General features: G+C 42.5%; 1 protein-coding gene across 2 annotated transcripts; it reads right to left on the bottom strand.

Annotated features, from left to right (window-relative positions):
• Window positions 1-34,846: 34,846 nt before the first annotated feature.
• On the bottom strand, window positions 34,847-123,818 carry LOC147640319 (metal tolerance protein 4-like). Of its 2 annotated transcripts, none has more exons than XM_086779184.1 (7): window positions 123,059-123,818; window positions 122,094-122,260; window positions 118,812-119,010; window positions 74,439-74,617; window positions 48,140-48,290; window positions 47,878-48,011; window positions 34,847-35,257 (listed from the first exon to the last, which is right to left on the bottom strand). In XM_086779184.1, the coding sequence occupies exons 1-7, from the start codon at window positions 123,279-123,281 to the stop codon at window positions 35,099-35,101; spliced, it is 1,212 nt and encodes a 403-aa protein (XP_086635310.1). In that variant the 5' UTR covers window positions 123,282-123,818; the 3' UTR covers window positions 34,847-35,098. The 2 variants fall into 2 exon arrangements, with proteins under 2 accessions (XP_086635310.1, XP_086635317.1); XM_086779191.1 differs by having other exon boundaries at window positions 47,917-48,011; window positions 123,059-123,813.
• Between the last annotated feature and the right edge of the window lie 20,361 nt (window positions 123,819-144,179).

Below are 144,179 nucleotides of genomic sequence, written 5' to 3'. Positions count from 1 at the left end.
GGTTGGGCACTGCCGTCGATGGATATACTGGATGACCCCCAATAACTGGTGATCATAGTAGACATTGCGCTAGCAGTGAAGCCCACTTGATTCCTTGTTGTTGCCATCTAGACCACTTCACTTCTTTGAAAATCAAAACAAAAATTTCATCTCCAGAATCCGGGTCTAAACTTTAAGGCCTATTCCATCCCCCTTCATTTGGTCCTTTCTCTGTGGTGGTGGCGAGGCCTCCAGAGAGACAAACTTAATGGGCTTGTCCTAGGCATACCTAGGCTCATAAGCCCTCTTCCTGCTGCTCACCCCTACATGTCGCACTCCCATCCTTTCATCTGCCTATCAGAACTGTATGTCAATGGGCCTAGCATAGGGGTACTTTTTCATGGCCCTTTCCATTACATCAATGGCCATCCTTGCTGCAAAGGCATGTGGCTTTGTTTGCTTTGGGATGATGGTAGCATTTTCAAACACGGTCTGCTCGAGCTCTCTTGGTCTCTTCCTTCCCCCTTGACTCCACTTCCACCCATGTGGTGGTTTTCCTGTTGGTTCTAAACTAGCATGTGCCCTTTCTTCTTCTGCTAGGTAATTTGCAGCAATGCGATGAGCTATGGTGGATCAAATGCTAGAATCAATATCATTAGAAAAGAGATTAGACAATAATTAAGATGTGAGTAGTGAGCAATTAACTAATAGCTTAATGTAGGCATGGATAATAAAAAACCAACAAATTCTCATTAGGCCAATGCCTCAATTTATAGAGTTTACATCCAAGCATCTAATCCCACTGATCTCTCCTTGATTCACTCCACCTCTTTTGCTTGATTCTCTCCACCTCTTCCCATAATATCTCCACACCTCCTAAATCTTCTCATGCTACCCTTTATTCTCTCCCAGTAGATACTTCTCACCTTTTCACAGCTTCTCTCACATTTACAGATTTTCTTTTATAGCCTCTTGCTAAGGGCTTGTTCCCGCACACACCCTATTCACTTGTATATTTCAACACCTCCACTCAAGTGAATACTCCTAGCACACCTGGACCCTATACCAAGTTTCCCTCTTACTTGGTAGTCCGCGACCAGTGTCTCAAGTCCCTAAACTCATAGTCCTTGACACACTCTCTCTCTATGTGTCCAAGGCTACTACAAGTGCCTGTGACCTTGACTAAAGTGCTCACACATACATCTACCACATGGCCTACATCATTGGTGGCTCAGAGGTGGTTTTACTCTGTTGGGTCAGGTTACATTGGGTTGTGGGGTTTCTCTCTCTCTCTCTCTCTCTCTCTCTCTCTCTCTCTCTCTCTCTCTCTCTCTCTCTCTCTCTCAGAAAAGATGATCTGACTCCACTTCTTTAGGAGCCTCCATGAAGTTTGCCCATGAAGTTTGTCGATGTCATTCCTTCTCCAACTGGGTTTGTTGTAGCAATCTCTTGCCATGTGTCATGGCTTTCCACAATTGTGGCAAGTGAAGGTCCTTCCTCCTACTCTGCCTCTTTCTCGCCCTCGTCCTCTCGAGAGAATCCTCCTCGGGTGAAGAATGCTTTTTCTTCTCCAGCTGCTGTTGAGTCCAGCCATTTCTTCTCTTTGACCCTGGTCTCTTGCTCTAGTAGAGCTCCTTCTATCTCATGCAGCTTCAATTCAAGTACATTCTTTAATGTTGCTACAATGTTTTCATATTCACCTTTGTCCACACTCTTCAGAAGCATTGCTAGTGCCTCATCATCTTCTACCATGGCTGCCTGTTGTTGCGTAATGCTTTTTATATTTGTTCAAGTGTGTGATTAAAGGTTCACTTTCCTTCATATCCAGTTTGTAGAATTGCATTAACAGATTTATCTTTGAATTTTTTGCTTGAGTGCCATTTATTGAGTTCATCCCATGCATCTTTTGCCCATTGTATCCCTGTGATGTGATGAATGATTTCATCATTTAAACTGAGTGCGGTAAGTCCTAATGCTTTCTCATTCCTGCTCTTCCACTCATTTTCCCTACTCACCTTTGGGCATTCATCTCTTCCTTCAACTAGTCCCCCACAGACTTTTCCTCATGAGCAAATACATGGTTTTTATTTGCCATGTATAAAACTGCTCCCCATTAAATTTGGCTATCTCTTGTGCCGTGCTCATGATGATGTGAAGGGGGTCTTACCTCTTGATCCAATTTCAAGATTCAAGGGCAATGTCTACCCTTTTACAACTCAATCCAGTGTTTAGGTGATGATTACAACAGATTTATCAGCGCATAAATTCACCAGAAATTTATGCGCTGATGATTACAACAGATTTATCAACGCATAAATTCACCAGAAATTACATTAAACCAAGGGTAACAAATCTGTACTAAATGGTTGGAGTATCAAACCATCTCCGAATTACAATTTAAAGTTATAGGGATCTGTATCAGATACCTAATGGTTAATTTGAACCCTCAATTGCACCAAAATATAGTGATTAGTGTTGATTAATCATCACTGATTAGCAAAATAATCCTCTATTTTGTGTGCAAAAAACAGAGTATGCGGGGAGTCCAGATTTGGGGCCTTAGAGTTCAAATGAGCTCAACCCCTTTCAAGGGCATCAATAGCAATTAGTCTAGTAGAGGATTAAGCCAAGAAACACAAGATTTAACCAAACATTGAATGCTTAATCTCTGTTTTACCAAAGTCACCTGCAGATTTGATGGAGAGCTTGGATCTCATTGTAGACTTGATGAAATCAAAAACTGTCTTCACCATCTTGTAGAGCACCCTTGAAAACCTCTAGGGCCAAGAGGAATTAGAGCAATGTCTTCTGTGGAAGTGTAGATCTGCAATTCTCTTCAAAAAAGTGTAGATCTGCAATTCTCTTCAAAAAAGTGGCGCAATTCGTGAGACGAATTCGTGAAAATTTACAGAAGGCCGAATTGCGTTTATGGGTTGGAGCATAAGGCTTGTGGCTATGTGTGGCTAAAGGCTTGAAGCCTATTGTTAAGCCTATTGTTAAGCCTGGTGGAGGGAGATCAAGCCCCTCCACCAGCTGGGGGTACAGAAGCTCTTGAAGAAAAGAGGCAAAAACTTGATTATCTACTAATCTTGATTAACTAGGTGATTAGCAAGATAATGGGCTCATAAATTTGAGGGATTCTAAGCTAGGCTCTGATACCATGTTAAATTTGCAGCAATGTGATGAGCTATGGTGGATCAAATGCTAGAATCAACATCATGAGAAAAGAGATTAGATGATAATTAAGACGTGATTATTGAGCAATTAACTGATAGCTTACTGTAGGCATGGATAATAAAAAACCTGCAAATTCTCATTAGGCCAATGCCTCAATTTATAGAGTTTACATCCAAGCATCTAATCCCACTGATCTCTCCTTGATTCACTCCACCTCTTTTGCTTGATTCTCTCCACCTCTTCCCAAAATATCTCCACACCTCCTAAATCTTCTCATGCTACCCTTTATTCTCTCCTAGTAGATACTTCTTACCTTTTCACAGCTTCTCTCACATTTGCAGATTCTCTTTTACAACCTCTTGCTAAGGGCTTGTTCCCGCACACACCCTATTCACTTGTATATTTCAATAGTAGCTCCATTAGCTAGGGGCACTGGGAGTCCTACCCTATGCATGGGATGTTGCCTTCTCACCTGGATCCTCATGTCATAAGATTCCGCCACTTCCTCGCACTACTCGGGATTCAGATGAGGGGTTTTTTCCCAACGTTGACTTTGCTGCCTGGGAGCTGCTCTGCCCTTGTTTTTTTGTCTATGACATGTCTAACTGGGTCATAAATTTGGCCCAGTTAGACGGTTGCACGGCTCTTGCCTACTTGGCAACTTGAATCAAGCTTTTCATGTGAGCAAGGGCTGTCTCCTTCTAGAGATAGCTATGTTCTTATGTGTCCTCTCTTCCTGGAGCTTTTGCTAGAGGGCTTCGTTTTCCTTCTTCTCCCTTTTGGCCCACTCTTGGAAATCTTCAATCATTTTGTCTTTGCTCTGCATTTAGGTAGCATGGGCCTTCCTCATGGTCTCCATCTGCTCTTGTCTTTTCTCCTGAGTTCAGATCTGGATGCCTTCAGCTCTTCTGCGTGTGTTCTCCTTATGGCATCTAGTTGATCCCGTCATTTCTTTAGATCGGCATGAGCTGTCTTGTTAGTAGAGCGATGTTCAGCTCATTGACCGTCATTTTTCCTCCTTTTCCTCTTGTGTTCTTGGCATGGTTGTGGATTCAATTTCTTTTTTGAGGGCTTTTATTGTCAACCCATCCTGCCTTTGTTGTTCCTTGTATTTTGCCACCAAACCATCCAGCTCTTTGATGTGGGCTCTAAGAGCGGCCTTATCTCTCGCCCTTTCTTCCACCTTTTTTGTGGCTACTTAGGCATGCTCTCGTAGCTCATCATCGAGCATTATATCCATTGATGATCTTTTGTATAATACTAGCTCCTTTCCTTTCCCGTTAGGCTACTCCTATGTTCTCTTCCCATCACCCTTCCCCTCTCAGGCTGCTTCTACATCTCTTCCCATCATCTTTCAGTTGGGCGAATCTTTTCTTCCATGTCTCTAATTCAAGTCTAAGCTGCTCATTTTGAGCTTGCAGCTCCTTTTCTTTGTTGGTGTCTGCTCCTTTGGGTCCTGGCTCCTTGTCTCCTTGGCTATGGGTAGTAGTCTCGAGGGATCTTGTAGGAATGGCTCTTGTCAGCTTTCTTGTGTCCGGATTTTCGGATCCTCCATCCAGATTTTCTTTGTTGGTGTCTGTCCCTCTGGGTCCTGGCTCCTTGTCTCCTTGGCTATGGGCAGTAGTCTCGAGGGATCTTGTAGGAATGGCTCTTGTCAGCTTTCTTGTGTCCGGATTTTCGGATCCTTCATCCAGATTTTCATCTTGCCTCTGGAAGGGAACTATCTGCCCAGCAGGTAGGTGTGGGGGATTGCATTGCCGCTGTTAGTTTCTTCAGATATTCACCCCACACCTCCTTTAGGTCCTCCATGGCGTGGCTTTTCCATTGTTCCATTTTTTTTCTTCTAGTTCATAGACTTCCAAAAACTCCTCAGCATCTAGAACTGCTAGTCGGCGAGCTCCTGCCTTGACTAGCTCAACTTTGTCTCTATCTACCCTAGCTTGCACCTCTCTTATAATTCTGATATATTCTTCTCTGACCAAGAGGATCTGGGCTTCAGCCCTAGCTTGGCTTTCCTTGGCCCTGTCTAATTCTTTCTTCAGCTGCATGTTGGTTTCCTTGTTCCAAGCCAGTGCCCCTTTTATTATTGTCGTTTCTCTTTTTGTCTCTTCTTTGTTTTTCTGGAGCTTCAGCATCATCTGTCTTTGCATTTCCTCCATCTTGCATGCTTCTTTCCTCCTTCTATTTAACTCCTCTTGTAGAGGTTCTTGCTGGCTCCTCATGGCCTAGATGATTACATCCTATTCCTTGACCACTACCTGCAGCTTAGTGATTTCCTTCAGTCCATCTACTATACACCTTTGCAAATAATTGAGGCATCCCTGCACCCAATTTATGTCAAAGAACTCTAGAAAATTTGCAGGATGGGGTGTGAGGAGCTTAGCTTGTGCTTTCATTTGTAGGGGTTCTGTGACCACGATCTTTCGTGGTGCATGTCCCAATGGCCTCCTGCTGTGCTTGTTTGGGATGCAGGCATTCTGAGGCTACTGTTTCCAGTTGCCCCCAGCTTCTATGTAAGTATTGACTTATCAATGTCAGCGAAGTTATCCTTTAACTTCTTGTAGCTCTTTTTTTCCACTTTCTTCCCTTTCTTGCCCTTCTTTTCCCCAAGCTCAAGATTCTCTTCTTTCTAGACATTGGCTGTTCGAAGCTCCCTTCCTATTGGGATCTTGCCTTTGTCTCCTCCTTGTGCCTTACATCTTCTTTGTTTCTTGCCTTTGTCTCCTCCTTGTGCCTTACATCTTCTTTGTTTCTTGCCTTTGTCTCCTCCTTGTGCCTTACATCTTCTTTATTTCTTGCCTTTGTCTCCTCCTTGTGCCTTACATCTTCTTTGTTTCTTGCCTCCTCCTTTCGACTCTCCTCCTCCTTTGCAGCTCCTGGTTATGCTTTAAAGAGTGCTGTTAAGTAGGGAGCCAATTTTTGTCTTGGTGTTTGGGCGGGTGACCTTCCCGATCTGGTCTTTTAGGATATTGTAAAGCACCTCCGCTCAAGCCACCTTCGTTCCCTGCCTCTGCTGCCTTACCAATCCAAAGGCTTTCTTGGACATGAAATATAGCTTGTGGGTGAGATTGATCATCTCCATCACGATGTGCATATGCTTCTACCTATCCTCATTGGAGTTCCTATAATTTTCAATTCTTTGGCCTTACCTTCCAATGGGCTGAACTCCTTGATATCATGTATTCTTTGTCGGCTGGCTTGATCTCTCCTTCTCCTTCAGTCCTGCCGGTAATTTGAAGACCTCTACCATCATGTATAGGGGGTTGAATACCCTTTTCTCCCCTGATGGAAGCGTGATGGTGTTGGATTTCTGTAGCAGCTGCTCCATGGCCTTGTAGTTTTGTTGTAGCTTCTCCTAGGGCAGCTCAGCAAAGTCCTTTAGCCCCATCCTCTCTAGCCATTTAGAATGCTTTTCGACCTCCTTGTATATAATGGAGGATAGAGGTTTGGATTCCAACACCATGTTATTTCGGGTGTGCAGGGGTTGAGCGTGAAGGCGAGGAGAGGAGAAAAGTTTAGCAAAGAGGGAATTGAGAGCATGCAAAGTATTTTTGAAAGGCGATATGGAAACAAAGCTTTCAATGGAGAAGCATTCAGTTGTTGTTTGCACTTTTCCCACAAGGGCAACCATTTTCCATGATTGCCCCAGATCCTTCCTCCTTGCATTCCGACCATCAATACCATGCACACTATTTACAAGGTTATTAATGGCCGGCGGGCCGAGAATAGGTGATGGTGATGTGACAAGTTTCTTTTCACGTCCATGCGCCCCTTTTTGTGTGGCGGCAACCTTGACTTTCCCGCGTGCACCATGCTGCTGCCCCCTGGCTCTCGGTATCTGTACATACCATTATCATATTTACACATGGCGAGTCTAATTTTGGGCTATTTTCTTTACCATTTGTAATTTCCCTGGAATCCTATCCTACTTCTTGCTCCTAGCTGGACCTGGATTTTGGTTCGTGAATCATCTCTGGATCAGGATTTTGATTCCCTTCTAGGCACCTTTTCCCTTCATCTGGCATCTTTCCATAATAGGGCTTTATCCATTTACCAACGTCCTGAGTTTTTCACCATCCAGACTTGCTAGCTCAAAAGTTCATGTCCCCATCTTTCTGACAATCCTGTATGGGTCCGTCCATCTCATTTTTAATTTACTCGGGTGGGGTCCCATTCTTGATGTGAACAACAAGACATTGTCTCCTTCCTCAAAGATCTTGAACTTTGCGTTCCTGTCAGCTTTTGCAACTTTCTTCTCCTTTGCACAATTTTCGATGTCTAAGTGATGTGTAGTCTCTTTTATTCCAACTTCACGAGTTGTTCAATCTTGTGTACCTCTGATTCTTCCGGAGAGAGCCTTTCAGCCCTGCTATCTTGAGACTATGTGTTAGGAACTCTATGGGCACTACTATTTCCAACTTCAGGAGTTGTTCAATCTTGTGTACCTCTGATTCGTCCGGAGAGAGCCTTTCAGCCCTGCTATCCTGAGACTATGTGTTAGGAACTCTATGGGCACTACTATTTCCAATCCATACACCATGCTAAAGGGTGTAAGTCCTGTTACATTCTTATAAGCCTTCCGGAATGCCCATAATGCCAAGTGCAGCTTTGTGTCCCAGTCATTCTTCCTGTTCTCATTTATTGCCTTGATCTCAGGATATCCTTGAGGATCTTATTGGCGAACTCTGCTTGCCCATTGGCTTGTGGGGTAGTAGACTCTTGACTTCTTGTGTATTATCATGTGTTACTCTGTCACTTTCCTGATTACTTCATTGATCAAGTGAGTCCCTTGGTCACTGACTCTCTATAGGGAATCCGAATCTTGTCATTATGGTTTCATAAAGAAACTTTGCTACGGATGATACCTTGCAGTCTCTAAGGGCCTTGGCCTCTACCCATTTCACACAATAATCGGTGGGGTCACCACCAAGATGTATTTGTTTCTTGTCCTTTGACCAGTTAATTTAAATGGGCCGGCGAAGTCTAGACCCCACTTTTGGAATGGCTCGAGTGGCAAGACTGTGTTTTATATGGGGCATTCTATCTGCATCACTTGGTTGCCCTAGCCTCTGGCACATGTCGCCCTCTTTTGTGCAAACTTGTGTGCATCTTTAATGTAGGTGGCCCCCACAGACCTACCTGGAGGAACACCTTCTGTCGTGCGATCTGTCCGAAAAAATGTCCACCGCTTACACCTTGATGTCCTTCTGCTAGCATAGCATGTTGCTCGTACTCGTCGGGGGACACATCTCCTCTCAGAATCTGGTTGATGCCCATCTTGTAGAGCTACCCAGCCGCACCACCATGAATGGCTTTCTCTGGAGAGTCAGGTTCTTTCTTTGATCTCTGAACATGTACTTTGGAAAGGACAAGTCAGATAAGAATTGCAGCATTTCATCATACTAGCTGGGTCTCTCTCCTTTTGTAAGGAAAATCTGCGCATCCGGGAAATCTTCCACACCTTTTGGTTCTTCTCATGTTTCTAGTTTTGATAGGAAGTTTGCCATTTCATGCTTGTTCTTGGGGGTGTGCATTATGTTGAATGCAAATTCCTACAGCAAGAGCATCCATCTGGCCAGCTTTCCTGCCAGGTTTGGTTTATTTATTAGGTATAGGAGAGCTTTGTGATCTACATGAAATTCAAACATCTTACCCATCAAGTAGTGCCTGAACTTCTTGATGGAGTAGGTCATTCCCAATGAGTCCTTCTTTGTGGTGGAATAGTTCTTTTTTGGCCTGAATAGCCTCCTGCTTACATAGTAGACTTGTCTGTACCATCCCTCTTGTGCTTCCTGCATCAAAGCACTGCCCCAATGGCTACATCTAAGGCATCGACAAACAAACACGTGGAATATCAGGTCATGGTTGGGCTGTTGGAGGATGGGAGCTACTACCAATATCCTCTTGAGATTCGAGAATGCCTCTTTATAGGATTCGAAGCAGACATATTCTACATCCTTCATCGTCAGACTATATAGGGGCACCGCCACATTTGCCAGGAACCTCATGAATCTACTATGCCACTTGATTAGCCCTAGGAATCTTGCAAGATTTTTGGCATTCTTGGGTGGCTATAGCTTCACAATGACTACGACCTTGGCCAGATCCACTACTGCAAGCCCTTCTGTAGACACTATGTGCCCTAAGAGGGATCCACTAGTTATAGCAAAGGCATACTTGGCTAGATTTATGCTCAATCTGGCCCTCTTGCACTTTTCCAGGCACATTGTGAGGTGTGTAATGTGTTCTTCTTTCTTCTCAAACACGCTAAAGTCATCCACAAACACCCTCATAAAGTGTCACGGATCTAATTTTCTACAAAAATCGAGTTTTAAAGAAACTTTGCAAGAATTGATTTAATTCAAATAACTCATCAAATACCACATGCTCAACATATTCAATAATTGAGAGAAAAAAAAATAAAAATCCTTAGCTCACAAAGCATGACTCCAAGATTGGGTGCAATCATCCCCCCCCTCATGTGTGTAGCTCCACTTCCACGATATGAGTATATAGAGAATTGTATTCATAAAAATAGCCCAAGGAGCTAATAATAGATGTGCATACAATGTAGGCTTACTTTTCCCACTTTTGGGTTTTTCTTAACATATTATTAACCATATCAAAGTTCCTAAGGTTTATACATATCAAAACCCTTGCCCAAATATAAATGCTAACGGGCCTTTACATATGAAATAACTTTGTGCACACTCGCACATATAATAACCTTTGTGCACACTCGCACATATAATAACCTTGTGCACATTCGCACATATAATAACCTTGTGCACACTCGCACATATAATAACCTTGTGCACATTCGCACATTCCATTAAGTTGATTTCTGTACACATTAAATTAAGAATATTTTTCTATAATCATTAAGCATAAAAATATGATAAAATATATACCTATAACATGAAGGTGGTCAGATATTCATAGAATATTTCCTGAACCATCCTTTGGAATGTAGCAAGAGTATTTTTCAGCCCGAATGTCATTACATTGGAGGCAAATTCCCCCCCATTCTATCACAAAAGGAGTCCTTTCTTTATCTTCCTGGGCCATTCCACCTGATTGTACCCCCACTGAATCCATCCCAAAAAAGAGTATGTTTCATGCCCCGCTCTATTGCATCTAGCACAAAGAATCAATGAACGGCAATGGGAATGGGTCGGATATAGTGGAAGCATTCAACTTATGGTAGTCTATACAGACCCTCAGCTTCCCATTCTTTTTTGGAACAATGACTATCAGTGATGACAACCATTTTGCCCTATCCATAAGATAGATGAACCCTACCTTCAGTAATTTGTCAATCTCTTCCTTCACTTGTTTGGCATAGTTTGGGTTTATTTTGTATCTACTCTGCCTGATTGGGGTTGCATCCTCTTTCAAATTGATTTTATGTTGGTAGAAACAATCCCCTTCATGTCAGAATAGCTCTAGGAAAATACATCCTTGTAAGACTTCAGCAATTCCAAGGGTCTCCCTCTGAACCCCTGATTCAGCCTGGCACTAATCCTGACTGTCTTGGGCTGCTGACTGTCTTGGGCTGCTGATCATTCCCTAGGTTCATCTCTTCGAGCTCATCTTCTTAAACTCTGAGAGTGTCCTCTTCCTCTTTACAAGTGCTTTCCTCATTCACTATCACTTTAGGATGAGCTACCAGAACCTCTGGATCATACCTTTGCACAATCCTCTCTATGTCCACTTCAAATAATGATAGCCAATCTAGATTCTCCTTCAATATTTTCTCTTCTTCATCATCTTCTACCCCTTCTAGGTAGTTTAGGCCTTTTGTGTGCATAGGTCGGCTTGCAGGGTTTAGCCTATCTTTTCCTGTTAACTGAAATGCAGACTTTCTTCCTAATCGTGATCTTGTCCATCTTCCAGTTGTGCTTTATTCTTTTGCTCCTGAGCCACGGCCTTCCTAGAAATATGGTATATGCACTTGCTATTTCTATCATCTTGAGAACAATGAACACAGCAGTGAAGCTACATCCTGCTACCTCTATCTGTTCTCCTCTGATTATCTCGACAGGTCAGACCCTTCTCTGGTCAGCCATGCGAATCTAGAACGGAGCAGGCTACATGTCAGTAATCCCTAGCTTTTTAGCCAAGCTATCTAATATTATATCCTTGACCCTCCATCCAGAATGACTCTTGTCACTATATCACCTCTAATTCTGATGCTAATGGTTACTTCTGGAACAAACGTATCATAGTCCTGGATTGTCCCCACATTTTTGCATTCATTTGCAGGGTGTTTCAGATCCTACAATGGCATCCGTACCAGATTCTCATTTGGCACTATAGCTTGAAGCAACTTTTGCCTATAATTGGGAATCAGATTTAGCATTTGATCTAACGTGATGTTCAATTTCATCTTATTGAGATCCTTCCTCCACAAGTCATGTTCTTATTGCTTTTCTCCTCATTAGCTATAGCGTGCCTTGACTTTTGTATATCCTTCTTTCTTTCTCTTTTTCTTTTGTTTCATGTCCCTGACTTCCTCTTGTTAGTATTCTTGTCTAGATTCTCTCTAGATTTCCTTCCCTTTGTTCTCTGAGGTCGCTTCTACTGCTCTAGGCTATACTTGGCCCCAGTCGTGGTGGTTCAGCATTGGCTTCTTTCCTATACTAATCTCTTTTTTTTTCTTAATCAAGTTTATTTTGTCTGAATTTTCCTCAAGATACTTTCCTAGGGGCGGGCTTTCCTGCATCGTCCTCACCATTCCTTATGTGCTTTGTACTAACTTGGTGATTTATTCTCGGACCTTTTGCTTCCTTGCCCAATGTTTTGGTTTCCTTTCCAGTTCTCACTTGCTATTCCTAACTCTCTTTGAGATCTTGTCTCACAGCTATAACTTTTGATGGCTCCTCTTGTTCTTTCCTTGCCTCATGGTCCACTTTTACCATATTAACAGCTGCATCATTTCCTGCTAGATTTGCCTCCCTTTGTGGCCTTGCCTCCTGCAACTCTTATTGTTGCTGATGGCCCTGAAATATGGGACAATCATTCTATCTGTGCCCTACACCATTGCAGTAGAAGCAAGATCCCCTTGGACCAAATCTTCCACCTCCTCTTCCATATGGTCTATTGATTTGAGGTTCTGTGGCAACCTGGTTGACGGCTGGGGCTTAGTGTTGCTGCCTTTCCATCACCCTTGGGTTCCTGTTCCGAGTGTTATAGTAACACATCTCTACAGAGTGATTGTCCCTTTCCACAGATAGTGCATACTTGTTGTGTGCCTCGTAACTGGCATTCCTCTTTCGTGTGCCCTTGATTGTTGCACTTCGTTGCCGAATCCTACGTGTCCTCCGGCAATCTTGGCTAGGCGGCCCTTAGTTCCTCTTGAGCTTTCTCTACCTACTTTGTGCCTTTCTTTTCGAGGGCTTCCGCTCTTCGGCATCCGACTCCTAACTGAATTCTAACTATAAGGTATCTTCTCTGGAATCCGATTCTAAGGTTTCTTTCTCTTTCTTCTTCATCTTATCCTTCTTCTTCTTCTTGGATTCTTTGTTTGTTTTCTTCAGGACTCCTTCAACTCTGGCAGCTCCTGCCACCACTTGTTCGAAGGTCAGGGCTTCCAAGTCGTATGAGGCTACTGTCGCTTGGAGCTTTTCCCTCAGTCCTCTCACAAACCACTGGCTCAGCGTGGCTGGAGCGAGACGGATGGTCTGGTCCAGGCGCATTAGCATTGCTCTAAATTCAATTGCGTAGTCCTCTGTTAGCCTCTTTTTCTATGTCATCCTCTATAGCTTTTCCAGTACCTCCGTTATGGTCTTGTATTTCTTGAATCTTTTCAAGAAAGCCTTCTCTAGCTCTTCAAATGTCTGGAAGTGCTCTAGACCGTATTGGGCGTACCAGCTATCTACTGGCTTCCCCCCCAACGTTGTAGCAAAATACTATGTCTTTTGCACTAATGGAGCTCTGTTTGCGTGGAACGTGGTTTCAAAGGTGAAGATGTTAGCATATGGATCCTCCTCTTGCCTTTGAATTTTGGGTAATTGAGGGACATCCTATCCATAGCTGCAAGTTCTTCTCCTTCTTGATCTTCCTACCTTCTATTTGGTGGTTCTTGGTAATCTTCTTCCTAATTCCTTAGTGGTTCCAGAATCAATCTTTCCAGCTGCTGTGGAATCCCGTCTACTAATCTTCTTGGACGGTGTAGTGGTGCTTCTTGTTCTATAGCTTCATCTTGTCTACGACGGTGCCGCATTGCCCTATTTGAGATTCCTTCGTTCTCCATGCATGCTCCATTGTGCTCTTATGACTCTCTAGTTAGCATTCCTAACACTAGTTAGTGTGTGCTTTGTTTTTGGGCTTCTTTTAACTAGCTCACTCTACTGACTATGTAGGACTTAATCTATATTGGCCTCTATCACTATACACCCCTACCTAGCGTACCATTCTCTAACAGGATTACCAAAAGTGTCGGTGTCTGGTCAAGACCTGGCACTTACATGGTTTCGGACCACCTAGTCAGCTGCTCTACCAATGCAATTGTGCCCAATGTGATATGCTAACGCTAATGTGTTGCACCACCGATCTACCTAGGCTAAGAGAGTTAGTCATGCTAGCATAGAGGTCGGTTCCTTCATCTGTTAGGATTCCTAACGCAACTCCTGATCGTGTTTCTAGATAGGAGTCACGTCCATCTAGGAATGACTCTGAGTGCAAATCCCAATGAGAGGCATATCATAATAAGAAAGCGCTTAACATAGATGATGAATCAAGTAGACCTATACAATACAGAAAATGGACAATTGCACAGACAAATCACTTGTATGACTAGATCAGAGGCTTAGCCCAAAGTACAATGTCGTATCACACTCTTAGTTGTCTTCTCTACTCTCTTCTCTATCTTGTATCTCCCATCCCTCGATAGTTCCCCTTTACATATGGCTCGGGTGTACTACCTGTTGGCAAGATTTAGTCACAAGTGTTACAAGAAAGAAGATTCATCTCTCGAGGGTTTGTTGCCCAACGGATCTGGTGTGGCAGACTAGGCTATAGATATACTCGATGACCCCCAACACTCTTTAACTCTCTCAAACTAACCAACTCTCTCTCTCTCTCTCTCTCTCTCTCTCTCTCTCTCTCTCTCTCTCTAACTCTCTTTCTTTCTCTTTCTAATCCCCTCTCTCTGTCTAACACTCCTTTCTCTCTCTAGCTCTCTCTCTCTCTTTCTCTAACCCCACCTCCTCTCTCTTTAACACTCTCTAACCCCACCTCCATCTCTAACACTCTCTCTAATCCCCTCTCTCTGTAACTCTCTTTCTTTCACGTTCTAATCCCCTCTCTCCCTAATCTCCTCTCTATCTCTCTTTCTAATCTCCTCTCTCTCTAACACTCTCTCTAGCCCCCTCTCTCTCTAATTGACTCTCTCTTTGTTTCTCTCTTTGACTCTTTCTACCTTCTCTCTCTCTAATTGACTCTCTCTTTGTTTCTCTCTTTGACTCTTTCTACCTTCTCTCTCTCTCTCTCTCTCTCTCTCTCTCTCTCTCTCTCTCTCTCTCTCTCTCTCTCTCTCATCCTCTCTCTCTAACTCTCTTTCTCTTTAACACTCTCTCTCTCTCTAACTCTCTTTACCTTTCTCTAACTCTCTCTCTCTCTCTCTCTCTCTCTCTCTATATATATCTCTCTCTAACCCCTCCTCTAACTCTCTCTTTCTAAACAGACACACTCTCTCTCTAAATCTCTTTACCTTTCTCTAACTCTCTCTCTCTCTCTCTCTCTCTCTCTCTCTCTCTCTCTCTCTCTCTAACACTCATTATTTCTTTCTAACTCTCTTTACCTTTCTCTAACTCTCTCTAACTCATTATTTGTGACACTCTCTCTAACCCTCCCTCCCTCCCTCTCTCTCTCTCTCTCTCTCTCTCTCTCTCTCTCTCTCTCTCTCTCTCTCACACACACACACACACACACTCATTATTTCTTTCTAACTCTCTTTACCTTTCTCTAACTCTCTCTAACTTTCTCACTGTCTCTTTCTAAATAGACACACTCTCTCTCTAAATCTCTCTCTCTCTCTCTCTCTCTCTCTCTCTCACTCATTATTTCTTTCTAACTCTCTTTACCTTTCTCTAACTCTCTCTAACTCATTATTTGTGACACTCTCTCTAACCCTCCCTCTCTCTCTCTCTCTCTCTCTCTCTCTCTCTCTCTCTCATTATTTCTTTCTAACTCTCTTTACCTTTCTCTAACTCTCTCTAACCTTCTCACTCTCTCACACACATATTCTCTCTCTAACTCACTCTTTATCTCTCTCTTATATTTCTCTAACCCTTTCTGTCTCTAACTCACTCTTTACCTTTCTCTAACCGTCTCTCTCTCTCTCTCTCTCTCTCTCTCTCTCTCTCTCTCTCTCTCTCTCTCTCTCTCTCTATTACCAAAATTACTTTTCAAATGGCCACATGGCTGCCATGTGATGTACTAACTTTCCCTCACTAATTACTCCAAACCACAGGTGAGGTCGGAGTGCCCCCACAAAATATATAGCCTTTTCATTCTCCACCAAATGAGCTGACCGCCGCAAGGAAGAGACTTACCACAATAGTAGCCCTTTTATACGACCTATGTGAGATGCAATACCCACTTTTGCATCAAATATGAAGGCATTCCTAGTTAACCAGATATGCCACAAACCCGTCCACCTGAAAAAATGAAAGAAAATTGAATGTTCTGGGTTATCTGGCCCATTCGAAATCTTTCCAAAAATCTAGTCTTTAACCTTTACAGGCCTATTTGTCCAACGAAATCCATATCCAATAAAGGAAATCCCACACCTTCTTTGCCACAACAACGGGATATGAAATGAAAAGATGCGGGCATGTTTCCACGCATATAGTACAAAACACATAATTACCATATGCAATCCGTCGCTTTCACAACCGGTCCCCCAATGATAGGCCTCCAACTAGCATGCGCCATAATAACACCTTTCCTTGTGATATGGAATCTTAGACCACTAGCCCTATAAGATAACTACCTTCCACCAGGCCCTACTTTTCCTGATGTACCATATCTTATTAGCCTTCTCAGTGTGATCCAGTGCTTCTCTTCCACCATCATATGGTACACTTGATTTATTGTACACTACTGGACAATGTCCCGAGGCTTTCTAAATTCCCAATCTAATCAAGGTTATGAGGAATATCACCAAACGGTGTAAGGCATGTCCTCACCTTCTCCCATAATTGTACATATCCACACAAAAAAGCATCCATAATCATCACTAGTCCCAATCGAGCCATTCTATTGAATTTTGACTGCTCAACAAGTTTGTCAAGCCACTCTAGAAGTCGTGAAGTAGCCAACACCTCACCTGTGATAGAATTCAACTACAATCGCTAATCTAAAGGCTTCCATTTAGTGTGTGCCAACACTTCCTTCCATGAGATCATCAAATGAGAAAGGAGAGTTGAAGCCACCACTCGAACCTATTGGGAACCATTAACTACATCCCTCCATGTACCATCAATCCTAGTATTACCAGGCACAAGTATGACCTCCTCTATGAGGGCCTTAGCTATTACCACCCATGGCTCTTGAGATACATACATATCTTGCAATAAAGGCCGTATCCTAGTGACCATATGTAATCTGACATCTAATAGGGATGCCCCTCCACTCCTCTTTGGAGTAGTAACATGTTTCCAAGAAATCCACGTTTGCCCTGGCTTATTTCCTGCTCTTTTCCATAGCATAAATCTAATTGGCTGTTGTATCTGATGCAAAGATTTGCCGTCCATGGAAATAAAGGCAAGAATAAAGATATCATTCTAATCATAATGGATTGTGCCACTTTGAGCCGAACATGAATAGGCTTGAGATTTCCAATACACAAACTTATCATTTATCCTTGCAGAAATCCATGCTAACAAAGCCTATGAATGAACATCAACTCCAATCGGATAACCCAAGTGGCGTGTGATGCATCCCCTTTGTATGACCTGCCCATTCCATCCCAAACCAAGAAAATCGCTCTCAGCATAGCTTATCAGAGCAGATTTCTACATATTAATGTATAACCCTGAAGCAAGACCAAAAGTATCCCAAATAGCCATAGCCTTCTAAACATATCTCTTGAGCCTTAAGGAACATGAAAGAATCATCTGCCAATGCCTGGCCGACTATCTGCTTTCTTCTTGGAAGAGTAAACCCTACAACTCCACCATCCTCCACTAGCTTATCCAGTCGAGATAAGATTGGATGTGTAATAATTGCAAACAAGAGAGTGCTAATTGGGTGGGCATCCCTGCCTGATCGATCTCGTCAAATGAATGGGCTCAGTCACCCCACCATTAATCATAAGCCTACCACAGCATGTTGGCTAATAGTATAAATCAAAGAAGACATGCGAGTGCCAAATTCCATAGCCTGCATAAGCTATGAAAGAAAAGAGCAACTAACGTGACCACAAGCCTTTTCAATATTCAGTTGAATCATAAACGACCTCTTGCCTTGAAGCCCTTGCATAATCAATTCCATTTTGTACATTCAGTATATTATGTAAAATATTTTGACCTTTAATAAATCCATATTGCCTTGGATGAATCAAAGTAGGAAGAAATTGGTGCCAAGACCTTTGTAAATATCTTATACATGGCCCCCATCAATATGATTCGTCTCCATTGACGTAGATTAACTGGGGATGGAGTATTTGTCATTATCAAATGATTATCAAGGTTATCTCCAATAATGGCCTATATTAGTGTATATACATGACCACCCATTCCACACTATCATTAATATTATCCATGGGCATGGTCCATTGGCCTTGGGCCCATTATTTATATGAGACCATTTTACTTTGTTACATATATAGTTATCAAACTTAGATTAAAATAATAACTACAAAACTAAATTTAAGTTTGGTTTCATTATAATTGAAACATTGAATTTATACTCTTGCATTATTAATATATTTAAAGTATGATTAAAGAACTATATTATTAAAAATAATCTTCAACTATTTAAATCAAAAGAACTAGTATCACATTCTTTCAAAAGAAAGAACAATTTTGAAATGTATTGGTAAGTAAATGATGAAAAAATATCAAAATTTTAAAAAATAATTATTAGATTTAATAAATAAATTTTATTTTTATGAACTATTAGACAATATCAAAACTATTCATAAAAATAAAATTTAACCTAAAGATATGCATTCTTTTTTTACAACCCCCATAACCACAATATACAATAATAACCAAAATATGAAATTAGTGATGTCAATGGCATAAAAGCAGTTACACCACTATAAATGTGATGATTTCTATCTAGCAATGGTTTACAAATAATTGCCCTAAGAAAATTACATGCCACTAATACCATGTAAATTAGAAAGAAAATAAGACTATTTTTAAAAAATAATAATAATATAACTGGAGTTTGTATCCACCCAAGAATTCTAGTATCTAATTATGAAGGTAAACACTGTATCCCCGTTCAGCTAAAGTGTGGTCATTATGTAACATCCCTCCTACTCGGATAAGCAACTGACCTCAGTTGTGTGTTTACTTATTGCAAGCAAAGGAGATTAATGTCTTACAACAATATACAAATTCTAGTATATAATTATGAAGATAGACACTGTATCTAGGAATTCTATGAGTAATAATTCTAGTGTCTCATATTACCAGAAATTATCCCACATAAATCTAGAGATAAGTATGCATCATAATCCTTCACACAAGGTTAATCTTGTGTCCCATACCACAAGACTAATACATAATGAAAAATTCATAAAGTATAGTTCAAGATAAAAGGGCCAGTTCCTCTATGAAGTTCTACTTTTGATGCATAAAAACTCTCCTTGAAAATCTACAAAAACTCTTAAATAAAATTTATTGTTAAAATACTCAAATACAATGAATATGTTACCTTAAGAGTCGGAATACTCATCCAAGTGAAATAAACTTTGACTTCCATGGATAATTTGATGCGATATGTCTAATCTCGTTGCGCCTGTAACACTTCTTTGAATCATTTTTATTAGCTTGTTTTGTAAATCATCAACCTTGATGTTAATTCTCATGTCATTGCCTTTGAGAGGTTTACAAAATGATTTTGGAAAGGTTTTAGGGTTCAAAAATGTTGATGTTGAGGTTTGAGATGTCATTGCTTCCTTGGGAAAGCCATTTTTCTTTTCACAATTCAAGGCTAAGGAAATAGCCGAGCTAAGAGAATGTGATCGAAACATGTTTACTTCCTTGCTATAAACTTTCTTCTTTGATCCTTGATGTGAACTTTCTCAATTTCTTGTATTTGTAGTAAGGTTTGCCAAAACCTCAGAGCGAATATATTCTCTTTCTCAAGCTGTCTGAAAATAGACCATCATTTTCTATCCCTAGCTTTATATTGTGAGGGTAAGAAATCTTTCTTAATGAGCTTCTGAAATCTCTTCCAAGATTTTGGTCTGTGCTTGCTGGTTCTAATCACGTTCCACCACAATGCTGCATTGTCCACCAAATGATTGATAGCACACTTGATTTTATCCTTCTCAAAGAATTTCTCCCCCGAAAAAAAATCATCAATTTGACTAAGCCAAGCAAGTATTGTGCAAGCATCCTTCTTGTCATCAAAATTTTGAAAAGTAAAAGCTTTGCGGTGGCTAATTTTCTTTTCTTTCCTAGACTCTTGAGCTCTAAGAGTAGCTTGCACAGTTGTCTAAATTTGGTCACCATCGAAGTTTAACGATGCATCACTAGCATGTCTATGCCTCTTCTTGTGGGATAACTTATCTTCTAGATCCATCCTCAACTTCTTCTCAACTAGAATCTGGTTTTGGAGTGACTGAATTTTCTCTTGAATGGTTGGGGGTAGAGGATTCATGATGAAAGAGAGATGTGGAAAGATAAAAGGTATAAATTTTAACTGAAATAAAAATTGCTGAAGAAGAGTTGGTAAAATATTCAAAGTAGAGCTTTCATGTCGAAAGATAAGTGGTAGAAATAATTTTGTTGATGTTGGATAGTCAATAAAAAAAGCCATGGTTCCGAAAGTCTTCAAAAGCTCGAGAATATTGCCTAAGAAACACGTCCAGCGTAGAAGATAATTAGCACAAGAACTCCTCGTCGGTGTGCCAAAACAATCCAAATAAATACACGATGAAGAAGTCTTCAAAGGAGTCGTGAAATGTCTAAGAAGAACCACCGTAAAGTTTTGTCCACTTGCTAAAGTTTTCTTTTGTAGAGCTCGCTCTCTTTCTTTTCTTTTTGTAGGCTAAAGAGGGCTTTAACCTTATATCAGTATAAGCTTTTTAAAGCTTATGCAATAGGTGGTTATGAACTTTTAAAAGCTTATGTGGCAATAAGCTTTAAAAGTGCATAAAGCTTAATGGCTTAAGCTTGAAAGAAAATATTCTTACAACTGTAATAAACTTATGGCAGCACACCAATGAGAGAGAGAAGAAATTCCCCAGGTATTCGTGCAGTCTGACTGCTGTAGATAATGGCTATTGGTAAAATTAAGCTTTTTTATTAAAATTTTTGACTTCTCCATGGTTGTAAACAACCCATACTAGGCAACAGAGTGAGTGAAAGAAAAAGAAAATTTCTCCCTCAGCGGGTGGAGAGGAAGGAGAGAAGAAATCAATCACTTTAATTCTCCGCTTAGAAAGCTAAAATTTTCCTCTTGATTAAGCTTTAATCTCACATTTTTTTAACTATAATAAGCCAATAAGTTTTTTTTTTCAAATTGATTTATGTGTAGCTCTCCACCTTCTATTATGGATTTTTGTCACATGAGCAGGGGTTTAGCAATCTGACAATGGAGCTTAAGCCTCCTTCAATTGCTGATTCTATCCATACGATGGGATAATGGAGAGGCTAAGAATTGAGAAAAACCACTTTTCATGAGAGAGCATAGTTTTGGTTTGAAAAGAGGTGGTTTTTGAAGAAAATATGACACTAATCTCTAGCCCTTGATCTTGTTCTCCATCCTACTGCCCTTGAAAATTTCCATAAACACTCCAAGCTTTGTCCAAGAGTCCTCAAGCTTTTGTCTTCATTATCCTTTGGATTTTTGTGAGCTTCTCCCTATTCTTCGAGTTCAAGTACCCATAGCTCTAATACCACTCCCTATTCTTCAAGTTCAAGTACCCATAGCTCTAATACCACTCCCTATTCTTCAAGTTCAAGTACCCATAGCTCTAATACCACTGTAGCTCTAATACCACTCTCACTGGACCTCATGTACTTCTTGAAGAATTAATCTAAACTCACCTATACATCAACGATTCAACCATAGACTTGAATCAAATCGACAAGATTAAAGCATAACATAGAGCAAGAAAATAGAGTAAACATCACCATCAACACACTCTTAGGTGCAATCTCCCCCCTCATGCATGTATCTCCCACTTCCATGAGTATTTTGAGAATTGTATTCAATATATATAGCCCAAGGAGGTAATAATAGTTGTGTGTGCAAAATAGGGCTTTCTTTCCACTTTTATAATAATAGCTTAAGCATTAGAGCTTGTTCACACACTAAGTGTAAAATAACTAAAACTATTCTAACATATGTGCTAAAAATAACTAAAACTATTCTAACATATGTGCTAAAAATAAAGCAACGCCACGTACAAGCGTGTATAAATAATATGTACAATCATTAGCCACGTGGCCAACAAAATAATATGAAATAATAATAATATGAGATAATATTGACAAGATCCTCCATGTGCGATACACGCACTTCTCATCACCTATCTCACAAACATAAACACATTAGTTGTTCCAATTAATTGCTATCTCCATAACATTTAATCCCAATATGAAACATTGATAGGCACAAACATAACATACACTCACCACTTGTGACACTACGATGAGAGTATCATTCTACAAATCATCTACCATGGTGTGTATTACCACTTGTTACACTTCAATTAGCATGGCACATCATTTGCATAAGCCATTTGTTACGCTTAGACCATGTGTAGTTGTCTAGCATAGTCCACTTGTTTCACTTCGACCATACATAGTCGTCAAGCATGGCAATACTTGTTACACCTTAACAACATACACCCGTTAAGCATGGTCTTAAGTTATACCAATAACACTAGGTAACTAGTATATTTAATGTGGGGTCACCCACGATACCAGTTCACTAGGATGCCACACTAGTGTCCGAGCGACCCTCTTCAGCTAAAGGGTGGACATTATATAACAAAAGGTAAGAAAACTTTGTGTCGAGATGTAAGTTTCAAAGGAAATTGGCCCTTCCATTTCAAACTTTGGTTCTTAATGAGCCTTTACACATAGAGTTAATCTAGTGGTATGGGACACTTAGATTGATTTCATATGAATAGACATATTTATATCTCTTATCATCATGTACCAACAAGCATTATATGTGGAATGTGCCTTTGTGGTATGGGATACTTAGACCTATTTCACATATGATTACTTGATTAGGTTTTGAGTACCTATTTTTTGAAATACAAGATCACGTCTTCCACATTTATCATGAAGGCCGCTCATACGTAATTGAGGACAATTGAAACCCAAGAAAGAGGGGATGTTACGAGTTGTCTGTCCATGTGCTTATTGAAATGTGGCTTTATGGTACGGGATTCTTAGACCTATTTCATATACGATTACTTGATTGGGTTTTGAGTACTTGTTTATTGAAATACAAGATTGAATCTTCCACATTTATTATGAAGGCATCCGCTCATACGTAATTGAGGACAATTGCAACACCCAAGCAAGAGGGGATGTTACGAGTGGTCTGTCCATGTGTTTATTGGGGACATTTATTTTTAGTTCTTGATGGGGATGCTCATGTAAACTATGCCAATTGTCAGCACATATATTATTTTGATACTAGGTGGTGGATGGATTTCCATGCATGGATGGACTCTTGTATGTTTATGCTAACATTTTGGTTTTTTGGTATTGTATTTTTTATTGTGTTATGCTTATTCCTCATGATCTCACTAGGATTGATTTCTAAACTAACTTGGATTATGTTCATGAGTTTTAGGTTATGAGCTATGCAAGGTTATCGATTGAGGTGCCACATGTATAGTGGATTGAGCGGTGGTGTGAAGAGTGGGATTTGAATATTTAATATAATATTTTGTGACCATGTGATAGCATTTGAGTACTTAATTTATATGCTATTTGTATAGCTCTCATCGTTATTGTAATGTGTGTGTGTGTGTGTGTGTGTGTGCGCGCGCGCACACAAATTAATTCATTATAGTTAGGCAAACATGTACATAATTGTTAGGCAAAGCTTTTAATTTGTTAATAGAACATTGGACAAAGGTTATTTTATTGTAAAGAAAGCCCAAATTTATAAAATATACTATTAATGGCTCCAAGGGCTAATTTTATGAATATCATTAAGATACTGTATGTGGAAGGTGGAGCCACACATGTCAAGGGGGGAGATTACACACGATGAGTTTGTCTTTATCTTCTTAAATATTTTTGTCTAAGCTAAGGTTATATGAATAGTTTTATATGTTTTTTATAGGTTTAATGGCTTTACATTATACTTGGAACAAAGGTCATGTTTCTTCCTCTTCCTCCTCTATAAAAGTATCCAACTCCCGACTGTAATTGTAGATAGTATCCATGTCCCATCGTCCGTATTATAATTGTTGAATACAGTAACAACTGAAATGCTAGTACAAGGCTTCCTAGAGGCTGCCATTTTGTGCAGTAGAAGAGACAAAGACAAAGAAGACGAGAGCTAAATTTGAGGAAAACTTAGAAAAAAAAGTACCACTATCTTGGAGATGAAGGAAATTAGAGCTAGATTTGGGAAGAAACTTAGAGCTAGATTTGGAGGAAACTTAGAGATTGTCTATCATTAACTCCCACTATCTTTTCAGCTTCGAAGTTTGTCCGTGTGCGAAGATTCATGATTATATCCTTAGTATTATTTTAAGTTGAGTGTCTATTATTTAAGTTAAGTTATTATTATTTTAAGATGCGTTTTAGGTATTATTTTACTGTAATTTCTTAATTTCTTATTATAAGGTCAATAGGAAAATGCCGAACTTCTCTGTTAACCGAAGCCTCTTCCTCATTGATTGAGTGCAACTCTCTCTCTCTAAAACTAAAAGGCCAAAAAATGAGCCTACATTTTTCCTAATGGTGCAGGAAGGCATAGAGGATTTGGACTGCAATAACACATCTTTTTGGAAGAATGAGGAGAGATGTTGTTATGGCTCACCCTAACCCTCCTTGAAACACATCCAAAAAGAGCTTACCTGGTGAACTGCAACTATCGTGAGGATCTTTCCAATGGCTGAGCTCGTAACCCTTGAGGTCTCCAAGCTCTACAACTCCTTGAGAAGCAATTCCACCGCATCTCCCACGAGCGTTGTCACACCGTCGCGTTGCACTTCGGGTCCTCGTCCCTCGTTAAATTTACAACAATATGATGAGCTATGGTGGATCAAATGCTAGAATCAACATCATTAACAAAGAGATTAGATGATAATTAAGACATGATTAGTGAGCAATTAACTGATCGCTTAATGTAGGCATGGGTAATCAAAAACCAGCAAATTCTCATTAGGCCAATGCCTCAATTTATAGGGTTTACATCCAAGCATCTAATCCCACTGATTTCTCCTTGATTCACTCCACCTCTTTTGCTTGATTCTCTCCACCTCTTCCCAGAATATCTCCACACCTCCTAAATCTCCTCATGCTACCCTTTATTCTCTCCCAGTAGATACTTCTCACCTTTTCATAGCTTCTCTCACATTTACAGATTCTCTTTTACAGCCTCTTGCCAAGGGCCCCTATTCACTTGTATATTTCAACACCTCCCCTCAAGTGAATACTCCTAGCACACCTAAACCCTATACCAAGTTTCCCTCTTACTTGATAGTCCGCGACCAGTGTCTAGCACACCTCCCCTCAAGTGAATAATCCTAGCACACCTGGACCCTATACCAAGTTGCCTTCTTACTTGATAGTCCGCGACCAGTGCCTCAAGTCCCTAAACTCATAGTCCTTGAGAGTCTCTCTCTCTATGTGTCCTACAAGTGCCCGTAACCTTGACTAAAGTGCTCACACATACATCTACCACATGGCCTACATCATCGGTGGCTCAGAGGTGGTTTTACTCTGTTGGGGCAGGTTACATTGGGTTGTGGGCTCTCTCTCTCTCTCTCTCTCTCTGAGAGATTTTCACATGGCTCCTCACTTCTTGGAGCCTCACATCTTTACTTGTCTTCAATCTTCTTGTCGTGGCAACTTCTCTTCACGCATCCATGTCTTCCTTCAATGCTTTGTCTAGCTCTTCTTCTCAGTGTTGATCTTCCTCTTGGAAAGATATCTTCTTCTTCTTTCATGGTGGCTGGGGCCGCGAGCTTGTCCGTCAGTTCTTGCTCCATGATGTGAGCAACATGTTTTAATGTTTTATCAGCAGTTCTTGCTCCATAATGTGAGCAACATGTTTTAATGTTTTATCGACAGTTCTTGCTCCATGATGTGAGCAACATGTTTTAATGTATTATCGACAGTTCTTTTGGGCTTTTGATGTTTATTTTGTGTCATTATGCAATGCAAACCCAAATCTATGCGGGAGGTCTTACCTCTTGCCTTATTCTGGACAAGGGCAGTGTTTGATCCCATTTTTACAATGATGTAATCACCCATGTGTGCCCAATACAGAATGCATATAGCATTCATTCTTATGCACATTCCCAAATGCAACTCTGGCTGTGAATAATCTTGAATTTGAGTGTGATTTGCAGGCATTAACCAAGGGGTAAATACAAGATGATGATTCCCACAAATTTATCAGCATAATTTTACCAAAAATTACATTAAATCAAGGGTAACAAATCTGTATGGAATGGTTGGAGTATAAAACCATCTCCAAATTGCAATCTGAAGTTATAGGGATCTATATCAGATACCTAATGGTTAATTTGAACCCTCAATCGCACCAAAATATAGTAAGATTAGTGTTGTGATTAATCACTGATTAGCAAATTAATCCTCTGTTTTGTGTGCAACATGTTTTAATGTTTTATCGGCAGTTCTTGCTCCATAATGTGAGCAACATGTTTTAATGTTTTATTGACAGTTCTTGCTCCATGATGTGAGCAACATGTTTTAATGTATTATCGACAGTTCTTTTGGGCTTTTGATGTTTATTTTGTGTCATTATGCAATACAAACCCAAATCTATGTGGGAGGTCTTACCTCTTGCCTTATTCTGGACAAGGACAGTGTTTGATCCCATTTTTACAATGATGTAATCACCCATGTGTGCCCAATACATAATGCATATAGCATTCATTCTTATGCACATTCCCAAATGCAACTCTGGCTGTGAATAATCTTGAATTTGAGTGTGATTTGCAGGCATTAACCAAGGGGTAAATACAAGATGATGATTACCACAAATTTATCAGCATAATTTTACCAAAAATTACATTAAGTCAAGGGTAACAAATCTGTATGGAATGGTTGGAGTATCAAACCATCTCCAAATTGCAATCTGAAGTTATAGGGATCTATATCAGATACCTAATGGTTAATTTGAACCCTCAATTGTACCAAAATATAGTAAGATTAGTGTTGTGATTAATCACTGATTAGCAAATTAATCCTCTATTTTGTGTGCAAAAACAGAGTATGCGGGGAGTCTAGATCTGAGGCCTTAAAGTTCAAATGAGCTTAAATCCTTTCAAGTCTATCAATAACGATTAGTCTAGTAGAGGATTAAGCCAAGAAACACAAGATTTGATCAAACATTGAATGCTTAATCTCTGTTTTACCAAAGTCACCTGAAGATTTGATGAAGAGCTTCGATCTCACTGTAGGCTTGATCAAATCAAAATTTGTCTTCACCAACTTGTAGAGAACCCTTGAAAACCCCTAGGGCCAAGAGGAATTAGAGCAATTTGATCTGGAGAAGAAGACATTTCATTTTTCCCTCAAAAAAATGGCACCTGCTAAATCGCGATTTTCATGAGCTTTGCTTGGCAATTTGACGTGCCAATTTGATGGGCTGGACTGTGGGGAGAGGCTGGCTATGCTTTCCTAGAAGCATGTGCCCTAATGTTGCTCCTAGAGGGAGATCAAGCCCCTCCACTAGCTGGGGGTGCAAAGAGCTTGTTTTGAAAACAACTAAAAATGATTATTTCTTAATCATCTACTAATCCTAATTAGCAAGATAATGGGCTCATAAATTTGATGGATTCTAGGCTAGGCTCTGATACCATGTTAAATTTGCAGCAATGTGATGAGCTATGGTGGATCAAATGCTAGAATCAACATCATTAACAAAGACGTTAGATGATAATTAAGATGTGATTAGTGAGCAATTAACTGATAGCTTAATGTAGGCATGGGTAATCAAAAACCAGCAAATTCTCATTAGGCCAATGCCTCAATTTATAGGGTTTACATCCAAGCATCTAATCCCACTGATTTCTCCTTGATTCACTCCACCTCTTTTGCTTGATTCTCTCCACCTCTTCCCAGAATATCTCCACACCTCCTAAATCTCCTCATGTTACCCTTTATTCTCTCCCAGCAGATACTTCTCACCTTTTCACAGCTTCTCTCACATTTCACAGCTTCTCTCACATTTACAGATTCTCTTTTACAGCCTCTTGTTGCCAAGGGCTTGTTCCCACACACACACCCTATTCACTTGTATATTTCAACACTCCTCTCAACTCACTTCACTCACACACACTCACTAGCATGCATTAGGGAGAGAGATTAGCAAGAGGATTAGCAAGAGCAAGACTCAATTGCACAATGGGAGAGTATTTTATATTATGAGAGAAATTCACTTATATACATGGCCATAAGTGTTCACACACTTAAACTATGGCCGGCCGGGCACTTTAGGCTCATAAGAGGCCTAATGCTATTAGAATGACTACTCTCATAATATATCCATGAAGTACATCAATTAGGACTTCATTCTAACTTGCTACCACACGCTCTTGATGAAGAAGGAATCGCCACATAAATACTCCGTCACACCATTACGGGTGCCCATCCAAGTTGTAGCTTTGGACATTATTGCTTCATATCTTGAATGTATGATCCTTTGGTGTATCTACCATGACTCCTTCATGTAAGATAATGACTCCTTGATATAAGATAATGGCGGTAGCTCTTGTTAATCCTAGAATTGGATTAACATTCCCCCCTTCCTGATGGCGATCGCGTCCGCGTGATCGTGTTGAAGACCTTTGTGTGGGGAGAATGAACAAGATTGTTGATGGTGTTGATGTTGAATGACGTTCAATGGTCTTTGTTCCTCCTCCGGAGGAAATAAGAAAAGCTAGTTAATGAATGAAGAGGTTAGTTGTGTATTAGGAATTCCTAACGGGGTTGGGGGTTTTTACGAATGATTGCATTTTTATATTTGTGTGAGCCCCTTTTTTTTGCAATCATCGGTAAAGTTACATGTGATTTTTGTTAGTGGGGACACTAAGAGATGTTAATAATGGGAGAGAAGAGAGAGAAGGATCCGGAGGAACGTAGACTTAATCATCAGAACGAGATGGTGATTCTCAGTTCCTCATTTGATTCATTGAAGCGACATTCATCATTTAAAGTAATTGTGGATGATGTCGTCCCTTTCTGTGAGACAGGATTCTTGTTAAATGTTGTTGATTAGGACCTGATCCTGTTTTCTTCTACCCATGTGCTTTTTATGTTTTTATGCATAATTAAGTGCTCTTAGAAGTAGTTTTTCATGAAGTACAAGAATTGAGTCATATAGACTCTTATTGAACTGCTCTATGTTGTTGAAGTAGCCACTTGTTTGGTGAGGATTGAAAGAATTACGTCGACTTGTGAGGCTAATATAGGTATCTTCACTAAGGATTGAAGATCATTGATTTGTGAAGATGGTGGCATCATTTGGAGAGGTTTATAATTTGAAGGAAAATTTTAGGCGATGGGTTGTACCATTGACCAGGCTTTCGCTCACCATGGCCCCCCCATCTAGAGATGTACCTAGAAGTTGTTGATGGTGAGGCTTTGGTGCAAATATTCTCGAGTGCATGAATATGGATTTGTACTCATGGAGCAGCTGCTACATTAATTTAGCCAAAATAATAGTAAGCAATAAGCTTAACAAATATATAGTGGCTATTGTGTGATATGGCTTAATCCATGATGAGGCTTAAATGTGAAAGTGCAGGTCCTTAAGCCGTAATCAGATGGAACTCCGTAAATTGTGATATGGAATTCCATGGATTTGCAGGTTTTGACCTGAAGAAGGTGTTTTTTTGTTTTTGTTTTTTTTAATCTTATAGGTCATGACTTCAAGCAATAGCTTCCTATGCGCTTATTTCTCACTACTAGAGGGGTGACAAGAGCATTGTTATTTTGTTCTTGATGTGCTCAAGTCTTCGTATTTGATCCTGAATTTGTTTTTGCGAAAAATGATATCGAGGCAGTAGGGAAGACTGCTGATTGGTTGCTTGAACAGACAAGTAGCTGCTTCTCCACCCACATTTTGATACTATTAAGATATCGTGATTGTGGTAATCTTGGTGGAGTTTTCTTTTGGATTGGTGTGGAAGGTTTGGGGCCCTCCTTGACTTGGGTTGGCACTGAGGCTGCAAGTTTGAGACTCATTGGCATTGTTGATGATGAGGTTAGAGTCTCTTATGGAGTGGCTGTCAATGACGAAGCCTTTGAGCATGTGGTTGTGTCCTTTGGTGAGGTTTATTGATGAAGATGTATAGGATCCAGGGCCTTTCCTTTGAGTTTCCTATTAGAGTTAGATGGTTGGGCTCTGGGAACTTCTTCAGGAATAGCTCTGCTGATTTCGAGGTTTTGGCATCGAACTTCGTAGGTGAGGATGGGGTTGAAGGAGTAGAGGCTTTATCGGAGTTAGTTTGTTGACGCAAATTGTAGGTCATTGTGTAGAGGGGTTTTTGTGGAAGAGGCTTGTATCCTTTTGCGTTCAACATCATAGATATCCATTAAAGTTGCGTCCTCTTCCTGGCAGTATGGTATTGTCAACTTTTTGTCGTTGACCATCATGATGACTCTATCGCTAAGCGAAGCACAGTGGTGCTTGGGCAACAACAGTCCATTTATACCCCAAGATCAAATCTGCTTCCAACACATACTCAACCACCAAAAACTTACAAGTGAGGGGGTTAGTTTCAATATACATTGTATGTTCAAAGTACCCCAGACATGGCATGTTCAAGTCTTTTGTAAAGTTAATCCTTTCAGGATGTGTCGTGAGTGTTGGTTGACCTAACAAATCCCATAGCTCAAGGGTCATGAGATTGTGTTATCGTGTTGGATAAAGCTGTGCTTGAGCTGTGGTGATTTTATTTACAATTTCCAATCCAACCAGAATCCTAGGGATCTTTTCAGTAGATATGTTGGAAAGTCTAGCTCTTGCAAGGTTTCTTCCTCATGCAGGAGTGTTCAAGGTGACTGTTTGCATGGATTCATCTAGTGAATACAACGATTCACTTATCCAAGGTCTGCCAACTCCTTGCGCCTTGGTTGTCCATGGTTAATATGTAATAGATTATATGGAGGAGAGGTTGGAAGTGGCAGATGTGAAAAGGGAGACATATTTCTCCACCTAAAATGAAAACTCTGAAATTGGATCTTCACAAGATGAAGGTTAAAACGGTGTCAAAATTTTCAATGATGTAATTATGAATACTTCAGTAATAAAAACTACTTTCATTTTTACCTTTATTACATTACATTGAACTTATGATTTTATAAATTAGCTTCTCCTCAAAGTTTCTTATTTAGCGATAACTTCAAATCAAACATAATAAGGCATTATTTATTAGGTCATTGATATTCAGAGGCGCAATGGCTAACTTCAAACATAATAAGGCATTATTTATTAGGTCATTGATATTCAGAGGCGGCATAGCTAAAATTACATTATTTTACTTGATTTTTTTCTTCCAAAAAAAATTCAAGTATCAAGCACACATGCTCGATACATTTCTTTTAGTTCTGCTTTATCATGCTTCCATCTAAGAGAATTAACTTAAGGAATTTTCTTTGGTTTGTGTGATTGGAGAGTTGTACTAAGGTTTCCAAGAATTTCTTATCATACTCACCTGACACTCTAAACATTTTGTATTTTATGAGGTGGATAGCCTAGTGGTAAGGCCTCTTGCCCTACACCATGATGGCCAGGGTTCAATACCCGCCCCCTTCTCCCGCATGCCTAATGGCATGCAGTCTGTCAAATTCTATCTCTAAAAAACAATACAAAAAAACCATTTTGTATTTTCCTAGAGATAATGCTTGCATAAGAGATACATGGAAAATAGATGTTTAAGTTATAGTATCACAACATGCTAATGCCTTTGATCAATACGAGTTTTGGGACATATATGATATTGTGAGCATCACATATGTGGCCCCAAAATTGAAAATTTTACCCTTTGGTAGTTGATGATACAAGGATGCTATGAATAGACAAACAAATGTTAAGGGACTCATGAAAATCTTAAAAAGATGCTTTGAAATTGAAGAAATGGTAAGGTAAGAAGAGCGAATCCAAGTTAGTAGTTATGATGGGAGTTAAGCCCATGGCATCAAGAAAGAAAACTAAGAAGAAAGATCATGTAGAGAGACTAATTAAGCAAGCTATAACTTTGTTGAGTCTATCATTATGGGAATCAAAGAAAAGTCAGGTTATCTCTATTACCAACTCTATAGTTTACATGAGTAAATTTGGAAGGCATTAAACATGTAAACAACATGCTAAAGGTGAGATTGAATTTTAATGCTTGGGGTATAACTCTATAAACTTACATGGGATAAAGGGTGATCATCATTAACAATGACATTCCACTACCATTTAGTTGCTAGATATTAACCTCATTGACAAAAATGTATGATCTCACATGAGTTTAACAAGAGACCTATTTTAAACAAGGCCATATTTACATTTACAATAGGTATCATATTTATTAGTTTCTAATGTATTTCAAAGAATGTATGCATACAAGAAATGATATGTATATTTCCAAAAATCATGTATACATACCTATTTTCTAGTACCCTCCACAGACACATGATATGGGGGTTTTCTTAAGAGTGAGTCCCCCTAGGGATATTAATGATAGCAAAGCATGACTACCATTGGCAAGGAGAACAATGAGAGCACAATATAAGTTACACGAGAAGACAATGAGAAGGAGAAGAAAGCAAGATTAGAGTAATTGAAGAACAAATAACACTAGAGATGATCTAAGCCTAAGAACAAATATAAATTTAGGGAGAGAGAACAATAGATAACATTAAAGACCTAGTGGAAGATATTACTTTCAAAAAAGTTAATCATAAGGAGAGTCTAACCTAAAAGCTCATGAAAGCATTGTACACATAGAATTTTGGAAATAGCCAACCTTAGTATAATAATCAAATGACTAAACAAACAATCAAAACAACTATAGAAAGAAATTGGGTGATGTACAAAGTATAGAAGAAGAGTTAGAAGCTTGTAACACTATTAAGTAAACTGTGCTTCTAGTTGTTGAGATAAACTCACATTAGGGAGAATTGAGTCAATCCCCAACCCTAATGATATGAAATTAAGCCAAAAAAATTTAGTAATTAAAAAATCTTGATTTTTTCCATCACTCCCAAAAGTACAAGAGAGTTTGATAAATCTCCACATAAGAAACTTTTATAGATTATGTTTAGAGATCTTAGAAACTCCACATACCTACGATAGCGTTTTCATGCGTAAATTAACTCCAAATATTTATAGAGGAGGATAGATGCTTTATATACTGCTTCTTATAAATGTCTATTCAAAAAGAATTTTAGGACATCATTTAATGAACAATTGACCATATGATAAATCTAGCTTTTCAATAGAGAAAACATTTCATCATAGACTTCACCATAGGTAGAAGAAAAATCTTTAGCATATAACCTAGCTTATTGAATAAGCTTGTAAATTTTAAATGATGAATTGTAAAAAATAAAATGACTATCGAGCAAAACCAAATTCATTTAATTCTAACAAAATTTGAATTACTTATTAATAATATGTACAAATACATGCTTACTTAGCAATTAGCATAAAATATTATTCTCAACTTGAACTAGCATTTTGTAGCTTTGTAAACCATATACTTTTGTTGTGTTCTAAAGCATCAGCTTTTGATTGAGCTATGGTGGATAAGGATATAGGCTATAGACTAGTAACTTCTAGCTTTATCTCTTTGTTTAGAAACTTCAAAATTTCATATTCAAATTGCAACATAAAGTATGTATGTTATTTGTCAAATAGTAACATAATATCTGTATGTTATTTGTCACATTTTATCTTTGTGATAAGCAAACTCACTCAAATTTAGTCTAGTGATATACAAGCATGAATTAAATAGGTCTTTATGAGCTAGACATTCTTTAACAAAATAATTAATAATTAAATAAAGATGGATTAGGAAACTAAGGCCATGTTAAACATGTATGCACACTGTTTTTAGAAAGTGGCAAAACTTAAAGATACTCAAAAGCATCAAATTTGCTGTGGTCAACAAACCTTTGAAATTTTAGCATATCCTAGTAGCTTTTGCTCAATTTTCCTCAAAACTTCTCCATCTGATTTTGACACCAGCTATACCAAAACCTTGTATCAAAACCAATACTTGAAGCACCCCCTATCCTTGCCCTGTTTTAATGAAAAACAATGTTCTGACAAAACAGCCCTTATAGCCCTGCTTGCTTTGCAAAACTCAAATAGATTAATCATATCCACATAAAAAGAAGGCTTCACACACTTGGATACAATTATTAGCCAATGAAGAGATATAGAGGCCTTATCATTATGCTAATCCACAAGGCATCTGAGCCTAAACCTCGCTAGAGAACTTTGCAAAGTTTCGAAACAAAGTGTCAAGATACATGATGAAAAGCTTGAGATGAAGCTTAAACAAATTCCAAAGCTTCTAGGAGGTCATGATACATCATGCAACCCAACACATTCCTTATGAAGAAGCTTTTGCTGTTCAAGTAACATATCAAATCAAACCATAAGTTGAATGTCAAACTCCTCCCCTATTGGAGTTTAAAGATGTTAGATAAACGCTTAAAGAAGACTACTTTATAAACAGAAAAACAATTAACTCATTTCTCGTGAAATGTAGAGTAAATGCATATGCTTCCTATTCACTTTGGCAACTTGAAAGAGGGCATTTATGCTGGTTCAAGATAACCCTTGGTATGGATGCTGGGAGGGTAGTTGTATTTCTGTTTGAGGTGGTCTCAAATGCCCAATTTCAGCTGCTGAAAGGTGCCCTTAGGCACCCCTTTCTCCAAGCTTTCATTTAATTTGAGCCTTATTCATGCACTAGATCCCTTTACATTCCAGCTTTTACTTGTACTTTCTTTACACACTAGAATGCCTTTTCATGAAGGAGATGAGCACACGACTAGTAGATGACAAAGCCAAACACAAAGTTGCTATAGAAGATCAAACAAACAACAAGAAGGCTTAAGACTTACTAATGCATGTAGTACACATGCTGCCAACCACGTGCTCATGAGCTTGATGCAGAGTTAGCTTCTCACATTCAAGCTGCCTAGACGTGTTCATAATTATGAACATCCAATTTTGTAACCATTGTTCAGCTCGCTTTGAAATTCCAAGCCCAGGCACAAGATCCTTCGACATTCATCTTCGTTCAAAAATCATCACATATGCCAAGTGATTAAACATTATTAGACACGAACCCACATGAAATTGCTCCTTTGATCCTTATACCTGTGACATTAATTATAAAGTGCCCTTGAAGCATGCAAATTAGAACTCAAAACACGCTTGTGTTCTCTGATACATGAAACGGTTAGAGGTAACTCAAGTGTTGATATACACAAAATTCCCTTCCTTGGCAGCTTGACATCTAATAAAGTGGCTAACATGGTTGTATGCTGCAAACATAATGGTAAGAAGGGGCTTAATGCTGCAAAGAATGTTCAGGCTTATGACTACACTCATGGTCAAGGTGGACAAACGCACGTTCAACCTCCGGGAGGCGCTCAAACTTATCTTGTAGACTCTGCCCGATATCATGAGCCTCTTTCAAAGGCATCTCCTCTGGTAGTTCTATATCCACCTGTAAGCATTGTGCAAGTTTCTTACTGATTCACGCAGAATGCATCAAAGACCATAGTACTTAAACCAGAAAGCATCAAATACCATAGTACTTAAACCAGAAAAACACTTTTGACAATCCTCCTTTTTGAATATCGGATAAATTTACATGAAAAATTGACTTATTGATTAGAGTCACAATACACAAAAAAACACACAAATCTGTATAATACAAAAGATTTAAAAGCGTCTGAGATAGATCATCATTATCCATGAGATAATACGGAGTCATCAAAAGACTCGGTATATTTTTTTAAATGGAAAGAACATGGCTTTTATTCCCCTATCAAATGCAAGTGCAAAAATGGGGTTGAGCGACCATGCAGCTGTGTTTGAATCATGTGCTCACCTCACAAAACATTGTGCATACTTCAGTTTAGAAGCTTCACTGTCGCGTGAAAACACCTTCCAGTCCCTATATTTGGGGGGTGTGCTTATGGAACCACTTCCCTGATCAGCTGGTTCCAATGATCTATCCAAGCCCTTGGAGAATGTAGACATATTCTGCTGCTGCGAGGCATTCCAGCTCCTTGAGAGGTGATGCATCAATGTTGACCACAAGGGCTGGGCGCATCTCTCACACTCTTCATCCATGAAGATGGTCTCATGGAATATACAGGGGTTAGGCGGTGTCTTTCCTTGCAGCTGGAGAGAGGTCGTGAGGAACCAACTCCACCCTGCAGTTATAGATGGCCCGATTGACATTTTGCTCGTGTAGGAGCACAAATTAGATGACAGCCAATCCAATCATTCTGGCAAGCTTCTAACTGGTCACACTTTTTGGTCTGGAGCTGCAGGCTCCAAGGGTTATGTATTTCAGTTTCCCACTCCATCTTGCCTTGCATTATTGGTCATGAAGTTGTGATGCTTGCTATAGCACATGGGATTATCATCCTGCAGGACAATATGCATTGGTATCCTCAATATTTATGCTCCCAATCATAGAGGAGAGAGGACTTCCATCTGGAAACTGGATCCCATCACTAGAGAGGTTGGGCGGTTGACTAACCCATGGGACTGGATGGGGTTAGGCTAGACTGATGGATCCCTAAATGAAGATAGAGGGCTCCAATTTATAGATTTGGGCCTCCCATGAGCTAAAATGGCAAGAGAAGGCTACAATGACAAGTGGAGAGCCACACAATAGCTGAAGTGACAAGTGTGAGGCCACTTGTCTCACTTTGATCCACTTTCTAACAAGTGTCAGGCCACTTGTCTCACTTTGGTCCACTTTCTTGCCACATGTCCCAATCTAACAAGTGTGAGGCCACTTGTCTCACTTTGATCCACTTTCTAACAAGTGTCATGCCACTTGTCTCACTTTGGTCCACTTTCTTGCCACATGTCCCAATCTAAGAGATGGGTCCTTCCATAAACTTTATCTCTAAAAATATCCCAACTGGTAGACATTCTATCATAGGCACTTTGCCAACTCTTGGTATCTGCTCAATTTCAGATGTAATGACGCGAACAGAATTTCCATCGGAGTCGGGCCAAAAATAGTAACTCTCCTAAATTTTAAGAGTGTGGTCCTTTGTATTCTAGGATAATCCCCCATTCCCAAAGCTTGTACTTTCCAAATATTTAGACATCTTGGAGTCCACCAGACCCCGTTCATACTGGGAAATGTCCAGGCTGGTGACACCAATATCCAGAATCTGAATCAAATCCCATATCTCAATGATGTCCAACAAACAACTCAATATCCAAAGTGTAGAAAATCCTCAAGAAGCTCCTTGAAAGAACAAACACCAGGGTGGCGGTGGAACTCTTATCCCAAATGGCGGATTTATGAGCCTAATATCAAATCCTTGCCAAAAAGCTGGAGAGAACATGGGGCAGCGATGGTGGCGCAAGGCGGTGCTGCTGGCGGCACAGTAGGTAGAGTCGGCACAAGGCACCGCAGGTGATGGCATAGAGGCAGAATTTAATAGCCCAACCAGAGGAACTAGGCGGAGCAAGCGACGTAGAGGCGTTGCAGCCAGCGGAACTGGGCGGAGCAAAGGCAGCGCTGGTCGGCAGTCTGACGGCGATGGTGGCGGCGGGTAGACAAAGATGATGAAGATGATGATTTCCTTGCTCTCCACACACTTGATGCCGAAAAGAGAGGCTTAAGGTTCTTTTTATACTAGGAGAGAGCCCTGCTTTTTGCTAGAAAAGCTCTACCCAAGCTTTTTGCATTGCTTGTCTTTTTGCTTTTATATTTAATAATAATAAAATATTGCTTATCTTCTGCCAAAGTTCTTGAATTATTGCTTTTCTAGCTTCAAGGCCTTGCTTTTTGGCCCTCAAGCTGCTTTTTGGAAAAGCGGCTTTTAGCTTTTTGATCCAGCTCAATCTCCTCTTTCCAATGGTGCCCTTGACTCGTGGTCAACTAAGTTTGACTTTTTGCTTTTCCATGTTTTTTGACCAAAACTGGTGCTTTTTCTTGTGCCAACTTCATGAACCCTATTCCCATGCTTTCATCAATCTGTCCATGTGTCCGGGCATATGTTCCATCATGTGAAAAGAGCTAGGAGGACCAAATAGTTACATTCCCTTCCTCTTATGTCGCAGTTGTCCTCAACTGCGGAATACAAGTGTTTCATATATGTTCCAGATACTAGCCCCATCTGGTGATCTTGTGCATCTGGTCTTTCCTCATATATGTGGTGCCATCTACTCATCTGGCAACATCGCTATGCCTTATCTTTAACCGATGTATTTGTTCTTGATGGTACGTCTTAGACTTTCTGAGTCTGGCTTTCTCGAATCTCAACAAAACCCAATCCCCTCGTTCAAAAGTGATCTTCTATGTTTATTTGTAGCTTTCTTTTGCTTGGCTTGAGATGTCTCAATAGCCCTTCGAACCTCTGCAAAAGATGTGTCCAAATCTCGAACAAACTCATCCGCATGGAAGATCTCTTTCTTGGTTCTTAGAACGGGCAACAACAATGGTTTGCCATAGATAATCTCAAAGAGAGCTTTGCCTGTCGAGGAATGAACATTTTAGCATATCCAAAATAGTGAGGTTTGCAATCTCACTTTGTCCATCTGTTTGAGGATGATAAGCCAAAGAGAAATTCAGCTTTGTCCCCAGATTGTCAAAAAGAGCTCTCCAAAAGAAACTAGTAGTCTGAGGAGCTCTATCCCCCACAATGGATTTAGGTAGTCCATGGTTCTTGAAAATTTGTTGAATAAACAATCTTACCATATACTCTGTGCGGATAGTCTTCTTTATTGGGATAAAGTGGGCTTGCTTATTGAATCTGTCACTAATAGTCCATATTCCCTCATTCCCAAATCCTTACTTCGGCAATCCAAAGATAAAATCCATAGCAATACTCTCCCATGGAACATTGGGAATTGGCAAGGGTTGAAACAATCCTGCGGGTTTTTGTCGATCAAACTTGACCTTCTAACAAACCAAACATTCTCGAACATATTGCTCAATGTCCTTTTTCATGCTAGGCCAATAAAAATAACTCTCCAAAGCTTGAGTTGTGGTCAAAATGCCTCTATGTCCCATATAAGGTGGAGGATGGCATTCCTCCATTACTTTTGGCCTCAAGTCTTTAGTCGGACATAACCGGGTTTGCATCATAAGGAACCCTTCCTTGATGACATAAGAGCTCACTAAGTCTCCATTTTGCATCTGTTCCAAGTATCTTTGAAATCCTCATCTATAGCATAAAGATCCTTCGTCGTAGTCAAATCCATATGATATTCCATAGAAATTGCATAAGTCATGAGTCTGAGATAAAGCATCTGCTACTTTGTTGTCCTTAGCATGAGTATGCATAATTTAAAAATAAAATTGGGCCAAATAACCAGCTCATCTTATGTCCTTTTCAGATATCTTAGGTTGAGACATGAAGTACCTAAGACTTTGATGATCCGTCTTGATGATGAACTCAACACCCGTAAGATAGTGCTTCCAAATCTTCAATGCATGAATGATAGCCATTGATTCTTTCTCATATGTAGGCGCGGTCTTTTCGGCTCCTTGAAGTCTTCAAACCTCATAGACCACAGCATGGCCCTCTTGGTTCAAGGCTGGTCCAATGCAATCTCTTGAGGCATCACATTCATGATTCTACCATAAAAGGCTTTGATAAGTCCGGAATAATCAACACTGGTCCTTTGCTAGCATAAAATTTTAATGCTTCAAAGGATTCTTTTTCAGCTTTGGCCCACCAAAATCCCCAACTTTCTTTGTCAAATCATGTAATGGACCAGCTACCACAGCAAACCACTTAACGAACTTTGTATGGTAAGAGCATAAGCCAAGGAAACTTTGAGTTGCATGCACACTAGTCAACTCTGGCCATTCCATAATAGCCTTGACCTTGTCTGGTTCCATCGTGATCCCTTCCATGGACACTATGTGGCCCAAAATTTCTGACAAAAAGACCTCACTCTTCTTGCCGTTCACATATAACTTATGCTTCCACAATTCCTGAAACACAATATCCAAGTGCTTTCGATACTCTTACTCATTCTTAGAATGCACAATAATGTCATCAAAGAAAGTAGCTGCAAACTTTCAGTGGTCAATCGAAATATTATTTCCATCATTCGGTTGAAGGTAGCCGGGGCATTGGTGAGACCAAAAGGCATCACCAAATATTCATGGAGTCCAAATGTATATACCTAGATGAATCCAGGAACATGCCCAAATTCACCTTTTAGGAACGTGCATGTTATATACTCATGGTAGTCAACCCATGAGTATTCATGGAGTCCAAATGTAGTCCTGAATGAGGTCTTGTGAATGTCCTCTGGAACAATCGTGATTTGATGGTAACCACTCTTCAAATCAATCCTGCTAAAGATGGTGGCTCCATCCAATCTATCTAGGATGTCATCAATCCTGGGCATAGGACACATGTTCTTCACGGTGATCTTGTTAAGAGCCCTATAGTCAGTATACATACGCCAAGAACCATCCTTTTTCTAAACCAATAAAACGAGAGAACAAAAGGGTGAAGAATTGGGTCTAATCAAACCCTTCTCCAATAGCTCATTCACTTGCTTCATAATCTCCTCCTGTTGTGCTTGATTCACACGATATGGAGGTCGGTTAGGAGGTGAAGTTCCTAGCATGATGTCAATCTAATGAGCTTCCGGTCTCTCTAGAGGTAGCTATCCTGGAAAAGTATCTACAAAACTATCTTCATATTTCTTTAATAAGTCTTTCCTCTCATGATCAAGAGTAGGGACAGTCTCAAATTCCTTTGGATCTCTGGCATATATCAAGTACGAGGAAATAGATTGCTTTATTACTTTAGGAACCCGTACATGACTGATGAGTGGAATAGAATTCCCCTCTATTCCTACATCAAAAGTTACATTCTTGTCTTTAAAAGGAAACCTAATCTTGTTTCCAACCCAATCAATGGCCGGATCTATCTTCTTATGCCAGGGCATACCCAAAATTACATCACAATGTCCAACTTTACCAACAACAAAGTTATCATGGTCCATATAGTCCCCAATCTGTAAACAAAGTTTTCCCAAGATAGGAGTCACTTCAACTGACATCCCCTCGAAGGCGGCACTTGCAGAAATAGGAGCTCCGAACCTATTTGGAGGGAGGTTCATTGCTTCAACCACTTGGGGATGGATATAGTGGTGGGTAGCACCACTATCAAAATGGATAAGTACGGGTTGGTTAGCCACTTTGCTTGAAGCCTTGAAAAGTTGCCTTCTCTCTGGCGGTGTATCATCCTAGTGTTGAAGTTCCTTAGGCAATGCATTGGTTTGGGACGGCTTGGTTTCTTGGTTTGACATGTCGGGACATTTTACAGCCATATGTCCTTTCTTTCCATATTGGAAACACTTTCCTCCTTGACATACTCTTCAAGTTGCTTGCGGGATAACTTCTTTCAAAAAAGTGGAGGTTTATCCCCACTCCTGTCCTTCTTCTCTTGTGGCTTGTTCCTTGATTGAGATCCCGCTTTGAACCTATTCTTTTGGGATGGATCTTGATTGTCCTTCGTTTTACCCACCATCCAAGGAAGGCATGTGTAGGGCCTCGGCTTGTAGAGCTTTGTTTTGTGCTTCCTCCCAGGTTTTTGATCATGCCATGTACAATGCTTGCATAAGCTTGGGTTGCAATCCATTCATAAACTTCGACATTTCCATTAGTGATGGAATGGGAGTATAGGAAGTAAACTTTAATGAGAAGGCTGAAAAGTTATTACGGTAAGTTGCCACATTCTCTCCGACTTTTTTCTTTACCTCATCCCATTCTTTCTGCACATCTGCTTCAAAGTTTGCGGGTAGGAACTTCTTGTTAAACATGGTCTTGACATCGGTCCACGACTTTGGCTTGGTCCCATCTTGTACCACCTTTAGCCACCAATTCAAGGCAGCATCCTTCAAATGCATATGAACCATACAAAGCTTGGACTTTTCGGAGAAGTCCTCACCTCCAAAAGCGGCATCAAACTATTTGATGAAGGATAAGGCTTTTTGGGTGTCTCACTTTCCATAAAAGGCATTGAACTTGACACTCTTTTCTCCTAGCTTGAAGTCCACTTTGCCGATTGTAGAAGGCTTCTTTGCCTTCTTGGCCCGATGATGTTGCATCCGAGAGAGTAGGCCTAGCGATAACCTCCCCATATCCTCCACGAGAAGCGGAAGGGGTCCTTTTGCAATAGTGACTCCTTTGGCTCAAAGATAAGCTTTAGCAGCTTTTACTCCTTCGGCTTCAGTGGCTTGGTCCTTGATGAAATCTTCAAAAATCCGAGCCCTTCTATGGTCATGTTCCTAGGTGCTTTTTCTTGTGCCAACTTCATGAACCTTGTTCCTATGCTTTCATCAATCTGTCCATGTGTCCGGGCATATGTTCCATCATGTGAAAAGAGCTAGGAGGGCCAAATAGTTACATAATTTGTGACATTTATCAATGATTACTCCAATCATGCTTAGGTGTATCCGTTGAAGAAGAAGTCGGATGTTTTTTTGTGCTTCAAACACTTTCTCCATGGCTGAAAATGTGTCTTCATGTAAAGTTGGTACCCTTCATATAGATCTACCGCGGGTGTTGTGGGGGAGGGGGGGGGGGGGGGGGAGGGAGGCGCGGGGGGAAAGTTTATGTCAAAAAAAATTTGCTACATACATGTCTTAAAGAGGCATAAAACATCAATGTATGGTGTCCTACACAGCTCAAAAAAATGGTGCGGCACAGAGGAAGAATAGGTCTCTTGTGGAGATGGGATGTTGCATGGTGAAGGGCAAGATTTGCCTCGTGGTTTTTGGTTGGATACAAATTTGTGCGTCACTTATGTGGTGAATAGATGCCTCACCAAAGCCTTGTTGCCAGTAACACCTTATGAAGCTTGGAATGGCAAGAAACTCTCTGTGACTCACATGCATGTGTTCGGATGTCTTGCTATGTTATTGTGCCTGAGGAACACCACGGTACGCTTGATGACATGGTGATCAAATGTATTTTAGTGGGATATAGCTCTACCACATCCAGCCACAAGGTGGATTTTGGTGAGCAGATATGTTTTTGTGGAAAACTTAGTTCAGCCCAGTCTTGCATGCAAAGAACAGCAAGGGGTGATTTGTTTGATACACACCAGCCTTTGTGCAATTTGAGTCAGCCATGTCTTCAGTTTAACACATGTAACTTATGTAGCACTTTTTGGTCTCACAGACTTATTGTGTGTCTTTAGTTAGAGTTAATAAATTCTTTCTCTCTTATGTACAAAATGAAACATGCACATTAGAGGAGGGGCCAAGGGGTCAAGAGGAGTGGCCATGCTATATAGGTCACATTTGAGCAAGGTGTTATCATTATTATAAGAGGTGTATATGCCAAATACATGTGGGTTCAAAAGCATACATAGCTACAAGATGTCTACATAGCAGTATGTTATCCCCTTCCCCTTTCCCCTCAAAAGGAGAAGTCCACCTACTCAAAGGCTGGCCAAGACACGGGGCAAGTTCTCCTACCATGCCTTATACATAGATGTAGTACATACATCTATGTACAAGGCACAAAGTCCATTTTCCAACTCTCCTCCAAACCTGACCTGAAAACACCATTATATCCATTCATGAGGCATGGGACCAAATTGTTGCATACCTTAGGCTAACCCTAGGGTTAGGTTAAGTAATCCTAAGATTAGGTTGCCTAATTTGTGGGTTAGGGGACCTAGTACACCCCAAAATGAGTAGATAAGAGGGTATACATACGCACAGGGAAAAAAACCTCCTAGTGAGGGAAAAAGTGCCCCAATAGTCCTAAGTGTGTTCACACACATCACTACCATATAACGCTACAAATCCCCCCTCAGTGATGATGTGAACATGTACAGGGTATGGCCGATCAATCCTGAAAAGGCAATAAGCCCAAAGCTTTACGAAAAGCTTCGAGCTTTTCACGAGGAAGAGCCTTCGTGAATAAATCTACCATGTTGTCATGTGTAGGCACATAGACCAAGCTGCTCTCTGCTGCAAAGAGTCTTTCCCTGACATAGTGGTAATGCACCTCAATGTGCTTAGTGTGAGCATGAAACACTGGGTTTCTCGCAACTGCTAATGCGCTCTGGCTGTCAGTGAAAATCATAGTGCTAGACGACTATCCAACATCCGAATCAGCCATAAGACGTCTAAGCCACACACATTCAACTGTAGCTATAAAAGTTGCCCTGTACTCAGCTTCACAGCTGGAAGTAGCCACTATAGGCTGCTTCTTGCTGAGCCGTGATATACATGAATCACCAAGGTAAAAGCAAAACCCACTAGTGGACACTTGTATATCATAACATCCAACCCAATCTGAATCACTAAAAGCATGCAGCTGTGACTCACTCCCCTTTGGATAAAATAATCCAAAATACTGAGTGCCCTGTAAATAGCGGAAAACCCGCTTAACAGCCTGACAATGCTTCGTACCTGGGCTATGCATAAATCTGCTCAACTGTGAGCCCGCATATTGTATATCTAGCCTCGTGTTGCACACATAAAGAAGGGATCCAACAGCCTGCTGATACAAACTAGCATCAAAAGAGTCTCCTGCATCTTGAAGACTAAGGTGAGTACCTATCTTCATAGGTGTAGCCACAGGTTTGTAATCTTCAAGATTAAACCTCTTGAATAGTTTATGTATATATTTAGACTGCAACATAACAATGCCATCATTGCGCTGCGTAAACTAAATCCCCAAATAGTAATGCAAGGATCCCAAATCTGACATCTCAAACGATGACTGCAAATCAGCCTTGAAGGCTAAAATCTGATCTATATATCGGGTCCCGTGAGCAGCATGTCATCAACGTATAGAACGATAACCAAAAATGTGTCTTTACTCCTCTTCACATAGAGAGTACTCTCTGTTGGATTGTTGTAAAAATCAATTTTAACCAAGTATGCATGAATCTTCTCATACCATGCTCTAGGAGCCTGCTTAAGGCCATAAAGAGCTTTTTTCAACCTGCATACTTTAGACTCTTCTCCTTTCACAACAAAACCCAAGAGGCTGCGATACATACACCTCCTCATGTAAATCACCATTCAAAAATGCAATCTTAATGTCCAACTGATGTACATTCCACCCATGATGTGCTGCCAAAGCAATGAGACACCTAATGGTAGTTATACGAGATGTGAGTCATCATAATCAATGCCCTTTTGTTGGGCATACCTCTTTGCAACAAGTCTGGCCTTGTAGTGATCAACGCTACCATCTGCTTTGCGTTTTAACTTGTAAACCCACTTAGTACCAATGGCCTTCTTGTCATGAGGTAGATCTGTCAAATACTAGGTGTCGTTCTTGAGTATAGAGTTATACTCATCCTGCATGGCATGCATCTAATCATCATCATCTTGTGCTTCCTCATAGGAAACAGGTTCCTCCTCATTACATAAAGTAGAAATGAGAACATGATCTACATGAGAATAATCTGCATGATGAGAACCTGCACGAGTTCTGCTAGGTAAAGGAGCTGCCAACTTGCTATCCCTCAATGTCTGCACAAGCCATTTTGGCATACGCCTAGATTCTTCTATGGCTGCACTCTCCTCATTCACTACATCCTCAATAATTGCCTCATCAAAAGGCTGATTTGTAGGCTGATTTTGCACCTGCAAAGGCTGAATTTCAGCACTTTGTTGCGCATTCAATTGCTCTACATATGGCTACCCTCCATTAATCAAAGGTAGGGGCGAATCAAACATGTCCTGTGTGCATACATTCTGCTGTTTTTTGCATGAAAGCATGGGCTGAGCTGAGTTTTCGACAAAAACAACATCTCTACTTACCACACTGTACATTGCTGCCTTATGCCTTTTTCAATCATATATGCATGAAATTCCTTAGACATATACTCCCCCCCTCGATTTGAACGAAGGGTGCCAACTTTACATTCACCTGCATTTTCAGCCATGGATACAAAGTGCCTAAAGCACATAAAAATCTCTAACTTCTGCTTTAATGGATTCACCCAGCTATATCTGGAGTGATCATCAATAAAAGTGACAAAATAGAGATATCCCCATAGATGGTGTCCTCATAGGACCACATACATCACTATGTATGAGCTATAATTTCTTAACAGCTCTCACAGATCCATCCTTTGGAAATGATGCCCGATGCATTTTACCAAGAATACACCCCTCACATATATGTCTAGCAAGTGTCTCAGGAGTTGGCAACTCAGACACCATATCATGCCTTTGAAGGTGTAACAAACTGCCATAATTCAGATGGCCAAATCGTGCATGCCATAATTCTGCATCACATAGCACGAGTCGTAGAGACTGAGCAAGCATCATGCTGCAACTTCTCAAATACATCCATCGTGTATAGGCCATGAAACAAGGTCTGAAACTGACAACAAGTTCTTCTTAATGCCTAACACATAAAAAACTTTAGAAAGAGTAAATGCGCCCCCATTTGCAGCAGTGAGCACAACTCTACCAACTACTTTGATAGGATATGAGGAACCATTTGCACATGTGACGGTTCCTGCACTTGGGACACATTCCAAAGATGGGAGCAAATTTTTTTGTGAAGTAATGTGCTTACTAGCACCACTGTCAAAGTACCAAGCATCCGATTCTGCCACACTGACATGCATACATCATGAACAAAAGGGTCATAACTGCAATGTACAATCCATGCCCAATCATCTTGAGAAAAACTTGCAGATTCCTTCTTCTCTGCACTTGGTGCAAATGCATCAACCAAAGCCACGCCTGATTCTTTCTTTTTCTCCTTCTCTAGCCTTTTCTTGCACTCATTTATGTAGTGCCCTGGTTTCCTGCAATAGTGACACTTATCCTTCATTTTAGGTTTATCTGCATCCTTTCGTGAGAATTCTGATTTTGGCTTATAGCCACCATGCGAAGAAGCTTTACCTTTGCCTTTCTGACTAGCAACAAAAGCTTGGTCACCAACCCATATAACAGATTTGTTTTGCCTAGACTGCTCTACTTGCAAGAGTACTGAAATCAGCTTATCAAATGTAAGGGCATTTGGATTTCTCTTCATCATGAGTCTAAGGATAGAGACAAAACTCTGATAAGAATCTGGCAATGCATTGAGAACCGTGGGCACCAATGTACTATCAGGATATATCTCATCCACACTAGCGAGCTGCTCCTTAAAATCTTTGATCTTAGTCAAGAAGTTGTCCATCGAGTCTCCCTCATTCATGTACTCAGACTTCAACTGTTTGCGCATATATGCAACACGTGCTTCATTGCGCATCTGGTATAATGCAGCAAGTGCATCCCATGCCTGTTTTGAAGTCTTACATGACCGAATATAAGGAATAATGCTTCGCTTCACATAAAGTACAAGCAATGCATGTGCATGTGCATCTCTTCCATCCCATCTCGTTTGTGAAGCAGTGAGAGGTATTGGTAGTACATGTGGAGGAGCCACATCTGTATCAGATTCTACTTCAGATGTACCTGCAACACCTGGTTGCACTGGTAGTTGTGAAACAGAACGAGTTTCACTACCACTGACCACATTCCAAAGGCCTTTAGCAACCAGTACATGCGTCATCATATAGGACCACAATGGATAGTTAGTCCCATCAAGTTTGTCCTCAGCAGACAACATGTTGAATACATCACTACTACTAGACATGACTGTTGTTATGCACATGTGTGGTGGATGGGAATTATTAGGGCATCATGTCCCCAATTCTCTGCTAACAAAATAACGTCTGCACCACATTCCTTCATTCTAAAAGCATACACACAATATCTGTTGGGTCCCATAGGCATGCTTCCCTTTGCGCACTATTATAGAAGGCATACGACTGGACGAAGCCTGTTTCAAAAACATGAAGTGCTTATACTTTTAACAATGTCCTCACATATTTTAACACAATCCTAGTCAAAGCTCCTCAGTTTAGAGGAGGATGATCGAATTTGTGGTCTCCCTTACATTCTTTTGATTATATTTGGACGTGCTCACGATGAAAAGGGACAGCTAATGAGATCGTAAGTTCTCACAGAACCAATGCAAGTTCTCATTTGAGTCTTTATGAAGAACTCATGGCAGTGCATTTGCTCATTTGAATTAGAAGCGGATATCAGATATCAGAATAGAATGAGGTTTTTCATACAAACCTCAACAAAATATGTTGACCCAAAAGTGTAAGCACGCACAGTGTCAATGCGCTGAATTTCACCACTGTGACAAAGAGCCATGTAGGTCAATTTTTGTATCATCTCTGGGGGTGCACCTTTTCCAATTAGAGAAACTGCCACAACAAACAGATGGGGAAAATAAATTATCTCAATATTTATAAAAACTTGGGATATTTTTATGTGACTGGGTATCCAAGCTTTTCAGCACAGGGTTCTCCTCTACCTTAACAAATACACATACCAGCATTTTCAAGAACGGTTCCTGACCAATTTGTGATAGTGTATATCGCTAGAATAATTGCTCCTACAGGGTCAATCCACCAGTATAACCAGTTGGCCATAATGGCAGCAGCCAAACCTACAACATTTGTCAGCACATCAAAAGAATGATCCTGCAGACACACAAGAAAATCTTCAGAATACCATTATACTGGGGAAAAAGAAAATTCTTCGCTGTGATTTCCAATTAAAAAATTAACGGGAAAATAAAAGAGGATTGCTTTATCTTAAACCTTGATAACCCATAAATGCATTACTTTCCAGTGGAAACCTGCATGCGGATCATGGCGTCTTTATCCCTGTCGTCATCTGGGAGAATTAAACACCTAAAAGGATTGTATGGGATGCCTCCTTGATTGAGAATGCTCAATTGAGTAAATTACAAAGAACACTGTGCAAAACATCACCCTATGAAGGGCCAGAATTAGATTCCACCCCCCCCTCCCACCAACCAAAAACAAAAAAACCCAAAATAAGTATATATACCTAGATGAATCCAGGAACATGCCTAAATTCACCTTTTAGGAACGTGCATGTTAAATACTCATGGTAGTCAACCCACAAGACTATATAACTATCAACTACATTATGCATAGTATGGACTAGATACTACGACATCCCCACTAACGTCATCAGTGCCCAATAGTGGGTGTAGAACTCTGTATCAAGATATGCTCTCACACACGCACTCCAAAATAAGTATCTTTATTTATTATAGGCAGCAACATACATCAGCACCAAGTCTTGACAGAGACTCAAACCATCGACTAAATAAACAAATCTCAAGGAGAGTAGTGGAGTTTCTTCAATTCAACATTGACCGTCCCTATTAGATATCAATGTCCACCCTCACTCTATTTTGAAATGGGTTTAGTTAGCTCATGTATTGAAAGGCTCCCATTATGAGGAGAATCCACGGTTGAGCAACTTGACACATAGGCCTGGTTTAGACACCAGATAGTGGCCTTAGCGGCTGGATGATATTGTTAGGTCTAGCACACTGTCAGATAGGCTAGAGGTAGGTGTGGACCGTTAGCCAAAAAATGGGACGCATTGGGTAGATAGACTCTACTCTTGGACACCCTCTCTTGACATTGCAGAGCCCAAACAATGCACAAGATGAGTCCGGATGGCCATGAGAGGTAGCAACATCTTGTAGTTCTTTATGGGCCAAGTCTACACCATAGATTGTGGCAGTGACCATGACTGCAGACTTACGCGATTAGTCATGGCCGCCCCACATCTCGGGGCCTATTTGGATACACTCTAAGGCCCGTTTCTAAATAGTTCATTAGTCATCATTATGTGTCTACCTCATTACCTTACAACCACACTCTTATTAGTTCTGATAGCCATCTAAGCTCCCTCGGCAAGACTCCACAGGTATGCGAAGCAGCATATTTGTATCTATGCGAACTAGCATGTTGTAGAATGAGCAATTTAGCCATCTAAACATTTAAACTTTTTGCAGATGCATAAGAAAGGGATGGTGTTGGATCCTCCTCAAGTCGCTGACATACCAGAAATTTGTGAAGCTTGTATGCTAGCCAAGTAGCATCGACAACCCTTCCTGCATGAGTTTGATAGTAAGTCTACATTTCCTCTATAGTCCATACATGCAGACCTCTGTGGGAAGGTGCGAACAATGGCTTTGGGAGGTTCTTTCTACTTCTTGTCTGTGACTACATGGAGATTTGGGTTTATTTCTGCAAGGAGAACTCACAGGCATTTGAAAAGTTTAAAGAATGACAGGCATGAATCAAACGCATTTGATCCTTTGTGCAAGGAACGTGGGATCCAACGACAGCTTACTACGAATCATACTTTACAGCAAAATGGTGTTGCCAAGTGCAAGAATCGAGCAATTGTGGAGATGACTTGAAGTATGCTCAAAGGGAAGGGTCTTCCAAATTCTTTTCGGGCCAAAGCAGTGAACATAACACTTTACATCCTCAATGGGAGCACAACAAAAGAAGTGGATGGCAAAGACTCCACAAGGAGCCTACACATGTAAGAAGCCTTATGTTTCTCATTTCAAAGTTCTTGGTTGTGGTTGCTACATGCATGTACCTTCTGCAAGCACGCAAAAGTTGGATCCAAAGAGAGAGGCATTTTTCTGGGTTATGATATGGAGTCAAAAAGCCTAAAATTCTACGATCTTGAGGCCAAGAAGGTGCAAGTGAGCAAAGATGTCCAGTTTCAATAGGATTCTAATAGCTGAAGGAAGAGTCTTCCTCACCTTCACCTAGCAGCAGGAAAAAACAAATCCAAGTAACCACACCACCACTAGCCACGGGACCAGCTCCCTTCTGCCGTGTCGCAGACAGCAGACAGTCCCACATGATGTGGCATCAGAAGAGGAAGAGCATGCAAAGCCATGAAAGGATAAGGCATTACTTGCAGCTTCTAGATGGTGCAGCACCACCAACCATTCATAAGGTGGCACCTAATGTTCAATGCATTTATGGCTCCGGTGCTTCTAGCGCAGGAGCCCACTTTTTTTCATGAGGCACAAGAGGACCCACACTTCATAGCTGCACTTGGGACCTCCACAAGGTCACACCGAGTCAACCTACAAGGCTAAGTACAGAAAAGGCACCTTGGAGAAGTACAAGGTCCAACTTGAAGCCAAAAATCTTGCACAAGGTTTGAAACCTTCACTCGCACAGATCGAATGACCACTTTTCAAACAGTTTTGGCAATGGCAGCCTAGGAAAAGAGGCATGTGTATCACAAGGGTGTAAAATCACCCTTCCTCAACAAAGACCTCCAGGAGAAAGTATATCTGGAACAGTCCCTAGGATTCATTGTCCCCGATAGGCAAAGTATGGAAGTTACAACAAGGCCCTTTATGGGCCTAAAACAGGCTCCACGAGCTTGGTACCTACAAATTGATTCGTCTCATTTCAGATGCAAACTTGTATGTTTTCTTGATAAGGGCAAGTACATGGTTGTTACCTTGTATGTGGATAATCTAATCATAACAAGAAGTTATGAGAAGAAGATTGTTCAAACCAAGGAGATGCTAAGCCGAGAGTTTAAGATGACAACTCTTTCTCATGCATTACTACTTATTTGCTGTACTAATTCTTTCTATTTGTTACTTCCCTTAGTGCTAGGCTTCATTATGGCCGAGTCTGCCCTGCATCTCCGGAGGTTTGACAGAAACTCAGTACGAAGGGCTTTGTGTGAATATATGCTCTGGTGTGTGTGTGTGTGTGTGTGTGGAGTGCGTGTGTGAGAGCATATCTTGATACAAAGTTCTACACCCACTATTGGGCACTGATGACGTTAGTGGGGATGCCGTAGTATCTAGTCCATACTATGCATAATGGAGTTGATAGTTATATAGTCTTGTGGGTTGACTACCATGAGTATATAACATGCACGTTCCTAAAAGGTGAATTTGGGCATGTTCCTGGATTCATCTAGGTATATATATATATTATTACTTGGGCATTGAACGGATAAGAGTCAAGAAATATCTTCATCTCCCAGCAAAAGTATGATGCGGAGATACTAAAGGCATTTGGCATGGCTAAGAACAAAGCAGTTGTGACACCTATGGAAAGCTTTCTATGGAGGATGCTTCACCAATGGTAGATACAAAAGACTTATGAAGAGTCTCATTTTCTTGCGTAACACCACGCCAAACATCAGCTTTGCTGTTGGTGTCTTAAGCAGGTTCTCCAACCAGCCACAAGAGAACCATTACAAGGCAAGAGGCTCAGTATGCAACCTTGTACTAGGTCTCTTCCATTGAAGAGAGGGCCACAATAGCCTGCTTTTTGCTAATCCAAGGAATACATCGTGAACCAAGCATGAAGCAATAATCTATCAATGAGAATTTGGTGTCAGAATCACCAGCTTAGTCTGAGTCACAAAAAAACCCACAAAGTTTTTCATGTAGCGTAGGTGATGCCATAAGCTTGTGAGGCATTGTAGCTCAGATGGATCTTGGAGGAGATGAGAGGAGTGCAAGATCAACCAATGGCGTTGCATCATGGCAACCAAAGTTGTATGGCCATTGCAAAGAATCAAGTGTTCCATGCTCACACCAATGGTGTTGACAACCAAAGTTGCATGGCCATTGCAAAAAAATCGAGTGTTCCATGCTCGCACCAAGCTTACCATTGAGATTCACGTCAAAATATCCCAGGTCAACCTCCTCCAACCCGAGCTCCATACCGTGTCTCTTACTCTGAATCTTAGGAGATACAAAGGCAATTACAGGAGTTGCTGGACAAAGGTCACATCCGCCCCAGCAAAAGTCCCTTCGTAGCCCCGGTTTTGCTTGTCAAAAAGTAGGATGGATCAATGCAGCTCTGCATTGATTACCGTGCTCTCCACAAGCTGACAATCAAGAACAAATTCCCTTTGCCTCACATTGATGAGTTGTTCGACCAGCTGCTTGGTGCAAAGGTGTTTTCCAAGATTGATTTGAAGTCCGGTGATTTGAAGTCCGGCTATCATCAAATTCGTATCCATAATGGTGATGAGTACAAGACAACCTTTCGGACAAAATATGGCCATTATAAATTCTTGGTCATACCTTTTGGGTTAACCAATCCCCCGGCCACTTTCATGACCCTGATGAATGAAATTTTTGGGCCGTACTTGGACAAGTTTGTGATCGTTTATCTCAATGATATTCTGGTTTTTAGCCGATCTACGATAAATCACAAAGGGCAATTACAGATTGTCTTTGAAGTACTACGCACTAATGTGTTGTACATCAACAAGAAGAAGAGCGAATTTTTCAAGAACCATGTGGACTATCTTGGTCACATCATTTCTACTAATGGGATTGCAGTAGATCCTAAGAAGATTCAGGCGATTGTGGATTGGCCTTTGCCTCTCACCATTTCAGATGTTCGATCTTTCTTGGGACTTGCTAACTTTTATCACAACAAGGTGCATAGGTTTTCAGAGATTGCTGCCCCTTTGACAGAATTGACAAAGCTGGACAAACTTCAGTGGTCTTCTGAAGCTGAGAAATCCTTCAATGATCTCAAGCATGCCTTGACGACAACCTCGGTCATGGCCATTGTAGATCCCACCCAGCCCTTTGATGTAATGACAGATGCCTCAGATCGTGCTTCTGGTGGAGTTTTGATGCAGAATGATCGTGTCATTGCTTTTGACAGCAGGAAGTTTTCAGCCATTCAAAGCAGGTATCCTGTGTATGATAAGGAGTTTTTGGCAATCGTGCATGCTTATCGGACTTGGAGACATTATCTTCTTGGAGCAAATTCAGTTGTACGTACAGATCATCTATCTCTGACGTACATTTTCACTCAGCCTGTTATGAACTCTTGACAAGGCCGAAGGGTTGAATTCTTGGCTAATTTCCACATGACTATCCAGTATGTTCCTGGTCTTCAGAATGTGGTTGCAGATGCTTTGAGCCGCATGCCTCGAGCCACTAATTTTGCCATCACAGATATGCAAATGGAAATCCCTGCTTGTTTCAAAAATGAGTATTTGACTGATAGAGATTTTGGAGATGCGTTCCGTGCTCTCAAATCTTCTAATCCCAGTCCTGCAGAAATGAACATGTTTGCAGCCTACACCATCATAGATGAGTTGCTGTTCTTTTCGGATCGCATTTGTGTGCCTCACAATACTTCATTGCGGAAGATTCTCATTCAAGAGCATCATGAAGTTCCTTATGCTGCTCATCTTGGTATCAACAAGACATATCGGCTTTTGTCTACTACATACTTCTGGCCTCAGCAGATGCAGCAAGATGTTATCAAATTTGTCAAAGCTTGTCATTCGTGTCAAATCAGTATGGATTTTATTACCACTTTGCCTCGTTCATCCAAAGGTAATGCTCAGATTCTTGTGGTGGTTGATCGATTTTCCAAAATGGCGCATTTCATTCCTTGCAAGAAAGCTGCTTCAGCCCTAGATGTGGCGTCATTGTTCATGCAACATGTCTTCGAATTGCATGGTTTGCCGAAGACCATCATCTCTGACAGAGATCCAAAGTTCACTGGACATTTTTGGACGTCTTTGTTCAAATCTCTTAGCGCGAATTTGTTGTTCAGTTCAGCCTATCATCCTCAAACAGATGGACAGACTGAAAGAGTCAATCAGATTTTGGAAGAAATGATTCGACATTACATTCAATCCCGTTTGGCATCATGGGAAGATTATTTGCCACTCGTGGAATTTGCTTATAATAATTCCCATCATTCAGCAATTGGATTAACTCCATTTCAAGCGCATATGGGCATACTCCTCTTGTGCCTACAAACTTTGTTTTACAACACAAAGTGGCATTGGCAGATCAATTGGTTCAAGAGATGCAAGATGTGCTTGTGCAAGTTCGAGATAAATTGGTCCATGTGCAACAAAAATATCAAAAACAGGCCAACAAGCATCGTCGACATGCAGATTTTCAAGAAGGAGATTTGGTCTTGTTGTATGTGGCACCTCACCACTACAAAACAGTGAAGTCAGTTTTTCCAAAGTTGCGACCTCGCTTCTATGGGCCTTTCAAGATTCTTAAGAAAAATTCAGTTGTCAGTTACAAGTTGAAACTTCCACCTTCATGGGGGAAGGTTCATCCGACTTTTCACATTTCTTGGCTCAAACAGTATGTTCAAGGAGATTCGCCTATTCCAGACTTATCTTCATATGTACCAAAAATTGAAGATGACCATATTATCCTTGTTCCAGAAGTAATTCTTGACGTGCGACAGAAGGAAACAAGAAGAAAGTTGACAACAGAATTTCTTGTGAAGTAGATGGATTTGGATGAGTCTGATTCTACTTGGCAAACAGATGAAGACATGCAGCAGTACCCTAATCTTCTTCAGGAGTTCTTTGACAAACGGATGTCTATCATTTGACACATGGGTTTTATTTTAAATGGGAGGGAATGTCACGATTGTGACGTATGTATGTATCAGATCCTCTCTTCATTGCTGATTCCTGTTGTAGATGCAAAGAGTAACCAGCCAAGGAAACCCCTGCCCTCGACTCGTTGCGACTCTTCACCAAAGGATGTACCTCTTCATCGAATAACCACATCCCTTCGACGAATGGTTGTATCCCTTGATGACTGGTTGTGCCTCTACATCGAATAGACACATCCCTTAGCCTAAAGTTGTATCCTTTCGTCTATGGTCATGTCCTTTCGTCAAAGGACATGCCTCTTCAAAGGTGTCTCTTCATCTCCTATATAAGAGACCTATTGTACTCAGTTTAATCAATGCAATTCAATCTTCTCTCAAGTGTTCTCCTGAAGTCTCTTGTTCTCTAAGTTAAGTACTTAAGTTGTCATGACCCTGTGTTTTTCTCTGGACAGTATGCAGGTGTGCACGGGGACATGGAGGACAGTGTGAATGGCATCTGTTTGGAATTAAAAAGGAAACCCATGTGTGGACAACCCCAAGTGTGAAGGGGACAAAGAGATTTTAATTAAAAAGGTTTTATAACCTTTGGTGGCCAAAAAAATTAAAGTTATAAAGGTTTTAAAACCTTGGGAGGCCCCTAGGTAATTTTTAGAGGCTACTCTATTATTGGAGGGAGGCTTTTCGTGTGATAAGGCAGTCGGGCAGGGGCTGAACAACACGTGGGGATTTTTCTCTTGTGAGGGTCGGCTGCAGCTACATGTAGAGGAGCTTTCACCCATGAGAAGGCTGGTGGGCAGGGGCTGAACAGTGCGTGGGTCTCTGGTGAAAAGCTGCGCAGGTCTGCAGGAGGACAGGAGGTGGGCTGGATTGGCAGGTGGCACATGGGGGCTGAACAGCACGTGGAGGCTCTCCCTCTCTAGCTGCAAGTTGGGCCAGCAGCAGACGGGGATGCTTTCTCTTTGACGGCTGGTCACCAAGGAGCGCAGGTGGGCAGATTGCAGGGCAGCGCATAGCTCAGCAAGCTCACCCACTCTCTCTCTCCATCACTGCGCCAGATGGACCACAGCAGCAGCAGGACATGGATACCGCCCACACCAGGGGTACACTGATTGATCGTGCGATTGAGCTTGGGTGGTCCAGACGCCCACGACTACGGAGGAGGGCATCCCAGCATAGACGGAGGTTGCAGCGGCAGATTCGGATTATTCTTGCGAGGCATGCGGGACACCCAGTCAGGGTGCTGACCACAGAGGATATTGAGGAGATCCGCCAGTGTCTGATGCGGCACATATTATGAGATGGAGGTACCTCCATAGTGTACCTTCCAGTTCCAGTTTCATTTTCTAGGTGCCAGCAGTATCATCTTTATTTTTCATTTTCTGGGTTTTTTTATCCAGACATTGTATCAGATCCACCATGATGTAACTTTTGGTCTCATAGGTCATTATGGCCTTTTGAAGACGTTAATATAACATTTCATTTCATTTCATTTCTCCCCTCCTGGAAAGCTGCCAGACTGCAACGCTCTCTCTCTCTCTCTCTCTCTCTCTCTCTCTCTCTCTCTCTCTCTCTCTCTCTCTCTCTCTCTCTCTCTGCTGAAAAGCGGACAGGTCTACAGGAAGGGCTGGTCGGGCAGATGCAGCACAGATACGTGCTTTACTGGTTTGGAAAAGAGGCTGGTGGGCTGGCTGCAGGAAGCGCCCAGCCAACAGATTCTCATGCCCTCTCTCTCTCGAAAGGAGGCCGGCTCTAGGAAGTTCAAGACTGTTCTATCTCTCTCTCTCTCTCCCATGGAAGGCGGTGCAGGACTGCTGGCCATAGCAGGAGGGGAGGCGCAGGGCTGAACAGGTCTTTCTCTCTCTCTCTCTCTTTCTTTTGGAAGGAGGCGGGCAGAAGGAGGTGCATAGCCGGGACTGTTTTGAGATTGTTTATGGGCTGTTTTTGTTTGGCTGCAAATTCAGCTATGTACTTGGGTTTCTGGCTGCAAGTACAGGTCAATTGAAAATGTTTCTTGGCATGGGAGTGATGCAAGCTCGCATGGCTGCGTGCTCATGGAGCAGATTGTTTTCTTCCTGCTAGAAAAGGAACAGAGGGACCTACAGTTATGGGCATCTCTATGTTTCCAGATGTTTCATGAGGGAACAGGTAACTAGATGTATGCCGTTGTTGGCACTGTTGTTGAATGGTGCCATGAATGGTTCTGTATGGAAACAGGACAGAAGTTTCAAAGGGAAACAGGCCTACGGGTTTCATGTGGAAACAGGTCGTAGGTTTCTCGAGGAAACATGTTTTTGGGTTTCTCCAGGAGATAGGTCACATGCAGGCAAAAGGTACAGGAATGGACACATGTTTGGTACAGCCTTGCTACTGATTGGGCAGGGCACAGGGAATCCATGACAGAGATGGATAGTACCCTTGGAAGGTAGAGAGGGTTGGTACAGGTGTGTCGACTGTATGGTATGCTGTGCTGTGATACGAGTTCTCTTTTGAGAGATAGTTTGGGAGTCTGTGTTGTGATGCAGAAGCACTGGATGTGTCAGGGTGTGATTTTGTTCATAGGGTGAGAGGCTATGGATGGTTGTGGCAGTCCTGATCATGGGAGAAGACTTCTGTATGCAAGACTCAATGTGTGAGAGTCTTTTGAGGTGAACAATGGCTAGACTTGTTTGTGGATGCCGAGTGGACTAGAAGCCATGATGCAAAGTCTTTGCAGGCTTCAAGAGTTCTACTGTGACGGCTGAGTTCCCAGCCTTATTGTAATCAAAGCTCTTATAATCAATTAAAGAAATACCGCAAGGGGCGCCATTGCGTTTTGGGGCCAATCGGTGTCCGTGTACTGTTTGCAGGAGCACTCTAGCTCCCCCTGTTTGTTTTCCTTTTCTAGGTCCTCAATGGTGTTGAAGTGTTTTATGTGCGAGTGTTTGTTTCACCGCCCGTCAGATTTCTGAAGGCCAGTTTCATAAGTAGTAATTAGTACACAATATGAGGGATTAACAACATAATCCTCACACATTCTTGCAACCCTGCCCCCGCCTACCCTTCTGGTTTCACACCCCCCCATTGCGCCCTCTGCCTCATCCAGCTGTCTTTCATGGCTACTCCTGTCTGGCCTCCTTCCCCTCATCCCCATATGCAATCCCAGCCTTTGCACTTTAGTCCCAACACTCCCCTCACCTTAGATCTTGTTGCCTAGTCTCTAGCCAAGTTCTCATCATCCAGCAATTGTGAAAGGTCCTTGGTTCATGTTCCATTTTGGACTCCATGGCAATCGCAGTCTATCTCTGGTCTTTCTCCGCCGTTGCCTGTTCGGAGGCGGACACCCTCATCTGCAGGTTTGTTGGCAGCAGATCTGCCAGAGGGCAAATTCAGGATCTACTGCAAGCCACATTGGTCGGAAAGCATGGCCGGATCTTTGCCATCCAATTTATCAATAATGGCTACATTCGGGTTAGAATTCGACTTGGCCGCCCTAGCAAATAAAATTCAACTATATCCCATCGCAGTACGCAGTGCACACGCTTACTTTGTTAGATGGAACCATGGCTTCACTCCTGGCTTTGAACCTTTGGCTTCTGCGATCGGCTTCCCCATCTGCATGATAGGGACCCTGGATCAGCAATCACTACAGGTGCCGATCGGACCACCTCATCACTGACCCGGTACAGACCATCATGGCCTCCATGTCCATCATGTCTCCCTCCCTGGCGGATTATGGGGCACTAGATGGGTCAATTATTTTGTCACAAATCTATGACTTGTGCTTACATGAGACATGTGGATTAAGGTTTCGTGGACGGCATCCATGAGATTTTGGTTTGGACATGCGTATGGATTCATGGACGGCATCCATGAAGAATCTAATGGCATGTCTTGGATTGCTCTATATCAGAAGTGGCCCATAGGGTGTCCAAGGACTTCATGGGCACCCAAGAAGGTGCTCGTTCGGACATGATGTGCACGTGTCTTGAAAATCGGGGACATTTAATAAGTGGGCGCATGGTCTTAGGGGTGTGGACACCATTAATGCCACCCATCAAGTGTGGGCATCCTTGACACCTGGCAGGAGGGGGCCCAACTCTAGTATACGTTACAAACCTTGGAATGGACTCTCTAGAAGGAGAAATGACCAATTCATCCTACTTGCTAGAAGTTGGCGCATCTCCTTGCTGTAAAGGCTAGTTTAATCGTTTCTCTCAAAAAAGAGCGCACAAAATCCATTGATTGGTTTCCTTGGTTCGGAAACCACAAAAAGTAGAATCTCCTACATACCTTTTGTTCGACCATCACTTCACCCCTATATACTGCTGGTTGATTTTATTCTTGTTGCCTAGAGCTCTTCTATTGCTGACCGTTCTGTACAGACAGACAAAAAAGACTAATCCATCAATTTGTTCCCACAGGTTTGGAAGCTGCAAGACAAGTGGAATCTCCTGCATACCTTCTGTTCCACCATCACTCCACCCCTATAAACTGCAGGCTGATTTTATTCTTGGTGCTTGGAGCTCTTCTGTTGCTAGCCGTATTGTATGGACAGACAACACACAACACAGACTGTACGGCGTATAGACCTCAAGAAAGGATATTATAAATAAAAGCATATAGTGAATTAGAGAGAGATACACCGCCATCTTCAATGGACATCCCTCACTCCGCCAGATCATGGAATCTGCAGACCAGCATAGATTTAGCCAGTTCTTGCTAGAGACATAGAGCCACAGAGAGGCACTGCTACAGACTCATACCACATGGAGAGGTGGGCGACAGCTGTGCAGCTCACTGATTTCTTCAGAGATCTATCCCAGTGCCTACCCTGACACAGGAGGGGGTTACACTTCAGCGCGCTGCGGACCTCCGAGCCAAACGGAGACCGAGAGCACCATGCTATCAATAATCAGACTCCCAGACTACATCAAAGGGAGATTACGGAGATACAGGCCCGACATCAGCACCATATCCAGGAGCGGCTAGCTCACTTACACTCACACCCGGAGATCATGCTCCAAGGGATTTTTGCCTTGCCATCGCCTATGTATCGCATATTACACCCCCATTATAGTGCTCGTTGGAGCTAGACAGATCTGCATTGCATTCTTGTATATCCTACGCATAAAGGTTGCATATTGAGCCTTTAGCAGTAGTGCTCCATCCATCACCCCCCCCCCGCCCCCCACTAGCTCAGTACTTTCATAGTTTATTTCATGTTTATTTTGTCCTTTTTTTCTGGACATCCAGAGGACATTGACAGTTGTACATTGATTTGTCTCATAGGTCGAGTTCGGCCTCTAGTAGATGTTAATACAGCTTTCTTTCTTTCTTTCTTTCTTTCTCTCTCTCTCTCTTTTGCACTCTCAGTTCAGCACATTCTAGTGCTCCGTTTGCTTCCACTCTGTGCACACTCTATCATGGTATCAAAGCACTAGGCTTCTGCGTTTTTTGCATATCTCGAGCCCTGTTTTCAGCCTCTCCTTTTTGCGTTTTTCTCAAATTTGCTGCTGCTGGTTGGATTTCCTCTTCCTGGCACTTCATCGTTGCAAGCAATAGGTATATCTTCATCAGTGTTTTGCACTCTGAGCCCTGTGGAAGCTGGTCAGCCTGTTTTTTTCACGACAGCAGCCCCTTCTTGGCTGCATTTTCTTCTCCAATGGCCACATATCACTTGCAGAGAGGGTCTGATGTGGCTGGCTGCTTTGAGGCATCTTGTACCTGTGGACACTTCTTTCTTTTGAGTTGTGCATTTTTTCTGAGATTTGAGCCCGAGTACAGGGATGGCTACCTCGACTGTGCTTCATATGTTTTCTAAGTCTGCCAAGTTGGATGGCTCCAACCATAGTTGCAAACATTCGCGAATGCAAGGCTTTGCAAACGTTTGCAAACGTTTGCAGTTTGCATCCCTTTGCAAACTTTGCCTGCAATTTTTTTAACAGTTTGCATCCCTTTGCAAATTGAGTACATTTCCAGCACTCTTGAGTCTTGAGTCTTGAGTCTTAAGTTCTAAATTCTAACATCTTTTAAGTTTCAAGCTTTCAAGTTTTTCATTGTGTTTTCAAGCATTGACTTTGAACATTCTATTTATGCCCAAAAAAATAATTTTTTTACCCGCCACGAATGCGAATGCATCCACCCTCGATGCATTCTTTTGCAAACTCGGCATTCTCGAATGCGAATGCACGAATGCAAAGAATGCTTGCAACTATGGCTCCAACTATACATTGTGGAAGGTGAAGGTGAAGTCAGCCTTGCGTGGAGTGGATCTCTGGGACTGGCTAGTCATAGTTGCCAATGCCACCCCTCCCGCCCTCTCTCTAGTTGGTGTGGCTCAGGCAAGCACAGGCTGATGCTTGGGAGGCAAATGATCGTCGTGTTTTCTCCTTTCTCATGCTGAATTGTCAGGATTCTGTACTCTCTCATGTGCATACAGCAAATGTGGCACATGAAGTTTGGAAGGCCCTTGCAGATCTTTATGAGATTGAGTCTCCGAGACAGATTTTGGCTTTGGAAAAGCAACTTATGAATCTTTCCGTTTCTACCTTTCCTTCTTTATTTGCTTTCCTCACGAAAATGAAAGATCTCTGGGAACGAGCTTGCTGTATGTGGCAAGAATATCTCTACTCAGGATATGGCTTCTCTCCAAGCTTCCAGAGAGGTTTGATGCTTATTTTCACTCACTTGTTTCTTCTCCTCGGGTTGTTCCAGTTGCTTGGGAGGAAGTGCTTCCCTCCATTATGCAGATTGAGTCTCGCTTTGAAGAGAGGACATGGACGACGACAAAGACAAAGACAAATCTTCTAGAAACGAGGACGAGGAGTGTCACTGCTATGGCAAGAAGGGTCATAAACAAACCCAATGTTACAAGTAGAAGTGGGATGAAGAAGGAAAGGACTCTACCTCTACAACAGTGTCCCAGACCAAGAAGGATTATGGTATTCTCCTATTAGCCAGTACTTCTCGTACACTGGAGCTTGTGACTTCTAAGGCCAGGTCTTGGATTGTGGATTGCTCACATAACACCTCATTGGGGTTGGTTCGAGGACTTTACTGCCAAGACACAGACTATCACCCTAGGTGATTCTTCTTCCATGCCAGTTCATGGACGTGGCACCATTCCCATCTTCCGCTCCTCCAACGACAAGAGGTACTTCTCTAATGTTCTTTACATTCCGATTTAGCATTTAACCTTTTGTTGGTGAGTGCCCTTAGAACTGAGGGTGCGGAGGTGATCTTCCCTCGTCACGAGATTACTATTCATTGAGGAGACTGGTAACATCTTATCTCAGGGATTCCAGGATAGTGGCTTAACAAATTGACCGCTTTGCTCTCTCACGGTTCTTCTTCAGCTCTTTGGCATGCTTGGTTTGGCCATTTGAGCTATCAACTTGCTTCAAAGGATGGGTTGGTTTACAGTTTACCGACCGTCAAGGCTCCAACTTCTGTATATTCCTCTTGCTTACAAGGGAAGCAACACTGAGCCGCCTTTCTGAAGGAGGCGACACGCAGATCTTCGACATCACTTGCTCTTGTTCTTGCAGATGTGTGTGGTCCGATGAGTACCACGTCTTTGCATAAGGATTGTACATGCTTGTGATGGTGGATGACTTCTCCAAATATACTTGAGCTTTCGTCTTAAAGACCAAGGATGAGCTCTTTCAACACTTTCGTGATTGGAAGACTGAGGTGGAAAAAGAGAACGGTTCTTCGGTCAAGGTTCTCAGGACTGATAGAGGGGGTGAGTTTACATCCCAAGAGTTTCAGCAATATTGCAAGGACAAGGCATTCAGAGACAGCTAACCACAGCATACTCTCCATCATAGAATGGAGTTGCGGAGAGGAAGAATTGGACTATCATGGAGATGGCCCGTGCATTGCTTGAGCACTCCTCTTTACCTCTGGGTTGAGGCGGCTTCTACAATTGTCTATATTCAGAAAAGATCTCCTATAGCTTTTCTTCCAGATAAAACTCCATATGAGGCTTTCCATGGTGAGAAGCCCTCTATTGTTCATTTGTGGGTATTTGGTTGTTTAGTGTATGTACATGTGCCCAAAGAGCATCGCTCTAAGTTGGACTCAAAGTCGCAACGTATGACTTTTCCTGGATATAGTTCTATGTCCAAGGCATATCGTCTTTATGATCAGCAAGAAGGCAAAGTTGTTGTGAGCTGCAATGTGGTGTTCAATGATACTCCTACATCTTCAGAGGGGGGTGGTGAGCTTGTTCTTCCTCCTCCGCCACCTCCTTCTTCTCCCCCTACTTGTGTTACACCTCCAGCTATGGATTTTCATTCAGACGATGATCATGATGACTTTGCTCCTCCTCCAACGAGCTCGAGCAGACCAATGCCTTGATGGTATTATCAAGCAGTTTGTGATTCTGAGTTGAGAGAGCTTTCTCCTACTCACCCACCTAGTGCTCTCAAGCGATATTCTAGAGTTACAGGGAAACAAATTCATGAGGGTAACTTTTTTGTTCACTATGCTCTTATGTCCTCTATTATTCATGGTCTTTTGGATTCTATAGAATGGAATGGCACTTGGATTTTGGTGCCTAGGCCACAGCAGTGTAAGGTGATTGGTGTGCAGTGAATCTTCAAACAAAGTACAAAGTTGATGACAGCTTGGACAAGCACAAGGTGAGGTTGATTGCCAAGGGCTATGCTCGGCGCCCTGGGGTCGACTTTGATGAGACCTTCGCTCTGACGGCTTGGATGACTACCATTCACACCGTTCTTGCTCTTGCAGGACATCATAGATGGCCCGTATTTCACATGGACATCAAGTCGGCTTTCCTGAATGAAGAGCTTACACATGAAGTGTATGTTGACCAACCACCGGGATTTGTGATTCGTGGAAGACAGGACCATGTGTATCGGCTGAAGAAAGCCTTGTACACTCTGAAGCAGGCTCCGTGGGCTTGGTACCAGTGGATTGATGAGTTGTTTCACAAGCTTGGCTTGCACCGTTCTCATGCAGATTCGAACCTTTATATTCTCATTGAGAGGGGGTTGGTTAGTATCATTGTGGGAGAATCTGTTTTGTCATGGATGCTTTGGAGCAAGAGTTTGAGATGATGGATCTTGGCCTTCTGCCTTTTTTTTTCCGAGAAAAGATCCTTTCATTAGTTATGTAAAAAACGCCCGGAGGGCTACAAAAGAGATCTCTCCTGCTCCTAACAGAGAGAAGAGCAGTGAATACATCATGGCAGCCCGGGAGACTCTCCCTAGGTGCTGCAAAATACAAGCATCAGTCTAAAGGACTGAGCGGCTAAATCATACAATGGGGGGGGGAAAGAGCCAAACAGGTGGCCTGTAGTGCCAACGGGGGGATCCCGTGTGTAGGGTATAGAACGGGCCGCAGCGCCAAGTGGTATGAAAGGCCTGGCGCCGTAAGATCGCCTCATCCGAGTCTCCCCGGATGCGGTCGTACTGTCCTCGCAGGGTGTGGATCAACTCCTGCCAAATCCCCCGAACAGTCTCTGCTGGTGGCTCCAATCTCCCCTCAAAGGCCGTGAAGCACCGGGCCCTCCAGGTGAACCAAATGGTGAGGCTGCTGAGGAGCTCCCATCGTAAATCCCTCTCCTGTGTCCAGCTGGCGGACGAGAAATCCGGTGCCGGAACCAGGCGAGGCTGGCCCCTAATAAATCTGATGGCCTGACTGCCCTGCTCCATCTCATAGCCCATAGCAGGCCCTGACGAAGTCGACCAAGCAGCGGCACCCCACGTAAACATACCCTCTGGAGAGAGGGGGGCCAGAATACGCAGCATCCGCAGCCAAATCTGCTGTGCCTGAGGGCAGTCCCACAGGCAATGTCTCTGTGTCTCCATAGGGTGGCCGCATCGGACGCAGGCCGCCGGAAGACCGTTGTAAACAAGCCAAGTGCCAACTGCTGAGCCCCTGTGGGCGACCAGCCCACTGAAAAGCCGAGATCCTGCGGGCCTGTCGACTAGCCCAGAGCCGAGCCCAGAAATCCTCCAGGAACTCCTGTGATAGTCCCTGCAATCGCCAATGCCCCGCTGCCGCTGGAGAAACCGTCCTCCTCGCCGTCAAGATATGCCGTCCCAGCCTAACAGTATACTGGAAAAATGTGATCTCTGTGGCCTCAAGGGATGCATAAGGATCAGGCCACTCGTACTCTCCGGGGTCCCACTGCAGCCGGGCCAAGGGGCGCGCTGCATATGCCCAGATGCGCCAATCCGGGAGCACGTCCGCAGGGTCGGGGTCAATATGCCACTTCCGAGAAGCGGCAGCCACTACCCGAATCCTCTGAAAGGTGCACTCTGCAACCAAAGGCGACTCCACCTCCACTCTCTGGAGTCTGCCCTCATCCTGAATCTCATAATAGAGGCATCTGCCATCCTCAGTGCTAGCTCTGACAGCAATCAGGATCTCCAACTGTGTAAAGGCTCCCATCCACCGTGGGGCCACTGGCTCGAGAGGTGTGAACCACTCCTCTGAAAGTGCCTCCTGAATATCATCCCTCATAATCAATCCCCCTCTGAAGTGACTCAGCCTCTCCACCTGGGTCTCCTCTGGTAGACTGCAGAAAGCCTGCCAGTCTCCAAAACTACGAGCCGGGCCTGCCGCTAAAGGTCCCCAGGCTAGACGAGGCCGAGAACCCAGCATATGACCCTGCTCTGTACGAACCGCTGGGCTCCAGATGAGCGGCTGCCTGGCCCGCTCCTCAACACAAGAAGGAGGCCGCTGAGAGAGCCCCGGTCTCAACAGCTCCCAAGCTCTCAGGATACTCAAAGCAAATCTGTCCTCCCATCCTCTACTGAGGCCTGTCCTCCTCATCTCTATGAAGATCCAGCGAATCTCTGGTGCCCAAGTACCCCCTGCAGGAGGCGCCCGGGCCAGCAGTCGCTGCAAGAGGAGCTCTTTCCAAGGCTCAGCGCCTGGAAGCAACCCCCGAACAATAAGCTTCCCCAATAAGGCTCTACTCTGATCGACTGGATCTATAATGCCCAAACCGCCCTGAGCAAGCGGAAGTGTAATAACTGCCCATGCAACCTTTGCCCGAGCTGGCTGACCGTCCCGCCCAGACCACAGAAAGTTCCTGATCAGCCTCTGTACCTGGCTGATGCAAGAGCTCGAGAAAATCCAGCAAGACGTAATGTACCACATAGTCGCTAACAGCACCTGATTTGCCACCACCACCCTACCAGCCAAGGATAGTCGAGCTGTACTCCAATACAATAGCTTCTTCCGAATGCTCAGAAGAAGCGGGGCAATCTGCTGCTCAGGTGACAAATCGAGGCCGATCTGGCATCCCAAATACCGCACTGCTGTGCCGGGAGGAATCCATCTAAAACCGGGGTCCGGACTCCATGCCGGAGTGGGAGCACTACTGATCCAAAAGGCCACTGTCTTGCGCCAATTGATCAATGCTCCCGAAGCTGCACTAAAAACCTGGAGCGACTGCTCTGCCCGAATAAGATTGGCCTCTTGGCCATGCAAAAATAAGCCCGTGTCGTCTGCAAACTCAGCATCAAGCAAATCCTCCCCCCGGACTGGGAGCTGAAGTCCTCTCAAACCAACCTCCTCTGCCGACAAATACATACTCATAGCCTCCGCAAAGAAGAGAAAAAGGAAAGGAGCGAGAGGACACCCCTGACGGACTGATCTGGTCAGCTCAAAACTCGGCCCCCGACCTCCTGCAATCAGCACCTGGCTGCGAGCTGTGGAATACAAAGCTGCCACCCCTCTGATCCATCCTGGCTCAAAGCCCAGGCGTAGCATAGTGCCCTCTAAGAATCCCCAATCGACTCTATCGTATGCCTTCTCAAAATCGAGAAGCATCACGACCAAGTCCTCACCAAGAAACCTGGCTCGGGCCGTCGCCTCCCAGAAAGTAAAGATGTTGTCAAGGATACTGCGCTCCTTGACAAATCCTGTCTGAGTAGCATGAATCAACTCCCCCAGGAAGGGCTGGATCCTCAAACTCAAGGCCTTTGCCAAGACCTTGTAGACAGTATTGAGGATCGTAATAGGCCTCCAATGCCGAATATCATCTGTTACTCCCTCCCCCTTGGGGATAAGATAGATCAAGCCCTCTGAAAAGCTCTGCGGCATCACCCCAGTGTCCAAAACATGCTGAAAGCCCCTGCGGAGGCCTGGCCCCAAAAGGTCCCAGTAGCGCATAAAGAAGGCCGGCGTCAGTCCGTCCTCCCCTGGGCAACTATGTCGCGGCAGGACCCTCAATGCCTCGGCAAGCTCAGTCTCTGACAGAGGCGCACCTAAAACTGTGCGCATATGGTCTGTGACCCTCCTCTGCACATGGGCCCACACAGTCTGTCTGCATACATCCCGATCCTCAGTGGCTGGCTCCGCTGAAAGCAAGTCACTATAAAAAGCTGTGGCAATGTCTCTGATCTCCCCGAGCTCAGTAGCTATCGATCCATCCGGTCTACCAAGCTGGCGAACCCCTGCTCGCGCATGACGGGGTCCAGTGATCTCAAAACACTCCCCAGTCACTCTATCACCAAGCTGCGTCCACTGAGAGGCCTGACGACGATAGTAAAGCTCATGTCTCTGCTCCTCTGCCTCTCTAACCTCCTGGCGGGCCTGGCTCAGCTGGGACGCCACCCACTCACATGCTGGCTGCTGCTCCTGAAGGCGCTGTAGCGAAGCAAGGCTACGTCTCAGCCGTTGCTCCCGCTCTCGAATCTCTCCCAGTCGTGTCAAAGCTGCAGCGTGCAGAAAAGAGCTAAGATCAATGAGTCCCTGGGCACACTGGCCCGCTGCATCCTGGTCAGAGCACTGACTATCCTGCCAGATCCTCTCAATGTCCTCAGCGAGACTGGGGTCTGCAAGTACCCGCTCTGGGATCCTCAACTGCAAGCTGGGCTCCCGAGTCCCCTCCTCCAAAGTCAATATAACTGGCGCATGATCTGAAAATGAGGTGCCAGCAAGAATGCCGACGGAGCCCCCTCGCTCCCCCAACCAATCGCCCACATAAAAGCGATCAATCCGAGATAGATTAGTCCCTCCCTGTCGGCGATCCGACCGAGAGAAACTAAGACTGTCCTGAGACCGGGAGAAAGCCCCATGCTGCCACGCATCAGTGATCCTCAGTGACATGCAAAACCGGTCCCAAGCTGCAAGCTCCGTGCCGTGCACTGTAACATGACTGCCTCCCACCCTATCTGCCGGGTCCTCAAGCATGTTGAAGTCTCCCCCAACACACCAATGTGCGGCCTCTGGCAATGCATCTGTAACCTGAGTCCAAAACTCTGCTCTGGCACTAGCATGATTGGGCGCATAGATGTTGAGCACACCCAATAGCTCATCATGCATCCTCAGAATGACGTACTGTGCTCTGCCAGGCACAATGATCCCTCGATCCACAATGGCCTGCCGCCATGCATCTGCAATAACCATGCATACTCCTCCCTGTCCACCCAAAGGACCAAACCCTGCAGACCAGAAAGTGTCCCATCTACCAGGCATCACCGAACCATATCTCCGGATCCTGCTCTCACCCAAGTGGTGCTCCTGCATCATCAGAATGTCTATGCTGCCACCAACCAGGCATCTCTGTAGCTCCTGCCTCAAGCAGCCTCGATAACGTATAAAGTGTGCTCCGCCAAGGCCCTGAACATTCCATGAGATGATCCTTCATGGATGTCCTACTGAGGTGGATGTTGTCTCAGCCGTGCGGCGAGCCTTTGCAAGCGGCTTGGATGGAGAGTAGTCCCCATCCGAACGGCTGCGAGTCTGCCCACCCGGTGTACTGCAAGAATCCCGGATCAGGCGCCAGTGGCTGTGACCCATGGCGACTGCCTCCTGCTCTGACATAGTAACCTCGTGTATACTCACATATCCTGGGTCGCGTGCCAAATCTGCAACTATGCGCACGACCAAATGCCGAATCCCGGATGTATCCACACTCCCGGGATCCAAGAAAAAATGAGCCAACTCCCAAAGTCGGCCTATCACATCTGTAACCTCCAAATCGCTCATGTGATGAGAAAACTCAACTGCCTGAGTCTTCAACGTGCTGAGAGCGAGCTCTAGAGTCCACTCCCGGTCACAAGGTCCACAAAGAGGGAATGAGAAGGCCACCGCTGAGTCTAGTGCCTCCTCCCCGCGGGCCGGAGGTATCACTACATGCACTCGGATGGGTGCTGGCTCATGGGGGCCCTCGGCTCCAAAAAGCCGTGTAAAGGTATAATCAAACGCCTCCGAGCGCTGACGAATGCCGAGGCGACTCAGCCGACTGCGGATAGATGAAATCCGTGAGGCCCTAATCGGCATAGGTCTCCTCTGTGATGCTCGAGCGAGGTCAGTGCTCAGCGCCCTCCGGACTGCAGGTGAGCGCCAGGGAACTGCCATGACCTCCCGGGAAGGCGAGGCGGGCGGAGGGGGAGGAGGGGGAGGCGAGGGAGGAGGAGAGGGAGCCGCTGCCGAGACCGGAGCGGGGGCGGGAGGAGGCGATGGTGGACGCGAGGCGGTGGGAGGGGGTGGGTGTGGGGGAGGTGAAGGAGGGGGAGCTGGCATCTCCTGGTCCTCGGTCGCTGCAGGGGTCTTCTCCTGAAGGGGAGCAAATCTGTTCCTCACGGGAACCCAGTGAGGCTGAGACTGTGGCTGCTGCTGCAGCGGTATCTGGGCGCGCTGCTGAGGCTGTCTCCCTCGACGGCGCCCCTGTCCTGGCTGCCACTCCGAGGTCTCTGTGGCCTGAGCAGGTGTCCCTGAGGCAGCCTGCCGGGCCGAATCTGCGGGCGGGCCATCCGTGGCCTGCTGCTGTGGTGAGGGCCGAGGTCTCCTGCGAGGGCAGGCCTTGGCCAAATGGCCGACCTGCCTACAAATGAAGCACTGGTTCGGGAGCCCCGAGAACTCCACTCTCTGATCTATCCACCCCCCCCCTATCCTAGGTAGCTGAATGACCTTAGGAAGGGAGGAGATGTCAGATACCAACACTCTGACCGAAGGTAACCCAGCTGCTCTGGCCACCACTGAAGCTGCTGAGGGGCCCGTCTCAAGAACCGAGCCCACCAAAGCTCCGAGCCTGGGGAGGAGCGGAAGATACTCCCGGCGGAGACCAGGGAAACAAACTGTAATATGGAAGAGGCGCTCTCCCTGCTCCGCCGCTGCTGGGTCAAATCCATGCTGCCAAGGCCTGAAGAAAGCCCGAGCACCCCTGATATCCAGAGGACTCATGGCAAGGACCTTGGCAACGCTCTGGGCGGCCTCGAACTCGATCTGATAATGTCCCCGGCCCAAGAGCTGTACATCCAGGATCTTGCCCACATCTGCAAGAAGGCGGGCCTGAAGAAGATCCCTGATCTCCCCTCTGCTGGGGCGAGTGCCGACTATACGGCAGATGGTGGAGTGAGCCTGAAGGCGCTCCACCTCTGTGGTGAGGCTCGCTTCCTCTTCCGGCGAAAGAGAAAGCCTGATGGGGATGACCTCGGGGGCGGGCGAGGGGGCTGCAGAAGAGTCCCTCTGAGGCGAGGCGGGAGGAGTCTCCATCAGAGTCTGAAGCTCAAGCGAAGGCGAGGCGAAAGCGGAAAACCCTGCAAGAAGCGGGCTGCACACCAAGAGGCGGAAGGACGGGTGACGATAAGGAAAAAAAACAAAAAACCCCCAAGGGAAAAGGCAGCACGACAGAGGAGGGAAGGGGGGGCGGAAATCGGAGGAGAGGCCCAGAGGGGGGAAGGCGGCGACAACGCGAGAGGGAAGGGGGGGGGGGCGCTGCTGAATGGCGGCGAGAATGAAGAAGCGAAGAGGCGGGGGGGGGGGGCGGAATGGCGGCAGCGGGGAGGGAGGGCGAAAGGCGGCAGCGGGGAGGGGGGCGACCTGGCGAAGAGGGGGGGTGGAGGCGCAGAAGCGCTGAAGGAGGGGGGGGCGGCGCAGCAGCGAGGAAGGAGGGGGGGGGCGCAGTGGCGAGCAGAGGGGACAAACGGGGGGCAGAGGAGAGAAGGGGCGCGAGGAGGGGGGGGGGAGCGAAGGTGCGCAGAGCAGAGCAGGGGGGGGGGCGGGAGCTTCAGCGAGCGAGAAATCCTTGGCCTTCTGCCTTACTTTCTTGGCTTTGAGATTTGGCAGACCCCTCACCGAAGTACACAAGGGATATTCTTGACAGGTTTCAGATGACTAGGTGTAGACCAGTATCTTCTCCTATGGATACTAGTGAGAAGCTTTCTCTTCTTGATGCTTTTCCAAGGATTGATTTGAAACAGTTTCGGGTTCTCGTCGGATGTTTGGTATGGTTGATGTACTCTCGATTGGACATTTGTTCCACAGTCAGCTTATTGAGTTCTTTCACATTCAAGCCTCGTCAGGGTGCTTCGGTACTTGAGTGGTACTTTGGATTTTGGCATATTTTATGGCCAGGGATGCACTCTTCTTGGATGGGCTGATTCAGATTGGGCTCGAGATCTTGATACTCAGCATTTGACCATTGGTGGTGTTTTCTCACTTGGGTTGGGAGCCATTTCATGAAGCAGTAAAAAGTAGCCTACTGTGGCGCTTTCCTCTACAGTGGTAGAGTATCAAGCAACTTGCTATGCTCCATGTCGGGCGATTTGGTTGTGGAGATTATTGGGAGAACTTGGCTTTCCTCATACCGGTTCAACTCTTCTTTGGTGTGACAATCAGAGTTGCATCACCATTGCCAAGAACCCTGTGTTTCATGCTCGTATGAAACACATTGAGATCCAGTATCACTATGTTTGTGAACGGGTTCTTGGAGGAGATTTGTGTTTGGAGTATTGTCCTTCAGCAAATAATGTAGCAGATTTATTCAGCAAATGGGTGCGTTTGGAGTATTTTCCTTCTGCAAAGAATGCAACAGATTTATTCAGTAGATTTGTTCACCAAACCGGTATCTCAGGCTTCCTTGGCTCCTCATCTTCGGCTTCTTGGAGTTTATTCAGCATCCGGTGCTAAGAAGGGGTGTTAGCATTTCATCCCTGCATGCTGCCCATATTTGTTTCCTTTTATGGCCCTATTGTGGGCTCGCCACCCTATTTTTCTCCTATTTTCTGGGCATTTTTCCCAGGTCGGGTCATGATGTCCAGTCGGCCAGCCCCTTACCTATATATAGGTGGGCTGGTCTCTTGCTCAGGATTGTATTCATTGCAGTATGTTCAGCTTTTTGGCTTCATATCTCTCTCTCTCTCTCTTGCACTCTCAGTTCAGCACATTCTAGTGCTCCCTTTACTACGGCTCTATGCACACTCTATCAATTATTGTGTTCTCAAAGAATGAGAAAGAGCAACATACACATCTTGCTATTGTCTTTGAAGAACTCCATCAACATAAACTCTTCATCAATGGAAAAAAGGGTAAATTTTTTATTTCGGGAATTCATTACCTTGGCCATATTGCTTCAAAGGATGGAGTATACATGAATCCGTCTCCTAAGATCCAAGCCATACAATAATGGCCCAAGCTGAAATCGGTGCATGAAGGTGCAGAGCTTTTGGGTTATGTGCTCACTACCAAAGGTTTATAAAACACTTTGGTTTCCTTGTTTCTCCATTACATGAATTGATGAAAAGAAGCGAGCAATGTTTAGAAAGACACCTTAGAGAGCAATGTTTTTCAAAAGTTAAAGAATGCAATCATTTCTGGAGCCGTACTAATCATTATGGATTTGCACAAGCCGTTCACGTTTGAATGCGATGCACAGGGGGACTGCATAGGGGCTGTTTTGGACCAAGGTGGTCATGCAATAGCCTATGAGAGCAGACAATTACAACATGTAGAACTTTCTTTGCACGTCTATGGGAAAGAGTTATTGGCACTGACTCATGCTACTATTATTTGCAAACATTACCTTCTATGGGCCAAATTCATCATCACAACAAAATCAAACTATCGACTAAGTTATCGTCATCATGAAGATATCACTTTAACCATTTAACATGAAACACTAGGTGGACACGACAATCATGCAGTAAGTCCAGCTTATAAGCCATATCTTTGACTTGTTTTAAAGTCGTCTAAGATCCACAATATCTGGGTGACAACTTTATAGGCTTTCCAATTCAATCATTGATTTGCAGACTGATGATGGCTTTGATTTGCTGATGGCAAGTTCTCTTTGGCTGGCTCATTTTGGCCATCACAAGGTTGATGAGCAAACGCCAGAGAGTGAATGCCAGAGAACCCGCTAAAGAACTCGGTAACTTTGAGGATGTGCCAGGCTATTCTCTTGGCCGAATGTATGATCACCGTCCTCGTAACCTTCGCGGGTGCTGGAAAAATCGGGCTGCCATTGATTGCTTGAAAATATAGAGTCAGATGTTACGCTTGTTTTGTTTCATAGAGATGCTCCTCAATGAAAGTACCTGGTGCAAGTAGACTTGCTCTTGCAAGCCATTCCAGCTTTTGCAATAGTGGGGTCCTTTCTTTTCACGGTCAGGCTGCAAATGGGTGCTGGCAATTGCAATATTCGATTTGCACATGCACTGACCACAAACACATCAAGGCTTATAGCATTGGGCATGCTTGGGGGTAGTCAATCACATGCTTGCATTTAGCTGGCCACTTTGCAGAAGCAGACTTACCTTTTCTCATGCTCTTAACGCAGGTGAAACTTTGCACAGAAAGTCCAGAAATTTTGTACAGTTGTTGGTGCATACAGGCATACAGTAGGATTGAATTGATGATGTCCTCAAACAGGAAATTGAAGCAGTTGTGGGAGTTACAGGCTGCTGCTTCTACTTTTCTAATGGGCACTTTGTTGATGATGCCATCAAAAGTCATAACAAGCAAGCACGTGCCCATACACAGACGAGAAAAAGCACACATGCGCACGCTTACCTCGGCTTTTTCATGGCTAGCAAATTTGCTTCACCTGCAGGATTGCATGATTGTAAGTTTGCAGCATAAGCAAGTCAATCGTAAGGGATATTGATGACATGACACAACAAGAAGCCTCTATTTCGTTTATCAATTAGAGGCTACCTTGTGTAACCATGATTGCTCAGAAATCAAAAGAATGCAGAAATATAGTAGCAGCTTAACATATCTGATCCATCATAATTGCCTTTAAAACTCCTTAACTATGATACAAACATTTAAGCTAGATCTTTTTTATTATAAAGTTGTCGGACTCTCTTGAATTTCTTGAGATGAAATTTCCAGAACATGCCAGTTACCATGGGAATAACACAATCTTAAATCTATTCACGTTACCATGAGAATAACACAATCTTAAATCTATTCACACGCCCTTTCCAAGTCAACCAACTTGCACCAAACTTGATGGAAAACAGCACAAAAAGACACCCCATGTTGGTCTCATAGACCCTTTGGGTCTTTTGTAGACGTTAATAACATCTATATATCTATCTTTCTTTTCAAGTTCAATGCTTTTCTTCTCATAAATCCAAAAAATGACCTAATTTAAATAGAAGTTAACAATCACGCAGTTAAAATGCACCAAGGATTGTGTACCTTACTGTAGGCTTGGATAATCTCATTCTTAAAACTTCTGCAATACAAAAAAAGAGCGAATTTGACAAAAGTAGCTGTTCCCATGATGCTACACAACCATTCAAGCTGCGAAGTGCTCATTCTACTAGAAGTTTCATGTTCCACAAGCTGGCGTGCAGCTTCAATAAGAACTTGTACCCCTGTAAATCAAAACAGCACATCCGTCACTCCACACTAAAAATTCATATTTAAGATTCTATGGCAAATTAATGTAAATATACCAAGCTGAAGTCCAAAGAAACTCAAGAACATGCAAAGCAAACTGTTATAAAGCATATTTGCACAAAATGCCTATGAACCTCTCAAAGCATAAGAAAGCTCCTTATTCCATGGATTGTCTAAATTGGGCCAATCTTCTATTGCCTTGAGCTTTCCTAGCGTTTACAAATGCCAAAAGTTTGATCGGATGGTGCTTGAGATTAGAAAATCGGATTTCCTTTCAAGATTTATAATTGTCCAAGTGTGAGCATTTAATTCTATTGAGAAGGATGAAGTTTAAACCATATGCATGGGAATTATACTTAATATTATTTAATTCCTCATATTTAAGATTCTAACATATTAACGTACATATTACCAAGATGAAGTCCAAAAAGAAACTCGAACATGTAAAGAAAACTGCAATCATGGATCTAAAGCAATATTTGCACAAAATGTCATATGAACCTCTCGTTGCTAGAAAGCTCCTTATCTCATGGACTATCTCTAATTTGGGCCAATCTTCTATTGCGTTAAGCTTTGCTAACACTGCTTACAAATGCAAAAACTTTTGCTTGGATGGTCCTCTTCGGACTTATCTACACGCTTGGTTTATGTGCAAAAAGTGGGAGTTATTGGCAACCATAGAAGCAAGGTTAAGTGACCCATGCTTTAATACAATTGTTGGTGATTTACACATTGCCACAACCTTCTTTGAGGGAGGTAGTTGTATCACCTTTATAGAGGTCACAACTCCACACACTGCTCTTTCCCATGTGTGTCCCTGGCTATATAATTGTGTGGTAAGGATTTTGGGAATAGTGAAACTTGTAGAAATGGTGATGTATTGTTTGACATGATGTAGATTTGTTTCATCTATTTTGCATGTAATTGTTTCAATGTTTGATTCTTTCATACAAGGAAAAAGTGACTTTGGGTTGCAGTGAAGCTTTGCATGCTAACTTGTTACTTTGTCTTATGGATTATGTGATAAATATATGCTCATAAAAACAGTCTTTTTGGTTGTGTTTGGTTCCCTTGTAGACCAAAAATGGACGTTTGATGAATGTCTACATGCAGAGACGTGTGAAAATACCCATCTGAAATATATAGACAACTAGGTAGACTTGGATGTAGTGACTCTTGAGTTGGATCCAGTTGGTTTTGAACTTACATAGTTAGATACGGATGTTTCCATGGTTGGACTCCCAAGTAAAAGAGAAACTAATTTTCAGGTTAAGAAAGCTGTAAATTCAGTGAAATCATCCATGGACTTGGCTGGAGTAAAACCCCAAGTTCTTCCTTTGAGGATTCTGAGGAAGGGAGGGTTGTGCATAAGCTTTTGTCAAATTCCCAAATGGGTTCTTTCATCTTGGAGAGGAGAAATCACAGATAGAAGCTCAAGTATAATCAATTTAAGCATAATTGAGTTGGTTGAGTCTCATAGGAAGATGGGATTCTGAGGTAACTTTTTGGATATCTCTGGATGTAGCATATTCAGCCAAACAAGTCCCTTGGATATGTACCCAAGATTCTGGAAATGTTTCACTGGTGTGAGCTACTTGAACATTTTCTTTATATGAAAAAAAGCTATATATAACCATAGCATTTGCGGTGCATCTAGTGGATGCTAGTAGTTATGCTATTGGTGGTACTATGTTCCTTCAGCAAATCAATGACCTGTCACTTTTGCGATACAAAAGCTAACTAATGCACAGTTCGTGGAAGATGCTTCCTTTATAGAGCAACTTATGTGGTGTGTGTAGATGATATATTTCCTTTAGACTTAACTCCACAACTTTCGACCCTTGGGAATAGATCGTGTGTTGTCCGCAGTCATTGTAGGACTTGGTTTTGGATTTACATCTTGCTCAGTTGATGTAGCTAGTAAGTTTGTTCATTGCCAACTCATTTAGTTGGGAAATTTTATTTGGTGGTGAAAGTATTCATACATTGGTGGTGAAAGTATTCATACATTTGAACATTTAGCTAGACATAAGTTGAGCAAAACTTGGATGAATCTTAAAGAGCATGTCTATACCTTATTCATATGCACACCTAAATTTGGTGGACTCTTGTCACATGCACTCTGCACTGTAGTGCATGGTGACAAGCTGGCTCATCATCATCAGTGCAACATTGTACAATATTAGTACCTTTCAGGATGATATTTGTCGTACGTCGTGACCCCATTGTAATCCTCAGTCCAGGATAAGTCAGGCACGAGCTACGTAGGTTATTCTCAACCTTAGACAATCAGTCAGTCAGTCAGTCAGTCAGTCAGTCAGTCCCTTAACCCACTTGAAGCGACACATTCATGCATGTAGAGTCAATAGAAACCTTAGGGTTTGCATTAGAAAGCACTCTGAATATTTCATATCATTCATCCATTGCATATAGTTCATTGCAAAAGCCTTGAAATAGCATCTGGCAGCCTTAGAATATTTATTAGGATTTATCTGGCATTTTTTCCATAATTTCCAACATTTAATACTATTTATCCCTCATCTACAATTCATGTAGCATTTATTATTCAATCGGCCAGCATCTAGTACCAACCGACCAACCTCAGTGTAGTATAAATAGGAGTGCTTTGCTCATTCTGAAACCGATTCCGTCGAGTGGGAATAGACTCCGTTGGACACCCACACCCGTAATAGCACAACTTAAATATCACAATTTGAATGGACAACTTAAAAACAACTGAAAAACTGAAATGAAATGAAATGTTGATCTATGGACACCAGCACTGGGGCCGGAACGGGCCGACCCCCCCCCCTCAATATATGATATATTATTGGGAGTATTTAAAAGATACAATGGTCCATGGGTTCAATGAACCAGATGATGTCCATGTACAATTGAGATGAATACAATTACCAAACAAGAGACTTGAAGTAGACGTTCGAAGAAGAGCAACCCACTTGAGTGGTCAAGTCTCTACGGTCCTGTGCCTTCACTGGAATCCGCGGAGAACGCCCCACTGGTGTTCCAGGACCACGCACAAACAGGCACTCCCGTACTAACACCTGACTCTCCCGATCTCGGCACCCATGGACCGTGGTTCTCCAAAAGCTTGGACTACCTGGCACCGAACGGGTGTTAGCGGTAGAGAGAATCCTTTATCAGGTTTACAACAAAATCCTTTACTTAAATCTCAATCCACTTACTTGTAGCTCGCGAGTGGCAGACAAATACCCGATGCATCTAGGTGCAGCTACTAGAGATGGACACCAAGGCACAACAGTCTACTGACAAGAAGGAAGAGTATGCAACCGCCTCGAGGTCTGAGCGCAGCCGCTTGTGGAAGAGGGCAGCCGCTTGTGTAGATAGAGAACAGCTGCTTGCAGTCACCCATGGAGAGGAGGCACAGCCGCCTGCAGAAGACGGGCGCAGCCGCCCGTGGAGAGGAGGCAAAGCCGCCTGCAAAAGACAGGCGCAGCCGCCTGTGGCCGCATGTGAAGAGAGGCGCAGCCACCTGCTGAGGAGGAGGCGGCGGCGCAGCTGCCTACAAGGGGAGGAGGAGGCGCAGCCTGCTATGGGAGAGCACAGCCACCTGAGGGAGGTGCAACCGCCTGAGGGAGGCACAGCTGCCGGCTGGAGAGAGCACGCAGCCGCCGGCTGGAGAAAGCACGCAGCCGCCGGCTGGAGAGAGCGCGCAGCCGCCTCATGTGGCCGCTTGTGGAAAGGAAGCGCAGCCGCCTTCAGAAGAAGAGGCGTAGCCTCCTGTGTAGAGAGAGCAGCCCACCAACGTGCAGCAACCTAAGGGCAAGCGGAGAAGAGATGATCGCTTGCTCAATCGTGTATCCCAACCGATGAGGTGGTCATGCATATGTAGGTGTTGGAGGGAGAGCACACGACCACAGCTGGCCGGCTCCCCTAGCTTGCATGGGGGCGGCCAGTTTCAAGGTGGGGTGTGGGTAGGTGGCCATGCACCCACCCCCATGATGAAAAAAACGTGGGTGCCCACCCTACCAAGGACATCACTAAATATTTGGGAGGATGCCCACTCTTTTAATGAATGTGAACTTACAACCTTATAAAAATAAAGGTTAGAAAGAAAGCTATTAAACAAACAAGTGCAATACACTTACCACCTATTCACACGCAACAAAACTCGTCAGAAGACAGAGCAAAATTCACGACTCACTGGCAGGCGTCCCCGCTCAATAAGTGGCACGTCAAACAGGCAAACACAAGAATACAAGTCATGCGAAAACAGTTCCAAACATGCAAAACATGAATGCATGTGCAAGAAGTATCATGGACATATCTCCCGTTCATGGAACAAGTACAAAACATCTGTCGGGCACAACGATGGCATGACAGAGAAACATAAATCCCGGTCTTCCTATGGAGTGACAGTCCCATAGGTAAGACACAGATCCAGGCATGAGCCTCCCTATGGAGTGACAGTCCCATAGGCAAGACACGGCAAAAATACTGGCTCTCCCATGGCGTGACAATCCCATGGATAGAACACAGTCCAGGTCATACACGGGTGGCACCAATCTGGCTCCCGTCCATATGACACCATCCTGCTAACACACGGGTGGCACCAGTCTAGCTCCCGTCCATGTTATGCAAAAATACTGGCCCCTTCACATGAGACACCGGCCTGGCCTCAAGTGAACGAGACACTGGACCAAATGGTCGGCCAATTGGTGACATCCCCCCGGGCTTCTAAAGAGTTGTCCTCAACTGAAAAGCCTCAAGATATGCTTGCAACAACTGTGGGTAGTCAATAAAATAATCCTCATTTACCCACTTTGCATCAATGGGCAAATAATTTTTGAATTTCACAAGGTATCTCCTGGAAAGCTTTCCTGCAGGTAGCTTTCGCTCCTTGTGAAAGACAATCTGTTCTGGCTGGAGGATCTCCTCAAGCTCATCAATCTCTGGCGGATCTTCTGTGACAGGCTCGTCAGGATCTGGCCCTACATATTTCCGAAAAAGACTCATATGAAATGCATTGTGAATCTTCCAATGACTAGGTAAAGCAAGCCTGTATGACACTTCATTGATCTTTTGAATCACCTTGAAGGGTCCATAATAGCGAGGAGAAAGCTTAGGATATGATCCTTCTCATCCTGGCCTCTTCCGAAGCCTAGCTTTCTCAAATTTCAACAAAACCCAATCACCTTCTTTAACTTGCATGTCCCTTCTATGCTTGTCAGCAGCCATTTTATGCTTATCTTGTGATCTTGCAATGGCTGTCCATACCTGAGCAAAAGCTGCATCCAAGTCACGAACATACTCATCAGCTGCAAAAATCTCATCCTTTGTACGAAGGATGGGTGGCAATACCACTCTGCCATAAATAATCTCAAACGGGGCCTTTCCCGTGGAGGCATGAATTGTATTGTTGTAGGCAAACTCAACAAGTGGAAGATACTTCTCCCATGCAGTCTTTTGATCTGCCACATAACACTTCAACAAATCCAACACAGCTGAATTTGCAGCTTCACTTTGGCCATCCGTTTGAGGATGATAAGCTGATGAAAAATCAAGTTTAGTGCCCATATTATCAAATAAAGCCCTCCAGAAGAGGCTCGTAGTCCTGGGATCTCTATCCCCAACAATGGATTTAGGCATACCATGATGCTTGAAAATATTAGCAAGAAAAAGCTTCACCATATGATCAACTTTAATGGTTTTCTTGACGGGCAAGAAATGAGCTTGCTTGCTAAACCTGTCCACAATGGTCCAAATAGCATCATTCCCATGCTGGGATCTAGGCAAGTCCATAATAAAATCCATAGTAATACTTTCCCAAGGTTGCGAGGAAATAGGCAATGGCTGAAGTAAACCTGGAGGTTTTTGCCTGTCAAATTTCACCTTTTGGCAAGTAATACATGCACGTACATATGCCTCAATGTCTTTACGCATGCTTGGCCAAAAGAAATCTCTCTCAACTCTATGGCCAGCATAAGGTGGAGCGTGACATTCCTCCATAACCTTTGGACGCAAATCCTTCACCACACATAGGCAGTTATCCTTCATAAGATAACCCTCGTTGATAACATAAGAGGCATGTGAGTGACCAGCCATCAAATCAGTCCATATATGGCAAAAATCAGCATCCAATGATACAAATCTCGCATAGCAGATAAGTCCCCATGAGAGGCCACTGAAACTGCAGCCACATAAGGCCTCCTGGATAATGCATCTACCACCACATTTTTCTTTCCTAGAGTATGCACAATCTGAAAATGAAACATGGAAAGAAAGTTTGCCATTCTCATCTGCTTCTCTAAAAGCTTTGTTTGAGATAGAAAGTATCTCGAGCTTTGATAATCTGTCTTGACTAAAAATTCAGCCCCAAGAAGATAATGTTTCCATATCTTTAAGGCATGAATTACAAGCAAAAGCTCTTTCTCATAGATATCCATATGAAGCTCAGCATCATGCAAACGACGGCTCTCATATGCAACTGCATGCCCTTCTTGATTTAGGACAGCCCCTATACAATATCCACAAGCATCACATTCCACTACGAATGACCTTTGCAAGTCAGGAACAATCAATACGGGTCCACATATGATAGCATGCTTGAGCTGCGAGAAGGCATCCTGTTCTTTTGGAGTCCATTTGAAAGTGGTTTTCTTCTTTGTGAGATCATGTAAAGGGGTGGCTATCATAGCAAAATGCCTTATGAAACGCCTATAATATGAACATAATGGAATATCCTATCCATCGTACAATTAAACGTGGTAGGAGCATTGGTGAGACCAAAAGGCATTACCAAAAATTCATATAATCCAAAAGCTGTCCTGAATGCAGTTTTATGGACATCTTGTGACACCACTCGTATTTGGTGATAACCACTCTTCAAATCAAGACGGCTAAAACAAGCCGAACCATCAAGCTTATCCAAAATGTCATCAATACGCGGAATTGGAAATCTATTCTTGATGGTAAGCTTATTTAAAGCTCTATAGTCCACACACATGCAGAATGACCCGTCTTTCTTTTGAACAAGAAGCACAGGAGAGCAATAAGATGAGGAACTAGGCTGAACCAAACCTTTCTCTAAAAGCTCATTTACCTGCTTCATGATCTCTTCTTGTTGTGTGGCACTCACACGGTATGCGGGTTTGTTAGGTGGAGAACTACCTGGCACAAGATCTATGCGATGATCCTCGGGCCTCTGGGGAAGTAATTCACCTGGCAATGCATCAGCAAAACAATCGTTGAATGCATGAAGAAAATTAAGCCTATCGTAAGTCATAGCATCCACATTTTGATGACTTGGTATAATGCTATCACGAACAAAAACCAAGTACGCAGAAAGACTCTTTTTCATTGCTTTATTAATTTGGATGTGAGATACAAGTGGGATGGAATCCCCTTCTTTGCCGGCATCACTGAAATGCATGCGGCCTTTATGCATAAAAGAAATTATGTTGGTCTTGTACTCTTTGCGGGGCTCAAGCCTATGACACCATGGCTTGCCCAGCAATACATCACATCCATTTAGTGGTGCAACTAAGAAATGTTCATTATCAAGGTAGCCCTGGATATGTATGCGCAACTTTCCTATTAGTGGGGTAACCTCCACCTCTTTGCCAACAAAGGCAACTTCGGCTTCAATCTGAGGTCCCATGTTCTCAACCTCAATACCCAAGGCAGCTGCCATCTGAATAGAGATGAAGTTATCGGTTGCACAATCATCAAACATGAATAAGGCGGGCTGATCCTTGATTTGACCCAAGCTTTGCATACCATCCGCTCTTTTGCATCATGTTTTGTGTTTCCCTGCAGATCGGGAACTGCATGCACATTAGCCTTGGTTTGCTTATCCTCATGCTTTGGTTTGCGATCTGGGCATTGTCGAAACATGTGCTCTTTGCTACCACAAGAAAAACATTTTCCCTCCTTGGCATATTGCTCTCTTTGCTCGGGGGTCAAGCCAAATTTGTTCTTCTTTGGGCCCTGATCTTTAGATGAGGTATTTTCAGCTTTACCTCTCTTCTGGATCTCCCGGAAGTTCTTTTTAGATGGCTGTCCACCTGTTTGCAGATTTGGGACAGCCTTGTCTTTGCCTTTTGCACCGCCTTGATCTTGCTTAATTTTGAGCACCAATTGCTCCGTAGCAAGAGCAAAGGCTGTAAGCTGTTGCAAAGTATGTTTCGGGTGCAATTCAATGCCCGAACGATAAGCTGGTTGCAATCCGGAGCGAAACTTCCTCTTTCTTTCATCCTCAGTGATTTGCATAAAAGGAGTTACTCAAGCAACACTTTCCAAAACTTATTGACATACTGTTACACACTTTCATTATCTCTTTGCTCAAGTCTATCCCACTTTTGGGTGAGAGTTTGCTCCGCATTAGATGGCAAGAACTGAGCATAAAATCTGTCCTTAAACTCTTTCCGGGCGCAAATGGGGTCTTTGGTGATCTTTTCAGTGATCCACCAATGAGCAGCGGTACCCTTCAAGAACATGCTAGCATGGCGTACTTTAGACTTCTCAGTGAAGTCCTCATCGCTAAAAGCAATGTCAAACTGTGCCACAAATGCTAACACTTTGGAAGCGTCATGCTCTCCATGAAAAACATCAAACTTAACGGACTTGTCACCTGCTTTAAATTCCTTGAGCTTTCTAGCATGGGGCTCATGGTCCTCTCTTTTTCTTTTCCCCTTATCCAATGGGGCAGCCCTATCTGCATGGGCTCCATGGGCCATCATGGAAGTTTCATGAAGCACAGTGGCATGTGCTCCACGAACTTGAGAATCAGATGCATGTGACCTTCCTGTATAAGGCAATGTCTCTCCATGAGACAACTCAGTAGGCAAAGCTCTTCTAGTGGCAAACCTGTCACCCCTTCCATGGGATACATGTCTTGAATGCATGTGACCATCATGTCCTCCATGAGCACTAGCATACATATACCTGTCAGGCTTTGTGCCTTGTGGAGAAGATGCATGACGAGAGGTGACTGTCACCTCTTCCCTTTGCGTAAATGACCTCAACCTTTGAGATGCGGGATCTCCATGCTTCAAGCGAGGTCAATTTCTGAATTTCAGCTCTCCATCTTCCCCCTCTTTGATGCCACCTTTGCGGAGGAGGCAGGAAAGTGCCAACTCCCTTGGCTTCTTGCCCACTTCCCGTGCCATGGACTCAAAAGTCACGTCTACCATTGCATCCGCTTTCCTTGCTTCAATGGCACTTTGCACATGGAGATCTTCATGCAAAATTTCAGCTCTTCCTCTTGTGCCTGCAAAAGCTTTCTCATATGCTCCAATTCAACCCTCATTGCATCAGGCTCTTCTTCTTGCATGACTGTCTTTCCTCGAGACAGTTGTCCCCTTGAATCACTATCATTTACCCTCTCAAGAGGCTTGTGCCTTCCTTGTAAAGCATCAGAACCACGCGAGGCACTTGATGGGCCCCTCGAATTGGGCACTTCCAAAGGGTTGCCTTGGCTGTTCATTGTGTTAAGTGTGCTAGAAGCGGGGTGTCCAATACACAGGTTCGTTTCCCCACTAAGAAGAGGGAAATAACCGTGCTCTGATACCAATGAAACCGATCCCGTCAAGTGGGAATAGACTCCGTTGGACACCCACACGCGTAATAGCACAACTTAAATATCACAATTTGAATGGACAACTTAAAAACAACTGAAAAACTGAAATGAAATGAAATGTTGATCTATGGACACCAGCACTGGGGCCGGAATGGGCCGACCCCCCCCTCAATATATGATATATTATTGGGAGTATTTAAAAGATACAATGGTCCATGGGTTCAATGAACCAGATGATGTCCATGTACAACTGAGATGAATACAGTTACCAAACAAGAGACTCGAAGTAGACGTTCGAAGAAGAGCAACCCACTTGAGTGGTCAAGTCTCTACGGTCCTGTGCCTTCACTGGAATCCGCGGAGAGCGCCCCATTGGTGTTCCAGGACCACACACAAACAGGCGCTCCCGTACTAACGCCTGGCTCTCCCGATCTCGGCACCCATGGACCGTGGTTCTCCAAAAGCTTGGACTACCCGGCACCGAACGGGTGTTAGCAGTAGAGAGAATCCTTTATCAGGTTTACAACAAAATCCTTTACTTAAATCTCAATCCACTTACTTGTAGCTCACGAGTGGCAGACAAATACCCGATGCATCTAGGTGCAGCTACTAGAGATGGACACCAGGACGCAGCAGTCTACTGGCAAGAAGGAAGAGTATGCAACCGCCTCGAGGTCTGAGCGCAGCCGCTTGTGGAAGAGGGCCGCCGATTGTGTAGATAGAGAACAGCCGCTTGTAGTCGCCTGCTGGAGAGAGCGCGCACGCCGCAACTGCCTGTTGGAGAGCCCGCGCAACCGCCTGCTGTGGCCGCCTGTGGAAAGGAAGCGCAGCCGCCTGCAGAAGAAGAGGCGCAGCCTCCTGTGTAGAGAGAGCAGCCCACCAGCGTACAGCAACCTGAGGGCAAGCACAGAAGAGATGATCGCTTGCTCAATCGTGTATCTCAGCCGATGAGGTGGTCATGCATATGTAGGTGTTGGAGGGAGAGCACACGACCACAGTTGGCCGGCTCCCCTAGCTTGCATGGGGGCGGCCAGTTTCAAGGTGGAGTGTGGGTAGGTGGCCATGCACCCACCCCCACACATAAAAGGTTCCTTCTTACCCTTCATGATGAAAAAAACGTGGGTGCCCACCCTACCAAGGACATCACTAAATATTTGGGAGGGTGCCCACTCTTTGAATGAATGTGAACTTACAACCTTATAAAAATAAAGGTTAGAAAGAAAGCTATTAAACAAACAAGTGCAATACACTTACCACCTATTCACACGCAACAAAACTCGTCAGAAGACAGAGCAAACTTCACGACTCACTGGCAGGTGTCCCCGCTCAGTAAGTGGCACGTCAAACAGGCAAACACAAGAATACAAGTCATGCGAAAACAGTTCCAAACATGCAAAACATGAATGCATGTGCAAGAAGTATCATGGACATATCTCCCGTTCATGGAACAAGTACAAAACATCTGTCGGGCACAATGATGGCATGACAGAGAAACATAAATCCCGGTCTTCCTATGGAGTGACAGTCCCATAGGTAAGACACATATCCAGGCACGAGCCTCCCTATGGAGTGACAGTCCCATAGGCAAGACACGGCACAAATACTGGCTCTCCCATGGCGTGACAATCCCATGGATAGAACACAGTCCAGGTCATACACGGGTGGCACCAATCTGGCTCCCGTCCATATCCTGCTAACACACGTGGCACCAGTCTGGCTCCCGTCCATGTTATGCAAAAATACTAGCCCCTTCACATGAGACACCGGCCTGGCCTCAAGTGAATGAGACAAATCTGAAGATGGACCAAATGGTCGGCCAATTGGTGACACATTCATTCATATCATATCAAAATTCAGCAAATAAGTCTCAAGCGTTGGAGCCTTCAGCACAAGGAGCATAAAGCAATTGCAGAATTCAGCACCTCATAACTCAATAGTTTCCTCATCAGCATCTAGGAGCATCAACGCTTGAGCAATTCAGCCTCTATGTAGTAAAACGCAACAACTACAGCATTCAGCCTTTAGTCCCCTTTGCGTTTTCAGCATACATACAGTTTTCTATTGAGATTACAAGCTCGATGACAGCTAGAGCTAGGTATGATATGTGCTGGCATGGTAGATAGCAGCATGTGTGTGACAATAAATGGCCACGTCCAGCTCGCCACAGTGTGTGGACATTAGATAGGGTTATTTGGTGTGTGAACACAGCACATTTAGTGTGTGGTGTGTAGTTCTCTTCGATTATGCATTGTGTGAGAGTGGATATGACTTCCCTCTTTGGTTAGGATTACACTAATGGATTAGGGTTTGCTCTCTTGTGTGTGTGCTCTCTTGTGTGTGTGCTCTCTCTTTTATCAGTCTTTTATCATGGTATCAGAGCCTGGTGCTCTCTATTAGGGTTTTGTGAGTGAGTAAAGAAGAGGGAAAAATTCTGTTTTGGAGCTATCCATTGGAGCTTGGAGCAAAGAGAAGCTGGGAGCACACCCCTACTCAGTAACTCAACAGATCTGAAAGCTAAGGACCATGGGTAAGCAAAGCTAAATACCTTTGAGCAGATTGCAGGTGATTTGACACAAGCAAAGCAGGATTTGAGTTGCCCAAAGCAAGTGAAAATTCTGGCTTTTTGCAAGCTTTAATGGAAAGCTTGAGAGCTTGATTGGAAGAGGCAAATGCATGTATTAGTTGAAGGGCACATGTATCTAGCATTGATGAATGGAATAACAATGCATATGCAGTGCCTTGTATGATTTTGGAGTGTTGGGGTAAAGGCATAATGCCCACCCTTATAGTGTGTACAAGCCCATAAGTTATAGTACATAGTACACTTAGTACTTTTAATGTACTAAGTGCACTATGTGTACTAGTGCAATATACATGTGTGATAGGGGAGTCACACACTCATGCCTCATGAGTTGACTTATCCCCACAACTCTCTCTCTCTCTCTCCATTGTTCTTCTCTGTGTATGTCTCCCACATGACCTAACCCTAATTCTCACACACAACTGGTATCAGAGCTTAGTGATCCCTCCCTCTTCCCTCTTCTCCTTGATAGCAGGCACCGGCAGTGATGGCGGAGATGCTTGTGAATAGGCGAAGGTGACGGCAACTTTGAAGCGCACAACAGTCAGGCATTTCATGTGAAGGGCCACCATGAGTCAAGCGCACAGGCGGGCGTCAACAGCTCGAATATGGAGTCGGCTGGCCACCTAGGTGAGTGGCGCTAGGCGAAGCTAGGCGAGTGAAGAGGCGAACTCAGGCGATAGCACCCTGGTATCGCGAAAGAACCACCAAGCGATGGTGTAGAAGGCGAACCCAGGCGGGCAGCCATTTTCTGCGCTTTTTCATACGCAGGCGTGTCAGGCGCCACCCGAGTCGTCGACTGCAAGTGTAGGCGCTAGGCGAATACGTCAACAAGCAGGCGGGTGTGAAGCGAAGGCTACCACGTCATCTGAAGTTCAGCAGCTAAGCGAAGGCAGGCGAGCGAAGAACATTGGGCGTCCGTTAGCGAACGGTCGATAGCGATAGCTGCACCTGCCTCTTGGCGTCGAAGCACTTCCTGCCACTGGCCAGTCTTATGCAGCGCATAAGCGCCATGGTGCAGTACTGTCAGTAAGCCATCGCCAGCTGTCAGTCGATGCCCCACTGCAGATAGCACGAGCAGCCATAAGCTCTCTCAGCAGCAGCAGCACCAAATTCATCAACCCTTTCCTGCAACAACAGAAAATCAAAAATCAAGGTATTTGCCTCAAATTCTTTTTTGGGATTTGCAATTGAGCAGTTGCAATCATTAATTGAGCAGATACAGGCGCTGAATTGCTCAATTTCTGAGCAAAATTGGCAAAATTGGGTGAAATTGGCCAAATCAGGATCAATTTGCAGGAAATTGGCCAAATCAGGATCAATTTGCAGGAAATTGGATGTCGAAATTTGGGGCTTTTGATGTAATTGTGCAATTAAGCACTCATACATGCTGTATGATGTGAAAAATCGCACATTTGGGCAAAATTGCAGCAAATTGCAGTGCAAATCAAGGAGCTTTTGTGCCGATTTGGTTGATTTGCATGCAGGCAATCGCATTTGATGCTGTGGATAATGTGTTGATGCCTTACAAGCACTCAATGTGCCTGTAAATCAAGGGGCTTTCATGTATTTGATGCATATGTGGCCAGGGGGAAGCATCGTGAACACTCTGGATGCCTTCATGTGCGTCAATGTACCATGTATGATCAAAAATTGATCTTAAATCAAGGGGCTTTTCAAGTTTGTATGCTTGTTAAGCTCGGCAAAGCAGCAAGCAAGACTTTTATGCCTTGAATCCTCAAAAATCAGCTTGCAGTCAAGGGGCTTTTGCCCAATTTCTGTTCGGGACTGTTTTATGCAGTGTTCGGGACTGTAAAAGTCTGATTTTTACTCATTTGGACAGCCAGGAGAGCATTTGTTGCTACTGTACCTGCTGGTACATATTTGGCACAGCTTTTTGCAAGTTTTGGCATGGCTGTACACTGTTTTGAGTGACCAAAAGGTTCAATTTCAGCTGCTGTACTTGCCGGTACAGGTTTGGTACATCATTGGTGAGCACTTGGTACTGCTGTACAGTACTTTGGAAGGGCAACAGAGCACATTTAAGGTGCTGTCCAAAATCTGCAGCAACCAGATTTTGATGATTTCATCACATAAAGTGGGAGAAAAGTTGCATTTGTGCTTCCGCAGTGGGAGATAAAGCTTGGGAGAAAAACTGTGAGCACTTTGTGTGCTTTTGGTGCAGTGTTTGCACATTTTGCAGGGAGTCAGGCATTGACAGGTTGCATATTGCTATGGCAACCACAGGTCATTGCTTCACATCAAGAAGCTTGAAGGCTCGCATAACTATGATATTTGGCAAACCCAGTGCTACAATGTGTTGCTCCAGAAAAAGCAGCACAAGCCTATCAAAGAAAGGGGTGTAATGCCCGCTTCTCTTACTGCTGAAGAGTGGGAAGATATGGATGAGCTGGCAAGATCTACTATCATGTTGTCTGTGTCAGACTCATTACTTTTCAGCATTCGTGAAGAGAAGACAGCTTGGGGAATGTGGCAGAGATTGCAGGACTTGTATGCCCAACAAAGTGCCTCAAGCAAAGTGTATTGGTTGAAGAAACTCATAGGTCTTCAGATGAAGGAAGGGGCGTCTATGACAGCCCATCTAAATGAGTTTAATGGTATTGTCAGCCAAGTTATAAATCAAAAGTTGGCGATGGACGATGAGTTCAAACCCACTTTTCTGTTATGCACTTTGCCAGAGAGTTGGGACACATTCAGGACAGCCACTAGCAATTCGCATGCTATGCTGTCATATGCAGATGTTGAGGGTGCTCTTCTTCAAGAAGAGATAAACAGGAAAAACAACTCTGTTGGAAAGTCCAATGCAATGAATGCACGTGGGAGATCCCAGCAAAGGGGAAAAAGCCAAGAAAGGGGAAGGAGCAAGTCTCGCTCCAAAAAGGATTTGGAATGCCATTATTGTGGCAAGAAGGGACACATTAAAAAGCAATGCTACAAATGGAAAAATGATCAAAAGGAAAAGGGAAAAGGCAAAGACAAAGAGAAAGATGAAGCCAAAGATGTAAAGCCAAAGGGCAAAAGTGGAGTCAAGATTGAAGAAATCAATGTGTCACATGCAGGTGGCAGTGAGGATGAGGTCCTATTTACTTCTTCACTTGATGCCCATTCACTTCTTACAGGTGGTCATGGTATGCACTCATGGATCATTGATTCAGGTGCCTCCTTTCATGTCACAGGTTGCAGAGACTTGTTTGTCAGGTATACTGCTGGCAATGAAAGAGTGGTTTATTTGGGTGATAACCATGCATGCAAGATTCTTGGCAGAGGTGATGTGAGGCTTGTGTTTTCAGATGGCTCACAGCTTATGCTCCATGATGTCAGGCATGTGCCTGAGATCAAGAAGAACCTGCTTTCTACTGGACAGCTTGATGATGCTGATTATGTTACCACATTTGGTCGTGGAAAGTGGAAGATTTGTAAGGGCTCACTGGTTGTTGCCAGAGGCTCTAAGGTGGACACTCTTTACTTTATGCATGCAGGTGTTTGTCACCATGCTAATGTAAATGCAACCGAGCTGCCGGAAATCTCTATGTGGCATAGCCGGTTGGGACACATGAGTGTCAAAGGAATGGAGCAATTGTCTCGTTTGGGTTACTTGCCTTCTCTAAAGTTTTCAAGTTTTCAGTTTTGTGAGCATTGTATATATGGTAGGCAACTACAGTGCCCCCACAAGAAAGCTCTTGGACAGAAAGATGCTCAGTTAGAGCTTGTGCATACAGATGTATGTGAGATGCCTCAGCTTTCTTTGGGAGGGGCAAAATATTTTGTGTCTTTTATTGATGATGCCACATGCAAGGTGTGGGTTTATCCTCTTCGTTTGAAGAGTGATACATTCTCAGTGTTTCAGAAGTTTGTTGCTCATGTTGAGAATCAAACTGGCAAAACATTGAAGGCTTTGCGTTCCGACAATGGTGGAGAGTATATGTCCAAACAGTTTCAAGACTTTTGTGATGCTAAAGGCATCAAGAGGGAGCTCTCTACTCCTTATGATCCTCCACAAAACGGGACAGCAGAGAGGATGAACAGGACCATACAGGAGAAGGTCCGTTCTTTGTTGTCACATGCTGCATTACCTCATGGTTTTTGGGCTGAAGCTGTTATGACAGCCGTTCACCTTATAAACAGGTCACCTAACACGAGGCTTGGTGGGAAAGTGCCAGAGGAAGTATGGACAGGGAAGCCTCCGTCATACAAGCACTTGAGAGTGTTTGGTTGCGTTGCGTACGTGCACATACGCAGGGAAATGCGCACCAAACTTGATCCTAAGTCTCACAAATGCATATTCCTAGGATATGGTGACAGAGGTGAAATGGGGTATAGACTTTGGGATCCCGTGAATAGAAAGATCATACGCAGCAATGATGTCATTTTTGATGAAACATGCATGTATAAGGAGCCTGCAAGGCAACAGGAGCGTGGCAGAGTCATCTTTGATGATGATGGACATCATGGACAACAACAAAGGGCTGTAAATCAGCCATTACAGCAGGAAAACCAGCCCTTAAATGGTGCTGAAAATGGTCCAAATGGACAGCCAGAGATGGCAGAAGATATCCCTATGGATATACCACAGTTAGAGGAGATACCGGGCATGATTTTTCAGCCTTATGGCATGGAACAGGAGCCACCAATGGGTGATATGCAGGCTGGACAGCAACCTGCAAATGATGGTCATTGGGTACGGAGGTCCACTAGACCCTCCAGAGCCCCTGACAGGTTTGTTCCAGGGGTTGACTACTTGATGCTCATCACTGACTGTGGGGAGCCCTCATGTTATAAAGAGGCTTTACAGAGGGCAGACAAAGCTCTATGGGAGCGTGCCATGAAGTCAGAGATGGATTCTCTGCATAAAAATGGAACTTGGAAGTTGGTGCATTTGCCTGCAGGCAAGAAGGTTTTGCCATGCAAGTGGGTATACAGGCTCAAAGTTGCACCAGCCAAGATACAAAGCCAGGTTAGTGGCTAAGGGCTTCAAGCAGGAATATGGTGTGGACTTTGAGGAGATCTTCTCTCCAGTGGTCAAAATGACCACACTTAGAGCTGTGTTGGCTTTGGTTGCGCATGATGATCTGGACTTGATTCAGATGGATGTGAAGACTGCTTTTCTTCACGGTGATCTCCATGAGGAGATATACATGCAGCAGCCAGAGGGTTATGCAGTAAGTGGAAAGGCGAAGCTTGTATGCAAGCTGAAAAAGAGTCTTTATGGGCTCAAACAGGCACCAAGAGAAACATTCATGAAATCTCAAAAATTCGGGAGAAGTGACATAGATCACTGCTTGTACACCAAGAAAGCTTTGGATGGCAGTCTATTGATCCTCATCTTGTATGTTGATGATATGTTGATTGCCGGGAAATCTCGTAAGGAGATGGATACCTTGAAGCAGAGGCTGCATCAAACCTTTGATATGAAGGATTTGGGTGATGCAAATCACATTTTGGGTATGCGGATACTTCGGGATAGAAATCAGCATGTGTTGTATTTGTCTCAGAAGGAATACATTGGCAAAGTCTTGCAGAGGTTCAATATGGACGGGGGGAAGAAGACTAGTACTCCTTTGCCTCCATATGTGAAACTCAGTGCTATGGACAGCCCACAGTCAGATAGAGACAGGGCTGATATGGCCAAGATTCCGTATGCTTCAGCTTGTGGCAGTCTCATGTATGCCATGGTTGCTACTAGGCCGGACATTGCATTTGCAGTGGGAGTGGTTTCTAGATACATGGCCAACCCTGGCAAGAAGCATTGGGAAGCAGTGAAAGGTGTCATGAGATACCTGAAGGGCACACAGGATATGTGCATTTGCTTTGGCAAACAGGATGCATTAGTGCATGGTTACACGGATTCGGATTATGCCGGTCATCCAGATAACCGGAAGTCTACTACCGGTTATGTGTTTACATTCACAGGAGGTGCTGTGTCATGGATATCCAGGATGCAGAAGTGCACTGCCTTATCTACTACAGAGGCCGAGTATATTGCAGCCACAGAGGCTTGCAAGGAGGCATTATGGCTATCTCGGTTAGTGGTTGATTTGGGTTATACAGGGGATATTCCATTGTTGCATTGTGACACTCAGAGTGCCATTCAGTTGGCAAAGAACCCTGTCTTTCATGCAAAGACGAAGCATGTGGATGTGAAGTATCACTTCATCAGAGAGGTGATAGAGAACAAGCAAATTCAGCTTGTTAAGATTCATACGGATGACAACCCGGCTGATCTGTTGACGAAGAGTTTGCCTCCGGAGCGGTTTGCTCATTGCAGACACTTGATGGGCATTGGATGAGGCCAGTTTCAGCCTTGATATGGCCTTGTATATTATCATGTACATGCTGATTTTTTCTTTTCCTTTACTTAAGGGCACTTTGCCTTTAAGTGGGAGGTTGTTGGGGTAAAGGCATAATGCCCACCCTTATAGTGTGTACAAGCCCATAAGTTATAGTACATAGTACACTTAGTACTTTTAATGTACTAAGTGCACTATGTGTACTAGTGCAATATACATGTGTGATAGGGGAGTCACACACTCATGCCTCATGAGTTGACTTATCCCCACAACTCTCTCTCTCTCTCTCTCCCTTGTTCTTCTCTGTGTATGTCTCCCACATGACCTAACCCTAATTCTCACACACATGGAGCAAATCTATGTGATATTAAAGAGGTCAAATTCTGGTTTTTGAGCTACACAAGAACAGAGGATGTATGCAAGAAATTGGAGCTATTGAAGGGTCAACCTATGCACATTGGTGTGATTAGGGTATAGCGCAAGGTCCCATATCTCATCCCACATGCTTACCACACTCAACCATGCCATCGTGGAGTAATTAAACCATCTACAAAGGGGCCAGAAATCAGTGCAAAAATCCACTATGGAGGAGAAAAATTGAAGCAAGCCCAAATGTATGCACATCATGCATAATGAGCTTAGTAATTGGATCCTACATATGTATGTATCTTTTAATAGAACCCACAAGCACTAATTTGGGTGCAATGATGCAAAACAAGCTGCATTAAACAGGTTTAGCAGAGCTGTTAACTGAGATTAGTGAACAGAGCTTCACTAAATTAGCAATTACTCTCTCCTCTTTCAAAATTGGACTCATTCCTCGCATACGGAGTTAGAGCACATTGATACAAAGCCAATGAATGCTTGGGCCTAAGATTAGGATGCATATCGAGTGAATTGGAAGTGGATTAGTGCCGGTAATTAACAATTTACAAGTTCCCGACTAAAACAGAGAGCTATTTTTGGCATGTACTTGGCACTTTGTGAGCTCAGATGATGTTTATATGCTACATGGAGGATGTATGGATGTTAATGTATATCGTCCACACTTGATTTGAACATTTCCCAGTGTTTTGGAAGATTGGAAGGCTCGAAAAAACCCGTCACAACAAGGCAAAGTGGACTGTTTGTACATAGTTGAGCTCAAATGCTATGTGGATGATCTTATATACATAATACGAGCAAATTAAAGGTTTCTACAAAGTGGAGGACTGTTTTGGACACATTTCTCACAGTTTGTGAGCGGCGTCAGGTTGTTTTTAGCATTTGCAAATAGTGTTTTTGAGTCCAAGAAGTTATCGCCATAAAAATTTTGGGCTGTGTGGACAGCATTGGTGCCGAGGTTTATGTGTGTATGTGCATGTCTGAGTTGATTATTGGAAATCCTCAATGAACATCGTGGTAAACAAAATGAGTGACAGTCCTCATAAAATTGTTGGTGAGAAGCTTGACAAGCACAACTTCCGCAAGTATCCTATGACTAATTTTCTCAAAGGCAAAGGCCTATGGAACTTGGTGACAGGCGATGAGGCAGAGCCAAGGGTTCCCCAAATGAATGCAACACCTGCCCAGCTTACAGCACATCGAAATTGAACAAAGATAAATTTTTGTTATATTCCAAAATATAGATAATTGTATTTATTTAAAAAGATGAATTTTCATTTTATTCAAGTAGAAAAAGATCTAAATTAATTTTAATATTAAAAGAAGAGTTTTCACCATAATTTCACGTAGGAAATTAGGTTATACTAATGTTGAAAAATTAAATTGGTGGAAAGAATATTTTAAGATATTTATATGTAGAAAAATCAACAAAATGATATATACTCAAAATTGGATTATTGGAAGAAGGGTATTTTTATAAAATCCCGTTATTCTCGTATAGAACTATTTATTAATTCTATTGTGGTTAGGAAGGAATAAATTTCATAAACTTAGAATTTTCCTTACGGTTAGAAGTTCCGTTAATTTATCTGAAGAAAATCCTTAAGAATCAAAGTAAGAAGTAAACCGAATAATTTTTTGTTAGGCTACGACCGTAAGAATGGCGGCCAGTAAATTACTTGCCCATCTCTCGAATCTGAATCAAGCAAGAACCTCGTGACCAATTCCAAATCTTCGATACTAAGAATAGACTACCACTGAATTAGAGAAGTTTTCCTTTAACCGAAATCACCAAGAATTAATTTGAAAATTCAGTGAAATTCATGGGTAGATTACCCTAATGCGAGACCAATGATTCTCATTAAGAAAATCTGGATTGTGGGAAAAAAGGTTTTGTGGAATCAAACTCAAACATGGAAAAGCCTAACGCAGGATTAACGAAGATCAGCATCAGGTTGAACTCGCCGCTCGGAAGCACCAATGAGAGCTCGATTGAGAACATATGTTACTCGAGCACCAAAGGGAAAAGGAGGCCATGCATCTTAGATACCAGCACCTCTCTTCAGCTTCCCTAGCGCCAGCATTCCGCAGCATCAACTACCGTCATTCGAAGTCAACCAAATTTTAGTAAGTATGATGGTAAGTGTGATCATTTAGCAGTTAATCAGTTTATTCATCAATTTACTGCTCATTTTCCATTAGCTAGGATCACAGATCCTCACGATAGAGTCCACGTAGCGGCTCCCCACCTTATAGGTGAGGCAATCACTTAGTGGCAACATTAGTCTAATCTTCATACAAACCAGACCACACGTGTCACAGCTTTTAGCTGAGATACGTTTGTTCATGACCTAAATACCAGATTTCTCCCACCCCAGTATATGAACGGTCTGGCAAATGAGTTCTATGGACTCAGACAGAACAGGTCTCCAGTGCTTCAGTTTTCCGGAAAGATTATTACTTTAGCACATCAGTTAGGGCTATCTGCATAGGCCAAGATGGAGCAATTCATTCGTGAATTGGATCCCAACATCCGGTTCACATTTCGCAACTTTGAACCCAGTACATATGACTGGGCTTTGACTCTCACTCAAAATGAGGAAATGAAGATGAATGGAGGCAAGCCCAAGCAGTCATCACAGTCCAGTACCGAACCCCAGCAGCAGCAATATGTTGCGCAGCCAGGGAAAGGTAATGCATCTTCTAAAGATGCTAAGAAGGATGGCAATAATAGTTCCAGTTCAATGGGTAAGAAGGATAGAGAATCTAAGCCTAAGAAAACCCCCGATGAAAAGGCTAAGGCAAGTATTACGGTAGGTTATCTTCCTCCAGAGGAGCAAAAGAAATACCAATCAGAAAACAGATGTTTTTTCTGTCAAATCATAGGGCATGGTAAGAAGGATTGCCACAAATGGCAAGCGGAACAAGCCGCCAAAGCCCTTTCTGCCACAATTGCCACAGCATCCCCATCTCCTCCAACCCCGCCTACTACCACCAATGCATTTTAACTTTTACCTTCTATGCATCCTATGCCATCCATGGTATTTGATGCTAAGCAAGAGGGTGAGAGCGATGCTGCACAGAAAAGCCTCATCTGAGCTTATGGCTCTGCCGAGGGCCGACAGTTTGTAGTCCTATTCGACATGGGCAGTTCTGAAGATGCCATCTCCCCCCAATTGGCTAACAAGATGAGCTACACATTAGTACCATATCATTTGGATGTGGGCGGGTTCACACCTGGTCTTCGCACCCACATATCTCAGAAGGCACAGCAGTTTGCCTTTGACGTTCAGCAGGCCTCATTCCAACGAGATTTCATTGTCTTGCCTCTTTTGGGATGTGACATGAACTTAGGAATCCAGTGGTTTCGCCAATATGAGCCTATTCCCGATTGGGAACATGACACTTTTACTATCTGTAAAGGTTTTCCTGAGCCCGTCATGATTCGTGGGGATAGAAGCATTCTTGGCATCCCATTGATTTCGCACCTCCAGGCCCGACGAGCTATCCGCAAGGGAGCAGAAGCAGCACTACTTTATGTTCGTGCTCAAACAGCCTCTACCTCATCGGTAGCATCCATCTCATCTTCAGCCCCACAGAGCAGACCTCATGTCTAGACATCAGGACATTATGCTTAGGGACGACCTTCCACCCAGTCTCCCTCCATCCCATCCTGAGGACCATCATATTGATTTGGTCCCTGGATCAGAACCTCCTCGCAGGTTTCCATATCATCTTTCCAAGACTTTAGAGGGCGAGCTAGAAAGACAGTTATCTGAGCTCCTCCGAGCCGGATTCGTTCGGCCTTCTTCCTCACCATTTGCTGCACCCATCCTATTTGTCCAAAAGAAGGACAAGTCTGCACGCCTTTGTGTAGACTACAGGGCATTAAATAAACTCACCATTAAGAATAAGTTTTCTATGCCAAGGATTTGTTAACAATTTGATCATGGTCAAGGACATAGATTAAGCAACATAATTAAGGTGGATTAAACCACACTAAGTACTCCATGAGAGAGAGAGAGAGATTGCACACTCAACAATAGCTCTATTGCATTATCACAAATGAACCATACAATGATATAGGCTCTCTAGCCTTATCCCACTTTACACATCATCATCCATGTGGCACTCCCTTTTCCACTCTTTTGGTCAACACTCACACACCATACAATATTACATGTGGCATTCTTATCTTGCCACAATATCTTGCACCTCTAGGGTGCTTTCCCACATACACACAACACCGCGATTACATCTCTCAACACCCCCTCTTAATCGAGGTGTTCCACAACTCACCCATCATCCATCACCCATATCAATGTAGCATTGCACAAACGCAATCGCTACCTCTCAACACTCCCCCTCAATGATACATTGGAGTGATCAACCAATCATGTGTGCGTGTGTCTACCATCTTAGACACCAAGTCCATTTTGAGCCGACTCGCTCACGGCGGAACCACTGAGTCCGATTTGAACATAGAAGTTCGGGTGGGAACCAACCCATGCGCATGCACCTCACACGTGCATCGCTCATGCACACATCATGACAACCATTTTGAGCTTCTCGGTGAGCTCGGGCATGGCAACCCTCATACCCCAATGGGTGAATATACATCTCGTTTTGAGCATGCAAGCTCAGGTATGGTTACCCATCATCAATTATGGGTGAGTTAATTTTACAAACCTTTTTATGCACTATGCAAGGGCAGGGCACCCATCTCAAAAAAAATAATGATCAGCATCCACGGCTTTTGCCACCAAAGCTGATATTTCTCTAGTTTTTCCTTATGTGTGTGTGGTCAAACCCTTATGATAAAAAATTACAAGCGTTCTTTGAAAAAGCTTATGAGTAACAGTCTGAATATGGGCTTTGTGACTCTTATTTAATGCTTCTTAAAAAGCATGTGAACAAGGGCTTTATCAAAGTAGACCCTTTGAAGTTTTGAAAGGTTGTGGAATTTTCCAAAAAAAACAATTTGTTGCTGCCTGCTGACTGTGCCCGTGGCGTTTTCTCTGAACCTGCACATGCTGCAGGCGGCCTTGAACACCCTCCTTACTGCGCTTGGATTCTTATGGCGGGCATCTGTACCAGGTTGAATTCTGCACACCTGATCTTCCTCATTCATCTCATTGGCATCCTTTTCGTTCGTTTGTCACACAAGCTGGGTAGCAGATTACTTTCATTTGTTGATGGCGTAAGGCTTCTGCTCTATGACTGCCTTCTTCTCTTTAGCCACTGTCATCGGAGGTCGCCACAACAGCCCCCGCCTCCTTGTCTTGGGTGTACGCCAGTCTACTAGAGGTGGAGGGTGCAAAAGGTCGCGGTGGCACACTGTACCCTGCTAACGTTGTTGGAGGCTATGAATACTCTCTTCCTAGCAAGCCGACTGCTACTCAGGAGTCAGTACCAATACCTTTCCGCAACAAGCGCCTCTGAATTTACCCACAGCTGAAGCTTCATTGTTGTTTTGGCCCTTCCTCTGCTCTAGCCGCTCATCTATCTTGTTGCACTTTTTCTCTACGCTTCTCTTAGTTGTCATCATTGATGTGCCCACTTTCTGCTGCAGCCACTGGTCGTCGATTGCTTCACTCCTCCACACTCTCTTTATCGGCCAGAGTTGTTATGCTGCCTTTTTTTCTGTCGTTTCTCCTCTCTAGCTTGTGCAACAACATTCCTTCTAGAGCCATTTTGCTATAAGCTCGCCTTATTCATGCTACCCTTCACCTCTCTCAATAGCTTCAAAACTCCATAGCATCTTCCATTGCTACTTTGCCTCTCCAAGACCTCCAAGTTGAGGTCTTCCATGACCATTGACATGGCCTTCATGGCCTCCAAATCAACATGCTTTTCCTTCAATGCATGCATCCATTCAAGGGTGCTTTTCCATTTTGGTTTCTCTCAAGAAACCAAGGTGCAAACCTTTTGAAAGCCCCAATTGCTTTCCCAACATTTGCCCATACTTGATGAGCATACCAATGAGCATCTTCCCTTTCCAATGTGCTCAACCATGGACTTCTTCCAAGCCCATAACTGCTTGTCCCTTCTTAGACAAGCATTGCACCTTCTTCAAAATGGTAGTGGACCTCTATATGCTTCGTGCGAGCATGAAAAACTGGATTCCTGGCCAACTGTATACTGCTAATGTTGTCACAGAAAATGACAACTTGTCTATCCACTGATAGACCCAAATCTGCAAGTAGCTTTCTCAACCAAGCTATCTCACATGCTGCCATAGCAGCACCTCTATACTCGGCCTCTGTACTGGATAGAGCAACCGTAGGCTGCTTCTTGCTGCTCCAAGTCATAGCAGCACTTCCCAAAGAAAACATGAAGCCACTAGTAGATCTTCTATCTGAGATACTACCAGCCCAATCAGCATCTGTGTACCCATGTACACATATCTCTGTAGTTTCATAAAATAGTCCACAATGCAAAGTAGACCTCACATACCTCAGTATGCGTCTCAATGCATCCAAATGCGGCTTCCGAGGAACCTGCATAAACTGACTCACCAACCCAACAGCATAGCTCAAATCTGGCCTGGTGATCGTCATGTAGATCAAGCTTCCTACTATGCGCCTATACATAGTAGGATCCTCCAAAATCTCTCCTGAATCTGCACTCAACTTGCCATTCTAATCCAATGGCACTGAGATAGGCTTACAGCCTGTCATACCATACTTGGACAACATGTCCAAGCCATACTGTCTCTGCAGTAATCCAATACCAATGCCCAAGAAATATCTGAGCTCAGAATGTTTACATTAAATGTAAACATGCCTGAAGTGAGTGCTGCGATGTTTGCAAATGGTTCAGGAATTGTTGCAGACACAGACATTTGGCATAAAAGAATTGGACATGTGAATGTGCAGAGAATGAAGTCTATGCAGACTAAAGGAATTGTGACAGGGCTGCCAAAGTTTAAAGTTGAAGGTATGCAGAAAATATGTGAAGCATGCCAATTTTGAAAGCAAACAAAGCATGTATTTCCACGTGACAGAAATGTGAGCAGAAATGCACTAGATGTGCATTCAGATGTATGGGGTCCTACGAAGACCATGTCTATGGGAGGCTGCAGGTATTATGTGACATTTATTGATGACCACACAAGGAAAGTGTGGATATACTTCATGAAGGAGAAGAGTGAGGTGTTCATTCATTTTCAGAATTTCAGAGTTATGGTTGAAAAGCAAACAGGGAAACATGTAAAGTGCCTAAGGTCAGATGGAGGGGGAGAGTACTTCTCCAATGAGTTCTTTGAATTTTTGAAGAAGAATGGTATTCTGAGACAGTTTACATGCAGATACACTCCGCAGCAAAATGGAGTTGCTGAGCGGAAAAACAGGCACATTGCTGAAATTGCGTGAGTATTGATGGGAGAGAAGAATATGCCGCATAGCTATTGGGCTGAGGCTGTTTTTACAGCAGTTTACATCATGAACAGGACTCCAACTGCAGCCATACATGATGTAGCTCCAGAGAAGAGGTTTATTGGCAGAAAACCTGATTTGTCTCATCTGAAAGTCTTTGGATGCATATGTGCATGTGCCAGATAAGCTGAGAACTAAGCTGGATCCAAAAGCTGAAAAATGTGCGTTTATTGGGTATTCCGTTGAGCAAAAGGGATACAGGTGTTATAACCCTGCTACATGTCAGTTGAGGGTAAGCAGGGATGTTGTCTTTGATGAGATGAGCAGCTAGTATGCTGCTGAAAAAGAAGCTGTTGGGACTGATGTGAGTGGAAATGTGGTTGCACAGAATACAAGTCAGCAATCACAGTCTTTGAGTGGACCAGGAGAGTCCTCATCTAGTGGTTCAGTTGATAGACCATGGAGTGGCAGGCTGCGTCATAATACCAGTCTTGCAAATGTAGTTAGTACATCACATAAAGGCAAAGAGAAAGTGGTTGAGCCCCTTAGTATGCCTGACATTTCTGCAGGGCATTCTCATGTTAATGGAGAGTCTAGTGGCTCAGAGATGAGCCTTGATGAGGATCTTGGGATACTAGCTATGAGAACACCTGGTGTAAAGAAGGCTATGGAAGCCATGAATGCAAAGCTGCGAAGATCTAAGAGAGTGAAGAATCCTGTGCAGAGGTTTACCTATGATGGTTATGTGACACATCACTATGCATACATGGCAAAAGTTGTGCAGGTTGTAGAGCCCACATGCATTGATGAGGCTGTTGGAAATGTGTGTTGGGAGAAAGCTATAGATGAGGAGATGGATGCACTATGTGGAAATGAGACTCGGGATTTAGTACAATCACCTGAAGGCAAGAAAGCCATTGGATGCAAGTGGGTGTACAAAGTAAAACATAACAGTGATGGAAGCATAAGCAGGTACAAGGCTAGATTGGTAGCCAAAGGATATGCGCAGACATATGGCATTGATTATAAGGAAACTTTCAGCCCAGTTGCCAAGATGGCAACAGTGAGAGTTGTGATAGCAGTGGCTGCGTCAAAGCAATGGTCTTTACAACAGATGGATGTAAAGAATGCATTCTTACATGGGGATTTGCAGGAAGAGGTGTATATGTTGCAGCCACCTGGTTATGAAGATGTGAGTCACCCCGAGCATGTTTGCAGGTTGAAGAAACTACCAAGAGCATGGTCTGACAAGATTTCTGAATATCTTGTCACTATTGGCTTTCATGTAGCCAATGCAGATTTCTCGCTGTATGTGAGACACAGTGATAGAGGGGTTGTGCTTGTTGTCATCTATGTAGATGACCTGATCATTACGGGAGACCATGATGCAGAGATCTTTGTGTAACATCCCCTGTTTCCACAAAACCTGGTCTTTCAAGGTTTTTCATCTCCTTGAACCACTCCCCATGACTTGTCATGTGGTTCGAAGCACCTAAATCAACGTACCATACATCATCTTTATGTGCTGCTTCAACATTTCCAGACATGGCATTAACGACATGCTGCATAACAAACAACCTTTCATTATCCCCATTGTTTCTGCTCGAGGATACATAGTTGTTTTGCTGCAATTTTCCATTTTGCATGTCAGCCTGCTTCTTATAACAATCTGCTTGCACATGTCCAGGCTTACCACAATAAAAGCATCCACGTGTATCATTATACTGCCTTTGCCAATTTCCACGACCTCTTTGACTCCCCATGCCTCTAAATTGGCCTCTTCCACCTGTGTGTTGTTGTTGTTGTGAATTCTGGGACTGTTGTTGTTGCTGCTGCTGGCCATAATTCTGATTACCTATTCGGCCACCTCCTTGGCCGCGTCCACGACCTTCTCTATCTCGTCCTCTTCCTCAACTTGTGTAGAAGGCGTGTTGCTCTGAATTGTTTTTGTTTTGTGAAGACTGTTGGTCTTCACCCAAGCTCTTCTCTTCTATAATCAACATAGAAACTGGTCCAAGATATCTTGAACGATACTCATTCATCCAGTGTCGGACGGACTCCATATGAAGCAGCCTTTGCTCGCCGTTTCTCTTCTCTTTTGACAAGATTGGTGTCTCCATCTCTAGAGGCTAATAAAACCATGGAAGCATTTTCCGAAATCATTGAGTCAGTCAAGGACCGCTTGACCAAAGCACAAGAAGCCTATAGCAAACAGGCAAATAAGTCGAGACGAGATGTCCACTTCAAGGAAGGAGATTGGGTCTATTTGCGCATCATGAAACAAAGATTGAAACAAGTGGGCAAACGTTGTCCCAAGCTTTCATTCCGTAGTTTTGGACCTTTTCCAATAGTTAAAAAGTTAAGTGATGTCTCCATGAAGTTGAAATTGCCTAACAGTTGGACGATGCATGATGTTTTTCACGATGCAAGATGTTTTCCATGAAATTGCTAAAACCATATGTTGGACCAGAAGTTTTTGATGTTTCAGATGAACAGCAGCCAGACGTGGTAGACGAAGCCAAAGCCATCGAACCTGAGCAAATCCTTCTTCATCGTTGGAGGCATGGTTCCAGTCGACGGATACGTCAGTTCTATACGAAGTTCCGAGATCAAGGTACCCACGAAGCCATCTAGCTAGACGAGGAATTCTTTCAAGAGTACCCCCAGTTGTTGGCGGACTACTTGGAAGCCATGAACCCGCCAAGCTAAGCAGGAGGGAATGTCACATGCACTCTGCACTGTAGTGCATGGTGACAAGTTGGCTCGTCATCATCAGTGCAACATTGTACAGGATTAATACCTTTCAGATGATATTTGTCGTACGCCGTGACCCCATTGTAATCCTCAGTCTAGGATAAGTCAGGCACGAGCTACGTAGGTCATTCTCAGCCTTAGACAGCCAGTCAGTCCGTCCAAGTCCCTTAACCCACTTGAAGAGACGCATTCATGCGCGTAGAGTCAGTAGAAACCTTAGGGTTTGCATTAGAAAGCACTCTGCATATTGCATATCATTCATCCATTGCATATAGTTCATTGCAGAAGCCTTGAAATAGCATATGGCAACCTTAGAATATTTATTAGGATTTATCTCGCATTTTTTCCATAATTTCCAGCATTTAATACTATTTATCCCATCTATAAGTCGTGTAGCATTTATTATTCAGTCGGCCAGCATCTAGTGCCAACCGACCAGCCTCAGTGTAGTATAAATAGGAGTGCTTTGCTCGTTCATTCATATCATATCAGAATTCAGCAAATAAGTCTCAAGCAATGGAGCCTTCAGCACAAGGAGCATAAAGCGATTGCAGAATTCAGCACCTGATACCTCAGCGTTTTCCTCATCAGCATCTAGGAGCATCAACGCTTGAGCAATTCAGCCTCTATGCAGTAAAATGCAGCATTTACAGCATTCAGCCTTCAGTCCCCTTTGCGGTTTCAGCATACATACAGTTTTCAACATTCATATCTTCATCGTTTTGCTACAGCCAATTGGTGAAGGTAAAACTCAACATTCATATTCATTTACAGCATTCATACATAGCCTAGAACAGTCCCAAACAGCCCCTATCTCAGCCTCAGATTTGCAGCCCTTCCTCATTCCATTGGGAAGAGTGCATAGGCTCGAGATTGGACATCGTTGGTGCTTCTACAGCCGTGTATAGTTCAGCCCGACTCTTGGTCTTCCTAGATCTTGCGTTTGGCTTATCGTCAGTCTCTTCAAAGTAATAAAGCAAATACTATTCCGGTAACGGGATAGGGGGCCCTTCAATGGGTAATTCGGGACCCCATACGGTGTACAGTTTCCATCTCTCTCTCTCTCAAATCTCTTAAAGTTTGAAGTCTTAAAGTGGATTGCCAAACTCACGAAACTCAGGATACAGAAGACGGTGTGAGCATTTGTGTGACAGGATCCTCAATTACGAATACTTCCGCTGCATGTTACAACTCTTTTGGTATGGGACCCTTTCTAGATAAACTAAGAGATGTACTTGACTTTCTTATGCAATTGGATGTAATGAGAAAATAAGTCATGGCAAAGTTTTTTTTAAAAAACTATGCAAGGTAGTTGGTATACCTCTGAAAAGCCTAGGAATTTGGATGTGGAAGATTTTACAAATTTTCTCCTTAGCAAAATTCACATTTGGGAAATTCTTGGTTTGAGTTGTTGAACTTGAGTATCAGACTCAGTATGCTTCACCACAAACAAGAATGGATTCTAAGTACAAACAAGAATGGATTCTAAGTACAAACTAGAATGGATTATACAAATTTTCTCCTCAATAAAATTGACATTTGGAGAATTCTTGGTTTGAGTTGTTGAACTCGAGTGTCAGACTCAGTATGCTCCACTACAAACCATAATGGATTCTAAATATTCATGAGTTTACACTTAGGAACGAGATTGTTCTATAGATATGTCAAGCAAGTGGACAAATCATACTAGAGTCTAGAAGTTGAAAGCTCTTAGGAGATTGTAGGATCTCTAAGGAGTTTCTCCCTCTCTATTTTACTAATTACCACTCCAAAGGATGAGTTAGGGGTCTTGTAAGGTCTCCATAGACCACCCTCAAAGATTATCTGACCTAGAACCGGAACCCTAACAAGGTTTCATAGACTCCACATCCTACACATCGCATGACCGCAATGGATTGTGGCTAGCGACTCACCACCCAACCATAGGTTCACTGCCTCGAACCACCCACAAGCCTCAAGTCTAATTGGCACGAGCCTATTGAGTACCGATGGCCCTAACCTAGCGTTCCATACCACTAGGCCAAACCACCCACCTAGCAACTCCATGGCCATGAGGTCTTGCACGCCCCTGGTAGCCCTCTTGTCTACCGTGTGGATATCTTGATAGCTCATAAGTGCCCCTAAGGACACTTATATAGCAATAACCTTACTTTTATTGGCCCTTGCTTTATTTTTAAGCTTTTAGCCATTCTTAGCCCTAGGCTATTAATTATAAGCTCTTAGCCAATCTAGACCTCATCCTGCTAGCACCCTTAGCTCACGTGTGAACCCTCCAGCTCCCAACTAAGCTCTTAATCCTAATTTTGGATTAACCCTAACCCTAATCTTGGATTAATACACATCCCTAGCTCTAACCCTAGGCTTGTCTGGACGTAACATATATCCCTCCATCTGTAAAATTCATGTCCTCGTGAATGCATAAGGAAACAAGCCTATGTAAGTGAATCCCTTGATCCGGACATTTGTCCATAGTATCTACTCAAGTCTAATGCTTCTTACCTAAGAAGAATGCGGGAGAGAGGGTGAGCTTGAGCTCCTTGCAAGCTGGTGTAGAGTGTGGCAATGTTACTTAGTAGGAATGCAAAAATCGATAATAATGTTGATGATGTTGTTGATAATGAGCTCAAAGATGTGATGTCGAAGATGATGACAATCCTATCTGCACACCAAATACTGCTGCAGTGTAAAAAACCCAAAATCCAACAGACAGTTTGAATTGACACTCCCCCGAGATGTCTGACAAACCTTACAACATGAGAACAAGCCCCGAAACGCACCCGAAATACCTCGAAACATGCCAAAACTCTCTTAACATAGTTAACAACACACTATAGCATATACCTTCTCCACCTAAGAGGATAGCTTAATCTGAGACAATCAAAAAAGCAACTCGAGGAGAAGATGACAAGGGAGTGAAAGCCTAGGGAACTTGCTTTGGTACCCATTGTTGGAGTGGAGACTAAGGTAGCAATACACACATAGATACAACAAGCAAGGAGAGAGAGATAGAAGCACAACACTCAAAGTAGATTGATGAGAATAAGTGAAGTGACATGATAAGGTTACTTACACACTCATAAGAGTGTGTACATATGCTCCTGGGAAAAAACCTCCTAAAGAGAGAAAAAGTGCCCTAGTCCATTATTAACCTACGTCCACACACACTACCATATAAATGGCTATATAATAGCCTTGAGCTAATAATGGCTAAAAGCTTATAAATAAATCAGAAAAGCTTATAAATAATGCAAGGGCCAATAATAGCCAAGTTATTGCTATATAAGTGACCTTGAGTTATTGACGTATCCTCGCGGTAGACAAGAGGGCTACCATGGGCATGCAAGACCTCATGGCCGTCGAGTTGCATAGTGGGTGGTTCGGCCTGGTGGTATGCGACACTAGGTTGGGGCCATGGTACCAAGCACGCTCATGGCAATGAGACCTCAAGCTCTGGGGTGGTACGAGACACTGAACCTACAGTTGGGTGGTGAGTCGCTAGCCACAATCTATTGAGGTCATGCAATGCGTACGATGTCGGGTCTATGAAACCTCGTTAGGGTTTCGATTCTAGGTAAGATAATCTCTGGGCATGGGCTATGGAGAGCTAGTTGGGTGGTGAGTCGCTAGCCACAATCTATTGAGGTCATGCAATGCGACGATGTCGGGTCTATGAAACCTCGTTAGGGTTTCGATTCTAGGTAAGATAATCTCTGGGCATGGTCTATGGAGAGCTTACACCTCCTCTCTCGGCTCATTGTCCAGACTACTTGCACGACCTGTCCGGCCTACCCGTGTTGCCCAAACCTCTGCCCGCACTGCCCATGCTCTGTGCTCTGCATCTGCACTATTGCGCAACCTATGGCCCTGTGCATGGCCTATACGGCGTGATGGGTTGTGCCCCTTGACTAGACACCCTTGGCTGTTTGAGTCGCCTTGCCTGGCTGCAAGGCTAGTCCCTATGGGCTGACCTTGGGCCGTAGCCCTAGCCACCCTAACCCTAGCCCCTCTCATGGTGATTCCACCAACACACCCGACACACCCGCCAACTTTACCATGGCTGCTCTCTAGCTGCCTTCTACAGGTCACCTTCAGGCCACCCAATTCACCCCCTCTGTCGCCTCTTTATGCTGTCCCTTTGTTACACACAAACCAACCCATTACCCAGCTGTTCTGTGCTGAGATAACAAGCCTATGGGTACCTTGTCTCATGATGTCAATACAGACAAAAATGTGGCCCCAAAGGATACCATAATTACCTTCATGCTTGAGACACAACCAAGGGTAAAAAGCTAGGGTTTCAAGGGCAAATGACTTGCTGTCCAACCTGTATGAGGGTATCTTTTTCACCTTCTCTCAAATCCTTGCACATTCGCACGAGGGATTTCTCCCTTTCACCCTTTCCCACGCATCCATGCGGAGAAACCATGTCTTTCTTGCTAAAACAGCCCACATGAGGGTACTGCCTTGTACGTCCTCCATGCCTGGGCTTCTAGCACTTGACACATCCATGCTCTAATACCAATGTAAGGTCTCCATAGACCACATCCAAGGATCCTTTAAACTAGAACCAAAAACCTAATGGGTTTTATAGACCCGACGTCGTACCATCGCATGACCGCAATGGATTGTTGTCACTAGCGACTCACCACCCAATTGTAGGTTTATTGCCTCAAACCACCCCCGAGCCTGAGGTCTAATTGCCACAAGCCTCCTTGGTACCAATGGCCCCAACCTAGCATCCCATATCACTAGGCTGAACCACCCACCCTGCAGCTCCATGGCCATGAGGAAGATCTTGCACGCCCCTAGTAGCGCTCCTGTCTACCGCATGGATACCTCAAAAACTCATAAGTGCCCTTAAGGTCACTCATATAGCAATAACTTGCCTATTATTAACCCTTGCTTTATTTTCAAGCTTTTAGCCATTATTAGTCCTAGGCTATTAATTATAAGCTCTTAGCCAATCTAGACCTCATCCTGCTAGCGCCCTTAGCCGACGTGTGAACCCTCTAGGTCCAAATGGCCTAGCTAAGCCCTTAACCCTAATATTGGGTTAACCCTAATCCTAATCCTAGGTTAGTACACGTCCCTACGCATACTAATGATGATTCCCAGGCACCCGTGATCTTGTACTTGGGAGCAGACTCCTTTTGGTAATAAAATACCATGATCTTGTACTTGGGAGCAGACTCCTTTTGGTAATAAAATACCGTGAGGGAGGGGGATCGGCCTGCCATTCCGAACCCCAAGTATGGTGTAGTTGTGCCATGATAAGCGTTTAATCTTGTTTATCATTATTTGAACACGCTCCGCTCCGTTACATTGGTATTAGAGCATTGTTCCCTCTGTGTGGGAAAACGGTTCAGGGCTTGGAATCATTGACTATGGACTTGATTAGCTCACTATGGCCAACCATGTGACTCAAAATGTGGAGAACACTCCCGACTATGAACAGCATGACAAGACCAAAGCTGAAGCTACTGACTTCGACGCTGAGTTGCAGGAGCTCATGGCTTTGAGGGATGATCCAAATGTTTGAAAAGCCTTGGAATCCAAGGCTAAGGCTTTTGCACACGGTGTTATATTTGATGCTCTTGCTACTGATAAACCCTGTGAGTGTTGAAAGAGAGCATTTTCACAAATCACAATGTGCTAAATTTGAATCGGCGAGTGAGAACACCTCGCTTAAGAGGGGGTGTTGAAATATGTAAGCTCGGTTTATGTGTGTGTGGGAAAGCACTCTAAAAGTGCTAGATATTACTTGGTGCGAGTTGTGGCCACTCATGTGGAAAAGAGAGTGCCACATGTAAAGTTGGATGGATCAATGGCTATCTATATTAGAAGCCTTTCATTGTATGGTTGAGAAAATATGCAATAGAGTATTGTTGAGTGTGCTACTCTCTCTCTCACTCTCTAGCCATGGAGTTCTTGGTGTGATATAACCCATCTTAGTTATCATGCTTAATCTTTTGTCTATCACCATGATCAATCCTATATTAGGATTCTTAACATGGTACCAAATCTAGGGTGGGTTCTTGATCATGGTTTAAATTGTGGGTTTTTGATTAAGCATATGTTAAATTTTCAGCATTTTCTTATCAAGAAAATTTAAGCACACTCATTATCATTAATATTGCATTTGGAGAAAGATTATGATGTTGGTGATTAGAGAAACCATGAAGCTGCCTACAAAGCTAAAAATGGAGATTTCAGCACTATGAAGACCTATGGAATCTTCATCAACAACTAAGAAGCTGCCTTTATCAAGTTCAAGTGGAGTTTTCGCATCATTGGGGATGCAAATGGAGTCACCGTCTACACAAATGAAGCTGCCACAATCATGGAATCGTAAGAAGGTACTTTGTGAAGTATTTTGCCTCAAATGTTTTGGATTGAGCATGAGGGAATGCTCAAATTGGAAGAGTTGCTATATGTGATGAGATGGAAGAATCCCATGGCTCTTGCTTGCGGGCAATGATGCATATGAAGGTGCACACTTGTCCAAATGAGGGCAAGTACATAAGGGCTGAAAATACAGTCCAATATTCAGCTCGTCGGGAGAGGCGAAGCTTGAATGTGATGCTCATGGAAGATGGGCATGGGCATGTGGGTGGAAGCCTTGGCAGCTTGCACATTTCTTGCACCTATCCCTTCTATGGAGAAGATTTGAAGGAAGTACCCTTAGATGCATTCTTGACTAGCAAGAAGGCATGTACACAGAGCTTGAATCAAAGCTAGCAATAGCCATGTCAGTTGCTATGTTGAAACCTCATGATAGGGGTTTTGAAGGGGCAAAGAGAGATGCAGCTAAGAGGAGCTGCATACACAAAAGCCTTGTGATTGATATCAGTCTACCGACACAGACAATAGCAAGACATGCAGCAGTAGTGAGTAGCATCAAGCTATGACAGATTCAAGCCGTTATGGGATGAGCAAGTAGCTGCAAGAAGTAGCAGCACAACAGACAGGAGGCAGTAGTAGACAACAGGCCATCGCTTAGAACAGCATCAAGAAAGCGAACAGCAGAAACAGCAGCAAGTGAACACAGTCAACGCCAAGTGGAAGACGAATGAAAGAAGAGAAGCAACAACTGCACAGGCCTCAGCGTAAAGCAAGGGCAACAAGCCCAAAGGAGAACTCTGAGAGGAAAGCACTTGGTTGCAAAGCAAAAGATTGGATGGCCACCCACACAAGCTCCATTGAGAGCGTTATGGGAGCGAAAGGCACAAGACTGCAGCAAATTTAAAAATTGTAGTAGATTAGCCGTGCATGGAAGCTCTGTTAGAGAGTAAGAAAGCGGCTTCATGAAGATGATCACAATTGTGGGTCCGTCTCACTGTCAGAGTGCATAGGGTGCGGCGCGTATGAGCATAGATGATAGTAAATAGCTGCGAAGAGGGAGCCGATGGTCTAGCTAGCAGTTTTTTTAGAGATGGCACAGAGGCAGCAAAGCCACATGTTGTTTTGGAAAAGACAAGGAGAAGCCGAGTGAACTGTGCTGCTGTAAGGCGATGGGTCCCGCTGCCGTAGCACATTTGTTAAAGTTGATGTGTGACGTGTTGCAAGAACAAGACAAGGCAAGATTCTTTTTTTGTTATGTAAAAAGATAAGCCGTTTGTGATCACTGATAATCCTTGAAGAAAGTTAAGGGTCCATTCATGCATAGCATTATCAAGCCCTTGTTCACAAGCTTAAAAGGCATGTTTTTTGATACTTCTCAAAGAAGATTGTTTACACATGGATCCGCTGCCCAGCTTTGACCAAAAGGCTTTGTAATTTTTATTTTCACCCACAATTTATAAGGGTAATCGTACCCGAGCTCGTTGGAAGCTCAAAATGAGGAATTGTATGCATGTGTTGATCTCAATGGAGTTCAAGATGTTGTGAGAACAATTGGCTCGTCACGTGGGGTGCCCAGCCCGGACAAGAGTCTCGAAATGGTTGTATAGTGGTGTGCGTAAGTTGTGCACAAATTGGGTGCACGTGGGTTGGTTCATTTTTTCGGGCACATGGATGTCCAAAAGCACCTGATGGTTCCGCCGAAGCAAAGTGGGGCTCGACGCGTGAAGTGTCCAGATCCTTCCGAGTATGACTTGAGGCCGAAAAGAGGTATCAAGACACCGCATCATAACGGCATCACTATAATAGAGATACAGATATAGCACCACGACCACCTCACCATGACAAAGATGCAGATGATCTAGCGGACTCTTTGTTAGAAATTATGCATCTCAGTGTTATGAGGCTTTCCCTATTTTATGGGATTTTATCTAATTTCTCCTATTTTAGGAAGTCATGTGCAGTCAGACAGCTCTATGAGCAGTTGGCCTGCTCTCTCTCTCTTCACTATAAAAGGGGCTTCTCATATTCACTTGTCAGTCAACCATTCCAAGCACAGTGCAACAGTTCTTTTGCTGGCTATTGCCATTGTAAAGCTTCATGTTGTTATAAAAGGTGATCCTGTCCACAAGCTCTCTCTCCTTTGCTCCCTCTCTCTCTCTTGTTTTGTCTACGCTTCCACTTGTGCATACTCCAACACTCTTATCATAGGAAGCGGCTTAAAGAGTTCAAGCTTCAAAGATGTGAAGTTTGAGAACTTTCAATGGTAGGATGGACACAACAAAAGCACTTGCTTTCATCCAACAGTTTGAGATTGCCTTTTGCGTAGAGAACTTCTCAGAGAAGTCTATGCTTGGCCATGTTGATAAGCATTTGAAAGACACTCCAAGTCATTAATGGTTATCCAGGATCATGGATGGGAGTGCGGCCCATTCTTGGAAAGATTTCAAGAAGCAATTTTATGTGCAGTTTCTTGCTCCCAACTTTGAGAAGGATGTACAAAAGGAATGCGATTGGCTGTCCAAGAATGATGGAGAATCAGCCTCCTCCTATATAGCCAAGTAATGGAGAGTTTTTCATAACCTTCCGATGATGAGAAGAAGAGGAAATTTGGATAAGGATTACATGACATCATTCAGCAAAGTTTGGAGGTGTGTCCAAACCAAACCATTGGCAGCTTACACATTCAGCAAAGTTTGGAGGTGTGTCCAAACCAAACCATTGGCAGCTTACACATTCAGCTATGATTGCCGAGAATTGGCATGAGGCCCTCAAAAAGGCCTCTTACACGGAAAAATAAATAAAGGTCATGAACAAAGAAGGTGGGCAACCGTTCAAGAATGAACCCAAGAATGCCAAAGATGTAGTGACTCAGCTACTAAGCTAGGGGGAAAGTATCCTAGAAACAGGCTATCCAAACAGCAAATTGAGGACTACATGCACGAAGCAAAGTGCTTTAAATGTGGAAGTAAAGATCATGCAGCTGCTAAATGCCCAAAGAAAGGGAAATGTGGTCATATCCACTGGAAACCATGATTAGTCTTCTACATATTTTGCTTAGTATCAACATATATACAATTCTTTTGTAAATAAGTTTTTGGGACATGGTATTAGCCATGCCAGGCTGACACTTTAGAAGTTATTTTCAGCCAAGTGATACATTATGTTTTGGAAATTTTAGGTCTGGAGAGGCAAAGAGAGAGAGAGACATCACACAATGAACATCTTTATTATGTAGCAAGAGGCTTTTACAATGCCAGCAGATGGGTAAAGAACAAGTGCCTGTGAATTGGAATGATGGATTACATGTGATGAGGGAAAGTGGCCTTTATATAGGGAGGCATGTGGCTGGCCGACTGCCCCTTTGGAGTTGGCCGACTACATCACAATAACCCCACAACTAGCATAAATGTGTAACATACATATACGCCGATAAAAGGTCTGGTCCCACACAATAGTGAGATGCACAAATTCTAACATCCCCTTTGCAACGCTCAGTGTGTGCAAAAGTCTGAAGAAGAAAAGATAATGATGATGCGACCAAGGACACTCCAGTACTGCAGATACCGGATGCACCTCAGAAAGAGCACCTACCAACTAGGCTCTTGGAAACAAAATGCCACCCTGAACAACAAAGAAATCTTCTTGGCTCCTAGTATAGAATCATGAGTCTGCAGAAAACACCGCGCCCATCATCCCCCAACAGTAGACGGTGAACACATCACATCCAGAAAAACTCGAACAATGAACTTGGAACTCATCTAGTCCATAATCTTTGCTACACCAAGCAATAGACTTGGAACATATCCAATCCATAGCTTCAAAAATGAACTTGTCATGTCAAATATTTTACCTGCTTGGAACTCCGACACGCTAGTCCCATGCACCAAAAGTTAGGGCTTGTGACAGCCCCCTCTCCTGCCCAGAAGCCTCCTTTGGTTGGAAGCACACGGGGAAAAACTTTCTGTATAACTATAGAAGCTCACCATCCAGTTCCTCCCTGGCTTTTGTAACCTTGGGAACACTAGAAGTATCAGAGTCATCATCCTATATATGATCATTGCAGTCTTTGAAAACTTGGTCTTGGCCTGGGCTGTATCTTTGGTCTTGCAATCCTTGGCCAACTGACCTGCTTTCGACAAGAGTAGCAATAGCGACATTGATCCTGTCCGCTAGGAGGGAACCTTACCTGCCCTTGAGAAACAAGGACAGATTCCTCCTCCAAGAGGAAACCCATATCCATGGCATGGGCACACCTCTGCAAGCAAGCCTTTGTGCCACCGATGATCTCAGCACTCCACCAATTTCCAACACTTCTCCAATGGAACAAGGCGGCACGAGGATCAATCAGCCCCCTCTCAAAACTGAGAGAGAGGGGGGCTGGACAGCAGAAAACAGTCCACCAAAACGCACTGGAAAGCATCCTCCAGAAGGGGAAAGAAGCCATGGAAGAAGAGGATCTGTTGAAGCCACTTATCTGGCCGCACCATACGCAAAGACACCACCCTCCACTGCTGCCCTTGCTGCAAAAGATAAGACCAAACACCACCAGCCGCTGCATAAAATGCTTGAAGAAGCAAGAAACGCAGCCAAGAAGGCTTGCACCTTGACGCCATGCGGTTAACGCAAGGGAATGAGCACCACTCGAGGCAAAACAATGATGAAGAGAAAACACACCCACCAATCACCAACCAACACAACCCTTCCCTAGATTGCACTTGGACTCCACGAGGAAACGCACGGCAGGAGCAGTAGGAGATGAAAACGCTGATCAAGAAGGGAGAGCAGGAGAAGAAAATGTAACCACTATTGAAACGCAAAAATGTCTTCAACCGTCAAAAAACGCAGAAGAGCGAGTAAAACGCAGAGGTGGGCAGCAAAAACTCTAGGTGACTGATATACCATGATAAAGTTGCACAATGCGGAAGTAAAACATAGGAGAAATGAAATGAAATGATGTATTAACGTCTCTAAGAGGCCATAGTGGCCTATGAGACCAAAACTGAGAGTACATCTGAAGTTGGTGTCTCATCAAAGAGAACAACTAAATGAGACTAAAAAGTACAATAAACTGATTGTCCTATAGTTATAAGAACAGAACTGTAAGACTCTGAAATGATACTGAGTAGAAAATACTGGAAAATACTGGAAAATGTATATCAGGTAGATCCATGTATGCTGATCAGTTGAAGTGTTGCCCTCTCCTTAGATCAAGTATCTCCGCCATGGGGCTGTCTAGAATGGAGAGGTCGTAGAAGCGAGGTAGGCGCCTCTGATGCCGAGCAATAATGGCTCTGATCTTGCGATGGTGAGGATGCCGTGGTCGGGATCCTGGTGGGCGTAGCCGACGAGCACAACATAAGATAACTGCTCTATCAGTGGTGACTCCCTGGGAGCGTGGTCGGTGCCCTGATGGCCCAATGGAGGAGGTATGAGGAGGTGTGTGGGCTGGGTTGCTGGTGCCAGTGCCAAAGAAATCTGTCAGGGTCCTCTGTCTAGGTAAATCATGGCTCGGCCTCCTGCCTACAAGAGGGTCTCTCTGTGTCTCCTAAGCTCAAGTAGAAACAATCCCAGGCATCTCTGATCCTCAAACTCCATGACCCTGCGTAACGGCCCAAAACCCTCTCGGAAGAGGCAGTGATATCTCCCTCTGATCTCATAATAGACTGTACATCGGCAAATGTAGTGTTCCTCTATCTCTACCTCCTGGTAGCATAGCTAACAAATGCGGTCATCCACGATCTGATGCACATATCGCCTTGTCTCAATCCGCAGTTGGTGTGATGAGGTCCGGATCTGTCCAATAGCACAACGTATCCCATGTGATAGGTGTACATCCATGTACGCCGGGCGAGTGATAAAATCATCCGTTGAGAGGTGTAGAAAATGGCTCTTGTAATGAGCCATTTTCGTGCCCAAGGGCTCAAGGGCTCAAGGGAGAGAGGCAAAGAGAGAAACATCAGACAATGAACGTCTTTATTATGTAGCAAGAGGCTTTTACAATGGCAATCAGCCAGCAGATGCGTAAAGAACAAGTGCCTATGTATTGGAATGTTGGATTACAAGTTACAAGTGCTGAGAGAAAGCGGCCTTTATATAGGGAGGCATTTAGCTGGCCGACTGCCCCTATGGAGCTGGCTGACTGCGGCAAAAATACCCCATGCTAGCATAAATGTGTAAAATACATATATACCAATAAAAGGTCCGGTCCCACACAACAGTGAGATGCACAAATTCTAACAAAAGCATGGGGCAGCCTATATATTAAACACATGCATGGGCATCTTCTATGGATATCAATCTCTTCATCGAAAATCTATATGGATTGGTGCCATCATCAACATTATCATCATCACCATCATCTGTACTAAATCTATAAGTGATTACTCTCTACGTATTGCCATGTGGCATCCGTACGACGGTACGGACTTGTACAGACCTACTTCTAGAAACCCTAAATTGTTGTCAAAAATGCTAATTTTCAGAAGAAATTCTTTAAAAACAGCACAACCCCTAATTTCAGCAGATACCCTAGCTTGGGACAGTTTCTTCTTGCATGAAAGGCTATTCTACGCCAGGGGTTTGCAGATTTGGTGCCGATTTAAGCCTAAAAGCAATTCCAGATTCTTAATCGCGTAAAAGAGGCTTTTTGAGTTGCTGCACACGTGTGTGTGTGAAAGTACCTGTGAACACTTCAAGCAAGGAACTTTGAAGACACCACATAAGGTGTGGACTACGAGGAGCTTGACCTCTCACGCAAGGGGGGAGAGACCAAGAGGATAGCCTTGGTTCCTTACGCAAGGCGGCAGGATCTCAAGAGCAAGGCGAGTGAGCTTTGTGGTTGGGAACCACAGAGGCCCTATTACTTGATTTATATTCATTACATGTATTTGGAGAATTAGGTGCAGACTCCTGAGGATTCCCAGGCACCCATGATATTGTACTTGGGAGCATACTCCTTTTAGTAATAAAAACCTCGAGGGGGGGAGGTCGGCCAATCATTCCGGCCCCTAGTGTTGTGTACAGTTTATTTCAGTTGTTTGTGGTTGTGAGTCGCTGGTCGATTTGATAAAAACACCCAATTTCATGTGGATAGGGCTTGGGCATGAAACGTTTCGTAAGTTTCGTACCATACGAAACGCGTTTCATAACTACTATGTGAATAAGACGAGAACTTCAGTGGCTTACAGACCGATATCACGAGGTAGAAAACTACTTCACAAAAGAAGTGATTACTGAAGCACTTGTAGGATGAACGAGAAAATACAAGGCCAGCCCCGGGTAGTTGGTAGGTATGACTTTCAATCTCCAAATTGAGGAGTCGGGACTTTCAATCTCCAAATTGAGGAGTCGGCCCATAGGACTAGTTTCGCAATCACTATTGGCGGATCATCCAACCCCATCCAAGGTCACCTGGTCTCCCAAATGGGCCCCACAGTGTCAAAGCAAGGCAACAAAGGTTGCACCTCTTTAATACTCACCATTTTCAAAGTGTGAAACACCAGTCCAACAAAGTATGGTAGCCATCTGTAGCTAACCAGACCTATAAAAAGCCATCATTACCAATCTGGTCACACATGACCTGGTACAGTGTCCAAACGGCAATGCCAAGCCTCTGAACACTCAAACAAGCCTACCCCTCAAAAAGGAGGCTGAACAAACTAAAAGAGGGTCAAGGACCAGATTACAACAATGTGATAAGGATGGACCCAATGACCTCTTTAATCCCTCAAATACTTAACTGCAAGTAGCCCAACATTGCATGTGTAAACCAAAAACAAATAGTTTGGAATAGGCATCACTCGCCCTACGAAGAGGCACACCTTGCACTGCCTAAAAGTGGAGTGGCAGATTTATCCTTTGCTTAGAAAAAGTGTAGCGCAATAGCTTGCTCTCTAAGCAGCAACATATCAGTTTTAGTTGGGCCTGCCATGCTCGCCACCCAACCCTAGCTCCATCGGGAGCACCCGCAAGCCTAACGCCAGACCAACAAGGGACCATGCCATTCACCCAAACTCTAGCATCCCATACCACTAGAGCCCAATATCCAAGTGTGTGGCCAGAGCACAACCAAGGCCACTCTTGGGTCCCCATTTTGTAAAATCCTCCCATGAGGAATCTTGATTATGAGCCAATAACTCACTTATATAGGTGGTGGATTATAATAAAAGCACATCTATTATCAATTAAGTCATTTTGCACTAATCCATGCCCAAACGGACCCATAAGTCATTTATTATAGTAAACCCTAGGCAAAAGTCTAACCTTGATGATACAGCCAGCCACAACACAAGCTACAACAATCAAACAAAAATACATATTTACTTTCATAAACTATTTTTCTTACGGCCTAAGCATTGAGATATAAGGACTTTGTGGTAAAATGTCTACTTTTGACTTACAAAGCAAGCTCCTACTAATGCATTTTTACTGAGCAGGTGTTGCACTAGCCTTGCCAGTTGATCATTTTGTGCACAGGCTAGCATGTCTTAGTGTCGCGATGGCAGTGTATCCATAATCTATGCAAGCTAGAGGATCTTTGTGGTCTAAGCTAAGTGTTTATGATGTTGATTCTTTCTTACATTGTGACCAGGCTGGTGTCAGTTGCCGTATGTTCTTACTCTCAACATGGTGATTGCAACAATATAGAGCCAATGAGGATAATAATTGGTGTTGCCACAACCATCACTTGAGTTGACTTGAAAATCACTTCTAAGAATTACTTGTGCACCCTATTTCGTCATCATGTTGCAAGAGTGCTTGTGAAAGTTTAAAGCCTGTGGCTATGCCACTAGGTTTTCCTTAACTGATACTGAATAGCCTGCATTTGCATCAGACAAAAAAAAAAAAGTTCATATATGCACTCACCTAGTGTGGCCATAACCGCTGCAAATATTGCTATCCCAACTGGTTGAACCCTGGAATTTCCTATAGGGTAACTGTATACATCATAGGTCCTCATTGTGTGCCTTGTGAACCAAAGGATGGCACCCGCAAGCAGGTCCAACAAAGAATCAAGAGTAGATGCTATTATTGCTATTGAGCCACTTCTTACACAGGCATATACCTGCAGCAAAAAGACACGGCCACATGATTCTGATATCAGAATTCATTATTCCGACATACAACAACAAATTTGAGGCTTTGTAAACTAAATATACAAGACCATGGTGGCACAAACTTTGAGGTATTGAAGTGACTTTCCCATGTGCTTTCTAAAAGTTACTCCAATGTAAATCACTAAATGCTACACACTCGGAACAAGCCCTGTTGCTTAATAGGCCTTTTTGTTGACACATCCTACACATTGTCTCAAGGCATGGTAAAACCAAAATAACATCATGATTCTACAAACAAAAAAAAAAAACATTGGTATCTGATCAGTTTAAACCAGCTTTACCTTCCAAACAGAGAAGGATAAATTGCCTTGGCAGACTTGTGGGATGAATGGAAATGGAAGAATTTGAGAAATCAGAACTTAACAGGTGGGTTGGGGACGTTCTTGTACTAGGGAACGGCGGACTAACAGCTGTTCCAGGGCATCATGAAATGAGCGTCGGAGGTGAGCTGCACAATTGATGTAACCTGTTGGGTGCTTCAGTCTTACCATGTCAGCTTCCATAGAAAAGATCGAAGACTGATGTTGTAAGGTCTCCACTGGCCATGCCCAAGGATTATCTGACCTTGAACCGAAACCCTAACCAGGTTTCATAGACCCGACATCATCGTGTGCATCACATGACCACAGTGGGTTGTGGCTAGCGACTCACCACAACTGTAGGTTCAGTGCCTCGAACCACCCCTGAGCTTGCTTGGTACCGATGGCCCCAACCTAGCGTCCCATACCGCTACACCGAAACACGCTTCGTTGCAGCTCCATGGCCCCGAGATCCTGCACACTTCCTTGGTAGCCCCAAGTCACCACGTGACTACTTGACCTCATGTGTCTAATAAAGTAAAAAACAAGCTATTATTGGCCCTTGCTTTATTTATAAGCTTTTAGCCATTATTAGCCCTAGGCTGTTAATTATAAGCTCTTAGCCAATCTAGACCTCTTCTTGCTAGCGCCCTTAACCCACGTGTGCTAACCCACGATTAGGATTAGGTTGGGGCCATCGGTACCAAGTAGGCTTGCGGTAATTAGACCTCGGGCTCGAGGTTGGTTCGAGGCACTAAACCCACGGTTGTGGTGAGTCACTAGCCAATCTATTGCAGTCATCCGATGCGTAAGATGATGTCGGGTGTATGAAACCTCGTTAGGATTTCGGTTCTAGGTCAGATAATATAGCAGCTACTGTCCTGCTGGCACATCAATTTCGGTGGACTGATTCTATGCATGCTGGTGTATTGCAAGCCAACAAATATTCCTATTCTGCAGAGGCTGATTGATGAACAGCTGAGATGACAATTCTCACAACCCAAGAATTCTGTGGAAGCTCCAACTATGTCATTTCCTCAATAAAAAGAAAAATTAGAGATACCTCAATCATAAAAACTTTAACTTTGCTCCCTTTTACTCGAGACATGGATGTACTCAATGCAAAAAGCAGGATGCACAGAATGAAAAGGCAACAAGAAGTGTGCCTTTCGTAAACTTTTTCTTCTGATGCTTCCACTACAGCCTGGATTCTATTTTGTTACTTAAATCTGGCAACCGTATATAACATGATACTAAGAAGACCATGGCTCTAAGCTGGGTTTCTGTTTGGTGGTGGTAAAAAAATAGAGTAGTGAATTTAACACCACTAAAGAAGGTGTTCAAAGGTTTTGAAGAAAAAGCGGGAATATCCTCAATGGGGAAAATTGCTGAGTCATTGTGCGTGCTTCCAATGGAAACAATGATAATTATATCCCTTATGGCAGTAAAAGAATTCACTAAAGCTGTGTTGAAACCAATCAGGCTAGAACAGATCAATCCCTACCACCAATATAATTGCTTTGGAAACCAACAACTAGCCAAGTCACTAGCACCACTGAAAAAGAAGTCTTCTGTACAGAAAATCCGGCATTGAAAATCAAACCTTGTGTTTTACAACAGATCAACAAGTGGTATTTGATTTTAATAAAGCTGAACTTTCTAAAATGATCAACTATCGGCATAACCACAACTACCTACTGACAATACATCAAGAAAGCCACCCTAGGGTGTCATTATTGAGCTGATGGATGCTGCTCTACTAATTCTGAGATATACATCAAGAAGGCCAACTTATACCATGTACTGCTTTATCTATCATGGGTACATACCCAGTCACTGTTAGGATAACCATCCTTTTGAGCCAGTCTGCAAGGCCAAAAGCAATCCCTTGGTGCAATCCCTTTGCTACCCACCAATAGTAAATACAGTAGCTTGCAAAATGCGCTATGAACTTATTTCTCTTGCCCATTCCCTATTTCAACTATTCTCATTTCATTTCTCTTGTCCATTCACTATTTCAACTATTCTCATTCCATTTCTCTTGCCCATTCACTATTTCAAGTATTTTCATTTCATTTGGTATATTACCGCCTGCACTTCATTTCATTTGGTATATTCCTGCACTTACTTCTCTAGCTCAAAGCAAGCAATCATGAGGAAACGGCCTGTGCTATTCAATGGGCCAGCTTTACACTACAAAAAGGTCTGGCTCGATCACTATATAGAATTCCCTCCTCAATCCATCTAGATTTTAACAATTTACCTCAGTCGGCAAATCACCTCTTGGTCAGCCAATTCTTCTCCAAGATTTCTTTGAACCATTGCTCCTATTGTGACTAAGTAAATTCTTTACTTATCCCTTGTAGTTGCTAGACATCTAGGTAGTTGTAATGTAAAGAAACACAAATGTATACGCTACGAGTGAGAAAACATAGGAGGGACTTAACCAAACGAGAACACAAGTGCAGCTCAACATTGCATCCGTGGGAAATTTGAATTCAAAGAATTTCTGTTACATCTTTGCAACAAAAACAAAAACAAAAACAAAAAAACAAAAAAAAACTTTGGAAATAGCATGGAAACACCTTGTAAACTACTATAAACTAAGCTCTTGAGACCTGAAACCCTTGAGGGAGCATGCCACTATAGAAGAGGATTAAACACAAAAACAAAGTCTCTGATTTTGAAGCATAACACAAGGGTGACAAGGAGGTCCAAGATTTCTTTGTTACCTTCAAGATCAAAAGTATTATATTCGCAATATTTGATAAATTTACGGCCAGATTTTCTCTCGTGTCCTTGTCACTTGAGTCTGGAACTGGGTTTGTAAAATCTAGACCATCAACCTCCTTGTAGGTTTGTAATGTTGCCTTCTGCTTTCGGTTGTACTCTTGCTTTGCTGTCATTCATATGACGTAAAAGAAGTTAGCGCCCTGCTATACCTGCCATACAATGATTCACCTCTACATATGCTGATGCAAAGGGCATCAAAACTACATAGAACTTAAACTAAGTACGAAACTGTAAACTGTCATAAAACAATCCACCATGAAAAATCTCATAACAATGCAATATGTGCATGCATGAAGGCAAGCCAAAGCAACTGAAAGCATAAAATCAACAAAAATGGAAAAAAAAGGAAGCCCAAACACCCATAATGCTAAACAAATGTATTCAAAGACTTTCCAAGGCACATGTGCATTATCGAGGAATAAAAACCCCACATTGTTAAACATTCATTTGAGAGCTTTTTAAAGAAAGGTAAAACAAATGACAGCAGGAGAAAGGCTATTTGAACATCATCTCAACGCAACAAAAGACTGTCCAAAGCATGGGATAGAGCAGGAAATTCAGAAATGCTTGAATTGGTTTTGCTGGGATTCTTGTGGGACTGCTTGGGGCTTCAACAAGTACTAGTCCAGTAAAGAGTAGGGAACGGACATCAAGACCTCCATTCCTGTTGGTCAAACGACCAGCGTAGCAGAAAGACTGCAGCAGAATGGACAGACCAGCTCTCTATTCCATCATGAGACGCTGGGAGGTGGCCATGTCAACATTTCAGGAATCGTTCGATCAAGGGGTCTTCTGTATGTGTGTGTGTGTGTGTGTGTGTGTGTGTGTGTGTGTGTGTGTGTTTTTGAGGGTATGGGATAAAGCGGGATTCATCAGAGCAAAATGTACAGGAGAGCAAGCCAACCGCGAGAAAGAGGCTCCCCGCACTCATCGAAGATATCGATCCATTTGCCGATGTTGCTTTGGAGCTTGAATTGCCATCGCCCAGAGAGCTGCTGGAGGTTGAGGCGGTCATCGCCCTGGAACTCAGAGCTGATATGCCTGCTGCTCGGCTGGAGAAGGACGTCCTCTGCAGTAGTGTTGTGGTCCTCTAGCAGAGGCGCAATTATGTCCACATGCTGTTCCATATCTCTCTCTCTCTCTGTCTGTCTGTATATGCTTAAACCTCTGAGGCTGTGGGCAAAATAAAACCCTCCCCAGTCCACGCCTCCACAGATGTTGTGTTCAGGTGGGAGACTCTCTCTCTCTCAACACGCGCGCGCACGGAGACTCTCCCTCTGTCTCTCAACACTCTCTCTCTCTCTCTCTCTCTCTCTCTCTCTCGACACACGCGCAAGCACGGAGACTCTCTCAACTCTCTCTCTCTCGACACACGCGCAAGCACGGCGACTCTAACTGTCTCTCTCTCTCTTTCTCCCAACACACAGGCGCGCATAGCCTCTCTCTCTCTCTTTCAAGAAGACGTCTCCTGCCACTCACGAGAGCACGCACGTGGCAAGCTCCCGCGCGTGTGGAGCCTTAGGTTCACGTAGCCTAGGCCTTTTAACATACAAAAAAAATAACAAGGTACCTCTTAGTACACACTCGATCTAGGCAGAGAGGCCTGCAGGCTTTTCCAATGTACCTTCTCATCACTTAGCACACCCACCTTCAAATCACCCTCCTTGTCATGGAATCATTTCACCTAGATCCTATCTAGTTTCAGAAATAAACTTTTTTTCTAACCCATGAAAAAAAATTTACTTTCCTGCCCATCCAGGTTTTAAATGATAAAATGCATAGATTCATCGTTTTTTTTTTCATCGGCTGTCCCCAAAATTAATCGGTTTTATAACTAAAACTTCAGAACTTTTGAATCTTTAAATTCAAGGCTGGGCAAAATTATGACCGGTTTTTCTCAATTCCAATGAAAATTACACTAAAGGAATGTCGTTTTTTGACACTGGGACTCCTATCTTACCCCATCATTTCACAGACCTCGATCCCATGTGCCCATCATTTCACAGACCTTGGTCCTATCTTACCCCATCATTTCAGGGACCTCGGTCCCATCTGCCCATCATTTCACCTCGGTCCTATCTTACCCCCATCTCCCAATCATTGATCCAGCTTCCTTAAAAGTTAACACCTATCTTTTTCCAACCCATCAAAAAATAAAGGCAATGCTCAAATGTAACTTACATTTATCACTGTAACATAGTAAAAATGCTAACAATCTATCACTTTTGTCCCTAAACAATGCCATATTTCAACTCGGGTTCTTAGATTGCGGTTGGGGAGAATACACCACAAACCAGGTTTTCCAACATTGCTTTGAGTGTTTTTTGGCTTAAGAACAACCAAGTGTGTTATGCCACTGTTCATATTTGTGTTTTTTTTTGGGCAAGGGGTTAGTTTCTTCATCCCCACCCCTTATGGAGCGAAGAAAATCGCAAATTTCTTGAAATTTGGCCATCAAAAGAGTATAATGAATAAGTTGCCTCGTTGTTTTCATTGAAATTAAGGTAGCTCTCCTAGCTCACACACTAGAATGGTAGCTCGGCCTTACAAAATTCATGAAGCTAATTAGAAACTGCAGTGCCCAAATACATCGACACTCATGGGCAAAACAAACGTAGCAAAATCAAACACTTAGACATTTAAAAAATGAGAATCTCCCTACAAAAGATGCTAGTCACTACTCAACTTTTACAACATTATTTACCAAGACTTGGGTCCTTTTCCACAAAATCAGAGGATAGAAATAATTAATTATGGCAAGCAATATTGCACATGCATTGTATTCTTCAAAAAAACTTGCGGGAAGGCCTAACACTATTGGATAGGGCTTTCATACACTTTAATCTAAAATAGCCAATAGACATACAAGATTACTAAGTGGCGGAGATTGCAATATTTGAACGTATGTAGAGGCCCATGAACTTCAATTTGCATTATGTGTTTAAGAATTCTCTTTATTTAAACAAGTTGATAAACATAGATGGTTATACACTACTTTAAACCCATCCCAATTTAAACATAGATTGTTATACACTACTTTAAACCCATCCCAATTTCTGAAACTCTTTCAAACTCACCAAAAAAAAACTATAAAATTATTCAGAAGACTCCCATTTTTGTCTTTGTGCAACATGTGCGTGTATGTAGAGGCCCATAAACTTTAATTGCATTGTGTGTTCGAGAATTCTCTTTATTTAAACAAGCTGATAAACGTAGATGGTCCTACATTACTTTAAACCCATCCCCATCTCTAAAACTCTTTCAAACTGACCAAATAAAAATCTATATAAAATAATTTAATAACTTTGCCTGATCAAATTGAAAATTTGCTAGCTAACCATAAAAATCTCCTTAACTACAATCTTACAATATCTAGAAGGTAGAGTTAAGTTTATTTGTCATCTAAATCATCAAATATAAAGAGAAAAATAGATTATTTCCTACATGTGGACCACCCAACCTAAAATCTATCCTTAAATCCACAAAAGACTATTCAATATTTGTATATAACCATAAATGTTCTCTTACACTCCATTATTGCTCAAAAAGAAAATATTTAAAATTTGCATACACATGGCATGCACCTAGCAAGTCTTAAAAGGTCATTACCAAGCACTAGTACTACTAGTCTTTGCCATTCTCAAAAGTAAGAACATATATCTACATCAAGCTTGATTATTTACACAAAAGTAAGAACATATATATGCATCGTATATCTATATCATACTTGATTTTCTACAGCTGTCATGCTTATTTTGGAAAGTTTAGGTGTTAATACATCTAGAAGTCTTTTAGGGGGAAAAATATATATTTGTTCGGCTTTGAAGGAAGATCCTACTCTCATCAAATATCAACATTTGAGATTCTACTTGTTTAGATCCCTAATTCCAACACTTGTTCAAAAGGTACTTTCATTACCATTTTCTCTAAGAACAATAATTATTCACGTACCACCCTAGCTGTCTAATTGATTCAACAATTAGGTATGATGCAACCTCAAGTGTCCAAAGGACACAACAAGTACTTAATAAAGTTTTGAACATTGAGGGGTATTTGGCATCAATTAGGTTCTCACTTATCAAGAACAGTGCTTTCATGGCACATGTTTTTTTATAATAAAATGAATTTTGTGTGCTATGTTGTAAGCCCCAGCTTTTTTGGCCATCGAGGAGTATTCTTAGCTATTTTATTATAGGGAAGGGGTTGAGGACAAACTGGAATATATCAGATTGATACATGAAAATATGGGTCTTGCATGCTAAATGATTATTCATGGTGCATCAATCTTAAGTTCATTATAAGTTTACAAACTAATGCAGGCCACCTAATTATAAACGTCTCCTTAAATACCTTTCTACAATCATTAGAGTAAAGTCTAATGTAGGCCACCTAATTAAAAACATCTCCTTAAATACCTTTTTGCAACTGCTAGACTTTAGAGTAAAGTCTAATGTAGGCCACCTTATTATAAACATCTCCTTAAATACATTTCTACAACTGTTAGACTTTAGAGTAAAGTCTAATGTAGGCCAGCTATAAACTTCTCCTTAAATACCTTTCTACAACCGTTTGACTTTATAGTAAATTCTATTTTACCATAATTATCCTTTAAAGCGCCATCATTAACACGTGTGAAAAACAAAGAGGAAATGAAAATTCACCCAAGTTTGACCTAAGTATTCACATAAATACCTAACCAATGTATTCCCTTAAATAGCTACCCTGTATATTCCCTTGAATACATAGCCTAATTACTCCCTTAAATACCTTAACCTAAATATCCCCTTAAATACCTTTTTACAATGTATGGAGCTGCACCCAAAACTATAGGCCACTTGTAACTAAGTTATAAGTTTTATCTCATGTGATTATTTAAAAATAAGGTGTAAAGACCCATTTGCAAAAGTGTATCATGCAACGTTCAAAAAATCTATGCCTCTACTCATCCTAGAGCCGGCTAAAATCTCAAAATTGTCGCCTAATCTCAACTAAATAAGGATTCTCTCGACGCTAGTAAAAATGGCATTAATAGTTTAGTTTATACCTTTTCATGTTTATTTCCCGTTTAAGTAGGATTCTCAAGAGGAAGCGTGTATGGTTATAATAAATTCTTTCCCAAACACTAGTATCGTGCCACTTTTCACATTGTTCTGTTGTAAACAATAACTGTACTCATATACCATGACTTGCAATCATTTCTAAACATGTTAAAGAAATATACAAAGCAATCACGTATTGTTAAAAATTCTAAATCAATAAGTGATACTTTTTTTTCCCTATATTGAGCCATAATTGTCTTTTAAAGCATCATCATTATCACATGTGAAAAACAAAGAGGAAATGAAAATTTTCCTAAATTTGACCACCTAACCTAAGTATTCCCTCAAATACCTAACCTAAATATTCCCTTCAATACATAACCTAATTATTCCTTTAAATATCTTAGCCTACATTTTTACCACCTAACCTAAATATTCCCACCTTTTTACAATCACTAGATCTACACCGAAAACTATAGACCACCTATAACTAGTCATAAATTTTCTCTCACACGATTAGAAAAAAACAAGTTATAAATACCCATTTACAAAAAGCGTAACTAGTCGTACGTTTTCTCACAGGATTAGAAAAAAACAAGTTATAAATACCCATTTACAAAAAGGGTGTCTTGCCACTTTTAAGTGTTATACTATAAACATACTATACTCACATAAAGCACCTTACAAACATATTAAAGAAAAACACAAAGACCCACAATCATTCATAAACATCATCTTTTATGCTGAGCATTTTTGTTTAAAAAAATATAAGTGGTATCTTTATGAAACAGGACCTTTAAAAATTATAAGTGATATCTTTATGAAACACGACCTTTGTTCCAAGTATAATGTAAAACCAGCAAACCCATAAAAACATATAAAACTATTCACATAACCTTAACTTAGACAAAATAATTTAAGAAGACAAAGACAAAACTCATTGGGTGCAATCTCCCCCCCCTGACATTTGTGGCTCCACCTTCCACACACCGTATTTTAATCATATTCATAAAATTAGCCCATACATGACATAAGAGCTTCCCATACATGCAATTTTGGCTTCCCATACATGGTGTGAGCATGAGCTTGAAGCTTGACATAAGTCCATTGAGACATATACTATATCCATGTGGATTGTGACTGTATATATCAATGGTTTCGAGGACAAAACCTCTTGGGTGGGGATGGTTTGTAACAAAGTGAAATGGTCTCATATGAATAATGGGCCCAAGGCCAATAGATCATGCCCATGGACAATATTAATGATAGTGTGAAAGGGGTGGTCATGTATATATACTAACATAGGCCATTATTGGGGATAACCTTGATAATCATTTGATAATGACCAATACTCTCTTTCTACCCTAAACCTTTGTTAATATTTTGCTAATCTTTGCTTAATCCATGCTTTCTTAGGTTAATCTAGTTTAATGCTTAGTTACTTTCTTTCATTAATATAAGAAGTGGATTATCTTCTCTTTGTTCTAAAATGTTGATGATCTTATTTCCTAGTGTCTTATAATCTTAGACATGTTGAACGAATATTTGATGATAATGTTAGTGATTTTATTCTATAGTGCTTAAAAATATTACACTTAAATGTTAAGTGTAATTTTATTCTATAGTGCTTTAAAATATTACACTTAAATGTTAAGAGTATTTTATGATAGAGTTAAGTTAAATTAAGAGTATTTTATGATAGAGTTAAGTTAAATTAAGTTTATGCAAATAATAGCATGTTGTTTCTTTCAATTGAGGTTTTAACTTTGTGAGTATCATGCAAAAAAGTAGTAGTCCATGGGTTTCATTTTATACTTGAGCCCATAACCAAGGTCCTAAACCTAATCTAATTCATTACAAGCCATCCTCTCCTATAATGATTTCGTTCTCAAAATCGAAAGGGTGGTCATGCAAAAATCAAATGTATACAAAAGGCTATCTATGAAAGCCAAAAATCATGACCAAGGCACTGTCATGGAAGACCCAAATACCATAACATGAAGAGTATGACCCCGAGGGTCAAATGGAAAGGATGAGAGCCTCCCGTCTTGATGAGATGAAGTGAAGCAATCTCTGACCTGGATCGAAGGGAAAGTGTGAGAGACGACTGTCGATGATGAAAGCAGCCGAATATCCCCCAGTGTCAAAAGTAAAGTGCAAGAAGCCAATGTTGATAAGACAAGACATCAGTACTATAAAAAGGATGAGCTTCGACATGGTAAGTCACATGGAGCTGAACGAAGAAGAGGAAGGGAGTGCTGAAGGGGAAGAGATAGAAAGTGAAAGTGAAGAAGAGGAGAGTGATGATTTTGAGGTAGAAAATGGATAGGTATCCTTCATACTTAGAGAGGAAGATCCATAAGAAGTTCAACTCACGGCCATGTATGCAGCTGAATAGGAGGGAAGATTTGAAACCCTGGAGAGCCTAATGCAACCAAAGGTTTCCACACCTCAACTATAGGAGCTAGTAGAGAAGATGCTGAGTACCAGTCTTACGTTGTGGAGGGGGGAAATGACCCCTCCCAAATACAATGTGTAGAAAGAAGGAGTGTGTAGATGATAGTGTGTAGAAAGAAGGAGTGTGTAGATGATAGTGTGGGTGTAAATCCAAGGTGGCAAGAGATGCGTGGCAGCCAAGAGTAAAAGCGTATGTGCGCAAAATAAGAGTAGAAATAGCGTGGCCAACGTAGGGAGACTACGGGCGGTGGCAGGATCTGGAAGAAGTGAAGGCAAGAGGGAGATCTTTTTCGAGGACTCTCCATGCAAAGGTGTGGTTGGAGATCCCACCAGAGAGAGGAGGGTCAGAAATTGACTGCAGTACGAGTGGTCTCCTACAAGTTGATTTTTGTTTTGATTGCAGGCTATAATACATGCGCCTTTTTCAAGTTTGCAGAAAAGAAGACAGCTTAGTGTGGGAGATTTGATCGAATCAGAGTAGAGGGAGATAACCTTCGTTAGATACTTGTTGATTCTATTCGATCCTATTCCAATGTATGTGTTCTTCTATCAAACGGAAGTGCTATTTTGGTGTAAGAGTTGTGTGTCATGCATGACAGAGGATAAGGAGTTTTGAAGCTGTGTTGCCGGGAGCCATCACAGGAAAATTCTTGAGTCTACTGTGTTTTTTTCTTCTTTTCTTGGAACCCAAGTCCCAAGGTTGTTGGGATACTACTGTTTAGCATATATGATGAAATCTGAGAGTTTGGGCTTTATCAGTTGTGTTGATTCTAGGTTAGAACTAACTCTGTGTGTGTATGATGAGAAGTGGAGGTTTTGAGGAGTCAATTTTGTGTTAGCTGGACCTCAATATAGTCAGCTGATGGTATGTTGGTCTTGTTTGGGTTTGTCTGAGCTTGAGAGAGCTATTTGTGGGTTCAGAGCTGACAGTTTGGTCTATCAACACAATAGTCAGCAAACATAAAGGCTAGAGGGCTGTGTGAGCTTGTGACAACAATGAGTAAATTGTTATTAGGTTGAAGGTTGGGTTCTAACTTGGTTTAAGAGTTCTAAGAGCCTAGAGTTGACGACGGATGTAGAGGAGAGGAGAATTGCTTCAGACTGAGTCAGTGTTAGTCATCCTTAAAAAGACAGACAGTCCTAAGGTAGCTCTGGGTTAGTGCAGGCAGTAGAGATCCAATAGTGTGATAGCTTGAACATTTTGGAGGTGTTTGAGGGCCTGAGGATGACAGAGGGCACCTGAGGAAGGTTTACGTTTCTATAAAGGCTTCTAAGTCAAAATTTTGCATCAGATTTTGGAGGCATAATTCTGCTAGGTTAAAGGAAGGTCATAATTCTGCTAGGTTAAAGGAAGGTCATAGGGGAGGTAGAAGAAGGTCAGCAGGGGGTCTAGAAAGGCCCTAAGGATTAGTATATCAGGTCAGTTGACCTTAGAGGACAACAAAGGGAGTATGGAGGAAGATTTTCTTTCTGGAGATTAGTAGAGGATTTTGAAGGCAGAAACATACATTTCTACATCAGCTGGGAGTGGTTTTGGTCAGTTGGAGGGCAGCTATTGTCAGGAGAGGCCAATAAGTGTAAGTTCAGAGCTGCTGGAGGTGATAACTGACTAGGGAGGACACCTGAAGCAAGAATCTAGGCCAGAAAGGGAGGTTGGGATGGTGTTGAAGTGTCCACTAGAGTCATTTAGAGGGCTGGGGATATTTTGCAGGTCTGGTTGGAGCCCTTGGAGATGGGATCCTAACATCCCCTAGTTCTGATCCCATTGTGTTTCTTTCTTGTGTGTGCCTATTGGTGGTGTATAGAGGCCATCACCCCAGAGACCACAAAATGTCAAAGGAGAGACAAGAGTATCTTGCTATGTTTGCCAAATTTCCTAATGTTTTTATCACTTCATATGAAGATATAAGAGGATTTGCGGGTGAACCGCTCAAGATTAAACTAAAGGAGGGTGTAAAACCGGTGTTCGAGAAGTCGAGAAGGTTGGGACAAGAACATATTTAAGTACTTAAGGAAGAGATACATAAGCTTGTGAAAGCTGGATTTATCTATCTAGTTAAAAACTTAGATTGGGGTAATCAGACCCAAAAAGGATGGAAGGTGGCGAGTGTGTGTGGATTACAAACCATTGAATACAGCTACAAAAAGGAATCATTACCCTTTGCCTTTTCTTGATGATATTTTGGATAAAGCTGTAGAGCATGAGAGATATAGCATTTGTGATGGATATTATGGGTATTTCTAGATAACCATTGCACCTGAAGATGAAGAATAGACAACCTTCATCACACCCTGTTGGGGCTATTTTTGTTATAGGGTTATGCCATTTGGTTTAACAAATGCTCCTTCCTGGTACCAACAAAGATCGGATAAAGTACTTGCGCCATTCTTAGATCACTTTGTGTCAAAGTTTTTTTAGATGACATTTGTATTTTCAGTTCAAGGCATGAACATTGCAATAAACTAGAGCAAGTATTCTACAGGTTGGATGTAAGGGGTGGGCAGTTGAATCCCAAAAAGTGCTTTATTAAATAGCCAAGGATCAAGCTTCTTAGGCATGTGGTGTCCCAAAACAGGATAGAACTAGATCCATATAAGGTCAAGTCTCTTATTTTGTTATCTTCTCCTACTTCTACAAAGTAGTTACACACTTTCATTCAAAAGTAAAATATATGTCAAGGTTCATTCCTTTGTTATCTTAATTGCTATATCCATTTTAAAAAGTGGTAAAAAAGGATCCTCTTTAGTGGGATGAGGAATGTGAAGAAGTGTTTGGAAAGGTAAAAAAATTATTGGGGAAAATTTCAAATATAAAGGCTCCTGAGTTCAATAAGCCATTTTATGTGAATACTTCTATTGGGACATATGCAATAGGGGCTATTCTTTTGCAACAAGGGAATGAGTCTAGGCATATGAGACAGGTATATTATGCAAGTAGAGTGAAGAATGAAGTGGAGAGAGGAGGTATACAAAGGCAGAGCTTGTGCTATCAAGTCTAGTTTATGCTTGCAGGAGGTTCAGAAAATACTTTCTACTCAAACCCTTTGTAGTGTTGACCAGTTATACTCTCTTACCTCAACTTATCAACAATACTAACTTGTCAAGAAGTATGATGAAGTGGATAGTTGAGTTGAAGGAATTCGAGTTCACATTCTTGATCGAGGAATCCACACGAGCCTCTTTAGCCAATCTACTCACATACAAAGGGGGACTAATCTTGGTAAAACAGGTAGAGAAACAAAGTAAAAGAATGGAAGACCAAAGCCTGTTAATGCTCATGCTTTTTTTTTTAAATGGATCTTTCAAGGAGAGATTAAACCAAGCCACTGAAGGGATGGTGATTTTTGGTCCGCAAGGGAAGGAAGTGTAAAGACAAGGGCTTCATCTAGAGGCCAAAAGATCCTCCCTATTTACTTGTAGAAGTTACCTAGGGAAGAATCCCTAGCATGGCTATGTTCTCCGTTACATTATCATAGCCTCCTTTTCCTCTCTACTTCCCCCTCAGGGAAAGTACTTAAGGAGGAGTCCCTAAGATAGCAAGATCTCCTCTGTATGTACATGCACTAGGATAACTTGGTGTGAAAGAAAGCAAGCCCAAGAGAAAGTACTTGGGATAGCTTGTAAGAGGTGAAAGTACCAACCTTAAAGTTCTTGTTAAAACCATAACACTATTTCAGAAATAGACTCCTTGCACTATAAGAAGAAGAATTGGACAACATGCATGCTTTGGAACACTATCAAAAAAATCAACAGAGGGCCAATGAAACGATCAAATACAAAGGCATTGGTAAAGGTCATGTTGTGCTTTGATATAACAGCAAGCTGGATAATACTTTCCAAACTAAGTTCTAAACAAGATGGGAAGGTCCTTTCAAAGTACAACAAAGATTCTCTAATGGCTCATACCAGCTAGAGGAATTGGATGGAACCTTGCACCAGAGAAGAGTTAATGGGTATTGAGACTAAAGAAGTATGTAGCAAGAATGATGATGATCACCACCATTCAAGCAAACGGCATTTTTTTGTCATCATCTTTGTATATATATGATGAAATTGATGGATCAAGCTCCCTAATGACAACCAACTATCTAATTAGATCCTAACATGTGATTAGTGTTAAGCTAAGCTAGGGTGGGTGATACCTAATAACAAACATGATGAATGAACTAAACTAATTTAGCTTAAGACTCAAGCTGAATTAGGTTACAAGATTGAGACTTGTACTCATAGAGAGGCTTGAGAGCTTGCTACAATTTTCATTTGCTTGAAAATGGTCCTCTTTTATATGAGGAGAGTACAACAAAGCTATGATAGCTCATGTGGGATAACTTGGCTAGGTGACTTGGCACTCTAGCATCACTCATTTCAACAATATAGCATGGTGTGACTGCATGATTAGAGGCATGAAGTAAAACACAGGATGGAATTTTGAGTGGCATCACTTGGGAGAGTGTATTGGCATGTGATTTCTTCATCATTAAAACTCAAGGATGGGTTATTAGTAAAAGGCTTGGACACTAGTGGTAGCCTAATGTGTTGAGGATCTTCATTGGCGAAGGCACTTACATCATCGAGACAAGATGCCAAACCTTTTGGTGACTTTTTTTCTATACATGTATTGAGGATATGGACTAAGGCGCCTAGTTATATGGGCCGTGTGAATATTTACTATTTTTTCAAAAGCTTTGGCTTTAAGCTTAAAAAAAACAAATGATAAAAATAGAGATCAATGGGTGGTGCAGTCAGCACATGTAAAAAGCTCAAGAAATTGCGCATCACTGGATGGAGGAGAACATTTATAATCGTGCGGGCATTGTAAGCATAACGGGCTGTAATCAATCAAAGCATAACGGGCTGTAATCAATCAAAGGAGTGGTGGAGAGGCAATAGCATGACGATCAACAGTGTTGGGTGGAAGAGATGGTACGGCATGCTGGCATGCAGAAAAAGATGATGTTTGTGAGGCCACAAAGAGTCGACATACTAGGGAAAGAGGTGGTGAGCAACTAAGGACTGTAGTTGACTAAAGCTATAAAAGAGCTCTTGTGATTGTAGAGGAGGGCACGTGTGCTGTGTAAATCTTCCCGAGTGTCTTTGAAAGGTGCAATGTGTGCTATGATTCTTGTTTTGTGTGTTTTGGTGACACCTTTGAGTCTGCAAGTTCCTTTCTCAAAGCCTCTTGTGTGATGGTATAGCGTTGCTCTTTTAGTAGACAGTAACGCACAGAACCTCCAAACATGCATTCACTATTCTAGATTGATGATCAACTATTTGTCCTCCTTGCAATTATTACTTTGCCAATATTATTGACTAATCACATTGATTAGCACTAATCTTTGATGTAATCATTGTCCATTGTCCAACTATTTGTCCTCTTTCAATGAGAGCTTAATCAAAGCTTAATGATGAAAAGGCTCATGTATTATGTTATAGAATTCAACCTTAATTATATTGTCATGTTTAGCATCAATCTTTCAAGGGTTAACACTAAACCATTGTTGTAATCACTTTCTTGATCAACAAACTGCTTGTACTACCCTTCCTATTTGGATCTTTATTAATATTTCAAGATTTTGCACAAAGATTAAAAGAAATGGTAATAGGCAGTAAAGATTAGATGTTTACACCTCTTTTAGGCAAAGATTAGATGCTTACACCTCTTTTAGGCAAAGATTTGAAATATGATCAAGCTTTTCATTGCAAAAATTATTATAGAGTTGATTTGTAGCAAAACTTTACTCCAAATCCATGCACAAAGCTCGATTTGCACAATGCCTTTGTAATCCTACAAATCTACACCAAGATTCTTCAAAGCTTCAAAGAGTACATAATATCTACTCTTGTTTGAATTTTGCTTTGAAATCTTCATAATTTTATGTACAACATAAAATCTTCATAATTTTATGTACAACATAAACTTGTTCAAATTTGTAACAAAACTGTAAATCTACACACTGGCTCTGTAATAATCTGTACTACAGAGCTATAATCTGCACAGAACTGTAATTTGAAAAATAACTTTGCTATGATCTTGAATTCTACACTCAAATCTGTGAGAAAACTATTAATAACTCTGCAAGATCTTCAATTTGTCGATTGTTATTAAAAACTGCACCAAAATTTGTAATATTTGCAACATGTCTCCAATTTCTTTGATAATTAGCACCTTTCTTGATGAATATTTCACCAAAAACTACATAGCAACCAAGAATCTCCCAAGAATGAAAAGAACTCAAAGGATCTTACAAATGATAGTACGAAACTAGGGTTTTTGTGAAGATTTGATGAAAAGAGACTCTAATTCATGTATAATTTCTACAAAATTCTAAAAAATTAAGAAGATTTTCAAGAACATCAAGAAATGCAAGAAAATGCATTTTGAAAAGTGTGGAAATTTCTAATCTGAGAATGATTAACACTAATCATGATCAAGAAAATGCATTCTAAAAAATAAGATTGACAGTAATCCAAAAAATGATCATCACTAATCATGATCAAGAAAATGCATTATAAAAAATGGATTAATTGTAATTCAAAAATGATCATCACTAATCATGATCAAAAAAATTTATGCATTCTAAAAAATTAGATTAATAGTAATCCAAAAATGATCATCATTAATCATGATCAAGAAAATGCATTCTGAAAAATTAGATTAACAGTAATCCAAAAATGATTAATTATCCAATCACTCCCTAAGTAAAGATCTAAGCCAAGAGCTCTAATTGGAATGGAGTCACCATAAGTTGAGATTTGGGACAAATCATTATGTTGATTAACATGCAATTAGCAAGAAATCATACACAATGCCTAAGTGATTTAGCCTTTTACCAAAGAATGGAAATAGCCCTCCATAAGCTAAGGTATGGTAGCCATGAGGCTCCAAGAGTCAAGATAACCAATATGAAAAGATATCAAAAGGTACAATAGTAGTCCATGAGCCCCCTTTTATACTTGAGACCATAACCAAGGTCCTAAACCTAATCTAAAGTTGTTGCTTCGTTACAGATATGGTCATGATTAATGTGTTGAATCAGCTATGTGCATTGAATAATATTATTATAGATGTAGGCACAATGATTAAGTGGCGGGTTGATCGTGGGTGGAATATGTGTTGGACCACTATGAGATATTTGGAAGACATGTGAACACCTTTATGGTTTCATATTTAGGCATTGATATTTTTGTAAGAGTAAGGCCTCATACCTTTGTACATACTAAGTAGTATTTTATACTTTTGGTAGGCCCGACTTTTTAATTGTATCTTGCTATATTTTTGTAGAGTTTTTATGCTCAAAAGAACTTGTGCTTTATTTTTAGAAGTTATCTTTTTCTAATACATATAGATATGGGTGAGTGGTATAAGGACCACACTCATCTAGGGGAGATTCAACTCAATCTAGTGTTGATAGTGATCTCTTTCTTATTCTCTAGCTCTCTTGTTTATTTAATTTTGTTTATTACAGTTTATGCTTTTAATTTCTACAAGTATATGTTATGCTCTAATTTTTGTGCTTAAGAATCAGAGTTTCTTCTCCAGGTGATAAAGGTTTTGACAGTGGTATCGGAGCTTTGGTGGAGACTACTCAAGGAGAAGGATTTTTTAAGAAAAATTCAAAAGCAAGGTTTACGTGATTATTTGTAGCAAAGAAGGGCAAAGATGTGATTTTTAGTAAATACTAAAGTTTCAAATAAAGAAAGAATACTTGCAAAGGAAGGCTAAGGAATTGGGACATTGTCAAAAAATTTATTGTGAAGTAGAAAGGTACAAGTACTTTGGAGAAAGGAAGAAGATCACAGAAAAATCAAAGGGATAAAGAAGGCAAGAGTGTGAAAACCTTTGGGCAAGGATTGAATGGTTTATGTGAATTTTGTGAACCATTGGATGAAGCTTTAGATCAAGGGCTACACATCTTTGTGACTTTTACCAAAAACCACTTTTGTGCGAGAAAAACACCCTTCTGCCAAGAAAACCACCTTTTGATTTCTTCACCCTCTCTAAAATCTAACCGTATGGATGGAGTGAGCAGGTTCTCAGCTTTGTTCTCCTAATTTCACAATTTGGAAAGCTTCTCAATATAATCGACCTATATTGGAGGGTGAGGGAGTATCTCCTCATCTCAAGAAGAAGAAGAAGAAGAAGAGAAGTTCATTTTTTTCATGCACTACCACCGACCTCGTTACCACTCTCTCTCTCTCTTCCTACTGCCTGAATTTTTCCTTCTCTCTCTGCAATTTGTCGGCTACCCTTTCTATTTCTCCCTTTGCTATGCGTTTATGCTAAACTGCCACCCACGCTTTTTCTTCTTCTCTCTCTTTGCTGTAGCATTGTCGCCCAATTACCTTTACCTCAAAAGTCTCAAAGCCTTGCATTAAAGCTTTATATTATAATATAAAGCCTATATTACAAAGCTTTTTCACCTTAAGAGCCTCAAGCACTAAAATCCTTGCTTTTTTTGACCTTTCAAAAGCGTAAAAGCTTTACCTTTAAAAGCTTACAAAAAGCTTTATATTATAAGCTTTATCTCATAACCTCTTCTAAAACTTCCTTAAAGCCATAAAAGCCAAAGCTTACAAAGAGGAGACATCCAACAAGATAAGAATTTTGAAGGGTTTTTTTTTCTTTTCAAAGGTTTGTCAAAGAGGATTAAATCAAGGAGATTTTCAAAGGTAACTTTGGGAGCAAAATCAAAGATTTCAAAGGCACTTAAGAATTCTCATAAATCGGGCTTCTTTGATGACTACTTTGCAAAGTTTTACACTGCTTACAAACTTTGTGACACTTGAAGTTGGGATTCTTGCTCCACAAAAATTGAGACAACTTACGACTTCAACTAATTTGAAGCAAGGGCTGTAAGTATTGCTCCTCACATATTACTTATTTGCTTATCTTAATTACTATCAAATTTTTATAATTTTATTTTTCTTTCTCAATTCCTCATCAGGCTAAATCCATAACCTCCTTCTATTTTCGAGTAACTTCTATCTCTTCAAGCTCAATTAAATGAAGAACTTGCTAAGAGGATAGAATTGAAAGAACTAATCTCTAATAGGAAACAATCTCGAAGTGTTGAATCTGACTTTGACATTAGACGTACCATCAAAGAAACTTTTCATAAGCAAGAGCAACAAAAAGGAAAGAAAATCAGTCATCGTAAGGGTTTCACAATTCGAAATTTCGATGGTCAAAAGGATGTAAAAATGGTATTTATCATGGATTAGCCAACTTGATGATTATTTTTATGGGGAAGAATTTTTCGACAAAGATAAGGTCAAGTGTGCTGCAAATCATTGGTCGAAACAACATCATTATAGTAGAATACAGTCAAGCAAGGATGTGAAAAACTAAGAACTTAGAAGGAATATCAAAAGCTCATTAAAAAGGATTTCTTGCCACCTCAATATAAAGCAAGAGCATGTTAACATGGAATATGCTTTGCTAACTTGACAAAAAGACCGTATAGCTATATGCGGAAAATTTTTCGCAAGCTCTCATCCAACTCCATCCAACTACAAAGTCATTGAATTAGTGAGAACAAAGGATCAAAAATGCAAATTCATTTCCGAATTAATGCCTACTTTTCAAGCGGAGATCAATATGTTCCAACCTCATTCTCTTTCCCATGATAATCTCTTTGGCTTACAATTGTAAGCAAAAGAATGGAGTACTAAGGGATGACAAACCACCTTAGGATTTCACTGATGACAAATTTAAAAAAATTATTCCTTTTGGTAAGTTTGATAGATACACCAATGATACCAAAGGTGTTGTTTCAAACAACAATAACAATCTTGGTGCTCACAATACAAATAATAAGAAAAGGGTGATTACGTAAAGAAGAAATGAGATCTTGTACCTCGAGTTGTCAATAAAAAGGACACATTGCACCCAATTGCCCAGAGAAGTAGAAGAAGTTAACAACTGCACGAGTCTACATGATTGATGGCGAAGAAGATGTAGAGGATGACGAATTCTCTCCTAAGCAAGTAGGTAATTCCAAACATGAAGATCTTTCAGATGATCTAGGTATGCCTAACCTATTGAAAAACAAGTTTCACCTCATATGCTTCTAAAAATGAGAAGACAAATTAAGGACAAGAAAGTAAATATATTGCATGATGATGCTACTACACATGATTTTATTTCCAAAAAGCTTGTGCATGCTCTTAAATTGAATGCTATTCCTTTAAAGTATAAAATCAAAACTGCTTTTCAAGGAACAAAGTATAATAGCACTAAGGAAGTGAAAGATGCAGTTTTATCTATTGCACCATATAGAAAACCTTGTACTTTTCTAGTTGCACCTTTGCATTCATATAATATGATTCTTGGTATACCATGGAGACATGAGGATAACCCTTACATTGCGTTTGAATGCCTGGGCCACTTCTTCCAAACTTCCACGTGTCGTCGCCACCCTGTTCATGCACTGTCGCAAGTCACAAAGCCACCTCCTGTCGCATGTTTTAGAGCTGCCTCTTGTCGCAAGTTCCAGAGCCAAAAATCTGCATGTAGCCGCCCTTCGTCAATGTGGCATGCAGATTTTTGAATTTCATCCAGGCGCGCTTCGCATCGTCCTGACTCCTCTTCCTCATTCGAAGCTAAGCATCATCCTCTTCCTCTCCTGCTAGACATTTACTTGTATATACTACCAGTAAAGAGCTATAGTTATACCCTCAGTATATACGGGTAGTCATGGTTCTTGGAACTATAAGGTAAATACCATCATGTCTAGGCCTCAAGCAAGTTAGAGATTCCATACAATTGCGGTACTTCCATTTGAAGACCCAATTACTAATTTACAAATTTCAGTTTGAATATCAAATTGTATGAATTTTATCACACAATTACAACCTTTTTGTGCTTCTTGATAAATTTTTGACATATTTGGCTTCTCAGTTGATCTTCATTAGCCAATTGGCTCTGATACCAACTGTAAGATCCTTGACCCCACTGTGCAACGAATTCTGGGGTGCTAGCAGCGAAAGTAGCACTTCTTGCATGGGGCTGGGTCCCACACTTGGGGCCTTGCCCACCAATATCCGGACAAGAGAATAATCCATTGGTTTTTCCAAAACCGAACCCGAAAAAACTTCCTTTTCCCGGAAAGCATGGGTGATTCCACCAGGATAACTTTTTCCTAACGTAGTCAAAAGCCTTAACTAACTGAACTGATCTGACCAAACTCGTAAGTTTCATAGTCAGATCAAGGGACAGATTGCACTTGGATCATAGAGACCAACGCTTTTTTCCTCATCGAGAGAGGCACAGCCGTTGATTCTTTTTCCATAGAACAATTTTTGTCCGGGATTTACTTTATCTATCGAACTAAACAAAAAGTGAGTCTCGATTTACGGATCCATCAGTCTAGCCTAACCCCATCCAGTCCCATGGGTTAGCCAACCGCCCAACCACTGTGGTGATGGGATCCAATTAGGAATTTGGTTAGGTTTTGTCTCGGGTAGTACCAGGGAAAAGAGTTCCTAGGCCCCCTAGCCGGATGTTCATGCAAACATAAAATTAGTCACACCACTTACACACCCAATATGAAATTACCTTTTTCTCAGCATCAGCTATCTTTAAAACAATCCTTTAATGAAACCATTATGTCACTGATGATCACAATCCTCAAAATCTCTGGTTGAATCCTTATTTCCAATCATTCCTTCATCGGTGTACTTATGGCATCATTGGCAACCAAAACGCTCACCACCTGTTCTCAGGGGCCTTTTCAATAGTTCATAGCTTATAGTACCCGGCAATATAATCTTTTATAAAAATCAAGATGGAATCTCCGTTGAAGATCAGCAAGATCAACCAACAGATCCATATAAAAGAGCCATGGACTCATCCGTTGAGAACCACCAACAAGGTCAATCAACCAAATCCATGCCCGGTTTCAGAAAACAACTCTTACTCCTTGTTCTAATATCTTCCACGACGCACGTGTGGGTATCTTCGGCGACCCAGAGCCCGAGCACTGTATGGTCAGCACCCTCTAGGATCCTTCGCAGGTCACCTAGCGCTTCACTCATAGGTCGCTTCCTTGGTCCCTCATCCACCGTACCGGAAGCTAACCATTTAAATCGAACCGAGGCTGGTCAAGACCTCCGCCGAGACCTTGCTACGCGAGACGTCCTTCATTGACTCTCCGTCAGCAGTTGCAACTTTATCAGGTAGGTCCCCACCACGACCATATTCTCAAAACAGTCAATTGTTATTTAATAATGAGTTTTATATAAGGGATCTTTATCCCAGGATTCTGTTTGGGTTCACCAGAATATAAGGAACCCATAATCACTTAGATCTTAAGAAAAAGAATTCTCCTCTAGTTTTGTGAGATGAGGACATCTCGCGTTTTTTAAGTGGGGTAGAATGTAAGATTCCTCCCCAGCCTCTCAGGATGTCCAGTATCTTCCCCTGTAATCAATCCCCTCTTCAGAAATATAAAAGATCTTGTTTCTGCCTGTTTTGGCCTAGAGAGAGAAAATATTCTAGAGAGAGATTATTCAAATTTTGAATATTTTTGGATAGAAAAATTTCTCATCTTATTAATATAAGTTCCCCTGAAACAGAAGTTCAAAAAGATTTCCAGAAGGTGCATTAGAAATCAAGTATAATCTGTTCAAGAGATTATCCTGAGGGTCAAGATTTTTTCGAAATTTTAAATTACGGTTCCTATGGGCCAATAAGATCAATCCATGTGTGGGGAGGAGATAAATCCAATTTGTAAAAGAAAATACCCAAAAATGAGTAAATGCTCACATAAGATGAAGAGTTGACTATCTACAAGGTTTATTAGTAAAAAACTATGAGTAATATTTAAAAAATGAGATATTTTGGATATAATGATTCCATTTTGACACATATGTAAGGAAGGGGAGTCCCTTCAAGGAGGCGCCTACTTCACATGCTTGAATGAGTTTTAAACTCAAAAATAATGTGATATTTTCATTTATGCATATTTTTAATTTGACCTTTTTTTACTTGATCCACTGGGTCAAGTGTTAACAGCAGCAATATGCCAGCACAATCCACTAATCTCATAGTGATTTGGTGGAGTCATTAGCATCATTCTAGCTACGAACATTATCACACAGGGACTCGTTTCATTTATCCTCACTAAGGTTTTACTTAGTTATTACAATTCAGCCAAAATTCAAAAATCTTCATTTTTCAATTAGAATCCAAATCAACTCATCATTTCTCAATCAGAATTTGAAATCATATCAACCACATTCGAATTCATCATCTGGATAGTATTAATGCTTATAATTTCAAATCTTAGATTTACTTGTATATACTGCTAGTAAAGAGCTGCAGTTATACTCTCGGTATATACGGGTTTACTTAGAATTATTCTATTTTAACCTCAAGGTCCTACATGATTAAAGAAAAGTTATTTTGAAATAAGTAAATTTTCCTTGTTGCTACTCATCTTTTGGTGCAAGATGTTCAACATTCCGGTGTTCGAGGATCAGAAAGAGAAGACCCGGGGACTTATCTCCGAGAGTTTAACCGAGCATGTTGCCTGACGGGTTGGTCTATGAAGGAGAGGGCAGAAATACTTCTAGATTTCTTGGAGGGTGTGGCCTTAACTTGGCATGAGGCTTTGCCAGAGGAGTCCAAGAATGATTGGGAAAGGTTGACCAAAGCAATGAAGGAGAGATTTGGGACAGTGGAGTCACCAAATGCTTTACTATTGCAGTTGGATCAGATTTTCCAAAGGAAGGAGAGTCAGTTTCTGCCTTTTCAGTGAGGGTATGAAGCCTTGTTCATCAAATATCAACAAGCTGCTTTACATGTTGTTGCTTCTTCTTTTTCACCTTCTATGGGAGATTCAAAGAGTTCTTTATAGCAATGGAGCACCTTAAGATGAGCAAGTTTATCATGGCTTTGGATCCCCGCTTGCATGGAAAAGTTCTAAGCAAAGATCCCACTAATTTTAAAGAGGCTCTTTGTATTGCATGAGTGAAAAAACAATGAAAGATGCCGATTTAAAGTTGTCTTCTACACTAACTCTCCCTATCACATCAAACTTGCGGATAATACTAGAGGGAAAACCTTAGAAATTGTCAGGAATTTGGGAGTGGATGTATGTGGTATTTCTGTGCCTACAACTTTCCAGGTCATTCCTACAAAGCCTGATGCTAGGGCTTACCCATTGATATTGGGTAGGCCATGGCTTCGCCAAGTGAAGGCAATTTAAAAGTGGGAGACAGGTGATCTTATTCTACAAGGTGGGAATAAGAAGGTCCACTACAACATCAAGAGTCGTCTCGCAAGAAAGTGGTCGGAGGTGAATCTTCAACTTCCAAAAGTTCAGAGACAGAGTCATCCGATGAAGAGGAGACAAGTGGTAGCTCTGAGGATTCCATCTCAGAAGGGGAGGTGGAGGGAGTTGCATTTGGTCTTTCCCCCTGGGAAGGGATCGAGGGGATGCTGAAGACAATGGAGCCTTGGAAGGGGAAGCTTCTTCAACCATGTTCAAGAAAGGAGATGTGGACCTCACTAGTCTTCACCAACAG

This window comes from Cibotium barometz, chromosome 3 (genome assembly GCF_041138505.1).
Source record: "Cibotium barometz isolate CiBa-2024 chromosome 3, ASM4113850v1, whole genome shotgun sequence".
Taxonomy (NCBI): domain Eukaryota; kingdom Viridiplantae; phylum Streptophyta; class Polypodiopsida; order Cyatheales; family Cibotiaceae; genus Cibotium; species Cibotium barometz.
Note: the sequence above shows the minus strand (reverse complement) of the source record. Positions and strands in the feature narration are given on the sequence as shown.

Coding starts and splice junctions, on each gene's coding strand:
- LOC147640319 (XM_086779184.1), bottom strand. CDS start 123,281: ATGGAACAGCATGTGGACATAATTGCGCCTCTGCTAGAGGACCACAAC. Junction 122,261..123,058: donor CGGGGAGCCTCTTTCTCGCG/GTTGGCTTGCTC, acceptor TATGAATGACAG/CAAAGCAAGAGTACAACCGA. Junction 119,011..122,093: donor TAATACTTTTGATCTTGAAG/GTAACAAAGAAA, acceptor TTTTTGCTGCAG/GTATATGCCTGTGTAAGAAG.